Source organism: Theropithecus gelada, unplaced genomic scaffold (assembly GCF_003255815.1).
Source record: "Theropithecus gelada isolate Dixy unplaced genomic scaffold, Tgel_1.0 HiC_scaffold_15989, whole genome shotgun sequence".
Classification (NCBI taxonomy): Eukaryota; Metazoa; Chordata; class Mammalia; order Primates; family Cercopithecidae; genus Theropithecus; species Theropithecus gelada.
This window is the reverse complement of record NW_020257756.1, coordinates 597,454-741,632: the sequence shown is the minus strand read 5'-3', so window position 1 is coordinate 741,632 and position 144,179 is coordinate 597,454. Positions and strand designations below refer to the sequence as shown.

The following is a 144,179-nucleotide window of genomic DNA, read 5'->3' as shown; positions in this document are numbered from 1 at the left end:
CATTCCCACCAGTACATGACAGTTTACAAATGCCATGGCACGAAGTTACCCTATATGATCTAAAAAGGGAGGCAGGAATAATCCACCCTTTGTTCACCTTCTAATCAAGAAATAACCATAAAAATCGGCCACTAGCAGCTCTTGGGGCTGCTTTGTCTATGGAGTAGCCATTCTTTTATTCCTTTACTTTCTTAATAAACTTGCTTTCACCTAAAAAAAAAAAAAGGATGACAAGCTGTGGCAGCACTCATTAATAGTATCTACTGAGGTTATACAATAGTCCAGGCTCTAGACTGAATGATTTATACAATCTATGTGCACTTAAACTTCACAACAACTCCATAACATTACATTTTTATTATCCCCAAATAACAGATAAGAAAACTGAGGCACGGAATCATTCACTAAACTACCAAAGGACTATACAATTAGCAAGGTAGAGTTTATATAAATCCAGGCAATCTGCCTCCAGCTGCAATCAGGGAGAACTTTCCACTTGTAGAGTAAGTTCTGCCAGACAAAGCAAAAACCAACAAAGGAGGAGACTATCCTAGAACAGTAGAATCTCCTGGCCGTGCTTCCATTAGTGGACAGTGACTCGTTGAAGCTCAACTTTCAGAACTGAGAAGGGTGGACGAGCATGAAAAGTGTCTGGCTTATTGAAACCTCACATGGCTTCCCATAGTGGGCCCTCTTTGGAGACGTCACCCTTTTCACTGCCCAACACTGGTTCTCAATGACCTCAGTGTGGCTGGTATCCAAAAGCTGGCTCCTCCAGGGTCCTTACCACAAAAGAGTTCCCTGAAGCAGAAAATCAGCTCCCCATCAAAGGAAGATTGTTTGCAGCCTTTTGCTGTTGAGGTTCTTCATCCAGCTTTGATATCAGCAACACAGGTCAAGACCAGATCTCCTCTGTGAGAAACTCACATATTCTTGCCACGCCAAAAAGTGAGAGTGAGGGCATTGTGCTGCTGTGAGCCTCACATCTCTCTCCAATTCTTCCCTCCCCTGTTCAGGTAGTGCAGACTCAATTCAGCAAAACTGCTGATAAGCTGATTTCCAACTGGGGAACAAGATTCCCATCTCCCTTTGCTGCATCCTTAACCTTGTGTAAGTGATTATCTTAAAACAACCCTCCTTGATACTGAGGATTGAAAACAACTCCCTCCCTCTCGCCTCTCTGCATGGACACTACTATCTCCAAAAGACTGATGATGACCCTTCTTTCACTTGGGCTTGAGGAAGAAGGGGTGAAAGTGGTTGTTGGTGACAGGGTTAGCTATGTAATTAATTAAGATCTGCAGGAAGATAGCTAACCTAACTTCTGGAAGCTCCTTCAATGTAGAATATAGAGAGCTTAGACACTTTTGTTTCATATCTTAGAAACTTTTGTTTCAGTTTTTTACCTTAGCAGAAATTTGAGGAAAACAGGAGAAATATCACTTGACTTTCTGTTACAAGAGTTTATCTTGTAAAAGAAAAAAAAAAACCTTTCCATCTTATCCCATTCTTCATCAATCCATAGGAGTCTGGAACTTTGTGGTGACAAAGTAAACTGTACAGTCAGTATTTTATTCTCATTTGTATTTTCGCTTTATTTCCCAAGTATCAATCCAACTATGATGATAGACAAGTGTTACTGGAGAAAAGTTGAACCAAATCTATTACTGCCACGGAATATCTCTAATTCAAAGTTTCTGTGATTTTAAGTAATTGGCCACTTGCTTGGATTATCTTCACTCTCATTGAACATCAGGGAGAAAGAAAGCTCAAATAAAATCAGGTCAGAATAAATGAAATCCAAGATGGATTGTTATGGACATTTAGATCCCTCTTCAAGGAGGAAGGGCTTATTTCCCATCTGCTGGGAATATGGCCTGAAAATAGCCCTCACTTATCAGCCTTCTTTAGCTGGAATGTCATGGCTCTAGAAAATTGCCTCCCCCAAAGTTTCATCTCCTTCCAAGGTCAGTTCATATCCAGTAATTAATTTACATGGGGTATAAAGTCCAGCCCTAGCCACAATTCAAAATAATTGGAATGACCCTCTTAGATCCAGAGCTCCCCACGTGTTGGCTGAGACCTTCACTGGGATCACATCACAGCTCCACTTCTCCCTATGCCCAATCTTGCTTCCATCACATCCCTTCCTCTGTGTCGGTCCCAAGAATACTTCCTAATAAACATTCCACATGGGTTCCTGGGGTACCTGAGATATAGGCAGAGATCAGAATCACAGCATTTCACCAGTTTCATTGTTCGGTTTTTTTAATTTAAATTATGAAGAAAATATTATTTAAGGAAATATTTCATTATGTAAGATAAGACTATAATTTTAGAAGTTAATTTTAGAGTCTGAAGAATATTTGGTTTAGATTTAAACAGTCTCACAGAGAATTATGGAAAGTGGAAGAATGATAGTATTCTATATGATTTCTATAATTTATTGTTTTTATGAAAATATTTCTGCAATTTTTAAAAACAATATATTACATAGATGTATTCAATCAAATAAATTAGGGGATTATTTACTGGCATGAAAACCAGAAGAGCACCTAATGCTTGCTCAGAAGAGAGAACCAATATGGTAAAGAGAGTTGCAGCGTTCTGCTAAGGCCAAGATCCATACACAAAACCCTAAGAAGATCGCTATCTACCTACTCAATGTCTCTTTTATGAATGTTTTTCCACAGTCCAGCTCTTTGGTAGATGGCAGACTTTACACAGAAGAGGAGTCTGGCACTAAACAAGTTCCTTCAAAAGTTCTCTACTTTACAACGTTTCTCCTCCAGTGACGGGTTCTGCTTTCTTTCTGTTCCAAGTGCAGAGTCATGAAATTCAACCTCTATTTTGCTGCAATGTGGACAACTCAATATACCATGCCGTAATGAGCATTTTGAATATAATTGATTTTCAAGAACATGAACTCTACTTAGTTCCTTTTAAATATTTTTCTCTAATTTGATCAAACACACAGAAAACCTTACAGATATATTGGAATAACTTCTTTTTCTAGTAGCATTTTGCAGGAGTTATCTAGGGAGTAAAACATGCTGTATCAACACTTCTCTATCCATCAGAAATTTTCATTAATTCTGACCAAATAGATCAAATAAAGCTATTTCAGTGGCATGATGAAAGAGTAATTCTAATTAAAGGCATTGGAATAACAATATATAGATTGAACCTTCAGAGGCTACATTATAAATCTGGCCTTATACCATAGAGCAATTTTGCCCAATATCCCAAGAAAAGGAAGGAATTTGCCTAGCTTATCTATTTATTTCCAATCATTTGTAGTGTTTAAAATAGACTTATAATTGTCCATACTTTTGAATTTATTTTTAATCAGAGTTATAGGAAAAACTGTTAATTAAGCAACTGAAAAATAATTTTCTGAAATAGCTCAAGTATGTTCTTGGATCCTGGAGGTTTGCATGGCCTTGATCATGGCATTTTCTTCAGGCAGTGCCTAGAAATATTTTCTTTGAAGGGAATTGAACCCAACTGTCTAGTAATTGTGTTTAAATTAATTTATTTATTTTTGGAATCAGTTTTCCACATTTTAAAAAATTCATAGCTCCCACAAACACACAAATAACTTCATGCAATGTGAAATTTTGGTTGTAATACATGTGTTAAAATGCAAAATAGTCTTACCCTTAAGATTTTGATTTTATCAATTTAATATTAATTTTAATTTTAATGCTAATTGTGCACTTTTTAATGAAAATGGTTTTATTAAAATATGTTATGAACAGATATGATCTTATACTTTGGTTTTAGAGCAGTAAAGTCATGGTTTTATTAAAGTATGGTGAGTATATTGAACTCACTTGCACTATTTGCATACTTGTAATGTTTGTGGATTATTAATTTCAAAAGAAATCAAATAGTTGGTTATGCAACTTAAAAGATAGATAATAACAAAGCAATAAGAAAATGGAATCCACAATGGAGTTAAGTTTACCAAGTGATTTTACTTATATTGGATACACCATCCCTTAAAAGAGAAAAGAACTAATGTGTCAAGTAGAAAACATGCATTTCATTACATAGTAGCTCTCTGAACATGGGCAACTTACCTAAATTCTAAACTTCAGCTTCTTTAAATAGGGGTGATAATTCACAATGTGATTGTAAGAATAACTGAGGTAATGTAAGTAAAATGCTATGGCATATATAAAGTCCCTCGCACATAGGTAGGATTCAAAAAATCATAACAATCATTAATATTTGCCATCAATGCATCTGCATTTCTATTTCTATCACTAGCTATGAGTCCTGGGCAAGTCATCAAGATCCTCTGACTTACATTTTCCTTGTGAGTAATATAGGGCATTAATAGGACTTGAATGGTCTTCTGTACAGAGTTGTTTTGAGGATTAAATGAGATAGTATATGTGAAGGTGAAATGTCCATCATTATAGTCCTAACTTTTCGGATGAGGAAACTAAAGGCTAATAGTTGAAAGCAAACTATTCAAGGTCATGTTACCAGCAAGTAGCTGAGCCAGGGTTTAAAAACCAAACCTTCAATTCCTGAACCCACGACTTATTTCATCTTATCACACAGCTGCTTCCAGTAAAGTTTTTAAGAACTTCCTTTGCATAGTCCAGGATTAGTCCCAGGGCATGGGATAGGATTAAGTTTTTAAAAGAAGCAAAAGAACCTCAGCTGCTAGGGTGAAAGGTCATGGGAGTGGAGAACTATAACACCAACCACACTATTTCTAATCATAGGCCTCCCTGACTACTGAATTCAGTAGTATTGCTGAAGTCAGTCTTTGACTTTTCCTTCATCATCCACAGCTATTTTTCCAAGTCTCACTCTTTCTTCCCTTGAAATATTTCCATTGTACACATTTTTCTCCCCATTTTCACTGCTAACACTCCAGCACAGCATTTATTGCTCTATGCGTGGTACAGCAAATAAGCTTAGGCTGTTATCTCCTCCCTCTACCAATTACCCTCAACAATACTGCTAGATGGCTCTCCCAGAGATATCAATTTTCAGATTTACGATGCCTGGGATTATCCAGTGGTGTGCTGGACCTGGCTCTCACCAGCTGGAGAAAGTGGATTGTGTGCATGTCTTCTCAAACACTGCCTTCAACAAAGTCATGCTGATAACTTTAAATTGTCCATTCTGGGTGCATTTATACCATAGACATCAGCAAACACTATGACTCAGGGCATATTTTCCCCCAGGGGGCTTATTGTTAAACATTTGACAGCACCGATTACATCTGACATAGTCACTACTTACAGGTACAATACACAGCGTCTGACACACAGTAGTACTCAATATACATTTGCTCAATAAATTACAGATGTTCGCCCCCTCACAAATCTGTATGTCTTGTCTGCACAATTCATAGTCCAACCTACTACCTAGCTTTCTAGACCTGCCTCATTTGGTCCTTCACTAGGAAGTCAATGTTTTTATTCTTCTATAAGGCTGAGTTCTGGGCCGGGCACCATGGTTCACACCTGTAATTCCAGCACTTTGGGAGGCTGAGGTGGGCAGATCACTTGATGCCAGGAGTTCAAGACCACCCTGGCCAACATGGTGAGACCCTGTCTCTCAGGTGCAGTAGCACATGCCTGTAATCCAGCTACTTGGGAGTCTGAGGCACATGAATCGCTTGAACCCTAGAGGCAGACATTGCAATGAACCAATATGGCACCACTGCACTCCATCCTGGGTGACAGAGCAAGACTCTCATTTAAAAAATTAAAAATAAGACTGAATTCCACTTAAGCTTCTGGGGCCACCACTGGTGCTGGCATGGTCTATGACTAATCCCTCCTCTAGGCCTCAGTTCCTTTTCTTTCTCCCACCTAGAAAGCTCTCTCCTTCTCCTTATGCAAATCCTGCTAGTTCTTTACAGTCCAGATCAGATTTCACATCTTCCCTGAAAATTCCATCATTCTAAGATCTTCTCATCTCTATGTAGTTAGTCCATTTATTTAGCATTTCATTACTTTGTACTGTTTCATTCCCATTAGTTTTATTTCTGTAGCTATATCACTAACTCCTTTAAAGCAGCATCCACTTTGTTTTTCTTATTTGTATTTCCACAAGTCAGGTAATATACATTAAGACTGAAGAAGTCCATCTGGCCCAGTTGTTCCCAAACACTTTTTCATGGTCTGATCCAAAACATTCTTCTCAGATAAATTCCGCACTGCTCTTTTTGAGGCACGTAATGCCCACACACCTCCAACCCTCAAGCTTACCGTGCTCAGTGTAAGGGGAACCCTTGAGCTTCCTAAGCACAGGCTGCTCTAGTGAGTCATCCAAACTGCAGCCAAAGGTATGACACAATCATTGCTTGGACTTTCAGTTTAGTTTTCCCAGAATATTCCAAATGAAATAAAATAGGTTTTATTTTCTATTTTTGGCCAACACTTCTATGTATTGCAAACGGTATTTTCTATGTTAAACTGTGAAAAAATAACATAGTATAGGAAACAGTTGGATGAATAAGCTCTACTTTGTGATATATAATCAAATATAGATTTCCAAATTGATAATTGTTCAAGGAAATAATTATTTATGGAAATGATATAAAAGAAGCCTTTATATTATAAATGTATGCATTTTAATATTTTTGCTCTGTGAATGCATATGTGCATATGTATGCATGAATGTCTTATCTCAATAAGGACATCTATATTCTGCAATTGAGTCCCTCTACCTTTTTTGCTAGTAAAAATGACCTTCATTTTATTAAGTAATGGTGACAGTTGAATACAGTTCATTTAAAAGCTTTATCTGCAACACTAAAAAGTTGGCAATTTGATGATTTTTATTCTACTCCAGCCTCATCAAAACCTTAAATATGTGTGTATATATATATCATATATATATCTTATATATATGATATATATCTTATATATATCATATATATCTTATATATATCATATATATATCTTATATATATATATCTGTTTATGTGTATGCATACATATATGTATATTTGCCTTAGTTCATTTGGCTGCTATAACAAAATTATCAGAGACTGAGTAATTTATAAAAATAGAAATTCATTGCTTACAGTTCTAGAGGCTGGGAAGTCCAATATCAAGGCACTAGCACACTCAGTGTTTGGTGAGGGCTTGCTCTGTACTTCAAAGATGGCACCTATTATTGCATCCTCACATGGCATCAGCAGAGAATGCTATGAACTCACATGGCAGGAGGGGCCAGGAAACTGTTTTTAAGTTTCTTTTATAAGGGGACTAATCCCATTCATGAATGTGGAGACCTCATTACTTAATTATTTCCAAATAGGCTCCACCTCTTAATACCACCACAACAAGAACTAGGTTTTAACGTAAATTTTGGAAGATTTAGACCTAAGCAATATGTATAAGTATATATGTATGTGCAGTAAAGAGTTAACTTGGACTTGGGCTATTCAAATCCTGTGCATTCCAACCGTCTTCAAGGCTGACCTTCACTGGCTCCTAAGAGATAACCCATAAGGTCTTGGAATATCCTACCTAATAAACATGTTATTTTATACCTGAGCCTTGGGCCATACCGGAAGTGTTTCTGCTAACAATGTGACGTATGGTGAATGCCTGTTTTTTTCACCTGGGACCTAGGACCATTTTCTGTCAGTTTGACCTCTGCGAGGGACTAGAGACTGAGTAGCTAAGGTCAGTCACAACTGCACCTCATGCCTACATGACTGATCCCCAAGACTGATCCCAAAAATGCTGGAGTGAGTTTTTCTGGTTGGCCACACATGCTGTCACAACTTGTTACTGAGAGAATGAAGCACTGTCTGCTGTTACTACAACTTCACTTGAAGAAGATATCTGAAACCATGTGCTTATCCCTAGATTTCACCCTCTGTGTGTTTTTCCTTTGCTGATTTTAATCTGTATCTTTTCTGCTGTAATAATCTGCAACCATGGGTATAACAGCTTTCTGAGTTCTGTGAAACCTTCCAGTGAAGCATCAAATCTAAGGATGGTCTTGGGGACCCCCAGTACAACATATATGGGTATATGTGATTCACTGGTTGTCAAACTCAAAACCTTGATAACCACTGACCTCAGTTCATCCTCCTTTATTTCCACCTCCAGCATACCCCAACTCTACCCTGCCTCACCCACATCCCTATCTCCTGCCTCCTTTTCTCCATTTATAAATGAGGAAACATAGGCCCGGGGAGGTGAAGTAATTTTCAATATAATATAATATTTAACATTCTGTAATATAATTGTTTTGTCATCACAAAAATCCCAGAGGTAGGAACTAAAATCTTTATTTATAAGTGAGAACTCCGAAGGCTTGAGAAAGATACTTGTCAGAGGTCATCAGCTAGTTAAGGTATGGAGTTGGGATTTAAGTCCAGATATTCTGACTCTAGACCCCAGCTCCTAACCTCTGTATTCTAGTGTCTCAATGAATTAAGGAATTAATGAATTAATCACTGCTATTAACCCTATCAAACCTTCTATTCACTTTCTTGGGATTACTAGCACACATTGTCTACAATGAAGCAGCCATTCATCATTAATGACTTAGACCAAAGAATACTGACTTACATAGCAGAGCCAATATACTCAGCCATATAGGTAGTTTGTGCCATTTGCCATGTGTGCTCTATGAGTGGCACCTCCTAGAGGTATTCAGTGCAGTGGCCTAACACTAAGCCTAATTGCTGGACAGTTAGGCAATCAGAGAAGTAAAAAGCCTAATTCAGGAGGAATACAAGGTTTATAATTGGGACTATTCATCTATCTGCAAAAAAGATTCCCTTTGAAGTACAGTGATCACATGCTTATGTTTTTAGTTTGCTAAGAAATTCAGGATACAAGGATGGATCAGATACTTTTTCTGCACTTATATTTCTTAATATTTAATTAAGGAGAGAGGCCAGTGGTTCACTCACAAATTATAATTTGAAGAACTCACTATAAAGACTGAAATTCACCAGGTCATCATTTTTTTTTTCTTACAACAATGCAGTTAACTCATCACCACATAATGAGAAGCAGAATAACTAGGCAGAATAATTAAGAACACAGATCGGAGAGCTTGAATCCCAGCTTCATTGCCAGAAGTTTTGTGAATTTGGCCATGTTACTCAACCTCTCAATGCCTACATTTCTTCATATGTAAAATGTGAATGATAACAATGGTATCTATCTTCTCTGGGTATTAGGAGCTCAAAATGCACTAATATTTGCAAATATTTAGCACAAGGTCTAGCACATGGTAAATGCTGCATAAGTATATATTAAGTAAGTATTCTGCTTAGAGATAACTTCAAATCCTTTTTTCATTCTCACTGATTTATCATTTCTAACATGTCTCATACATTTAGAAGACTTTAGTTAGTTTATGTTGCCTGGTCACATTTAAGGATAAGATGAAAGAAAAATAGAGGAGTGGAAATAATCTATATTAATATCATTGCTTTTCCTTGCCATCAGTAGATTGAAAATCTACCAGGATGCACAGTTTCTCGTTCTGGGAAAACTGTTAAACACACTGGAATTATTTCGTATCACAGAAACAAACACACACAAACATTTTATGAACTCTGAACCAGCAGGTGAGGAAATTAAAGCCAAGCTTAAAGTCTCAATGAAAAAAGATGCAAATTACAATCCAAATTTGCCCTTAACTAAAATGAATGACTTCAGAAAAAACTGGAAATTTCAGGGGCTCCCAAACAAAACAAATTCAAAGTTTTGGTTTACCTCATAATTGCCTTTGCAGTCCAAGCAGACTGACAGAATGAATCAAACTTCTAAGATGTGGTGACATTTAGTTATCCTACTTAGATAGGTACAAATATTTTTAGAAATTTGCCTGGAGTCTAACAGGAAAAAGTATTGGAACAAAAGAAAGATTTCTATATTTGCTGCATTGTCCATATACTAACTCAATAACAAAAGAAAGAATCAAGGAATACAACAATTAATGTACCCACCTCTGAAGTGTTTAAAGGAGTAATTGACCTTTCACAGGCTGAGGTAGTTACATACATTTTATTCCATAATTATTTACTTTGGAAATAACAGAGTAGCTATTTAACTTCCTTTTTCTTTCCTTTTACCCCATTGATTTGAGGCAGACCTTTTCTGTAAAAGGAAGCAGGATCTTAAGAATTCATTGGCAACAATCAAACTTAATCATAATCACCTCTCACCTACAAGAGGGATCAAAAGTTAAATCTGCATATTTTATTTCCATCATGACTTTCTCTCTATTTTAAAATTATCTCATTCAAATGTATCCAAATAACAACCTTCACTAATTTTGCTTGAAGATACTAGAAAATGCTATGGCAAACTGTCCAAAATAACTTCCTAGAAATTCTGAGTAAATTGGACTACTTTAATTTTACAATACCTATTAAAAATACAAGAATAAGAAAAAGCAATTAAAATTACCTTCCTTCAGGTATGCCTGGGTCTTGGATAAACTGAAAGCTGAGTGTGAATATGGTATCACCGCTGATGTCTCCCTGTGCAAATTTGAGACCAGCAAGTATTACGTGACTGTCACTGATGCCCTAGGACATGAAGATTTCATCAAAAACATGATTACAGGGACATCTCAGGCTGACTGTGCTGTCCTGATTGTTGCTGCTGGTGTTGGTCATGGCAACGTTGCTGGTGACCACAAAAACGACCCAACAATGGAAGCAGCTGACTTCACTGCTCAGGTGATTATCCTGAACCATCCAGGCCAAATCAGTGCTGGCTATGCTCCTGTACTGGATTGCCACATGGCTCAAATTGCATGCAAGTTTGCTGAGCTGAAGGAAAAGATTGATAGCACTTCTGGTAAAAAGCTGGAAGATGGCCTTACTTTCTTGAAGTCTTGTGATGCTGCCATCATTGATATGATTCCTGGCAAGCCCATGTGTATTGAGAGCTTCTCAGTCTACCCACCTCTGGGTCGCTTCGCTGTTTGTGATATGAGACAGACAGTTGCTGTGGGTATCATCAAAGCAATGGAGCTGGCAAGGTCACCACGTCTGCCCAGAAAGCTCAGAAGGCTAAATGAATATTGTCCCTAATACCTGTCACCCTAGTCTTAATCAGTGGCGGAAGAACAGTCTCAGAACTGTTTGTTTCAATTGGCCATTTAAGTTTAATAGTAAATGACTGGTTAATGATAACAATGCATCATAAAACCTTCAGAAGGAAAGGAGAATGTTTTGTGGACCTCTTTGGTTTTTGTTGTTCTTTTCTTCATCTTTTCTTTTTTTTTTTTTTTTTTAATGTGTGTGGCCATTTTAAGTGATTAGTTTTTATAATTAGTACTTTTTAATGAAAAAAAGTTGACCAAAAATCTGTCATTTTGAGACCCATTAAAATGAAGTTTACTAAGAAATATATATATATATATATATATATATATATATATATATATATATATATATTTAAGAAGTAATAGTAATCTCACCTAAGCTCTCCCCAAGAATAGGAAATAGTAAACACTTCCCAACTGGGTGAAATTTGGTGAGAAAGAATGATGTGAGTAGATTTTTAAAGTAGTTTGGGGGAGTACACACCATAAACTTTAGAAACAAATATAATTTTATAACTGTTCTGATTGTCAACTCTAAAGCCCAAAAAAAGTTGCTTCTTGGTGTAACTAAATTTTTACTAATAGAATAAAGAAATTCATGTATACAGTATTTGTTGAATACCTCTCTTCTCCCTTCTTTTTAACTTCTCCCCGACAGTGGCTGTCCCTCTGTGTATTAACATGCACAATTGCCTTCCTTCCTCAAAACTCTCCTTTAGCCCCATCATTTCCTCTGCCATCTGCTCCCTACCTTAGCCATCCAGACTTGAAAAATTAACCGGATCTTTTGTCTCTAATTTTTCACTTCCCATTTTCTCCTTTAGCTTCAGCAATCTGATTTCGATAATTCTACTCAAAATGCGTTCAGAAAAATCACAAATGAACCCCAAATTGCCAAATGCAATGTGAGCTTCTTAGTCTTTGTTTTACTGGACCTTTCTGCTGCACTTAACACTGTTAATGAGAAACTGCTTTTGAAACTTTACTCCATTGACAATTTAAATAATAATATCTCTGGCTCTCTAATCATTATATTTCTGCTTCTTTGGATCCTTCCTCCTTTGATTACTTTATATCTTTCCTTCAGGGGCCCAAGAGATGTGAAGACTATATGAGTACAGTTTCAAAAAGTAAACAGCCTTTCAGAAAAATTTAAGGAAGGCAAATTTACTAGTTATATAAATGAAATAGAATTGCATGAATATATTTCTAAATAGGTGCTCTATTCAACTTTTTAACATATGCAATATTTTTATTTAGCAAATTAATTTACGTATTTATAATTGCTCTGTTAAAGCTTTGAAGAAACATTTTATTAAATTGATTAAATATTGCCTCCCATTTTCTGTGAATTTATTATGAAAAATGTAAATAGTCTGGAAATAATATTTAATGCATGCTATCTGAAATTCTGATTTAATTAATTTGTCTGAATCTAAATTAATTAGAATTGCAACCAACTCTACCTTTCACTGATTAAAACATTTTAAATTCATCATGATAAGTTGTATTACTATCCTTAAAATAAGTAACAATATTCGGAAGAAAAAATAGCTACACATTTAAACTTCTGTCTTGCTCATCTTTTGAAACTGTAGGGATGACCCTTTCTTGCTTTCAAGACAATCAGAATTTTCAGCCTTCAGAATATAAGTGACAAGGTTGATAAGACAAGACATATATTACTTTCTATGAAACCTTTAAAAGGCAAACCAGTTATTCACCAGCACAGCTCCATACGCAGTACAGAGACTGAGATAAAGTCTTCCTAGAAGTACTTCACAGTTGGCCCTTTCCACAAGTGAAATAAGAACATAATTGTAATCTCCACCTAATAGCCTGAAGCCTTTCCCTGGTAGTCAGTTTAAACTGAATTAAACTACACATGAATATACAAGTCAACAATTAAAGGGAGACTGCAAAATATGTGCCAAAAGAGTCCTGACTGAGATGCTAGAAAATTATGACTTTTCTAAGTACCAGAAAGTATTTATATTAACTTGTCCTTTTGCAAGAGAAAAAAAAATAGTTGAGAAGTAGTTTTATCAAACACTTTTTTGAATCAGAAAAGCAAGTGCTATTTACCTCGCTGTAACTGCGAGTACAGTTTAAAGTCTAAATGTGTCCTCAAAATAAGGAACACACAAAAATAATCATCTATGAACTTAATATATATGATTCTGATAAATTCTCTGAAAGCAGTACCTCAAGCTGGGCAAATTTACAAAATGGTAAAATATATGTTGAATTCACCCAAACCAATAATTTCAGCTATTTGTCTACAAATTACAATCTCACATTGGCAGTTGCTCACTCATCTAATAAATTATAGCCTTCTGATTAACGATCTAGTCCACAAAATCAGAGAAAACCATAGACCAAAATTTAGGATGTTTTTTCTCAATTTTTAAATCTTTCTTAAAACAGTTTTAAAATATTGTCTAACAAAAAAAAATCCTTATTCTTTAGTCTGACTTTAATTATCATACAATCTTTCAGTGAGTAAATGTAAATCATTAAAAAGTGGAAATTTTCTAAGTAGGAAAAAAATCAATGAGAAGGAATTTGTGTAGAAAAATTATTCTACTTGGAAAGGTATAGCTAAGGTTTTTAAATAAATTTTCATGTTTTAAAGAACATGAACTTTTAAAGTTGAAACAGAATCTGCACCTCCTTCATTGTATTTCAGTTTTGGGTAAAATTTCTTCACCAAACGTGACGCTATTCTCACAAAGAATTCTCTTTTCCTACATAAAATGCCCAGCTGCCCTTTGGGTCGCTGTGGAAAAAGGGTGTGTCTAAAGCAAATATGTGCATCGGCATGTAACCCAATCCTAAGAAGGAACTCATTAATTTCATTTTAGATGAGTCTTCTTAAGGTGGAACATGTCTTCATAAAGTGAAGCACATTGTAAAAATGCTGGAAGGGTCTTCATACTCATGGTACAAAGACTGAATAAAGGATACCATAATGGTGCCTAATATATTTGAGATAAATTCGAGCATTTACAAGAGGTGTTTAGATGTCTGTTTCCCATTAACGACAGAACAAAGGAGCTACTGCCTATGTCTCCCACCCACCTCAGTTTGCCCCTGTCAATCTTAACTGCAGCAGACTTTTCCCTTAGCTGACACGAACAGAAGTGCTCTGCCATATCATATGACAGTAGCTTTTGAGACTGACTTTTTGAAAATCTAGCAGAACCAGAAAAAGATGAACAAGGCAAGAACAAATATTGAATCAGAGTATGATTTTTGCTAACTCTAGCCTTGATTTACTTCCATCCCAGGTTTCTTGTCTGGCCCTTACCAGAGCAGAGAGTGGTCTAAATTTATCTAGGGTTGCCTTTTATACCCTGTCAACTCTCACACTCTCCTCTTGATCTAACTCTTTGGTCAAGTACCACAACCGCCTTCAAGGCAAATCCCTGTTTCCTATTAAAATCTACTTTCTCAGTTCTCAACCTCCAACAACCTCTGCTTCTTCCAAAATGGCTGAATTGAAGTAACAACTGTAATGAATTAATACATCCTAATGGAGATGGATGGGAAACCCTAAAACCATTCCCTGTTGCCCAATAAATTTAATACATTTTAGCAATAATCTGGAATAGTGAAAGATAATATTTCTGGCCCCAAAAAGGAAGACATTTAGAGATTAGATGAAACCTAAATATCCTTCCCTCCTTTTTTCCACTTGTGATATGACTTATATATTTTTTGTTGACTCCTCAGATAGGCACGCTGCCATAAAAAAAGTCAGGTATCAGAGTTTGCGACCCTCTCTGCAACTTACTAGGTGTATTTCCTAGGACAAGTCATTTAATCTTCCTAAGTTTTATGCCCACCAATTGTAAATAGAGTTCATAAAATATCTAACTCATAGAGTCATTGCATGAATCACACTGACTTTTCATGAATATGAAAAGCAACAAAAAAGTTTAAAATTCCCCGTTTGTTATTTAGTCTTACCACAAATCCCACCACTTCTATTATCTGACCTTAACTTACTAGTCATGATGATACTTTTTTCTAGTTTTAATCAGTGAACAGATTCTTTACTACCACATTTTAAAATTTATCACAGCTTTAACTATATACAATTGATAACTTTTTCCTAATGAACCAGATGTTATACTTTCTTTATAATAAATTACCAAGCAAGAGTAACTAAAAGCAAGACCCTGGCATGTGGCCAAGCTGTCATCATCAAAGCTGGGTTTTGCTTGTGTGAAGAGAAGACTGTTGAATTTCAGATGGTTTAAGAGCAGAAATATATTGTCCATATGCCAAGCAGGCAGCAAAGAAATAAACACGTAGTGATATAACTGCAACCTTTTGGCATAGCTGTGGGAAACAAGGAAGAAGTGAAATAAATCCACCAATTCCCAGAAATGCCATCACAAAAAAAAGGAGGTTAACATTAAAGAAAGGGTCAGAAAGTCATGAAATAGAAAAATAGAATCACTAGGAGTGACAAAATTTCCAAGTAGTCATAGTGGTCCATGGTTAATGTTGACTTGAGCTACTATGGAAAGACCAATGGTGGCAAGTTGACTTATACAGCAAGATTTACTGATAAAGTATAATCACATATTTTATTTTAAAGCCTCCAAGAATCTTTTTATCTGAATGATAACTTCTTTGGCAATAAGAAAGTAAAATGGCTGAGTACCTCAAAACCACATGGTCCTAGAAAAACCTAAACTAGATTTCTTACAACCATTGTTCTTGTTGCTAAAAAAGACAAAGAGGACTATCTCTTTGAAATGGTTCACTTCTTTGGAACACATTCTTCACATTAATTTAAACATTGCAACCATGCTATATGTTGGCTTCCGTCTTTTCAAAAAATCTATTGTTAGAAAAATATTATTCCATTCAAATGTAAAAATAGATGAAAATTTATTTCTGAAACAAGGTCTCCTTTATCCTTCCTTATTTTCATGATAAAACGACTTACCTTGAAGGGTCATGAACTCTTTTTTTTTTTTTTTTAATTTATAAACAACAGAAATTTATTGCTCACAGTTCCTGGAGGCTGGGAAGTCTAAGATCAAGGTTTCAGCAGATTCAGTGTATGAGATAGTGCCTTATATGGGTTCTCATAAGGCAGAAGGGGCAAACAAGCTCCCTCAGGCCTTTGTTACAATCGTACGAATTCATGAGAGTGGAGCCCTCATGCCCTGTCACCTCCTAAAGGCCCCACCTCTTAATATCATTACTCTGGAGGTTAAGTTTCAACATGTGAATTTGGGAGACCCAGACATTCAGATCATAGCAGGCCTCATCATCTGTGATAAGTTCTTATTTTATTATTTTTAATTGACAAACAATAATCATATATATTTATGGGATGCACTATTATATTTCAACACATATATACATTGTAGAATGATCGAACCAGGCCAGTTAGCATATCGATCACCTCAAATATTTACCATTTCTCAGAAGTGAAAACATTTAAAATCCTCTCATTTACATGAACTTTTTATAAAATCACTCATACTGACTCATGTCATTGTCTCTGACATATTATCTTTCTGAAAACATGCTGCAAATAGTAATACACTGGCAACATTGCTTTGACTATGAGGGATCATTTAAACGATTTTTAAAAGAATATAAAGTACGGGTTTGTATTCATTAAAAATGTATATGTGTGGGGGAGTTCTTATAGATTTTGTATAAATATGAGCTTGTTTAAATAATGTCAATGGTATTTTTATGATGTATTTTATTCAGTACTTTAATATTAAAAATTATTTGTTTCATTTTCTTTTTATTTTAGACTTCAGGTGGAACTTTCTTTCAACTAAGGTCCAAGGATCTCTTCTGCATTTATTTCTTCTCTTTGAGCTGTGAATAGTGTTATACTTATTACAGAAAATAGTCATGTTCCTTCACTGCAGAATTTCAGATTAATGGTCCAGGATTCCACTAAAAAACTAGTAGTTTATTTTAAAAAGTTATTTTCTCTCAATAAGTAAAAAGTACATTTCTTCAAATCTTCAAAATGAATTTAAAGATGTTTTAGGAAAAGAATGAAGCTGACCCAGGGGATAGGAAAAAGTAGAACATCTGTGAGAATGACAGTTGACAGTTTTTTTTTAAAAAAAAGAACAGGATTAAGAATGAAGAAAATCAATAATTATATCAATAGAATGAATATGTATTATTTAAGAATTCTCAGAATTTTAGAATAATACAAATGTGGCCAGATAAAAAGTTTGTTATTAGATGTTTGTTCTTTTATAAGGTAAACATTAAAATAGATATCTAAGGTTAAAAAAAGAAAAAAATGCAGTTTACAGGTATAGTATGCATTGGTAAAGAAAATATAGCATATTTGAGATACATCTTACCTTTATGATATTGATATAAAACACAATTACCACTAGTCCCCAACAAAGACCATAGTTTCACTGTCAAGAAAATGTAGCAGAATCAGTCAGATGCAGGAATTTCAAAGCCAATTTTTAAGAACAAGACATTTTAACAGTAGTTGTTATTTCACAATGATGACAGTATAAGTAACTTGTTTCTCTTCTTGTTTTTACAAGTGTTCTCTAAAGTTTTTATGTGATTTTTTCATAATGTATATGTGTGTGTATATATATGTGTGTGTTATATATGTATGTGTGCATGTAGGTGTAAGTCTAAAAGTATAGATTTTCCTGTTCATATATGATTTACTTTTAAAAAATCAGTTTTCTATCTAAACTTTTTTGAAATCTAAATTTGAGGGCTCACATAGCATTTTTCTGCAGTTATCAGCTATACTAGCTTTAAATTTGGAAATGAAAGAACTATGAAATGTCAGAGCTTTTATTCTACTTAGAAGCCAGCAAATTAGCCAGCCATAGTTTACTGGATGCTTGTGGAAGACATGAGTCTCCTGAATCAGAGACACAGGATAGTTCATTAGTCACAGCAATAGGAGCAGACTATTTATTAGTCAAAGCAATATAGCAAATTTGTGCTCTATCTCTGAGCCCCAATTCCCATAAGGTGACAAAGAGAGACCCAGTGAAACGTGCACGTGTAGGAGGTTGCATTGTGGGAGTGGAATTCAGAGTTTAGGGAACTCGAATCTGTTCATAGCAGGCACTAAACCTGCCCAATCTTGCACCAAAAAGAAACATATTTATTATGTTGGACAGTAAAGATACCTGCTGTATATAGATATAGATAGACAGATGGATAGATAGAGAGACAAAAAGATAGATAGATAGATAGATAGATAGATAGATAGATAGATAGATAGATGAGATAGATACACATCTGTGTGTATGTATCTCTAATATACAAATATGTGTGTATCTACATCTGTAGATATCTGTGTGTGTGTATATATGTGTATATGTATATGTGTGCATATTGTGTGTATATGTGTGTGTGTGTGTGTATATATATATAGAGAGAGAGAGAGAGAGAGAAAGACTTTTAAAAGTTTTAGAAAGATGGCAAACTAAACATGGTGGTAATCTCTGGAGAATCTGGAGAGGTCCAAAATTGGGAGCAAGTGGGGTTTTAGCTTTCTCTCTAAAATCCCAAATTGTAATTTAAATAGACTATATATTCAAATGTGTGGTAGGCTGAAAGTGCCCCAACCCCCAAAGATACAGGTTCTAATCCTAGAACCTAAAAATATTACCGATATGCCAAAAACTTTGCAGATGTGATTAATTTAAGGATTGTGAGATAAAGAGATTATTCTGAATTATCAGACTGGGTCCTAAATGTAATCACAACTGTACTTATAACAGTGAGGTAAACGGAGACTTGACACAGACACACAAAGGAGAAGGCAATGCAAAGACAGAAAAAAGAGAGAAAAAAGTTGGAAGTTGCTGGCTGGAGCGATGCAGTCACAAGCCAAGGAATGGCAACAGTCATCAGAGGCTGGAAGAGACAGGGAACAGAATCTTCCCTAGAGCCTCTGGAGGCAGCATAGCCCTGACCACACCTTGATTTCTGCCCAGTGGAACTCATTTCAGACCTAAAGCATCCAGAACTGAAAATACATTTTTAAGTCACCCAATTTGTGGTAACTTGTTACAACAGCCACAAGAAACTAATACCATTTGTCATTTATGAAATCTTTTTTAAAAATACACATAGAGAAAAGACAAAAGCACAAAAGTCAAAATGTTAACATTTTTAAGTCACCCAATTTGTGGTAACTTGTTACAACAGCCACAAGAAACTAATACCATTTGTCATTTATGAAATCTTTTTTAAAAATACACATAGAAAAAAGACAAAAGCACAAAAGTCAAAATGTTAACAGCTATTAGTTCTGGGTCACAGGATATGGGTCATTATTAATCTCTTCCCTTTCTGAATTTTTCAAGTTAAAAAAAAAGGAAAATGACAATAACAAACATCAGAACAAGGAGGATGCGAAGGAGATTCACTCTGAGGAACTGTCAGAAAATCAACATTTACACAAACAGTTTCACTTTGAGGCTAAGTTTCTCACATAAGGAATTAAATATAGAAAATCGATTTAAATATTATGTACTGTCTAAGATGGGTTAATGTCTGTAAAGCAAATGGCCATTGTCTTAAATAAATTTGGTTGATACACAATCCCAATACCTCTGGTATACCTTGAGGAAAATCTGTTATCTGAAATACTCTTGGCATCTCTTGGTTGTTTCCAGATACCTTGCAATTAGCATTCCACAGACAATAGCTCAGTTTTGACTTTTATATCAAAGACGGTCCTTCGTCTCTAATGGAGAACACAAGGCTTGGGCTAGGGTAATAGCCACAAAGAAGTGACCTGTAACTGTCCATACTAGCAGTCTTTGAATTGGCTTATACTTATTCCAAAATATACACCCAAGTGGCACAAAATAAGGATCTTTTTCAAGTAATAATTTTCATAAGAACCCTGAAATGTACCAAGACACTGACTGAGAAAGTATCTCTGCTTAAGAAGTAGGTTTTACTTTCCTATATCCCCTTTCATGATAGTCATTTTCCCCCTTACAAGGAAAGATGTCATTCTCACCCATCCTGAACCTTACCATGATGTATTCCCGTAGGACATACCCTAGTGTTAACTAATACACATCTGTGCATACAAACTAATTAGAGAAAATAGTTCCATATCCATCTCATTAAGATCCAGGTTACCAATAAAAGTTTATTTTTATATTTACCACCCATTTATCAAATGCATAATATATTCATGTTTTTGTTATTTGTATTTTCTTGATAATTATAATAATTTAATTCAGACACCTTTGTACTTAGAACTTTATGGTCACAGGTCATAAAAAGTTAAATCTTAATTTATATACATATTTTTATGACAAATAAATATGAATGAATGCTTATCTTAGCCTAGCCTAAAGTGATGGTCTAAAGCTATCACCTTAGTGAGGGATGGGAACTCAGGGCATCAGGAAAAAGGGAGAAGGAAAAAGAGGCAGGGAAGAAGGGCAAGCTAATATTAATACAAAGGAGGGCAAGACTTGTGTCCAATACCAAGGAGGCACAAACTGGGAAAGCAAAATTATTTCAACAACCTTGACTAAATCAAAGCAAAAGTATATGTGTACTGGCAAAGGGGCTGAGTTTTTCCATTACCAAGAGTCATTAGGCCTGAGATTTTAGACATTCACCTCAATGTTCTATTACTTAAAAGACCAAGTCCTGTGCTTTATCTATCTTGTTTGATGTGTTTGCTATTCTAAAAAAAATTGTACGAGAGGAAATATAGATCCAGATTTAGTTTTACTGTTGCAAAACCATTTATCCTCCTACTGTCTTTAAAAGAGCAGAAAAATAAAATTTATGGCCTTATAGATGTTTAATTTAGGATTTTGGAATACCAACAGTTTCATTAATCCTAATCACTCCATTCAAGTGTATAAACATCTTGAATGATGAAGGGCATTTTCAACAGGAAGACACATGATTATATTACCTTTAGTTTGGACATTTGATCAAAGAGCTTCCTGTCACCTTTGAACAGGAATTTCTATTTAGACTGCCAGTCAGATAGATGCTCTATCATCTTTTTCATCAAGATAAACAACTCTACCACCACAGTTACAGTGCAACCAAAAGAAATATAGGAACATACACTTTATAGGTGGTGAAGATGCAGATTATAAAACCGTACAATTAGCTGTTTGCTCTTAGTTAAAAGGATCTTCCCTGATTATTTTTAACAAAATTTAAAAACCTCACTAAAATTAATTTCAGGTATATTTTGCCTATAACAATATGGTGCCAAGCTATAAGTCACAGCCTATATTAGATTATAAAACTTCTCAAATACTCTGTGTATTTATTGAACAATACACTCCCCAGCCTCTTTGGCTTCACTGATTCTTTTTTCTGAAGTGCCACATCTAGGAAATTTTATGTTCAAAATCAAATTATGTGAGTTGTGTCTCTTTACTTCCTGGTTAGATTACAATTACTCTTTTAGTGTTTGCATTACTAGACCATGGGAGTAACTATAAGAAAGACCCTTTCTACACTTGGAAGTTGTCTCTACCTTCACAGAAGCTGGACCTAGATTTGAGGAAGGAGTGTCATGGGATGGAAAGGGATAGAATGAAGCTAGTTTTGGTATTTCTCTAAACATTTCAAAACTGTAGTGTCAAGAGATAAGCCGCCGGGCATGGTGGCGCGTGCCTGTAATCCCAGCACTTGGAAGGCCGAGGCGGTGGATCACGAGGTTAGGAGTTTGAGACCAGCCTGGCTAACATGGTGAAACCCCGTCTCTACTAAAAGTACAAAAATTAGCTGGGTATGGTTGTGAGCGCCTGTAATCCCAGCTACTCAGGAGGCTGAGGCAGAAGAAGCTTGAACCCAGGAGGTAAAGGTTGCAGTGAGCCCAGATCACACCACAGAACTCCAACCTGGGCGACAAGAGTGAGACTCTGTCTCAAATAAACAAAAAAAGGAGACAAGCCAAGAGTCTGTGTTTCCCTACCATGAAACACATAGCTAATTATTTCTGCAAAAAATTCTGTGACCTGATTTTTACTGAAGGATTGTTTAAAAATCCAGACAAGAAGTGTTTTCTTTTTTAGATAAAATGCTTTAAATTGTTACTTAAATAAATATTGTTATTCTCCAAGTAAAATAAATGTTCAGTTAATTCTTATCTTTGAAAGGAATTTAATTATCAAAGACGAAAGCTCCCTCTTTTTGTTGAAAAGCCGAACAATTTTCTACTGTGTTTCCTTTTAAGTAGAGGTCTTTCAATAATGTTCAACCCTCAATTTAAAAAAACAACTGTTGTGGGGTGGAACCATCAGACCTGGGTACATCATTATTTTTCAGAATGATTGGTGATTAACAAATAAATTATATCATCCACTTGAATTTATTAAGTTCCCAAATGAACATAAAGTTATGCTGCATGCTGTATGGGCAAGTTAAATAGACACAGCTCCTACCTTCTAAGAGGGAATTAATCATATTTATCAGATAACAGTGTGATATAATCCATGCTATCCAATGTAGCATTGAATGAGAGCAGATTTTACTCATAGGAGTATTATAAACTCATACATATTCCTTAGATATTCTCTAGAAAACACAATTAAAACTGGTAGAATTATTCCTGTGTTTTGCATAGATGATCTGATAGTGACCCTAATTATTTGCTTTCTGTCACTAAGTAATCATCTGGCCATCAGGAAATAATAAATTTTAGGGAAATTTTTATTTATTCAGTTAATTAAACTGGTTATAATAGAGCTTCCCAAAGGGTAGTAAACTTATGATTGCCTAAAAATAATTTTAGGTGGCACAGACATGACATTTTTTACTTTAATAGTAATATATTTATTGTAATGCATAGGGGAAGACATTATTGCCTTCTTAAATCTGTGATATAACATTTCCTTTTAGATAAATTCATTTACATTAAAAAAGTGATTGGATTTTTTTAAAAGTATATTAAATGGCATGTAGATATGACAAGAGTCATAAAGGAAAAAGGAAAATAAAGATTAGAAGACATTTGGTTAGAATATGAACTTGGCATATAAGTAGTAACAGAGCAGTGCAAAAATGAACTAGTTGGCTTTTCACATAAAATTGTCTTGTCTGACGTGGTAATGACATCTTTTTGCATGGAATTACAATAGTTGAAATATTAGGTAAGAGACTGAATAAATCAACAAAACCTACCAAAACTGCTTGTTAAATAACTCAGGCTGTATACACTAAAAAACAAAAAACCATTTCAATTAAGTAGTCTAAAAATACAACGGTATAAATAAAATACTTCGGAGTAAAATTATTATTATTGCTTTTTTTTTTTTTTTTTTTTTGAGATTGAATCTCTCTCTGTCACCCAGGCTGGAGTGCAGTGGTGCGATCTCGGCTCACTGCAACCTCCACCTCCCAGGTTTAAGCGATTTTCCTGCCTCAGCCTCTCAAGTAGCTGGGTCTACAGGTATGTGCCACCATGCCCAGCTAATTTTTTGCATTTTTAGTAGAGACAGGGTTTCACCGTGTTAGCCAGGATGTTCTCAATCTCCTGATCTCATGATCCACCCGCCTCAGCCTCCCAAAGTGTTGGGATTATAGGCTTGAGCCACCGCGCTCGGCCAGGAATAAAATTATTTTTAAGTACGAGACTTGTATACTGAAAACACCACTGAGACAGATTAAAGACCTAAATAGATGGTAGACATTCTTTGTACATGGATTGGAAAACTTAATGTTGTTCAGATGCAATACTGCCCAAGTGGATCTACAGATGCAATGCAATCCTTAGTAAAATCTCAACTGGTTCTTCTGAAGAAATGGGCAAGCTGATTCTAAAATTTATACAGAAATGCAAGGGACCCGGGTTAGCCAAAACAATCTTGGAAAAGAAAACCAAAGCTAGGAAACTCTCACTTCTTCATTTTTAAACTTACTGCAAACCTACTGTAATCAAGACAGTGTGGTACTGGCATAAGGATAGACATAGAGATCAATTGAATAGAAATGAGTCCAGGAGATTAGATTCAAGACAGCTGACTAGATGCAGCTAAGTTGTGTCTCTTCCACAGAGAGGAACCAAAATATCAAGTAAACCTTCACACTTCAAATGGATCTTTAGAGAGAAAACACTGAAATGTAATAGAGATGTGATGGAAGACACTGTGATTGAAGAGAAAGGAAGTGGAGTATCCTGCTGAGTGTTGCTAGGTACCAGAACCAACCCCTAGACCCAGACTGAACCCCAGGAAGGGATGAATGAAGGAAACCCAGGGCACCACATTTTCACCATGGACCTCTGAGATCCTAGCTATGGGAGTTCCCATGACTCCTGTAGATCTTTGGAGTGGCAAGGAATGCTGTCTGGAGAACAAGCAGAGGCACCGCTTAAACCTGCATGGAGCCCTCAAGACTTCAGTGTGCCGGGCAGCTATAGCAAAACATAACTCTAGGCACCCATCCCCTGAGGCTCTGGGTCATGCCCTAAGTGGCTGCAGCTCCTGCCATCTGTGGAGGCCAGAAGGGATCTGAGGCTGGGTGTGCTCATGGGCCCAAGACAGAACCATCACTGTCACAGGACTGAGATGCATCATATCATGTGCCCCTCATGCCTGCTGGTCCTCTCAAGACTACCTGCTTGTCATTCCCACATTGGGCAAGTGGGCACCCACAGCACAGCCTCCACTGCCCTGCCTGGAGTTGTTTGTTGGTAGCCTAGGAGCAGTTCAACACCTCCATCACAGCTCGTGCATGACCCTGAGTGGCCAGAGGACAATCTGCTGGTCTGGTCCCAGTTCCCCAGGACTTGACCATACTGCCTAGGGGTATGAAGATGAGACTAGTGGCCTGATCTTTAGCAGTAGAGAAGCCCTCACTGTCAGAACACAGAGAAGAGTTTAGTGCAGGTCCCTGTCATGGCGCAGAAGTTGGGCACCCCTCGTTTCACAAGACCTGGAATGTGTCTGGCCTGAAAGCCTTACTTTCTGCCGCAGGGAATTTTATACTCTGGAATGCCTGGAATGGCTCAGCGATCTGGATATAGATGACTTGGAAGTAGCCTAACTGGTTGGGCCTGTCGCGAGGGCCAGACACTGAGAGGAGGAAGACCCACCAGACCAGGGTGTGGTAGCTGGGTAGGCCCCACAGCTCCCTACTGTGCTGAAAACCCCACACCACCCCTCTTCCTCTGAGCTGGCTCTGTGGCACAGGAGAGATGCCTCTGCCCTTCCCTGGAGAGTTGTCCCAGTGGCCTGAGAGTTGCCCCAGAACTTCACCAAGGTCAGAACCTGTACCTGCTCCAGAGAGCCTGGACCAGCCTGACCCAGCAGTGTCTAGCTTTGCCGCCTCTAGCTGCCTTGGCAGCAGAGTGTGGGGAGTGACCCCTGAGAGCCACACACCCCACCCATTGTCAGAGACACCCCAGTACTTCCCCTGTCAACATATCAACAAAGACCAAGTACAAATTCCACTACCGGCTGGGCACAGTGGCTCGTATCTGTAATCCCAGCACTTTGGGAGGCCAAGGTGAGTGGATCACCTGAGGTCAGAAGTTGAAGACCAGCCTGACCAATATGGTGAAACCCCTAAAAATATAAAAATTATATTTTTATATAATTTTTAAAATTTTTAAAAATTACTAAAAATATAAAAATTAGGCAGGCATGGTGGTAGCTGTAATCCCAGCTACTTGGGAGGCTGAGGCAGGAGAAGCTACTTGGGAGGCTAAGGCAGGAGAATTGCTTGAACCCAGGAGGCAGAGGTTGCAGTGAGCCGAGATCCCACCACTGCACTCCAGCCTGGGTGACAGACCAAGACTCTGCCTCAAAAAAAAAAAAAAAAAAAAAGGCCATTACTGTCACTGTAACTTCATCTTGCCTACAAGCACCATCTGTTGGCTGGGAGGTCAAACCCTACTGTCCATTACAACTGCTGACATTAATGTACAACAGCCAGCTGTCGCTCACAAGCACCACCTACTGGCACGCATGGTGAACTGTCCAAACCAATGTAATTCCTGCTGACAGAGGTGCTGGAGAACAAAATATGGCTCCCAAGTGCTGGAGAACAAAATATGGCTCTCTCTATCTTTGTTGGAAACAGTGAACCTGATCACACATACAGCACACTGCTACTACAACCTACAAACAACTAGCATTTGAAAAAACCACTATGCTATCTATAACCAACTAATTCATACAGAGCTTTGGCCCCCTAAAACTACATAGAAGCAAAGCCAAAAGACCCTACCCAGTATATGCAACAGTCATACGCTCAAAGAGAGAAGAAAAAAAAACTCACCCAAATGAAAGTAAATTCAAAAATAAAAAGTGACAGTTTCTACAGATAAGAAGGAACCACCACAAGAACTCCAGCACCATGAAGAAACAAAATGTTGTGATACCCCCAAGAGACCACACCAGCTCTCCAGCAATGGGTCCTAACCAAAATGAAAACTTTGAAATGACAGATAAATAACTTAAGGTATGGGTTGTAAGCAAATTCAGTGCGATCTAAGTAAAAGTCGAAAAATAACACAGATCAGGAGATGAAAGATGAGATAGTTCTGTTTTATTGAAAAACAGAACTTCTGGAAATATAAAATACACTGAAGGAATTTCACAATACAATTGAAAGTTTTAACAAGACTACACTAAACAGAAGAAAGAATTTCAGAGCTTGAAGACCTGTCTTTCAAATTAACACAGTTAGACAAAAATAAAGAAAACAGAATTTTTAAAAGTGAACAGACTTTGAGTAATATGGGATTATGTAAAGTGATCAAACCTACAACTTTTAGGCATTCCTGAGGGAAAAGAAGAAAAAGAGGTTTGGAAAACATATTTGAGAGAATAATTCAGGAAAATTTCCCTGATCTGGCTACAGATGTAGACATCCAGATTTAAGAAATGCAAAGAATATTCACAAGATACTCTACATGACAAGTATCATGAAGCCATGTAGTTATTAGACTATTCAAGGTCAACATGAAAGAGCAAATCTTAAAGGCAGCTAGACAGAAGCATCAAATCACTTATAAAGGAAATCCCATCGGACTAACAGCAGGCTTTTCAGCAGAAACTTTAAAAATCAGAAAAGATTGGTGGCCTATCTTTAACCTCCTAAAAGAAAAAAACATGCCAGTCAACAATTTTATATCCTGCCAAACTAAGATTCATGAATGAAGAAGAAACGAAGTATTTCCCAAATGAGCAAATGCTAAGGGATCTATCACCACTAGACAGGTCCTACAAGAAATGGTCAAAGGAGTCCTAAACATGGAAATGAAAAGGTGATACTTGCCATAATAAAAGCACATATAAGTAGAAAGTTCACACATCCCATAAAGTAATTACACAGTTTAGACTCCAAAGCAGCTAGCTAAAAAAACTATGACCAGAAGAAAAAAAACCTCACATATCAATATTGACCTTGAGCATAAATGGCCTATATACTCCACTTAAAATATAGAGAGTGGCAAATTTGATTTAAAAAAAAAAAAAAAGACCCAACTATCTGCTGCCTACAAGAGACCTCCCAAATAACTAAAGACAGACTCAAGGGAGTAGGAAAAGATATTTCATACAAATGAAAAAAAAAAAAAAAAGCAAGCAGAGTAGCCATTTTTATACTGGATAAAGCAGACTTTTAACCAACAACAGGAAAACAAGAGAAAGGGAGTATTATATAATGATAAAGGATTAAATAAAGCAAGAAGATTTAACAATCATAGATAGCACCCAACACCGGAGCACCCAGATTCATAAAATAAAAACTACTAGACCTAAGAAAAGAGGCTGACAGAAACACAAAAATAGTGGGGACTTCAACACCCTACTAGCAACACAAGACGGGTAATCAAGTCAGAAATTCAGCAAAGAAACTCTGGACTTAAATTGGACTCTGGACCAAATAGAACTAATAGACATTTGCAGAACATTCTACCTAACAACCGCAGAATACACGTTTTTCTCATCTGAGCATGGAACAGTCTCCAAAATTGACCATATGCTTGGGCCACAAAGCAAATCTCAATAAATATTAAAAAATCAAAATCCTATCAAGGACCTTCTTGGACCACAGTAGAATAAAATTAGAAATCAATACTAAGACGAACTCTCAAAAATACACAAGTACATGGAAACTAAACAATTTGATCCTGAATAATTTTTGAGTAAACAATGAAATTAAGTCAGAAATCAAATATGTTTTAAAAATGAATGAAAACAGAGACACAACATACCAAAACCTCTTGGATTTAATAAAAGCAGTGCTAAGAGAAATTTTTATAGCATTAAACCCCTATATTAGAAATATAGAAAGATCTCAAATTAACAACCTAATATTATAACTCAAGGAACTAGAAATGCAAGAACAAACCAAATCCAAAGCTAGAAGAAGAAAATAAATAACAAAGGTCAAAACAGAACTAAATGAAATCGAGACCAAAAAAAAATGATACAAAGGATCAACAAAATTAAAAGATGGTTCTTTGAAAAGATAAATAAGATCAATAGACCACTAGCTAGTTTAACTAAGAAAAAAAGAGAGAAGATTCAAATAAGCACAATCCAAAATGATAAGGGTACTCAAAACTGAATAGTACCAAGCTCTGCCCCAGTTGTAGAGGTGTACAAGATTAACAAGATGGTGATCCTCAGGTAATTTGCCTTCTATTAGGATGGATTTTGGATTAATAAATATAGGTATGATTTGTGTTTCAGAGAGGGGAAACACAGGGCATTTTACTTGCCTAGCAGCAGTGCCTCTCTGTTCAGTTCAGGCAATGCTTTACTAAGAGATGTTTAAACTGAGATCCTGCAGAGTACAGGTTACACAGGAAAAACGTATTTCAGAAAGAGAGAAAACAGTATAATCGATGAACCAGGGACAAGACAGAATATGCCATTTGGGGAAAATAAGTAAAGTCCAGTTTGGCTAAAGCCATCTGTATTGCAGATAAAAAATTAGCATCCTTATGAAGAATTCTTACAAATCATAAGAAAAGTTTGAACATATCAGTGGGAACAGACAATTCACCAAAAAAGAAATATAAATATATAATAATTTTAAATGTTCAATCCCATTACTAAAAAAATTCTATTAAAAATGAAAAACATTTTTTAAATTTTTGCCTATGATACTAAAAATGTTTTAAAATAATCAGCATCCAAAATGGATAAGGGGCATTGTGAACAATAATACATGGTGGCTAAGAGCTTGAATTGAGAGCCAGACTGCCTAGATTCAAAACCTGCCTGTTACTAACACCATAAGACAAGGAAAGAAAAATTAAAAATTAAACATTTTTAAAAATCTGCCTGTTTTACTTACCACTGATATCTTTGGCAATTTGCATAATCTCTCTATGTCTTAGTTTCCACATCTACCAAATAAGACTAATGCAACCTCCCAAGTTTACTGTGGAGATTAAATAATACATGTTAAGTGATTATAGCAGCACCTGGAACACAGTAAGTAACCAGTAAATGCTGTTATTATTATGCGACCTTGCTCAATGACTTTCCATGTCATTGTATCCACACACTAAATCATTATAGATATTTTGGCTTATTTTTAATTGTACAATCTGACACTGGTACAATACTAAATTGATTACATAATATATGTTAATATAGAACATATTCATTGCTGAAGTCTTACATATTAAAATATGCATCGATGATAGGATAAATTTCTTGGTTATTATTGTTTGAAACATTTTCTTAGTATTTCTTATAAATTTTTCCTAAATGCACTATAAAATGTCTTTTTAAGTTTTCAAATTCTAAAGTAAAATATTCCAAAAACAAGACTTGGAATTACATTTAATTATAGATTAATATGGAGAACTTACACCTTACAATTACAAATTACAACACTGTAACAATATTGAGGATGTCCCATATCCATGTTTATGTTATTTCCCTTTACTTTACTCTTATATCTGCACACAAAAATAAATACAACCACAGCAGTATATTTTGTAGTTTTACATATATAGGTCATGCAGAAGATAAAACTTTTTGCATGAATGTATGTGTATGTGCGTGCATGTATATATAGGCCTCGCAAGAGATAAAACACATATTTACATTTTATTTATACATACATGCATACATATATTTATGTATAAAACAAGTTATGTGGGAAATTCCAAAACAAGTATTTCAATAATATTGAAATAAATGCATAAGCATATCACTTTCAAAAATGACTCAATTTAAAGAAGAAGCATATTTATTTCAAAATATGAGTGTGTTTAAAGATGAAGCTCATTACTTTATTGTTAAACTATTTATTAGTAACCTGTAAATATAAAGTGTCAGGAATTTTTTTAAGTAATAATACTTGACCACTTTACTGATGAAATTATCATTTATATTCACATACACAAAAACACCCAAATTTCTATTTCCTAACTTAGCTTATGAAAAATTCATAGAAGTTATAGGATTATTGTCTTAGATATCATGGCATTTGGAATTCTACTTGAAATACTTTGTTTATAATGGATAGTCAATATGCATAGGATAAATGGGCACCATCTAACATGATTCTTTACAAGGGAAAATTTCTTCATTAATCATTCCCCTTCCAGATTAAGTTCATATTATCTCTTGCTAGAAAAAAGAAAGAGCAGCCTCTGGGTTCCAGCACATATGCTGAAACAGGCTGTACAGGAATCATGAGAAGTTGGGCTGCACTGCCCAACTTCTATTCTGTCATTTAACAAACCCAGTGTTTTGCCCAAGGAAGTCGAGTGAGTCAAAAGGGGGACCAGGTGAAGTATAACATAAATCAATGGCAAAAATCCCCACAAAATACATCTGAACACTGGAACAGATGCAGACTTTCTGTGATGCTAAACATTTCAGGACCTCTCCTTTGCACAGGCCACCATAGTTGCATGATCCTTTTTGTAAGCTTGTAAAGATATTTTGTATCTTTATTCTTAAACAGGAACCTCCTCTGTTCCCTATTAAATAAATCCCAGGCCTCACAAAACCTGAATCCACTCCTGCTCTTCCCTCTTCTAACAGTCACACCCCATCCTTAATTTTTTGAGACTTCTCACTAAATAAATGTAAAGGGAATGCATTTTCTTGGCATTGTCAGAATCTTCATGGCTGTTGGATATCTGCGTCCCATTGCCCTGGTAACCCAAAGGAAAGAAGAAGGATGAATAACTTCCAACTCATTTAAACTTAATTAGAAAGAGAAAAGGATAGTTTGAGTGAGGGTGGGGTGGGGGGGAGACCTAATTTTATTGCACAGAATGTCAACGGCCAGATTATAATATTTGTGTGCTACAAAATATATGTCAACATTATTTTAAATTCCTAGCTATATTTGAGGAAGAGACCAAGAAAGACCTCTTTTGTGTTATTATCCCCCTTATTCTAAAACACAGCTGCTCTCAGATGCAAAGAAAGGAAAAGAGTAGGCAATAGATGCCTCACATTGTCTCTAAAGTTTTATTTTGGTTACAATTTCATAGCAGGTAGATAAGAAAAATGCTAACATTAATGAGGAAATACAACTATTTAATAAATGACATTTGTTTGAATGTAACATTAGAGAATTCAATCCTTTCAAGAGCAGAAGCTCTAAGAACACTAAGCTTTCCTTCACAAAGTAAGGTATAAATTGAATAAAGTGGGTTTTTTTGTCAGGGGAAGAGTAGCACATCTTTCATATCTTGCAAGTACAGGTGCAAAAAAGGAGAAAGTTGTGAAAAACAAGTGGTACTAGTAATGATTTAAGAGACCACTACAGTTGGAACATTGTTGAATTAATATTTTCTTTAAACTGGCATGAAATATGTTTCTAGATATTTCTTCATCATTTTAAAACTTCATTTATATTCAATATGAAAATAACCAAGAAATTCAAAAGGTAATAGAGTTATATTCAGTATTTACCACAGAGTTTTTGTTCTGCAACATTTGCATGTCTTCCTAATTCTTTTTGATGCTAGCCCAACCAGCCCCCACCTTCTGTCAAATGGTGCTTGTCAGAATTTCTAGTTCATCTCCTTTGTTTCAGTGAAGTGTACTGTTCTTTTTCCCACACTCAAAGCAATGATATAGGAATATAAAACTACTGAAGTTCTATTTTATTAAGGAGTTTTATTTCAATTTCAGATAATTTTGAACAATTCATATTCTTTATACCTAACCAGCTTTGATAAGCAGATTATGAGGACATATGGATAATGTGTTATTTTTACTATTTACTTATTTTTCTTTCACTTATTCCAAGTATATTTTATATATTAAGTTGACAGGGCACAAGGCAGGTTATAAGATGTGAACACATTGTGATTTTGATATTAAAAAATTCCAATGACTACCCTGAGTTATTCTCCAATGACTTAGTATTTCTACTTTTATTTTCAGAGCATCTTTAACCTAAAGTAATTCTCATATGGTGGTACAGACTCCTCATTTCCCCCAATAGTTCTTTTCCTTTTCCATAATAAAAAATTCTTGACTTTTTGGTTAGACTCACAGATGTCCAGAATAAGAACTACATTTCCTAGCTTCCATTGCATCTTCAAGCAGCATGTGACTGGATTCTAGCAAGAACATACAAGCAAAACCTTTCTGTAAAAGTAGTTGGCCCACATATTTGCTCCTTTTTTGGTCAATGTTCCCCTCATGCCTTAGCAAATGTGAAGGGAGCAGTGAACTAGGACCACAAGTAGACACTGGGAATGGAAATCAACACATTGTCAAACAAAAAGGGAGGAGGAATCTGTTTCCCAAGAACTTTGTGGAACAGATCTTTCTTACCAGCAGTGTACTGCCTATTTTGGAATTTTACTTGAGATGTAAATAAATTACTCTCATTTAAGTCATTGGTATTTTGGGTTTCTGGTACTGGTAATTGAACATTGCCGTATCCGATACATGGTACTGTACCAGCTAATTTCCTTGGATGTAAGCACCAAATACAAAGATCCCTATCTAGCATGTAGGTCCTATTAAAAGTTTCAGTATAGATAACATTTTTGCACAGTGTTTACAAGCTTTATAAAGGCAATGAATTTATATTTATGCCTGATATAAATACTGCAAAGCTGAAGTTACTACTACTAGTTACAGAAAAAGCAGCAAACATATTCAAGGAGAAAACTACCTTGGAACTATACTCAAAAGTTAAACTCCGCACATGACATTCCAATCAGGTATGAGTCTTTAAATTACTCTGTTATTAATTGGCCAATAATTTAATTCCATCATAACCTTTGAGGAAATAAACTAGATAGATACGAATAAATAAAATAATCAGGTCCAAAAATAAACAATGAAAAGCAAATAATGTGGCTAGTTGAACCATTCATTCATTTATTTAATGGGCATTTGTTAAAATTCTTTGTACTACTTCTTGTCCCAATTTATTCATACACATATAAATAAAACATATCCCTCCTAGGGTGTTGCATTTTTATATTTAAAGAGAAACAGAATTCATAAGCAAAGGATAAATAAGATACTTTTCAGGCAAGCAAATGCTAAGAGAATTTGACTACCAGACCTGCCTTACAAGAGGTTCTGCAGGGAGTAATATGGAAAGACCAATACTGACTGCCAAAAAAATACACTTAAATACATAGACCACTGGCACTATAAAGCAACCACACAAACAAGTTTGCATAATAACCAGCTAACGACATGATAACAGGATCAAATTCGCATATGTCAATATTAACTTTATATGTAAATAGGCTAAATACCCCAATTAAAAGGCATAGAGTGGTGAGTTGAATAATGAAGCAAAACCCAACTATATGCTGTCTTTAAGAGACCCATCTCACATGCACTGACACCCACAGGATCAAAATAAATGGGTGGAGAAAAATCCATTAAGCAAATGAAAAACAGAAAAAAAAGCAGGCATTGCTATTCTAATTTCAAACAAAACAGACTTTAAACGAACACAAATTTTAAAAGATAAACAAAGAAAGACATTGCATAATAGTAAAGGGTTCAATTCAACAAGAAGACCTAACTCTCCTAAATACATATGCATTCAACACAGGAGCACCCAGATTCATAAAGCAAGTTCTTAGAGACCTAGAAAGAGATTTAGACAACCACACAATAATAGAGGGAGACTTCAACAGCCCACTGACTGTATTAAAAAGATCATCGGCGGGCGCCTGTAGTCCCAGCTACTCGGAGGCTGAGGCAGGAGAATGGCGTAAACCCGGGAGGCGGAGCTTGCAGTGAGCCGAGATCGCGCCACTGCACTCCAGCCTGGGTGACACAGCGAGACTCCGTCTCAAAAAAAAAAAAAAAAAAAAAAAAAAAGATCATCAAGGCAGAAAACTAGCAAAGATATTTAGGACCTGAACTTGACACTTGACCAAATGGACCTAATGGACATCTACAGAACTCTCTATTCAAAAACAACAGAATATACATCCTTCTCATCTGCACATGGCGATGATCTAAAATTGACCACATGCCCAACCATAAAGCAATCCTTATCAAATTCAAAAAAACTGAAATCATACCAATCACACTCTTGGACCACAGTACAATAAAAATTGAAATCAATATTAAGAAAATTGCTCAAAATCATACAATCACATGGAAACTAAACAATTTGCTCCTGAATTACTTTTGGGTAAGCAATGCAATTAAGGCAGAAATCAAGAAATGCTCTGAAACTAATAAGAAAAAAGATACAACATACCAAAATCTCTAAAACACTGCTGATGCAGTGTTAAGAGGGAAGTTTATAGTGTTAAATGCCCACATCAAAGAGTTAGAAAGATCTCAAATTAACAATGTAACATCACATCTAGAGAAACTAAAGAAACAAGAGCAAACCAACTCCAAAGCTAACAGAGAACAAGAAATAACCAAAACCAGAGCTGAACTGAATGGAATTGAGCTATGAAAAACCATATAAAAGATTAACAAGTTTAGTTTGTTCATTATTTGAAAGAATAAATAAAATACATAGACTGCTCACACTAGACTAATAGGAAAAAAAATAGAAAGAAGATCCAAATAAACACAAAGAGAAACGACAAAGGGGACATTATCACTGACACCACAGAAATACAAAAAAATCTCAGGGACTACTAATACCTCCATGCACACAAACTAGAAACCCCAGAAGAAATGAATAAATTCCTAGAAACATACAACCTCTCATGATTGAACCAAGAAGAAATTGAATTCCTGAGCAGACCAATAATGAGTTCCAAAATGGAATCAGTAATAAAAACTCTACCAACCAGAAAAAGCCCAGGACCAGATGGAGTCACAGCCAAATTCTACCAGATATATAAAGAAGAGCTGGTATTATTCCTACTGGAACTATTCTAAAAAATTTAAAAGGGACTGCTCTGTAACTCATTCTTTGAGACCAGCATCATCCTGATACTAAAACCTGACAGACAGACAGAAAGACACACACACACACACACACACACACAAAAGAAAACTTCAAGCCAATATTCTTGATGAACATAGATGCAAAAATCCTCAACAAAATACTAGCAAACCAAATCCAGCAGCACATCAAAAAGCTAATCCACCATGATCAAGTAGGCTTTTCCCTGGGATGCAAGGTTGGTTCAACATATGCAAATCAATAAATGTGATTCATCACACAAACAGAATTACAAACAAAAACCATATGATCATCTCAATAGGTACAGAAAGGCTTTTGATAACATTCAACATCCCTTCATGTTAAAAACCCTCAACAAACTAGGCATCAAAGAACATACTTCCAAATAATAAGAGCCATCTATAACAAACCCACAGCCAACATTATACTGAATGGGCAAAAGCTAGAAGCATTCCCTTTGACATCCAGAACAAGACAAGGATGCCTAATCTCACAACCCCTATTTAACATAGTTCTGCAAGTCCTAGCCAGAGAAATCAGACAAGAGAAAGCAATAAAGGGCATCCAAATAGGAAAAGAGGAAGTCAAACTATCTCTTTTTGCAGATGACATGATTTTATACCTATAAAGCCCAATATTCTCTGCCCAAAAGCTCCTTAAACTAATAAACAACTTTTGCAGTCTCAGGATACAAAATTAATGTACAAAAATCAGTAACATTTCTATATACCAACAACATCCAAGCTGAAAGCCAAATCAAGAATGCGATCCCATTTACAACAACCATAAAAGGAATAAAATACCTAGAAATCCATTTAATAAGGGAGGTGAAACATCTCTAAAACAAGAATTTCAATACACTGCTCAAATAAATCAGAGATGATATAAACAGATGGAAAATATTCTATGCTCATGGATAGGAAGAATCAATATTGTTAAAACAGCCATACTGCCCAAAGCAATTTAGAGTCAATGCTATTCCTATCTAACTACCAATGACATTCTTCAGAGAATTAGAAAAAAAACTGTTTTAAAATTCATATGGAACCTGTCTACAGCCATACCACCCTGAATGTGTTTAATCTTGTCTGAACTTGGAAGCTAACATTCATATAGAACCAAAAAAAAAAAAAATCCAAATAACCAAGGCAATTCTAAGCAAAAAGAACAAAGCTGGAGGTATCACATTACCTGATGTCAAAAACAGACACATAGACCAATGGAACAGAATAGGGAGCCCATAAACAATGCTACATACTTACAACCATCTGTTTTTGACAAAGTCAATGAAGACAAACAATGGAGTCTGAAATCTCTGGTCAATAAATAATGCTGGGATAACTGGCTAGCTATATGCAGAAGATTGAAACTGGAACCCTTCTTTTCACCATATACAAAAATTAACTCAAGGTGGATTAAATATTTAAATATAAAACCTAAAACCATAAAAACTCTGGATGATAGACTAGGAAATACCATTCTGGACATAGACCCTGGCAAAGATTTCATGATCATGACACTAACAGCAATCACAACAAAAACAAAAATTGACAAATGGAGCCTAATTAAACTAAAGAGCTTCTGCACAGCAAAAGAAAGTATCAACAGAGTAAACAGACAACCTACAGAAAGGGAGAATCTACTTACAAACTATGCATCCAAGAAAGGCCTAATATCCAGAATCTATAAGGAACTTAAAACAAGCTAACAAGGTAGAAACAAACAGGTGCATTAAAAGGTGAGTAAAGGACTTGAACAGACACTTTTCAAAATAAGCCATAAATGAGGCCAATAAATATATGAAAATATGCTCAACATCGCTAATCATGGAGAAATGCAAATCAAAACCACAGTGAGATGTGGTTTCATCTCATACCAGTCAGAATGGCTATTATTAAAATGTCAAAAAATGACAGATGTTGAAGAGGTCACAGAGAAAGGAGAAAGCTTATATGCTGCTCATAGGAATGTAAATTACTTCAGTCATTGTGGAAAGCGTTTTGGTGATTTCTTAAATAACTTAAAATAAAATTACCATTTGACCCAGCAACCCCATTACTGGGTATATACCCAAAGGAATATAAATTGTTCTACCATAAAGACACATGTATGCATATGTTTGTCACAGCTCTATTCACAGTAGCAAAGACATGGAAGCAACCTAGATGCCCATCAATGGTGGACTGGATAAGGAAAATATGGTACACATACACCATGAAATACTACATAGCCATAAAAAAGAGCTACATGGATGAAGTTTCAACAACATGGATGAAGCTGGAGGCCATTATCCTAAGCGAACTAACACAGGAACAGAAAACCAAATACTGCATATTTTCACTTATAAGTGGGAGCTAAACATTGAGTACACATGGACACAAAGAAGGGAACAACAGACACCAGGACCTACTTGAGGGTGGAGGGTGGGAGGAGGGCGAGGATCAAAAAACTACCTATCAGGTACTATGCTTATTACTTGGGTGCTGAAATAATCTGTACACCAAACCCTTGTGACTCCCCTGTGATTAAATTATAAATTATAAAGGCTATGGGTTGAGAAAGGCAATATTTCTTCCCTTATACATAATGTTCAAGTTGCTGAATGACTGACCGGGATATTTCACCAGAATTTAGATTGAAACAAACAAGGCTGGAAGTTTCAGGGATAGAACTAAGAATCTGGCTATGAAAGAGTAAATGTTAAGGCTATGATTAAAGAATATCTAAGCGGGCAAAGATCCAAATCAAGAACATTAACAAAGACAGGTTGGAGTTGGCAAGTTCCTTGGAATCTAATGAGAAAACAGGTAGGTCAGTTGTCTGGGAGGACTTGAAGCCATGCTAGAAGACAGAGGCTGAAAATTAGAGTTTCTGGGCAACACAAGATCAGAAACTCAAGCCAAAAAGTGAAGTGTAGCAGCAAGGCTCAGGTTCCAAGTTGGTGGCTTTAGTAATAGGCATGGGAAATCAACAATATAAATGGGGTTTATTATTGAGCTAAAGATTCAGTGAGCGTAGGGCTTTCTATGTGTTTAGCCCAGGGCTAGAATTTGTCTGATAGCAAGAGACTGGCATGAAATTTCAGATACCTTTGGCTTGGAAGAAGAATTAAGAGAATGAAGAATAAAGCAATTCTTGATATAGGGATCCAAACTCTAGGTATATTAGACTTTCTTGAGCTACTCTATGAGCATGATAGAGTTTTAGCAAATACAGGATTATAAAATTGTCAAATTAGGATCTCTTAAAATCAATAGTTGGGTCAATTTCATGGAGACTCTGATAAGACATTTTTACTTTGGTAGAATTAAATGTTGCTGACTAGTCTTGTGTCTTCAAAAGGATAATTCACAATCTAAATTATTGCTAAAAACCTGAAACAAGACATTTGGTTTCACATGTGAGAATATGGAGTTTTGCTCTCAGGCTCTAGATCTGAAGGGACAAACCCTTCAACCCAAGAGGTTGAGCTCCCTTGGGTCATAACAGCCACTGTGATCGCTGCTATCAGAAAAAAGCAATCAGTATGCAGGAATAGGCAGTATAATTGTTTCTCTACAACAACACACAGAGATGCTCAAGTTTTTTAACAGACACTGAACTCATTTACACCCAAATCTGCTTATGTACCTTAATGTAGGATTGAAGTCTACTAGAGTTTCCATAGAAATTTCTGTTACCCAAATTTTACTTACTCCTAAAATTTCATTATCATTAAAAAATATATAAAATGCTAGTTTTTATATTTAGATTTATAAAAAGAGGCAGAAAGATTTTTTCCATCCATGGATAGTTAAAATTATAGTGTGAACTCTAATTAATATATATGTGATTAACAGATTAACTTGTTCTGCTATAGCTAGCATAAAAAAAAAAGTCATTTGAACAAGCAATATAGATGAGAGATAATTCTAGAAGAAAATAAATAGAAAAAGATTCCTAAAAGAAAAAAAGAAAAAGAAGAAGAAATCTAAAGTAAAGGGGTAAAATCACAAATGGGATTTCAGACAAGCTGTAAGTGTTCCAGGCAACAGAGGATAATTGAAGACTTGAATTAAAAACAGATTCAACCGACAAGAAACATATTTTGTGAGGAAGGACAGATGTAACGGCTTGGGGGTAGAAAGGAAGTAAGCAATGGAGCAGTGAACAGGAAAGAGTGACTCAGCTATGCAGTCACAGAGAGGTGATCTAAGAAAAGATGAGGTTGGAAAGCACGAAATGAAGGAACAGAGACTGACTTTGCAAGTCAAGCAGGAAATTTCAAATTAGTTTCAGAATTTGATTAGAAATCAAATGGTAGCTGATAGATAATTGCCCTACCCTATTCTTAAAATTCTTAAGGTTGGAAGAGGGGAGTTTGCAATAAACTAGGGAGAAACTCAAAGAAATTAACAACTATCTACACGTAAGAAAGCCTAAGTAGGCAAAGATTTGAAAAAGGGACAACTCATCAATCACCTAACTTATTTATTTTAAATTTATTGTTTATTATCGTTACTATTATTATTATCATTATTAGAGATACGGTCACACTGTGTCACCCAGGCTGGAATGCAGTGGTGTCATAATAGCCCATGGTAGCCTCGAACTCCTGGGCTCAAGTAATTCTCCAGTCTCAGTCCTGAGGAGCTGACACTACAAGCTAGCTAATCACCTAATTTCGTATTTTCAGTATGCAAAGTACTTTGGCATGGGTCATGGCCTTAGGTTCAAGCTTTGGTTTCAACTCCTACAATATCACCTCATGGAAGTTCTTGGCTTCTTTGAGCAAAAGAATCTTCATCTATAAAGTGAGGATAACACATATTTAATAGAATATCATCAGAAATAAATCCAGTAAATAGTGCTAATATTCTGGATAAACTGATGCTTATTGTTATTGAAAAATAAAAGCAGGTGAACGGGCACTGTGGCTCAAGCATGTAATCCCAGCACTCGGGGAGGCCGAGGCAGGCGGATCACAAGGTCAGGAGATCGAGACTATCCTGGCTAACACGGCGAAACCCCGTCTCTACTAAAAATACAAAAAAAATAGCCAGGTGTGGTGGCGGGCACCTGTAGTCCCAGTTAGGCAGGAGACTGAGGCAGGGGAATGGCGTGAATCCAGGAGGCGGAGCTTACAGTGAGCAGAGATGACTTCACTGCACTCCAGCCTGGGCGACAGAGTGAGACTCTGTCTCAAAGAACAAAAAAGAAAAGAAAAAAGAAAAAGGAAAAAAAAAGAAAAAAGAAAACTGAAAGCAGGTATTTCTTTTAGAGTATTTTTAAGAGAAAGAGGAAACTACTTAGAGAAATTGAGTCCTATGCCCATAAGAAAATAGTGACCGAGCAGACATTCACCCAAGGCATACAGCTGTAGAGGCCATGATTCTAAACTATTTGTTTATACTGCGTCAGTCCCTGATTTCAGGGAATTTACCATTTAGTTTGAGGTAAAATATATGGAATACTGACTAATAAGACAACAAAAAACTTATCACAAAGGAGCCTGTGATCCCATGTTAGATGACTGTTGGAGACAGTGAACGTTATGCTGGAATGGTGTTACAAGACCTCTTAGAAGAGAAAAAACATTTATAAGAATGGTTGGAATTGGCAAATAAGAATGAGGAATAAAAACAGAAGAACACGAAAATAATGAGGCAAAAAAAAAAACCATAGATATTCAGATTACTTAGTACCATTTATGTTAAAGGCTTGAAAACAAAATTTAATAAAAATTATAAATACTGCTTTCATTAAGCTATATAATAATTACTAGTATTTATTTCTATTAAATATAGTAAATAATTATTCAATTACAACATTAGAATATAGGTCCTAAAATTGTTGTTATTTACTATTTGAAGGATGTTTTGAAATAAATGATTCTGGGATACACCAACCAGGAACCAGAAAATCAATAAAAGAAAATATAAACCACAATAAATACAACTATAATTTTTTAAATAAAGTATTTTATATTGAGACAAAAATAACAGTATAACCTTATTTTAGAATATTACTTCCTGTTTTTAATGCTTATTTCAGATTTAAAATTTAACAAAATTATATTCAGTTTCAAAAAGACTTGCGTTTCTTGGCCTTGAAAGAAATTACAAAAAGAAAATTTTAATCTTAAGACTTTTTTATACTATTAAAAAAACTGTTAAGCCTTACTACAAAACGGTCTTACAAAGTATAAAAACTGCATTGTATAATCTATATTTATTTTGCGGGAATTTTGAAAAGTCAAAAGTCAAACTGGGCCAGGTGCGGTGACCCACCCCTGTAATCCCAGCACTTAGGGAGGCCAAGGCGGGAAGATCACCTGAGGTCAGGAGTTTGAGACCAGCCTGGCCCACATGGTGAAACCCTATCTTTGCCAAAAACACAAAAGTCAGCCGGACATAGTGGCGGGCACCTGTAATCCCAGTACTCAGGAGGCTAAGGCAGGAGAATCACTTCAACCTAGAAGGCAGAGGTTGCAGTGAGCCAAGACTGCGCCACTGCACTGCAGCCTGGGGGACAGAGTGTGACTCTGACTCAAAAAAAGAAAGAAAAAAGTCAAATTGGAAATACAAATATAAAATACCATAAGAAGACAGGAATCTGTGTCTATGTTAAAATTAAGTTTACCAAAGCTTTAAGGTGCTTTTAGGCAGCAGACATCTGGAATAAATTCCTGCTTGCTTCATCTCTCTGCACGCTTCTTCTTTGCTCTTTTGGCTCCTGTCCAAAGTATGAGCTGTGAATATTATCTCTGTGTACTACAACAGTGAGGAATATTGTTCAAGATGGTCTCTGGGCATCTTTTGATTTAGACCTTACTATATTATGAGCAACGTATTTCTTCCACTAAAACATTTCTTATGAAAATGCATACAATATAGGGCAGGAATAATACATATCACTATTAAAACCATGATTAACATTCATGATCAGCTTAACTATGTATTTTCCTGGCAGGTCTTACTTCCCTAGAGGACTTATTTATGGGAATGGGAAGTTAGAGAAGACCCTGTCATGACTTATGTATTAGTTCGGATACTTAAGTAACAAGCAACAGAAACCAAACCTGGCTAACTTAAGTAAAAGAAAACATTATATGAGCAGCTCATAGGACCTAAGAGAGAGCTGAAGAAAAGGGATGGTAAGAGTGAAACCAGGTAACCCCCAAAGGTCTTTCGAATCCCACATGACCACCACTGCTCAGATATGAACCTGAATTTTCATCATGTCAAGAATACAGATAATGAAGCAGAGTTAACATAAAATGAGCAAAAGCAAGGTATGATTAGAAAAAAAAAGAACAAGGTCTGAGCAGCAAAAACTAATAATAATAATAATAATAATAATAAACAGCCACAATACAGAGTATTTATGGAAGGTTCTCAAGGGCAGCAGACCTGGATAACTCATTAATTACTATTTGAGCAATGGTGAAAATGATTGAATATAAAATACACTAACCAGGAACCAATATTTAATAAAAACTGTGTGCCAAATAAAGACAACGGTATTTTTTAAAATTATAACAGTTTTTTTTTTAAATTAATGGATAGACCAAAAAAAAAAAATACTATTGGATAAGAGCACAGACTCTGGTGCCAGCTTGATTTTGCAATCCTGAAAGAGCTACTGAATCTCAAATGATTTACGTAACTTTTTGTACCAAAAATCTTATTTTCATCCCTCCAGACAAGGCAATATTCCTGAAATGAGTTGTATATTTCACACTTACAAACTGCTCTACAAGCTTGGGATATACCTTAGGTCACTTCTTTTTTATTTTCCCAATTGATAGCTTAAGCACGTGCCTGCCATTTTAGTAGTAAGTTCAACATTCTTCTTTGAGCTCCACCCTTCCCCTGAATTTTCCAAAATCCCTGGGCTTTATCCAGTAGAAGAGAGGTTCATTCTGCCTTCTGCACTCAAGCAGAAAGGGAGCTGGTTCTGCAGTTGCTTCTTTCTGCTACATGGTGTTGCTGGTCCTATAGCCTGACAGATAGTGAATGTCCAGCAGTGACACACACCCCTGCTTAGGCTGTGCTGAAATTGCCTGATACTTGCTTCCCAGAGTCTCATAGGACTGTTTCCATTCTCTACCACATTAAGTACTTAAAGACACAGAATCACTGTCTTTCTTCCCTCCCTAAAGATCTGGGAGTGTTTTGCTTTTAAATCCCCCAGATCCAGAAGTCCTGGTTACATCCTTTTCCCTCTGATAATGGGGCTTCTCAAACATTTTCCTAAGGAGCAATACCCTCAGTGTCTCCTGGGCATTACCCCCTCCCACCCTCCTTTCACACACACTTTTGAAGGACAACATTCAGTGTCTTCAAGGTGATTCACTGGCCTAAAGAAATTCCCCAGATAATGAAGATAATAACTTACAACTTCTCTATTGAGTCCACGTTGTGTTTGAAATCAGTGTAGGCACAATTAGTTTGTTTTATATGTAATGCCACACAATCCTCATCCGTGAGTACCCATGCTAAGTAAGTTGTGTGAACTTTTCAGTCACTTCTTGTTGCATGCAGAAAAGAATCCATGGTTTATAAAACCCAACGTGATTTGGCTTTCTGAATCTTATCTCATACTGTGTAACACTGACGTTAGACTTTTTCTTCCTTGAATGTGCCAACCTCACATCCTGCTAATTGCCTTGAACTTGATGTTCCCACTGAAGACTTTCCCATGGCTGGTTCTAACTTTTCACTTTCCTTTTCTTTTTTTTTAACGTTTAATTGTTGTCAGTACATACTAGGCATATGTACATATGTACATATGGGGTACATGAGATGTTTTGATACAGGCATGCAGTGTGTAGCAATTACATCATGCAAACTGCGGTATCCATCTCCGCAGGCATTTAACCTATGTGTTACAAATAATACAATTATACTCTTTTAGTCATTTTAAGTGTGCAATTAAATCATTATTTAACAATTTAATGTTATGTTTGTCTTTCTGTGCCTGGCTTATTTCACTTAGCATAATTACCTGCAGTTCTATCCATGTTGTTGCAAATGATATTATTATTGACTAGAGTCACCTTGTTGTGCTAGCAAATCCAGGTCTTATTCATTCTTTCTAGATATTTTTTGTACCCACTAACCATCCTCACTTCCCTCTCAACCCCAACTACCCATCCCAGCCTCTGGTAAACATCCTTATACACTATCACCATGATTTCAATTGTTTTGATTTTTAGATCCTACAATGCATAAGATCTTATTATGTTTGTCTTTCTGTGCCTGGCTTATTTCACTTAGCATAATGACCTGCAGTTCTATCCATGTTGTTGCAAATGATAGAATGTCATTTTTTTCAATGGCTAAATAGTACTCCATTGTGTATATGTACCACATTTTCTTTATCGATTTATCTGTTGATGGACACTTAGGTTGCCTGTAAATCTTGGCTATTGTGAACACTGCTGCAACAAACATGGGAGTGCTCATATCTCTTTGAAATACGGATTCCCCTTTCTTTTGGATACATACCCAGCAGTGGGATTGATGGATCATATGATAACTCTATTTTTAGTTTTTTGAGGAACCTCCAAACTATTCTCCATAGTGTTTGTACTAATTTGCATTCCCACCAACAGTGTATGAGGGTTCTCTTTTCTCCATATCCTCATCAGCATTTGTTATTGCCTGCCTTTTGAATAAAAGCCATTTTAACTGGGGTGAGATGATATCTCACTGCAGTTTGATTTGCATTTTTCTGAAGATCAGTGATGTTGACCACCTTTTTATATGCCTGTTTGACATCTGTGTGTCTTCTTTTGAGAAATGTCTATTCATATATTTTGCTCATTTTTAAATCAGATTATTAGATTTTTGCCTATAAGTTGTTTGAGTTCCTTATATATTCCGTTTGTTAATCCCTTGTCATATGGGTAGTTCACAAATATTTTCTCTCATTCTGTGGGTTGTCTCTTCACTTTGTTGATTGTTTCCTTTGCTGTGCAGCTTTTTAACTTGGTGTGATCCCATTTATCCATTTTTGCTTTAGTTGCCTATGCTGAAATTTTTGCCCAGACCAATGTCCTGGAGAGTTTATCCAATATTTTCTTATAGTAGTTTCATAGTTTGGGGTCTGAGATTTAAGTCTAATCCATTTGATTTGATTTTTGTATATGGTGAAAGATATGGGTCTAGTTTCATTCTTCTGCATGTAAATATCCAGTTCTTCCAGCACCATTTATTAAAGAGACTGTCTTTTCCCCAGTGTATATTCTTGGTACTTTTGTCAAAAATGAGTTCACTGTAGATATGTGGATATGTTTCTAGGTTCTCTATTCTGTTTCATTGGATTATGTATCTATTTTTATGCCAGTACCATGCTGTTTTGGTTACTATAGCTCTGTAGTATAATTTGAAGTCAGGTAACATGATTCCTCCTGTTTTGTTATTTTTGCTTAGGATAGATTTGGCTACTCTGGTCTGTTGTGGTTCCGTATAAATTTCTGGAATTTTTTTCTGTTTCTGTAAAGAATGTCATTGGTGTTTTGATAGGGATTACATTGAATCTGTGGAGTGCTTTGGGTAGTAGGAATATGTTCACAATATTGATTCTTCCAATCCATGAACATGGAATATTTTTTCCATGTTTTGGGGCCCTCTTCAATTTCTTTCATCAGTCTTTTATAGCTTTGTAACAGATCTTTCACTTCTTTGGTTAATTCCAAGGTATTTAATTTTATTTGTGGCTATTGTAAATGGCATTACTTTATATTTTCTTATCCAATTGTTCACTACTGGCATATAGAAATGCTACTGAGGGTTCTGTCTCTCAGCTTTGGGGCCCCCCTCCCTCTGTCTCTGTACAGGGGAGCTGCTTCTTTTTTTCTTCTCCCTTCTTTCTTGCCTATTAAACTCCCTGCTCCTTAAAACTACTCCTCATGCATCCATGTGGTTTTTTCTAATTCAACTCGAGACAAAGAACCTGGCATTCCTCCACCCATCAGAGCCATATCATTTGGTGCATTGGCTTGGAATCCGCGTACGGCCTTCATCGGAGTAGTGAGCATGGGAGCAAGCTTAAAATCTGTTCTATCATTCCGAGGTGCTCTTTGCCTCTATATTTAAATAAATCCCATAAATCAATGGGCATCTGTCAGCCTAGCACATACGCTTAGCGTTGGCTGCTGTACTCAAGTCACGGATGTGAGGCTTGCTGGGGAGAATGTGGAGAACCCCCATTACCCATGGGTATTGGGAATGTTGGGCATGTTTGAAATAGTTTCTTTCCATGGGGAACCTTGCCATTGCACAAGGCTGGGAAAAGTTCAGAAGCAACTGAGAATTTCTGGTTCCTAAGTTCCTTTAAGGCATTAATTTTGTCTCCTATTAAGACAGTACTTAATTAGTAAGGGATTTTAAGTCCAGATGTTAACCAGAACCATTTTTTAAAGGGTAAACGCTTTAGTATGGGCTGTAATAGCAGGATACAGAGTTCAATCTAGCACGCCCTCTCCCTTAAAGGGGCCTTGCCCGGTTAGGTGGTTTTTCTTGAAATCGGTCTTTTTTTTTTTGGAAGGCACAAGGCTACACAACTCTAGAAGGTCAAAGGGAAATAAAAGGCAGATAACTGATTGCTTGGGGACAGCATGACTAAGGCCCAAACTCAGTTCCTCTGGTGCCAGGGCTTGGAGGGTCACACCTGCAGTCATGGGCGGCACATTTAAATGGGTGCTGGGAATCCAGGAAAGCAGCAGAGAAGATAGTTGGGGGGATGGACGCCTCCTACTACTTTCTCCTCCATCCTGGATTGCATACCGAAAGGAAAGAGACTAAAAGGATGCTTTTCTTCTCACTTCTTTTTCTAGATGGGTAACAGATCGTCTTCAACATGCACTCCCCTGAAGAGTATTTTGAAGCACTGGGACTCCTTCAACCTTGAAACTTTGAAGAAAAAGTGGCTTATTTTCTTTTGTGGCCATATCGGCAGGCCGAGGGAAAATCGCTCCTCAAAATTTAAAAAGGTAACTTTCAGGGAAATCATCTGAGGGTTCCCCTTATTTGGGGCCCCTTCACATTCTCTTCTCATTGCAGAACATTAGGCAAGTAAAGGGAGACTTGGGTCAATTTTCTGATGACCCTGATAGGTATATAGAAGCTTTCCAAAATTTAACTCAGGTATTTGACCTCTCATGCAGGAATGTTATGCTGCTAAGCCAAACCCTAACTACGGTTAAAACAGGCAGCTCTGCAAGCAGGAGAAAATTTTGGACATGAACAATATGCCTCCTGTAGTAGGCCAAAAGGGGAAAGAGAAAATAGCGAAGGCAGAGAAATAGGAGAAACACCATTCCCAATAGGAAGAGAGGAAATACCTCTTAAAAAACCCCAATTGGAACTCCTTTTTATGGTGTTTTTCCTTCTTTTGTGAATTAAAATGGTTTCTATCTCTTTTATCATGTTTTCCCAACCTGGGAGAAGTTAATTTTCCAAACCTTAAAAATGCTTGGCTTAGAGTTGAGCTAGGGGGAAGGGAACCCAGAATTCTGACATGCTGGCAAAAGGATAAAAATTTCTTACCATTAGGGCTTTTGGCTTCTCTTTACCTGTGCAAACTAGTAAAAGGGATAAGATTAGAAACCAGGCCCAGGATCCCATGGGCCTGCTGTTCAAGCCAACCCAGCAAAATGGTCAGTAACAAACTTGGCTACAGGCCTCCATCTTATTTTATGTCCTTGGGAACATAGTCTATAACCGTGTGGCAATACTTTGTTTTAGTCTCCGCCATTTTTCAGCAGGAAGTAGCCTCTTCTTGTGCTAAATCAGATAAGCCAGTTTGACAATCTGGGTGGTGCCAGCTGATCCATCAAGGGCAGGGTTTACAAAATATCTTAGGCACTGATCTTGACAGCAGTTTAGAGAGGGTAAAAAATCTTGTAGCCTCTAGCTGCATGGCTTCTGGGTCATGGTTTCTAGTCTTGTGCTTAGTTTATTGGTCTGGTCCCCAGGGAAAAAGGAAGTATATCTTGGAAGTGCCTGTCATCATCTTTGTTTTAGACTATAAACTGTAAACCAGGCTCCTCCTAAAGTTGGTTCAGCCTATGCCCAGGGATGGGCAAGGACAACTTATGGGTTGGAAACAAAATGGAGTTGTTTAGGTTCAATCTCTTCCACTGTCACAAATTTGCAATGACAGTTTCAAAAGCTGCCTATCACACCTTTAAAAATACCCTGTACACTTGTGATTAAGTCATAACTTAATTAAGCCTCGTTGGTTTCACCTGTGAGCTTATTTTTTGTAAATTTCAAAAGCCAAAAATCTTAACTGCTTGGTGTGGCTAAAGTCAAGTAACAAGGAATTTAAAAGGATTTTCTTAAAGAATGCTTAGCTTAATTAAGAGTGAATATTCAAGTTATAGGTATATTTAAAAGGCCTTTATGTTTTTCTCTTCTTGGATCTTGTTTTTCTGGAAAAAGGCTCTTTTCTTCTCAGTTGACTGAATTATGTTTCTCCATTTTTTGTCTTACCACTCTTAATGCATGCATAAGAGGCCCTAAAGTAACTTCTGGTAGTATGGGATTCCTGGGGGAAAACAGAAGAGGTGCCACAGACCCCAGATCTTGATTTCAGAAAAAAAACTCTGTTTTCCTCACGAAACCCTAGGAATTAAAAGGAGATAGATCCCTTTCAAAATCAAAGGCTCTGTTCTGTTTTGCATTGTGTTATCTGACAGTTTTGAGTTTTGGGGATATCAGAAATTACTTCGCATTATGAGAGAGCTTTGGTGTGTAATAACTAGGTAGAAAATACGCTATAAGGGATGGCTAATGGTAATAAATCAGAGAAGCATGTTCTTGGCCATCTGGAAAACAGGGAAATGTCCCCACCCCTGACTGGGAGATGAGACTCCCATCAGGGTTGAGCTGATTACAAACTAAGCCAATTAACTTTGGGTTGCCTTGCAATGAAATCCATGGTAAAAGCACTATACTGTCCTTTTCCATCATATCTATATGGTCTTTTCATAAATTGAGCATTGAAATAAAAGCATAGCAAAGAGGGCTTTAAGACACTAATCTGCCCTATAGTAAAAGGGTTATAAAAGGTTTGTAAAGATTTCACCTCATTGTCAAATTGATTAAAATAAGAAGGAATGATCTATAAAGTTTCATTTAAACAAGTTGGGGTTAACGTTAATAAACGATTGTAAGGGTAAAGTTTGGCTTTGAACAGGATTTGCATGTCATAGTAAAGGCTAATGATAGGTTTTTGCCTTTTGAGTAATCATTTTGCAAAATAATTTATGGCAATCTGGAAATTGTCCTTCCTGATGCCTGGCTTTTTAGATGGTTCAGAGGGCCCCTGAAACATTTGAAAAAGAAGTAAACAGGATTATTTGACATGTATAGATGTTTAGTCACATGAGATTGCCAAAATGATGTTCAATCTTCTTTAAGTTACATTTTGGGGAATAATACTAATATATGTTCAAATATTGTATGGGATTTCTAAAATTCTAATGTCTAAGTAAATGCTATCAATCATAATTAAGGGTAAAGTTGTTGTAAACCATGGAGATAAACAAACTTCTTTGTCAGTCATGTTTTTAACTGTAACTATCCTGGAAATATTGCCATTCACAGACAATTGTCTTGCTTTGTACCTTCTCAAAAGATGGTTTATAATCAAGCCATATTAAGGACTTTAACAGGTGTTCTCAAATGCAGGTTTTTAATAGCTTTGAAGATTGTAACACTGGAATAGAGAAAGAACGTACAGGACTCCTAAAGAACTGACATGTTCACAAATATCAAGCAAAACAAGAGTTAACTAAATGGACTCCACTCAAAAAGTTTAAGCAAGCTTTTCAACTTTTCCTTGGAATATTGCTGATCCTTGTTTTGTTTTTCAGAGTCAAGAAAACTTATTTTTAACTGTTTATGGCCTTTAATAATTGAGTAAGGTATACTACTGTGAACAAAATTTGGGGCATGTTCGTTTTTCTCCGCCTGGTTCCTCTAAAATTTGGAGACTACCTGTAAGTATTCTTAACCTATGGCAATATACTTGTTTGCAACAGTGCAGTAAGAATCCATTTTTCTTTGTCAACAGGACACAATTGGAAAAACTGGTTATTTTACCAAGGCTTTAACTGAAATGGTGTGTTTCCCTTTAAGAAATCAAGCTTGACATGCAAAGCCAATAAAAGCCCCTTGGGGAAAGCTGGCCTCATACCTTGCCTACACAGTCCCCACACAGGATTCCTAACCTGTGGTCAGTAAAGAGTGTTACTTCCTAACAGGTCTGGGAGCTCTGAGTTTACCTTGGGACCTCAAGAGGAGAGGATCACTCAAGTCACAGGTGTTAGAGGATACAAACCCATGGCTGGGCTCAACTTTAAAGGTCTTACCTGAGAGTCCTTGTGAAACAGAGTTTCATCAAAGCTAATCCAAAAGGCCTATGTAAAATTAACCACTCTTGCTGCACTTTATGCAAATAATCAGGCCAAGTATAAAACTGAAGTTTATTCATAATTAGTTTTTACCAAAAATGGGGACCGGAGAGAAAAAATTTGTTCCAAAGCTTATCATACGTTTGTCATTAAATCCTAGTCACTAATTGTTTTTAAGCTTTTGGCCTGCATTTTAGACCCTCCTTATTCCTGTGAATCAAGTGGTGATCTCCTGAAGCCTGAAGCTTGGAAGAAACAAAAAGGGATGGGGAATGTAAATATCTGGATCAATATACTAGTTCTGGCAATTATCTTGCAAACTCTGCCAGATAATGAAAGTGAATAGGGTGCCCATAACCCGAAGATTTCTTTGTTTAGGAAAATAAAACCAAGGAACTTCATAGACACCCCCAAAGGAAAATTCTATATCTTGGCAAGTAAATTTTTCAATGGAAATTATTTACTACACTACACTTGTGGGAATTGCTATACTCACCCTACTATTTGCAATAGGGTTATACACGGTAGCACCTTCTAACTAAAATATTAGACAGAGAGTTTCCATTGCTGTCGTATTTTAATTAATTATTAACCTTATAACCAGGATAATAGTTACTAACAAAAAGGAAGCATAAAAGTTTTACTATCATTAAGTCTGCCAGGACTTTTTATTGAATATACTGATGCACTTTTAAATGAAACATGCTGCTTTTGGATTAACACCTCTAGTAAAGTAAAGGAAAATCTACAAGTACTTAAAAATCAGATCAAAATTATTAACAGGCTCAGGGAAAATGCTGGCTCCAGCCCTGGGTGGCTACAATCCCTCTTTAATGAATTCCAGTCTTCTTTATGGAATTGGTTAGTCACTTTATTAAGCCCTCTTTTGCTTATATGTCTTGTATTAATATTTGGACCCTGTATACTCAATGCTATAACTTGAATTGTTTCTTCTCGCCTAGAAGCAATCAAACTCCAAATGGTGCTGCAAACTGAACCACACATGGACATGTCATTCTTCCGAGGACCCTTAAATCAACCCCAGGAGGAGCCCTAACTGCTGTTCCCCATTCGAGGCCCCTTTTCAGCAGGAAGTAGCCAGAAAGAGTCATTGCCCAAAACCCTCTAATAGCAGTCAGTGTGGCATCTCCACAGAGGGGAATGTTGTAAGTGTTATTAGGAAATTATTAAGAAATTATTTTAGGCAGATAGAGAGAAAAAGGGGTCTTGGGAAGTTTTCATTCTTTAAAGCATCTCCGGAAAAGTTTCTCCAGCTGTTAGAAACTGAGTCCACCCAACATGGAGATTCCCATAGCCTTCTTGCCCTTGCCCCACATGTTCCTGATAACATGGCTTCCCCCACATATCCCCACGTGTGGAGAACATCATGGTGCCCTCCATGTGCATATTAAAAGACTAGGGTGAAAGGGCTAGCTTTTTCACCTGCTATGTGAATGACATGCCTAGTCAAACCAATCCCCTGAGCCCTATGAAAAACAGACACTGCCTCCTCCAGCCTCTGCAAATATACCTGGCTGGTATCTGTGGCAGGTGGGGTTCTGTCTCTTAGCTTTGGAGCCCCCTTCCCTCTGTCTCTGTAAAGGGGAGTTTCTTATTTTTTCTTCCCTCTTCTTTCTTGCCTATTAAACTCCCTGCTCCTTAAAACTAAAAAAAAAGAAAAGAAAGAAATGCTATGGTACTGATTTTTCTATGTTGATTTCATATCCTGCAACTTCACTGAATTTGTTTATTCAGTTCTAATAGTTTATTCATGGAGTCCTTTTTTTTCTTTCTTTCTTTTTTTTTTTTTTTTGATACAAGGTCTCGCTAGTGTCACCCAGGTTGGAGTACAGTGGCCTGATCTCAGCTGGTAGGACAGGGTCCTTTCCTTCAAGGTAGCAGTTTCCCTTCTGGCCCAGAGTGTGTCTAGAAATGTCATTTGGGAGCTAGGGCCTGGAATAGGGGCCTCGTGATTCTGACCAGTGCCCTACCCTGCTGTGGCTGAGCTGGTATCAAAAATGCAAAACAAAGTCCTCCCCACGTTTCCCTCTCTTCTTCTCAAACAGGAGAATGTCTCTTGGAGCCCTGAGCTGTGCAGACTGGACGTAGGGGAGGAGTAATGCCAGCAGTCCTTTGGCTGCCCCAGCTAGTGTCTCAGTATGTCACATGTAACCCTAGTCCACTGTCTCTGGGCCAAGTGCTCTAGGACTTGCCTAAGAGCTGCCGTCCTTATGGCCTAGAGTGCCTTTCAAGTTTACTTAGAGACTGGGAACACTTTGGCCCTCAGTGGCAAAGTTTGTGGGAACTCAAGTCCAGAGAGATCTGCGATGTCCCTCTGGCTAGAGCTGGTTTAAATGCTCCATCTGTGGGTAGACATCAAGTGAGTTTGGTCTAACAGGACAGCACTGAGTTCAATGCCTTATAATTGCTATTTCAAGAAAATTTTCAATTTCCTATTTAATTTCTCCATTGACTCACTGGCAATTCAGGAGCATACTGTTTAATTTCCATGTATTTGTATAGTTTCCAAAATTCCTCTCATTATTGATTTTTAGTTTTATTCCACTGTAATCAGAGAAGATGTTAGATAATTCAATTTTTTGAATGCTTTAAGACTTGTTTTGTGACCTAACATATGATCTATCCTTGAGAATGATTCATGTGCTGAGGAAAAGAATGTTTATTCTGCAGCTGTTGAAGGAAATGTTCTGTAAATATGTTAGGTCCATTTGGTCTATAGTGAATATTAAGTTTGATGTTTCTTTATTGATTTTCTGTCTGGAAGATCTGTCCAATGCTGAAAATGAAGTATTGATGTCTCCAGCTATTATTATATTCAGGTCTCTCTCTCTCTTCAGCTCTAATCATATTTGCTTTATATATCTGGGTGCTCCATTGTTGGGTACATATATATTTACAATTATATCCTCTTGCCAAATTGACTGCTTTACCATTATATAGTAGCCTTTTTTGTCAATAGTTTTGGTCTTGAAATCTATTTTGTCTGATATGAGTATAGCTACTCCTTCTCTTGTTTGATTTCCATTGGCATGGAATATCTTTTTCTATACTCTTATTTTCAGTCTATGTGTGTCTTTACAGGTGAAGTGTGTTTCTTGTAGGCAACACATCGTTGGGTATTGTTTTCTCATCCATTCAGCCAGTCTAGGTCTTTTGATTGGAGAGTTTAGTCCATTCACATTCAGTGTTATTATTGATAAGTAAGGACTTACTCCTGCCTTCTTTGGTTGTTTGTTTTCTAGTTGTTTTCTGGTCTTCTTGTTCTTTTCTTTTCTCTTTTCTTCTCTTTTCTTTTCCTTCCTTCCTTCCTTCCTTCCTTCCTTCCTTCCTTCCTTCCTTCCTTCCTCCCTCCCTCCCTCCCTCCCTCCCTCCCTCCCTCCTTCCCTCCCTTTTAGTGATGGTGATTTTTCTCTGGTGATGTGACTGAATTTCTTTCTTTTTATTTTTTGTGTATTCATTGTATATTTCTTTGTTTAAAGTTACCACAAGGCTTGCAAATACTATCTTATAACACATTATTTTAAACTGGTAACAACTTAATCCTGTTGGCATAAGGAAAAAACAAGAAAAAGAAAACTACTAAAGGCTCTACTCTTTAAGTTTGTCCCCCAACTTTTTAACTACTGTTGTTCTTATTTATAGCTTACTGTACTACCTATGTCTTGAAAAGTTGTTGTAGTTATTATTTTTGATTTGTTCATTGTTTAGTCTTTCTACCTGAGATAAAAGTAGTTTATCAGTTACAGTGCTATAATATTCTTTTACTGTGTGCTTTTGTATTACCAGTCAGTTTTCTACCTTCAGAGGATTTCTTAATGCTCATTAACATCCTTTTATTTGTCATTGAAGTACTCCCTTCAGCATTTCTTGTAGGACAGGTCTTGTGTTGATGAAATCCCTCAGCTTTTGTTTGTCTTGGAAAGTCTTTATTTCTCCTTCATGTTTGAAGGATATTTTTGCCAGATATACTATTCTGGGTTAATTTTTTTTTTGTTCCAGTATTTTAAATGTGTTATGCCAGTCTCTCCTGGCCTATAAAATTTCCACTGAAGAGTGTGTTGCCAGATACAGTGGAGCTCCATTGTATATTATTTGTTTCTTTTCTCTTGCTGCTTTTAGGATTATTTCTTTATACTTGACTTTTGGGAGTTTGATTATTAAATGCCTTGAGGTAGTATCCTCTGGTTAAATCTGCCTGGTGTTCAATAACCTTCTTGTACTTGGAAATTGATGTCTTTCTCTAGGTTTGGGAAGACCTCTGTTATTATGTCTTTGAATAAACTTCCAGCCCCTATCTCTTTCTCTACCCCTTTTTAAAACCAATTACTCTTAGATTTGCTCTTTTGAGCCTACTTTCCAGATTCTGAAGGCATACTTTATTTTTTTTTGTTTATTTTTTTCTTTTATCTTCTTTGACCATGTATTTTTAAATATCCTGGCTTCAAACTCATGGATTCTTTCTCCTGCTTGATGAATTCTGCTATTAAAAAGAATCTGATCCATTCTTCAATATGCCAATTACATTTTTATGCTCCAGAATTCTGCTTGATTCTTTTTAATTATTTCAATCTCTTTGTTAAATTTGTCTGATAGAATCCTGAATTCCTTCTCTGTGTTATCTTGAATTTCTTTGAGTTTCCTCAACACAGCTATTTTGAATTCTCTGTCTGAAACATCAGATATCCTGTTTCTCCAGAATCAGTCCCTGGTTCTGATAAAATTTGTCTATCGGATTTGTCTGATAAAATTTTTCTGATAGCATTCTGAATTCCTTTTGTGTTATCTTTAATTTCTTTTAGTTTCCACAACACAGCTATTTTGAATTTTCTATCTGAAAGGTAAAATATCTCTGTTTCTCCAGAATTGGTCCCTGGTTCCTTATTTAGTTTATTTGGTGAGGTCATGTTTTCCTGGATGGTCTTAAAACTTGTAGATATTTGTCTGTGTCTGAGCATTAAAGCATTAGGGATTTATTGTAGTCTTCTCATTCTGGGCTTTTTTATATTCATCCTTCTTGAGAAGTCTTTCCAGATGTTTGAAATGATGTGGGTATTGTGATCTAAGCTGAATCAGTGTTAAGGGGCACCACACGCCCTTTAATATTGTGCTTCTTGCAGACTCACAGAGGTACTGCCTTGATGGTCTTGGAAAGGTCCAGAAGATTTCCCTGGATTATCAGGCAGAGACTCTCATTCTCTTCCCTTACTTTTTCCCAAACAGATTCTCTCTCTCTCTCTTTCTCTCTCTATCCTCTGTTCTGAGCCAACTGGAGCTGGGGGTGGAGTGATGCAAGCTCTCCTGTGGGCACCAATACAGGAACTGTGCGAGGTCAGATCTGAAGCCCGCACAGCACTGGGTCTCACCCACAGCCTGCTGTAACCACTCCCTGGCTATCACTTGCAAGCTCTACAATCAGCAGGTGGCAAAGCCATCCAGGTCTGTGTCCCTCCTTTCAGGATGGCAATTTTTTTCAGGACCTGGGTGAGTCCAGAACTGCCATCTTGGAGCCAGGAACTAGAGTCAACAACCTTAGAAGTCTACCAGGTATTCTATTGTACTGAGGCTAAGCTGGCACTCAAATCACAAGATGCAGTCCTTCCCACTCTTCCCTCCCTTTCCAAAGTCAGAGGAGCCTCACACCATGGCCACTACCACCACAGGCCCACAAGAAGTACTGCCAGACTACCACTGATGTTCCCTTAAGGCCCAAGGGCTCATAAGTCAGCTTATGCTGAATGCTGCCTGGCCTGGGACTCACCCTTCAAGACGGTGGGCTCCCTTCTGACCCAGGGCAGGTACAGAAATGCCATCCAAGAGCCAAGTCTTGGAATCATGGAACCCAAGAGCCCACCTGGTGCCCTACCCTTCTGTGGCCAAGCTAGTACATAAGGTGCAAGACAAAGTCCCCTTTACTTTTGCTTCCATTTTTTCCTCAAGCTGTAACCAGGGGAGGAATCTCATCATATAACCACCACATCTGGGAATGTGCTGAGTCTCACCTGAGGCCAGTGAGTCTCAGAGGCTCACCCCCTTGATGTAGTATCTGGGTATTGCTGCTGGTTATTCAGGGCCCAAGGGCTCTTCACTTAGCAGTTGATGAATCCTTTGAGGGACTAGATCTTTCCCTTCAAAGCAGCAGGTTCCCTTCTGGTGCAGCATGTATCTAGAAATGTCATCCAGAAGCTGGGGCCTGGAATGGGGGGCCTCACGACTCTGGCTGATGCCCTATCCTGCTGTAGCTGAGCTGGTATCCAAGATGCAAGATAAAGTCTTCCCCATTCTTCCCTCTCTTCTCTTTAAGCAGAGGGAAGGAGTCTTGAAGCCATGAGCCGTGGAGCCTGAGGATAGGGGAGGGGCAATGCCAGCACTCTGTTGGTTGCACCGCGAGTGTGTCAGTAGGTCGCATGCTCCCACAGTGCACTGCCTCTGGGTCCAGTTCCACATTAGGACTCAGCTAGGAGTTCAGGTGAGTCCTTTCAATCTTTTCAAATTGCCCTTCAAGATTATTTAGGGCCCAAGATCACTTTAGCTCACAATGGCAAGGCTTGTGGGTACTCAAGTTCAGACCGCTGGGATCTGTGATTCCCCTCTGGCTAAGGCTGATTGAAATGCTCTCTCTGTGGGTGGGCATCAGCTGAATTTGGTCCAGTTTTGTTTTCTGCTCTAACAGGGCAGCACTGAGTCAATCCCTCTCAAGTGCTCAGAAACGCTCTCTACACCATGCCACCACTGCCAGAGAATGGGGAAAGAGTGGTGTTGGTGATTCATGACTGTTTTTCCTACCTTTTCAGTACCTCTTTCAGTTATGTGAAGTTAAAGCCAGGTACTGTGAGTGCTCACCTGATTTTTTGTTCTTATAAAGGTGCTTTTTTCATGTAGATAGTTGTTAAATTGGTGTCCTTGCTGGGGGGGTGGAGACAATCGGTGGAGCTTCTATTCTGCCATCTTGCTCCACTCCCCTCCCCTAACTCTTTATTTTTCAGTTTCTATGTCACCACCTTAAGAAAGTCCTTCCTCGAACTCCCTCTCTATAGTCACTTTCTACTTGCATCAATCTGTTTATTTATTCTGTAATACCATATTAATTTTTTTTTTTTTTTTTTTTTTTTGAGACAGAGTCTCGCTCTGTCACCTAGACTAGAGTGCAGTGGCACGATCTTGGCTCACTGCAAGCTCCGCCTCCCGGGTTCACACCATTCTCCTGCCTCAGTCTCCCAAGTAGCTGGGACTACAGGCGCCTGCCCCCACGCCCAGCTAATTTTTTATATTTTTAGTAGAGATGGGGTTTCACTGTGTTAGCCAGGATAGTCTCGATCTCCTGACCTCGTGATCCGCCCGCCTCGGCTTCCCAAAGTGCTGGGATTACAGGCGTGAGCCACCGCGCCCGGCCTAAAATTGATTTTTTAAACTTACTTGTTTCTTGTTTGCCGGCCCCCTCCCACCATCTTCACTAGAAGGATCATTCTCTGTCTCGTTGATTTCTGTGTCTCCAGCTCCTACAGAAATATTTGACATATAGTGGGCACTCAATAAATATTCCTTAAATTAAATGAAATACAAAGCATAACTTTTTAAGTATCTGTTTCTTTATCTGTATATTGGATACAACATCTGTACTGTGAGAATCAAGAAAACAGTTGTGAGAACCCTCTATTACAGCACCATTACAAATGTATAATTACAGTTGTACATAAAATATTAGAAATAGAGAATTGCTAAGTTCTTCAACAGTTACCTCCCAGGCTGTGAATTCTTTGAAGTCAGGAACCATATCTATTCCCCTTATCACTGTTTACTTTATGCTTAGCCTAGTGTCTGCCATGTAAGGAAATACTTGTAGAATGAACAAATAAACCAATCAATGAGCATAGCATCTCTCTGCCTCCAGAGAGACTTTCATCTACACGGAATAAATTTAGTTGTAGTCCTTCACAAAGAATTACATCAATATTATTGTCTTCTATTCTTCATTTACTCAGTCATAAGAATTATTGAGTACCTACTATGCACCAGGCACTGTGCTAGATGCTGAGGATACAATGATAAAAAACCACAAACCAATAATGTCCCTGCTCTCATGGGACCTCACAGTACCTGTGTTTTTGCTATGCTCATTAAGCATTTCTACTCGTATTAAATTATGGTTGAAAAATGCTTCCACTCTTTCAATGTTTTGGGATTTAATTTTTTATGTTTGTAAATATATGGCCAGTTTCCATAGACTGCTACATTGGCAATGAAAACAAGTTTTATTCTATATTCTCCATGTATATAGCTCATTTTATATTATATAAAATATCTACCTTATGAATTAACATCATTCTTTTATATCTAAACATATTTTTTCCAACTTACCCTGTCATGGATGGAGGGAAGTGAAGTGTCCTAAAAGTAGTATATTTCTATTTTTCCTTCTATTTATATAATACCTGCTTTTGGACTGATGAAACTCCTTTTATTCAATGCATAACTATTTCAGCTCATTATAATTTTGTAATCTGGAAGTTTTAGCACTATAAAGCATCCTTGTCTCATTTAATGTATTTTGACTTGAATTCATTCTATACTGATATTAACATTATGACCTTTACTTTCTGTTCATATTTACCTTTGTTCACAACTTTATATATGATCGCTTTGAATCATTTGTTTTAGGTGAGCCTGTATACAGGATAGAGTGAGATTTGCTTTCTGCTATGATATGACATATATATGGCCTCATTTTCCTCACAGTTTTATTTTAAACTGACAGTTTGCATCAGAAGCCAAGATGGAATTAGACAAGCAAAAGGTTTTGGGGGCTAATGACTGACAGATAATGAAGAGAAGGAGCAAGTGTAGGCAGGAAAAGCCTTCAGACCATGGTATGGGTCTGAAACTTAAGAAGAGGGAGGGGAAGGAAAGGGGGAAGGAAAGGACAGTTGGGTAGGAAGATCCTCTGACTGCAGTGCAGCTCTGAAAAAGTCATGGCCAACCTTACAGGGAGCTCCAGAACAAAGACTGTGCATTAGAGAAGTCTCACATTGGGCAGAGATGTGGCCTTAATATCCCTGCCCTGCTAAGCACTGGTGGAGTTGCAGGAGAGAACATGTCCTTGTCGTCAACGCTGCAGTACATCCTGAAAGTATGTAGGTGACTAAATGCAGGCCTGTAGCTAACTGCATGCCGCCTGCCACTCTCACTCTTGGAGAAGTATTTGAGTGAAAAATTGCCATGGCTACCACACACATTTTATAATATTTTTATTCATGTATAATTTACATTCAGAAATGCACAGATCTTTAGTGTGTACAGTGTATTGACAAATTAATAAATCCATTTATCCCATCTCAAACAAGGTACCAAACATTTCTTTCACACGAAAAATTCCCTGTGGCCCTTGGATCAAATCAAAACTCCTTTCCTCTGCACACTGGCTTCTCCTCCCCTCCTACAAACTGAGGCAACCATTGTTCTTATTTTTATTACCATAGTTTATTTTGTCTGCTTTGAACTTCATATAAATGGAATCATAGCACATGTTCTGTTTTGTTTCTGGCTTCTCTTACGTAACATAATGTTTTTAATATGCATGCATGTTGCATGATCAGTAGTTTAAAATTGTTTTTTATTCCATTATGTAAATACACCGTCACTTGTTTATACATATTACTTTTATGGACATTTGGGTTGCTTCCAGTTGTTGACTATTATAAAGTTACCATGAACATTTATTTATTCATTTATTTATTTTTTTTTTGAGACGGAGTCTCGCTCTGTCGCCAGGCTGGAGTGCAGTGTCGACCTCGGCTCACTGCAACCTCCACCTCCCAGATTCAAGCTATTTTCCTGCCTCAGCCTCCTGAGTAGCTGGGACTACAGACGCACGCCACCACACCCAGCTAATTTTTTGTATTTTTAGTAGAGACGGGGTTTCACCATGTTGGCCAGGATGGTCTCTATCTCTTGACATCATGATCCGCCCGCCTCGGCCTCCCAAAGTGCTGGGATTACAGGCATGAACCACCGCGCCCAGCTACCATGAACATTTTTTATCCTTCTTTTGGGTAGACATGTATTTTCGTTAATCTTTGGTAAATATCTAGTTTGGAATTACTGAATCATATTGCAAGTGTATGTGAAATTTATGAGAAAATGACAATTTTCCAAATCATTTGTTCCAGGGGTTCCCAACTCCTGGGCCACAGACTGGTACCCAGTTGTACTGGCACTGGACTGTTAGGAACCTGGCCACATAGCTGGAGGTGAGTGGCAGGCAAGCCACCATTACTGCCTGAGCTCCTCCTCCTGTCAGATCAGCGGCATCATTAGATTCTTATAGGAGTGCAAATCCTATTGTGAACTGTGCATGTGAGGGATCTAGGTTTTGGGCTCCTAATGCCTGATGATCTGAGGTGGAACGGTTTCATTCCAAAACCATCTCTCCACAACCCCCAGCCCCATCCATGGAAAAATTGTCATCCACGAAACCAGTTCCTGGTGCCAAAAAGGTTGGAGACTGCTGATTTGTACCGTTTTTCACAAACAACAGGCTATCAAACACAGGTTGTGTTTGGTTGGCATTTAATCTAATCTGTGTATCAATTTGGGGTAAACCATTTTAACAACATTGAGTCTTCCAGTCAATGAACATCATACATCTCTCCATTTATTTAGGACTTTTGAATTTCTCTCTCAGAAACGTTTTGTTAACACTGTAGGGAATATGTAATCACTTGTTAAATACACTCTGAATTGTTTTATATTTTTATACTATTGTAAATATTATTGCTTTTAAATTTTCATTGATCAATTATTCATTGCTATTATATAGAAATAAAGTTAACTTTTGCACATTGACCTTTTAGTCTGTGAACTTCCTAAAAGCATCGATTACTTCTGGCTGTTTGTTTGTAGATTCCTTTGTGTTTTATATGTCCATCATCATGTTGTCTTCCAAAGATAAAAATTTATTCCTTTCCAAACTTTATGTATTTACATGTAATTTCTTTTCCTTACTTTACCTCCCTGGCTAGGACGTCTACTATCACGGAAGTGGTGAGAGCAGACATTTTTGCTTTCTTTCTGATCTTTAGGAGAAGCTCTTCAATATTTTAACATTAAATGTTCTCTTCATTATGGATCACACTTTCTTCCTTCATTAAATGCCTTATTTTAAAAATTCAATTCCAACATTGAGTATAAGATATCAGTGGTGGTTTGTTTTCTTTCTCAAACAGTACAAGCTCTTTCCTTATTTGGCTGTTGGAAGGAAGGCTGTTTATTCTGATTCTTTCTAGAGTTTGAGTTGAGCTTAGGCTGGCACACAGTTTAAGTACCCTCAGAACGGGAGCTAAAATGGCTCTCTGCTTAGCCATAAAGAATTCATGTCAGCCTGCGGCAGTGCCATGTGCCTGTAGTCCCAGCTACTTGGAGACTGTGGCAGGGGGACTGCTTGAGCCCAGTAGTTTGAGGCTGCAGTGCCTTATGATAATCACACCTGTGAATAGGCAGCGCACTCCAGCCTGAGCAACATAGCAAGACTGTGTTGCTAAAAAAGAAAAAAAAAAAAAAAGAAAAAAAATTCACCCTTGTAGTCAGTCCATCAAGCTTTCCTTAAATCCAAGACCCTCTGTTAATTCCATAGGAAAGTATAATTTTTGTTTTGTCTCAGAGATTCTTGTTAGCACAAACATAAAGGTCTTTTGTAGTCTTGTATACCCTAACCCATTAACATTTCATTTTATTGTTTTTCTTCCATTTGTGGGTATCTGTTGTGTGTTTAAATCTTCATACTTGTGAGAGCTCAATTTTGTTCTAGTGATAGTCTTTGTTTTTCCTTGCTTTCCTCATTGTCTATTGTTACCTGTGCTTCTTTCAATTTATTTCCATTTTTCTGATGATTTTGCTTTTGTCTTTTGCATCTTTCCTAAGATCCACTATCTCAGGTTTCATCTCCTCCTCCTTTTGTCTTGTCGTATCTTTCCTATATTCTTTTATACTTGATCCATTTCTTTTTTATAGTCATCCTTTATAAAAATTATTGTTTTACAAAAAAATTGTAAGTGTTTATCACATTTTTTATCTTCTTTATGGCCACCTTTGTGTAGTCTGTTGGTAAATCTTGTTGCTCTCTTCCACATGTTTATCTTACAGTATCTATGTATTGAGGCCGTGCCAATATCCTTTATTACTTGTAATTCAATGAGTTAAATTTCCCAGACCAGCTATTTGCAGGAAGATCTTGATTAGGAGGGAGAGGCCAAGATAATCTTCCAGGCTTTATAACTCAAAAATTCCCTCTTCTACAAATATAGCACACCATTGTTTGTGATGCTTTGTTTAGCCCCAAATCAGGTTCAGCAGGGTTTCTGCTGCCAGTTTTGCTTACTTAATTTTTTACACCCTTGAAAATAAGCAAATTAACTTTTTTTCTTTAGAAAAAGCAATTTTTGCTGCTTTTGAGATCCGCTATTATTGAACAGTCTTGCCACTTTTTTCATTCTCTACTATGCAAATTTTCAGGTCTCATCTGCTCTTGGTAGCTCATAGATGTTCGTTAAATTTGCTTATATATTGTTTGTAGGTTTTTTTTTTTTTCCAAAGTCATTTTTCTCATTACTTTTGTATGATTTCCAGAAGGGGGAAAAATCCCCACTTACACAGCCATGTTCATATCAGAAGTCACCTAAACATGTTTTGGCAGAAATCTAAATTCTAACTCATGTCTCATAAGACAGTGTTATATCTAGTCTCTTGAATAACATGAAATGTAATTGTAAATGCAGTAGTCAAGGATTGAAAATGCTAAGTTTGCTAATTTTTCTTATCAAAGAACACATACAGAGTATTTCCCAGTAGTTCCTACTAAAAGAAATTCTATCAACTGCAATTGCTAGAGCTATTCAGCTGATTATCAAAATACTTTAATTTGTCATCTAAAAAGTGATTGCTTAATAAAAGTAAGCATTCTAAAACTCCAGAAATAGGCAGAGTGAACTGTAGGGTAGCCTCCAGCTTTTCTTAGTGCACTAAGTCATGCAAGTATACCTAGTAGAGTTACATGAGCTATGAGGGGTTATAAGTGCAAGGATATATTTCCCTGTGAAATTAGAGCAGGCATTGAAGTTGAAGGATGGCTCCTAGTGAGTTTTCTTTGGGGAACACTAAGTAATCAGCAGTACAAAGGTCACAGAAGTATCTTATGAAGCCAACCAACCACCTATGGCTTTCTGTGGCTGTGGAACTGATCAAGTCCAATGAAGACTGAGAGCATGGGGACATGACCAAAAAGAGAGAGGAAAAACAAAGGAGAAACACACAGGGCAATAAACAGCCATTTTTATATGGACATCATATTTTATAACATTATTTATTTTTAATATATCCTGAAAATGCAGAATGATTAAGAATAATGAGGAATCTTGCCTTCAGCCGCTTCCTCTATTTTATCTGACTCCATATAGGGTATTGCTCCCCAACTTTTTCCCCTCACATGAAGAAAATGATAATTGTGTCACTCTAAAGTAGACTGGAGAGGATTAGGGGTATTAGTGGGGAAAAATGATTACCTTTCTTTACATAATTATAAGAAAAACAAAATACAACTACTAGGGAAGATATTAAGTATAGAATTTGTATAAAATTTCAAAATAAAGTATTTTTGAAATTTTAACGGGACATTCGAGCTTGCTTTTCTGACCATAATACTTTAATAGTGGGTTTTGTGTGTGAAATGGCTACATACACTTCTTGGTTAAACTTAGGATTAAAAGAATAACAGGCAAAGTGTTTGTGAGAGTGCCTAGCAAATGGTAAATGCTATTTAACTGCATATAAAATTTTGTGGAAAATTTTAAAGTCTTCTTTTAGAGTCATTCAAAGTTCACAGGAGTTGAAATGTCCTCCAGGTTCATCCATGTGGTGGCAAATGACAGAATTTCCTTTTTGTAAAAGGCTTAATAGTATTCCATTGTGTATATGTACCACCTTTTCTTTATCTATTCATCTGCTGATGGACACATAGGTTGGTTCCATATTGTGAATACTGCTGCAATAAACATGGGAGTGCAAAGATCTCTTCAACATACTTATTCCATTTCCTTCGGATATATGCCCAGTAGTAAGACTGTTGAATCATATGGTAGTTCTATTTTTGATTTTTTGAGTAGTCTCTATACTATTTTCTATAATGACTGTACTAATCTACATTCCCACCAACAATGTACAAGGATTCCCTTTTCTCCACATCCTTGCTAAGATTTGTTATCTTTCGTCTTTTTTTATAATAGCCATTCTAACAGATGTGAGATGACAGTCACTGTGGTTTTGATTTGCATTTCCCTAATGATTAGCGATGTTGAGGATTTTTTTCAAATACCTATTGGTTATTTATATGTCTTTCTTTGAGAAATGTCTATTCAGGTCCTTTGTCCATTTTTTAATCGTTTTGTTTTTGTTTTTGTTTTTGCTATTACTTTTGGATATTAACCCCTTACGGTACGTATGGTTTACAAATTATTTTCTCCCATTCTGTAGGTTGTGTCTTCATTCTATTGATGGTTTCCTTTGTTGTGTTCATGGTAATCACCATGGGTTTTCTCATAGACTACCTCCCTAGTACATTTAAAATGCAAGTTCATTGGCTGGGCACGGTAGCTCATACCTGTAATCCCAGCACGTTGGGAGGCTGAGGGGGGTGGATGAAGAAGTCAAGAGATCAAGACCACCCTGGCCAACATGGTAAAACCTCGTCTCTACTAAAAATACAAAAATTAGCTGGGCATGGTGGCACACACTTGTAGTCCCAGCTACTCGGCAGGCTGAGGCAGGAGAATTGCTTGAACCCGGGAGGCAGAGGTTGCAGTGAGCCAAGATTGTGCCACTGCACTCCAGCCTGGTGACAGAGTGAGACTCCATCTCAAGAAAAAAAAAAATATATATATATATATATATATATATATATGCAAGTTCAATATATGTGTTCATGTGTGTGCATCCGCGTGTGTGTGTGTGTGTTCCCCAAACCCCAAATACAGCAAAGCAAAGAGAAAACAGGGCAGCTTTTAAAAACGAACCTGTTTCAACAGAGCTGAAAGGATTATTAACAGATTTAGATTTAGCAGTTTCCTCAAACCAAAGGATGTTTTATATTTATTCTTGCATTCTAAAAAATTTATGACACATAACAATATAAAAGTCCTTAAAATTTATTGAAAGTGTAAGTAATATTTTTAAAACATATACTCATGTAACCAAATTCAGGCCAGAAGATAGTCTGAGAATGGAAATTTACATTCCAAACTCACACTGAAATAGAGATGCAAAAATCCTAAACAAAATATTAACAAATAATATGACTGATCTCAGAAACAGTATTGAGTAAAAGAAGGAAGACACAAAAACACAGACATGTACAATTCCATTCACGTAAAATTCAAAGTCAGACAAAACTGTATATTTTTTAAGAAAGAATACATGGGTGGTAAAGCTATAAAGAAAAGTAAGAAAAGTATTATAAAAGTTGAAATAAAACTAACCTTGAAGTTGAGGACTTGTGATTAAAGAGGTGTTCATGGAGGATTTCTTGGATGCAAAAGCTGTCTTCTATCTTTGAGGTCTGTGGTCTCATAACGTAAGAAATAGGTGGGGGGACTCTTCCTTATTTTTTCTAATCTCAGGAATAGTTTGTGTAGACTTGAATTATTATTTTTTTGAATGTCTAGTAGAACCAACCATTGAACCCATCTGGGCCTGACCTTTCCTATATGGAAAAATTTTAGACTACTGGTTCATTTAATGATTACAGGATTATCGTTATAGTATTCACATAACACAATACTGTTAAATTATATTTTTAAATGAGTTTTCCATTTTATCTAAACTTTCAATAATATTGGCAGAAAATCATTCATAATATTCTGTTATCTTTTTAATTTTTATAGCACCTATAGTGATTTCCTTTATAATTATGATATCCGTTAGTTGTAATTGCATTATTTCCATCAGTCTCACTACAGGTATGTCAGCTCTATTAGTATTTTCAACAAACCAACTTTTGGATTTGCAGATACTCTCTTTTATTCTGTTTTTTTTTTTTTCATTCATTTCTGTTTTAAGTTATACTTTCCTTCTTTCTTTTGATGTTCTACTTGATGTCATTTTCCTAACTTCTTTAGATGGGTGCATAGCTACATAATGTACAGGCTTCCTTCTTTTCTAGCATAAGCATTTATGAATGTAATCTCCCTCTACATGCTGCTTTAAGTGCATTGCACAAGTTTTGACATGTAGTATGGTTTAATCATTGACTTAAAAATATTTTCTAATTTCATTATGTCTTACTTGACATCTAGATTACTTAGAAGTGTATCTCTTCACCTGTAATCCCAGCACTTTGGGAGGCTGAGGCTGGCAGATCACTTGAGGTCAGGAGTTCGAGACCAGCGTGGCCTACATGGTGAAACCCCATCTCTACTAAAAATACAAAAATTAGCTGGGTGTGGTGGCACATGCCTGTAATCCCAGCTCCTTGGGAGGATGATGCAGGAGGATCACTTGAACCCAGGAGGCAGAGGTTGCAGTGAGCCAAGACTGTGCCACTGGACAGGTGATAGAGTGAGATTCCATCTCAAAAAGTAAAAAATAAATAAGTGTATCTCTTAATTTCTGATATATAGATAGTTTCCTGTTATCCTTTTGTTTTTCATTTCTAGTCTAATTGTGTTGTGGCAAAAGAATATACTCATATGGTTTCAGTCATTTGAAATTTTATTGCATATGCTTATAGTCCAGGGCACAGTTTCTACAAATGTTCCATGGATGCTTTAAAAGAATAGAGGTTCTATGGCTGCTAAGTATATTGGTCATTCAGTATATTGTTAAAGCTGCCTTTAAGGTTTTTCTTTTTATTATTGATGTTTTGCATATTCACTATGATGTATCTCAATGTAGTTTTTTTATTTTATACTGCTTGGGATTCACTGAACTTCTTAAATCTGTACTTTACTGTCTTATTAGTTCCAGATAATTATCCATGTTTTCTCTTTCTCTAGTTTCCTAAGTGCATTCTATATGTGTCCTCATCTATAAAATGAAAATAATAACAGTACTCATCCCACATGTAAGTACTTGTTGATAAAATGCTAAATACACAGTACTCAATGATTGACAGCTATTGTCATTACAGCACTTAAAATGAATTTTCCCCAACTTTCCTTAATGTCATAAAGTTTTAGAAATATGCAGATAAATTCAGAGATAAGCAGAAATTACATAATCACTAGCTAGGCAAAGTGGAAAATTGAAGCACTTTCCATTAGAAATCAGTAGAGCAAAGTGGTTATCATCATGGCCCTAAAACCAAAAAGGGCCAGGTTAAACTCTCTTTACAACCTGGAGGAAGCTACTTAACTTCTTCAAGCCCTAGAATCTTCATTTGTTAAATGACAATAGTTATCATACCTGACAGCTCGTTCTAAATTTTAAATGAAATTCTATAATGCATTTAATATTTCAATAAAAGGCAAAGATGTAACTATTACAAAAGAAAGAGCATTATAATGATACCCAATTTTAATATTCTAAACTCTCTATGAGGGGAAAGAACTATTTTAGAACTTTCTTGAGATGAGTGTTTACCAAATAAATTTGCTAAGGTATATTTGCAGTATTCACTCAGCATTTTTAACCCTGTTACATGTCAGGCACTGATAGCTGCCAGAGGTATAAAGATCAATGCTCCTGAATAATTCACAGTAGATGATCCAGATATTTAACCAAATAAGCACAATACAATGTGAGCAATGAGATGGTAGAGAACTATACAAAAGGCTATGAGAACACAGATTTCACAGAAAAGACATTTAATATAAGCAGAGATGTTCCAGTCAATGGGAAGGGGAGGTTAAGGTGTATAACATGGGAACATCTGCTATACAGGCTGAGCATCTCTAATCTGAAAATTCAAAACCCAAAATCCTCCAAAATCCAAAACTTTCTGAGTACTGATGTGATGCCACAAATGGAAAATTCCACATCTGACTTCATATGATAGGTCACAGTCAAAATGTAGGTGCACAACACGTAGTCTATTCAGTGCTCCCAAAGGAAAAATAAATTACCTTCAGGCTATGTGTATAAGGTATACATGAAACATAAATGAATTTTGTTTAGACTTGGGTTCCAACTCTAAGAGTATCTCATTATACATGTACAAATATTCCAAAATCCAAACATATCTGAAATCTGAAACTTTTAGTCCCAAACATTTTAGATAAGGGGTATTCAACCTGTATTTGTGAAACAGCTGTAACAAAGGGTATGTACTACGGAGTAGTGACAGATGCCACTTGAAGATTTGGGGCCATACTTGCAGGTCTAAATGTGCTATGTTGAGGGGTTTGGACTGTTACTACATAGATACTGGGAAGCTTCTGAAATGTTCTATGGCCCCAAAACAATGACAGGATCACATTTCTACTTTTTGGAGAATAATTGGCAATAGTAAACAAGATGGACTGACTACAGTGAAAAACGAAGGCCAGCCAATTAGAGCATTATTATAATAATCAAAATAAAGAAAAGATAAAAAATAGTCATCAAATGTTTTCAATGCATTGAGAGAATGCTCTTCCAACTTAGAATAACTGCTTCCCAGATTTGCTATAGCCTCCTAAATGCGAAAATTACATTATTATTTACATAGAATAAATATGCATTAGATTCCTTTGAGATATTTTACAGAAAAATAAATTAATTTCCTTTTGAAAATTACATGCAAAAAAATTCATTCTATTATAACCTATCATTCATTTTATTATAAGGGAATTATAAAAGTTATAGAAAAAATATCCATCTTCCCTTTTTAGAAAAGAACACTAGTCCTTTTCGTTCCCCTGCCACAGAGGAGGCATTGGAAACAATGATCAGCTCAGATTAAAACCCTATTGTACTAAAAAACTCAGAATCCTGACTTAACTAGTCTAAGGAGATACCAGTAAGGCTTATTAGAAAAGGGAGCCTTGGTATAAAAGCATAAAGAATTGAGTTCTAACCCCCTCCACTCTTCACCCTATCCTGTTGCCCAAACACCCTTAGTTAAGGAGTGATCAGCTCTTTGATCTCTTCTCTTTTAAAATAACCAAATAGCTCTTGTTTTGACTCCATGGCTAAACTCCATCCTTGCAACAGGAGTTTTATTTCTACATTGGTAGTTGAGTTTCTAACAAAAAAGACAATTTAATGTATCTTATATTTTGTAATATGTTCTAAAGACTAAATTTAAATAATTTCATGGCTATCCTGACTTCTTTCCATAGTAAAATTTTCCTTTTGTAAGAGGCGACCTGTGTACACAGGCAGAGTAAATTAACTCCTGCCTCAAAGTTGCTGAGAAAATGAATTGCTTAAGAAGATTAGAGTCATTTTCTTTACTTAGAGGTATTCTTGACAACCCACACTGAAATTACACAAGATTAACTCCATTAACACCATTTCCCATTCTTTAAACTAGTAGCTTTTTAGAAAGCAGCATTTAGACTGAATAGTTCAAAGCATATTTTAAGAGGAGATCTCAAGATGCTTAGAAATGCTAAATAAGTATCACTTAAGGATTTAGAATGGAGTGCTGAGAGGTCAAGTAACATACTGGTCATACAGTGAGCTGTAAGTGAAATGAAAAGATGCTGCTTGATTTTCTCTTTGCCATTTAGTCTGCATATTCCATTTGCAAGTGGCATTTCAAATCAAATGAAAACTTAAGGAATATAACACTGTTAATCCCTCAAACACATGGATATTATTTATTTTTGTCTTTCCCATAGCATTTTATAGAGTACCTTTCACTTATTCAAATATTTGTTGGTTATTATGCCATATATTTGACATTATTTTGTGGCCTATTAAATACATATAAATCAGAGGGCTTAGAAAAACAGATTAAAACAGTACTATAAGACAGAATCTTTCTGAAATTAGAAAGCAAAATCTATTAACACAGGCCCAAAACTTTAAACTAGTTATCCTAGCTGCCATTGGTGCCATTAAAATGTACAATGCATAAAAATCTCTCTCTCTCAAAATGTTGTCATGAGCCACCAAAACCATTCTGAACAAATGCAATCATAACCCGTTAATTCCCTTAAAATTTCCCTCTTTGATCTTTAAGTAGTCTTCAGTGTTTTTAACTGCAAAATAATACACTATATACTCATGTTTGAAATTCAAACATCAAAAGTAAATGGAAGAAAAAAGTCCTATTTTCCTACCTCCCCATATCTTCCTCCAACCTCTTTTCCTACTCTTACATTAATGTAAAAAAACTTTGCATTAAATTATATAGAGTTTCATTTTCTTTCTGTTCTCTTAAAGATTGCTCCCAGATAGAAAATGTTAAGGAACATTGACCTAGACAGCTCTTAAAGATTCCAATTTGAATGAACTACTGAATCCCCAGATTTAGAAATAGTTGTTTCTACTACTACAAAAAAAACCTCTAAAAATATGAATTGTAATTACTTTATGCTAAGACTAAGTCAGATCAGACCTCAATGAAAAGTCACTAACCATTTTATTATAAAAATTTTATCAGGGAGCATAGTAAAGTAATACTAGCTATAATAATACTAGCTGAAATTTACTGAGAATTTGCTAGGCACCAGACACTGTTCTTAGTGTTTCATAAGATTTTCTAAAATCAAATCTCTATCAGTAAAATCTTAAGATATGGCATGTGATCATCAATGCCTCTGCTCATAATGTCTTAAATGTGTACATATTTCATAATTTTGTTTGATGCAACACTATCCTGGACTGAAAAATGATAACTAACAGTACTTCAAGTCTGAGAATTCTACAACAGAGTCAGTGGGTTACTAAAGTCACATATTAAAGTTGTAGAGCCCATCTCTGATTTCAGGGATTCTCAACTGTACCAGTATATTTCCCATACTCTAATCATTCAGGTATTGGTATCATAATTACTGCTGTGTCTATACTATTATTTATTTAATACCTTTAAATTGATTCTACCTCTTTAAAATTAAATTGGGACATGGATGAAGCTGGAAACCATCATTCTCAGCAAACTATCGCAAGGACAAAAAAACAAACACTGCATGTTCTCACTCATAGGTAGGAACTAAACAATGAGAACACTTGGACACAGGAAGGAGAACATCACACACCAGGGCCTATCGTGGGGTGGGGGTGGGGGGAGGGATAGCATCAGGAGATATATCTAATGTAAGTGATGAGTTAATGGGTGCAGCACACCAACATGGCACAAGTATACATATGTAACAAACCTGCACATTGTGCACATGTACCCTAGAACTTAAAGTATAATAATAATAAAAAAAGAAATGAAATCACACATCTAAAAATAAAATAAAATAAATACAAAAATAAATAAAATTAAATTTAGTTTTAAAGGAAACATAATACCATCACATAAACAGGAAGCCAGAACTGATTGCCATAAATAAAAGGGAAAATAAATTCAATAAAACAATGCAATCCTATTAAATTCTAGCTACATATTATATTGTTGTCTGCTGATGTTTCTGAGCCTGAAGCCTGCATAGCTGGCTAAAAAGGTAAATTAGCAAATGTTGATATATGTAAATAGTATCAAGCAGCTTTCTCCTTCCTTAAACAGAATGATTGATGCAAAGACTGAAAATGAATTGCGAAAGAACAAGTTTCTCACTATGCTTTTTCAATGATATTTGTGCCAGGTACCATCTAAAACACCTCCTATGATCTACAATGATTTTACATATTATTACGATACAAATCCCAAAATATTTTGGGAAAACTCCAAAATGATTTGGGGATTTCCTGAAGGGATCCCTTTTACTTTATATTTTGGTCTCAGAATCTCAAAAGGTATCTTGTCTCTGCCAAGACATGGCCCAATATGCCTATTAAATCAATGGCAAGTAATATCAAGTTGGTAGAAATGGAAGTTATATTTTAATTTTTAGTTTGTTTTTTTATGAGATGGAGTCTTGCTCTGTCACCCAGGCTGGGCAATCTCGGTTCACTGTAACCTCTGCCTCCCAGGTTCAAGCAATTCTCCAGCCTCAGCCTCCCAAGTAGCCTAGCTAATTTTTGTATTTTTAGTAGAGAAAGGGTTTCAGCATCTTGGCCAGGATGGTCTTGAACTCCTGACCTTGTGATCCACTCATCTTGGCCTTACAGGCGTGAGCCACCACGCCCAGCCTAAATGGAAGTTATTATCCAAAAACTTGTTCTCAGAAGGCAAATGTTAGGTAGATGAAAACAGTACTGATTTAGGAAGTATAATCACGCTCACCCCACACACTATTTTGTTTGACCTTGATTAGGTTAGTAAACTATTCAGGTATGTTTCCAATCTGCAAAATAAGTGAAGATAATACCTCCACACAGGGTGGGAATATGGATTAAAATGTGAGATACTGACATAATAGATACTCAGAAAATGTTAGTTAAATCAAAAGTTACATGACTTTCAGTTTTTTACAACTCACAAAAAAATCAAGGTGTTTTAATCTTAATATTAATAAAAAGACCTCAATTTGTTTCACCTAACCGACTCCCAGGCACTACTGCTAGCTCAAACAACCTTGGCAATTAAAACTAATTCAAAAATAACAAAGCTGGAGGCATCACACTACCTGATGTCAAACTATTCTACAAGGCTATGGTAACCAAAATAGCATGGTACTGGTACAAAAACAGACACATAGACCAATGGATCAGGTTGGAGAACCCAGAAATAAAGCCACACACCTACAGCTACCTGGTTTTTGTTAAAGTCAACAATAACAAGCAATGGGGAAAGGACTCCCTATTTAATAAATGGTGCTGGGATAACTGGTTAACCACATCCTGAGGATTGAAACTGGACCCCTTCCTTTTACCATATACAAAAATCAACTCAAGATGGGTTAACAACTCAAATGTAAAACCTAAAACTATAAAAACCCTAGAAGAAAACCTAGGAAGTACCATTCTGGACATAAGACCTAACAAAGATATCATTACAAAGACTCCAAAAGCAATTGGAACAAAGCCAATAATTGACAAGTGACATGCTGGCTCAAGTCTGTAATCCTAGCACTTTGGGAGGCCGAGGTGGGTAGATCACGTGAGGTCAAGAGTTTGAGACCAACCTGGTCAACATGGTGAAACCCCGTCTCTAATAAAAATACAAAAATTAACCAGGTATGGTGGCGGCCACCTGTAACCCCAGCTACTCGAGAGTCTGGGGCAGGAGAAAGGCTTGAACCTGCGAGGCAGAGGTTGCAATGAGCAACTGCACTCCAACCTGGGTGACAGAAGGAAACTCCATCTAAAAAAAAAAAAAAAAAAAATTGACAAGTGGGACCTAATCAAACTACATAGCTTCTGCACAGCCAAAGAAACTACCAACAGAGTAAATTGACAGTCTACAGAATGGGAGAGAATATTTTCAAAGTATGCATGAACAAAGGTCTGATATCCAGAATCTATAAAGAACTTAACAAGCAAAAAATAGCCCATTAAAAAAAGAAGAAAGGACATGAACAGATACTTCTCAAAAGAAGATATCCATGGGCCAAAAGCATATGAAAAAATGCTGAACATCACTAATCATTAGGGGAATGCAAATCAAAACCACAAGGAGATACCATCTCACACCAGTCAGAATGGCTGTTATTAAAAAGTCAAAAAATAACAGATGTTGGGGAGGCTGCAGAGAAAAGGGAATGCTATACACTGCTGGTGGGCATATAAATTAGTTCAGCCTCTGTGTAAAGCAGTTAGAAGATTTCTCAAAGAACTTAAAGCAGAAATACCATTTGACCCAGCAATTCCATTATTGGTTATATACCCAAAGGAATATAAATTGCTTTACCATAAAGTCCATGCACACATGTGTTCATTACAGCAATACTGACAATAGCAAAGACATGGAACCAACCTAGATGCCCATCAACAGTGGACTAGATAAAGAAAATATAGTACATATATATCAGACATAGTCTACACAGTCATACAAAAGAACAAAATTATGTCTTTACAGCAACATGGATGTAGCTGGAGGCCCCTATTCTAAGCAAATTAACGCAGGAACAGAAAACCAAATACCAAATGTTCTTACTTCTAAGTGGGAGCTGAACTTTGAGTACACGTGGACTCTAAGAAGGGAACAACAGGCACCAGGGCCTACTTGAGGGTGGATGGTGGGAGAAAGATGAGGATAGAAAAACAATGTATCAGGTATTACGCTCATTATCTGGGTGATGAAATAATTTGTATGCTGAACCCCCACAAAATGCAATTTACCCATGTAACAAACCTGCATATGTACCCCCAAACCTAAAATAAAAGTTGGAAGAAACAATAAAAATGAAGCAAAACTTTGGAAATGGGGTTATAGAAGGTCAGCAAAAGGTGGGTTTGAGATGTTTGGGTAGGTTAAGTGGGTATTTTGAAGATATGGCTTCTCCTTTGGCATGTTTAATAGTGATGCTTAAAGGACATCTTTGCAGTTTAACATGACACTTCACAAATAAATTATCTTCTAATAATGATGTGAAGAAAAAAAAAACCTAATCCAAAGATCATGCCTATGAAGGTCTGAAATGCCCCAGTAAAACTGCAAAAACCTAAGTGACTAGTGATCAGCTGGTCCAAAGCATACTATTAATAATAAAAGTCCTTAAACAAAAAAAAATTTAACATGGCAAGCCTTATTGGCATATAAAATAATATTCCATATGAATGATATCTCAATACATTTTATGGTGATGAAATAAACTTAGTGATCCTTTATACACAGCTGAAATATTTACTAAATAAATAAATAAGTCTAAAATTATAGTGCCATCTGCAGGCAAAGAAAGTAGTATCAATGATGCATTTCCATGCTTTCATTTTCTGACTGCTGTTCAAAACTTTTAAAAACTAGGATTTAATAATGTATATAACTCATTTTATGATTGCATTTATAGGACATAATTTATCATATAAAATAAAACATTTTTTCTAAATTTTTTTACTACTTAATAGAGCATCACTTCATTCTCAATATAATATTAAAATGATGGCAGTAATCCAAAGAAAATCAATGCTACTACAATATCCAATTTTTGTGTGTTGAGAATTATTTATTGCCAAAACATATAACAAAAAAAACTTTTTAGTATTAAAAAAAATCCAAATACCCCATCATCTTAACAGGAAGGCATTTTTATTTATTTGTTTTTCTCTTCCAAACTTGCATCTGCAGACATTTATTTAACAATAACTAAATGCCAGGCACTTTTTAAAGCTGCTTTACTTATATTAACTTAGAAAATTCTCACAGTAAGCCTATGAGGTAGGCAATGTTAACATGCCCATTTTACAGATGTTGAAACTGAAGCACATGAGTTTAAATAACTTTCCCAAGGCTGTAGTGCTATACGTGGCAGTGCCAGGGTTCAAACTGGGTAAGTTTGCCTCCAATATCTGTGTTTTTCATCACTACGCTAACATGTCTCTTATTTGTGAAAGATGAATTCAGAGAATTATTGCAGTTGCAATATATGTGTTCTACTTTTGGGGACAACATTTTCTCATGAAACTAAATTGTTCATTGCTTTTTTAAATAACTACATATTTTACCATCAAGTTGATACATATCATTTCACTTACTTTAGTTATGTAATGATGGACTGTGAAAACTGTTTTTAGTGTCTTTATTTGTATATAAAAATATTGCAATAAGCGAATTTTGCATTGCATATAGCTTCTCTTCCTTCTTTTGGATTTTATTTCCTTATGCTAACATTTCCCAAAATGGTTAAACTGGCTTAAGTATATAAAGTATCACATTACTGATATATAATGCTCCATACTGCTGTTTTAATTTCATCATGATCTCTTACCAACAATGAAAGAAATGCTCAGATATTCCCAAATCAATACATGCCTACATGCCAGTCATTCCTCCCCCACCCTACCCCTGTATTTAACTGATATAAAATGGTTAAGGATGATTTATAATGTGGGATAGCTAAATCAACAAAAATTAAAATTTTCAAATGGGCACAATGTTTTATTCCTCCAGCAACAGAAAATGTGGAGATAATCCTATTATTTGTCACTTATGAAGCTGGCATTGTCTTGATTCTATCAGTAACCCACACACAAAAAAATCAACAACATACTCAAAGTCACCAGTAAGTGTCAGAGCCAGAATCTAAGCATAAATCTGCCTGACTCTAACACCTGTTTTAGATAATATGAAAAAAAATTACAAATGGTCAAGAGGATCAGCATATGCCAAGATATAAAAATTGGATGAGAAATTTTATTTCAGTCTTCATCAAAGATTATGTCTCACAAAGAGGTAATAACTACTCTGGGGTACCTATCACATACAGAGGGATGATAGTTCCCTTGTATATTGTTCTGATCAATAATTTCAAAAATAGGAAAGAAGAACAATAATAATTAGCAAAATGCTTCATCTGTGTTTCTCTCCAACATTTGCTTCACTGCAACCTAGTTTCACCAAGGTTCTAAGCAAGGAGCTGGAGGATATGAACATTCACAACTTTTTTTCTTAAATGTTTTCTTGCAGTATTATATATATTCCTAATGGTTTCAAAAGATTGTAACTTTATGACACAGAATAAAGGTCACTGAAACATATAATAGAAAAAAAAACCCCGGCTTTGGGGTCACATGGACCTTAAATTTAGACCCTGACACTTACATGTCCTCTATAAAATTATAGTATCAAATCCTAACTTCTCAGGATGCTGTGAAAATTAAAAGAGATAACAATTATGAAGCTCCTAACACATGGGAGGTGCTTAAGACATTTTAGTTCCCTTTCCTTCAAAGAGTGACACATATACGGTTATACCAAGCGTATCAGTTTAAAACGTCATGCTTCATTATTTCCTTCAGACAAACGGTAGCATAGCATGAAGCATCAAGATCAAAAGAGATCAAAAGAGACAAAGCTGTTTCATCAATGTGGGAACCTTTCATTTTGACATCAATGTCATGATCTTCCATTAGTTGGTATGAGAGATTACGGGGATGTTTCAAAATCTGTCTATAGCATCCTGGTACATTCAGTTTCAGAGTAGGTACTTTAAACCTACATGTCTGTAGTCCATCTCTGCTAAGTATGTCATGGTACCACTGCCCTACCTTGTTCTTTGGATACTGAATATTGTATCCAAGTATTGGAAGAACCACCTGTGAAACAAAAGACGGAAAAAATATGAAAATAGCCTTCAAAAAGATACATGATCATATTTTTAACGTACTTTTATGACTGGGACCCAGATTTGTAAAAACAGTCTCAGAATATAAACATCACAATCAGCCTAAAACATACTTTAAATAATATGCTATGATATTTTTATGCTGCCAAAGAAAATAGCTAACTAAAATCAAGGACTCACAATAACTAAGGTAACCAACTCAAATCAGATATTATTAGACAATTCACTATTCAAGAAGTTTAGGTACACTTAATTAGCTGATATCGACTTAATCTCTATAGAATAAAGCATGTACTGTCTGTAACATGAAGAGTAACCTCTACTGCTCAATCACATTACCAGTATTTTGGTGGGCAATCTTAAATTTTCTTATTTCTTCCAAACAAGAAAGCAAACACATAGCAACACATTCAATATTTATTTTCTTAGCTGCTTGTGAGTAAACATTGCATTTTGTGGGGTATTCTTCCTTTGCTGGTGTCTTCTAGACAGTTTTCTTGAACAATACCAAAAGGTAGTCAAGAAAAGGAAGAAGGTAAAAAATTCAAATATACACAATATGAATGAATCTGAAATTCACTATGCTAAGTGAAAGATGCCAGACACAAAAGGTCATATACTGTAGTATTCCATTTATATGACATTATTTCAAAGGCAAAACCATAGTGACAGAAAACCGACCAGGGGTTGCCCAGGGTGAAGGATGGGAATGGGCACAGGAAAATTTGGAGAGGGGAGGAAACTGTTCTTTATGATTGATGTTTGTGGCGGCCACACAGTCCTACATTTATCAAAAATATGTTGATCAAAGCCTAGACAATTATAAACTACGTGAATTTAATTGTATATAAATTATACCTTAATTTAAAAGTTGTTTAAAAAAAAAGAGGAGGGGAACTAGTCAACATTTTGCTTTTTGGGGACAACATCTACACTTAGGTCTAAGTGATACTAATTTTTAAGCAAATTTACCTGATGTATTGCATACATATTAGCTGATCCCTCCTCTTCAGTTACCAGGTGAACCTAGTTTTAAAAAACATGAAAATATGAACGATTTCCACATGTTCCAAATTTCCTCCACTTTCAATTTTCCCTAACTCTATTACATATAAATCAGTTCCTACACTGAATATACATAGACCCAAACAAGATCTTATCATAATTTGTTTCTGGAGGTGTAGAATACATAAAAATTAGAATGATTCTTCCTGCTTTAACCACTAATCACTGACGTTGGATAACATGGAGAAAGGTGGACTGCTGAAAACTTTGAGGCAATACTTTCACCTCAATCACCAGCAATCTTTTTCTAAATCACAAAGTTTTTCTTTGTTAGGCTGAATCAAAAATCCGCTTCTATAATATCAACCCACTGCCCACCCCCACTTATCTCTGTCCCCCGAAAATATAATACTCTCTACAGAACTGATGTTTCTCTGGCTGGATGTGGTAGCTCACATCTGCAATTCAGTGCTTTGGGAGGATTGCTTGAGGCCAAGAGTTTGAGACCAGCATGGAAAACATAGGGAGAGCCTGTCTCTATTTAAAGAAATTTTTTTTAATTAGCCAGGTGTGGTGGCACATGCCTGTAGTGCCAGCTACATAGGAGACTCAGGCAGGAGGATCGCTTGAGCCCAGGAGTTCAAGACTGCAGTGAAACACGATGGTGCCACTGCACTCCAGTCTGGGTGACAGAGCAAGACTCTGTCTTTAAAATAAAATTGAAAAAAAAAAAAAATGTAAAGAAGTGGTATTTCTCAGCATTTGTTTCATAGAATGGTAACAACTACCACATACAAGAGGAAAAAAAGGTGCATGATAGATTAACTCTATGAAATGTTGCTCTAGGATATCACAGAATAAGTAGTTTGCTTTCTCTTATATATGAAAGCTCAAACAGAAAGGCATCTATCCTCCCTCCACAAGGTTTCACAGCATTCTCATATGTATTCATCACACGGTACAGTGTCTAGAGCCCTTCTAAATCTACCTGCTTTCCCCTCAACTCTCCCTCATCTTATCAATAATGTCACACCTTTTTTGTTTATAATTTGGGGGTTTTTTTTGTTTATTGGTAACTAACCTCTTTCAATTACTGCACTCAGAAACAGATAGAAAGCTTCAGATGTGATCTGATCAAACTACAAGAGACATACTACATGGAATTATGATCTCTCTTGCATTATCATTTCTAGCCTTTTCTCTTTCACAGAGTCATAAGTATACCTACATACTGTGATTTAAGTAATTTATGAAAACATTGAATAAACATGGTCAAGGTATAAAACACCATGCTTTGTCTTTAGAGAATTCCCTCCAGGTTGATATCCAATAATTCATGAGCAAACGTGTTTTCCTTGTATGGCTGCTCCCCAACTACAAATTCACCTACGTTTTTAATTGTCTAACTCACATTTCTCCATCTTGCCCATACACACACACAAAAAGAAGTTACCAAGTGATTTGAAATGTAGCTACACCTGTTAGTCTAGTAATCCTATCAAAAGAAGGAATCAGATTAGTTTTCTATAATTTTTCATTGCAGATGCACATTACATGCCCCATATACCATTTATTAAGAATTGTATTCTTTTTCCTTTTCATATTTTATATTTTGGGCCTCTAAGTCCTGCCTTTTCTTTCCTCAGTGCTAATAAAATAAGTGATCGATTTTAAAATATATAGAAACATTGTTTTTGCTGCTCATAAAAGGAAATTCTGCAAAATATGTATGAGAAAATGTTTTCTCTTCTCCTACAGCTCCAAAAAGAAAGCAGCTAAAATGCCAGTCACAAAACTATCCTTGTAAATGTTATTCTGAATGAAGAAGTCTTATAAAACTCATGCATTTCAAAAATTGTTGCTGTATCTTGTGAAAGTAATCTTTAACTTCCAAAAATCTGATTTAGAAATGGATGACTTACTAGTTAGTGTGCTTTCCAATATTTAAATGGATACGTTATCTGGGAGGTGTTAAGAAATGATAACGATTTTTTGTTATTTATCAAAAGGGGATCATTGGCACATCTCTTCTCCCCCACATGAGGTAAAATAAAACTTATGGCCGGGCGCGGTGGCTCACGCCTGTAATCCCAGCACTTTGGGAGGCCGAGGCGGGCGGATCACAAGGTCAGGAGATCGAGACCACAGTGAAACCCCGTCTCTACTAAAAATACAAAAAATTAGCCGGGCGCGGTGGTGGGCGCCTGTAGTCCCAGCTACTCAGGAGGCTGAGGCAGGAGAATGGCGTGAACCCAGGAGGCGGAGCTTGCAGTGAGCCGAGATCGCGCCACTGCACTCCAGCCTGGGCGACAGCGCGAGACTCCGTCTCAAAAAAAATAAAAAAAAAATAAAAAAAAAATAAAACTTATAATGCTGCTAGGTTTCTTTTCACACAGAGTTTGAGTCTGTATCTCAACTAAATTACCATTCTTAGCAACATATGCTGCCTCCTAGTGACCATTTTCTTCTTTCTTTCCTATTAGGTTGGAGCAAAAGTAATTGCAGTTTTTGCCTATTCATCCATTTAATGAAACAGTGAAGCAGACAGCTGATGTTCTGGCTTATGCAATCTTTACTCCCTCTTTTCAAGTAGTAGCACTCTCGTTTTCCAAGGGACCTCTCCCAGGTGTCAGATGTGGGTTAGGGTCCCAGGAAGGAGTCCCAGGAATGCAGGTTTAGTCAATCACATACTGCAGTTCACACTTTCTGGTTTGGTTCTGTACATATGATCCAGGCCAGGCCATTCCTAGCCACTGAGACTCAATTACACAGCTTTTGTTGGCGCTGTTGGGAAAGAAAAATCATTCTTCTGCAGAGAAGCAAGTCTAGAGTGGTGACAAATGAGTCTAGAGTGGTTAATAACCATCTTGCCACCAAAGGTGTAAGCTAGACTGGGAATGGATCTAACACAGAGAAAAGCAGAGCTGAATGATCAAAAAGAAGGCGATCGTTTAGGACACTTAAGTCCCAAATACAGCTGTGCCTGAATCAATCATGGGCTTTTTCAGTTACAAGGGCCAATAAATTCTCGTGTTTCTTTAAATTACTGTAGGTTTGAGGTGGCTTTCTATTACTTAAAACCAAAAAACCTCAATTAATACGTCAAGAATTCTGACATTAATTTAGATAATGTTTCCTTTATGTAGAATTCAGAGTCTGTTTTACCTCTATGTTTGAAAAACTGGACCATGTTCTAGTTCTCACTACAGACTACTTCTCTATACTCCATGATTTTTCTAGTAGAGACCAAACTGGGCTAGGAGTTAGGCAGCTGGGTCTTTTTAATTCCACTACCTGTGTGACTCTGAATCTGTCTCCTCTCCAATCTGGGACCCAATTTTCATTCTATAAAATGGTGTGGGGAAAAGAAAGAGAGATCAGACTGTTACTGTGTCTATATAGAAAGAAGTAGACATAAGAGACTCCATTTTGTTCTGTATTTGAGATGCTGTTAATCTGTAACCCTACCCCCAACCTTGTCCTTGCAAGAGACATGTGCTGAGGTGACTCAAAGTTTAAGGGATTTTGGGCTGTGCAGGGTGTGCTTTGTTAAAGAAGTGCCTGAAGGCAGTATGCTTGTGAAAAGTCATCACCATTCTCTTAACCTCAAGTACCCAGGGACACATACACTGCAGAAGGTCGCAGGGACCTCTGCCTAGGAAAGCTAGGTATTGTCCAAGGTTTCTCCCCATGTGATAGTCTGAAATATGGCCTCGTGGGAAGGGAAAGACCTTATCATTCCCCAGCCTGACACCCATGAAGGGTCTGTGCTTAGGACGATTAGTAATAGAGGAAAGAAGGCCTCTTGGCAGTTGAGATAGAGAAAAGCATCTGTCTCCTGCCCATCCCTGGGCAACGGAACATCTTGGTGTAAAACCCCATTGTATGTTCTATTTACTGAGAAAGGAGAAAACCGCCTTAGGGCTGAAGGTGGGACGTGCTAGCGGCAATGCTGCTCTTTATGCACTAAACAGGTTTATGGAGATGTTTGCATATGCATATCAAGGCACAGCACTTTTCCTTAAACTTATTCATGTCACAGAGATCTTTATTCATATGTCTTACTGCTGACCTTCTCCCTACTATAATCCTATTATCCTGCCACTTCCCTTTTCTAAGATGGTAAAGATAATGATCAATAAATACTGAGGGAACTCAGAGACTGGTGCCACGCGGGTCCTCTGTATGCTGAGCAGCGGTCCCCTGGGCCCACTTTTTCTTTCCCTATACTTTGTCTCTGTGTCTCATTTCTTTTCTCAAGTCTCTCCTTCCACCTAACGAGAAACGCCCACAGGTGTGGAGGGGCAGGCCACCCCTTCAAATGGGAATTAAAAAAGAGTGTCTCTAAAAATCCTTTTCTTCTCTAAAATCCAATGACTTTATTAGGTTACATATGAAAGTGTTATTCAAATTTTCACTAATTTTTAAAATTTATGAGACTGACATGATAATGTTAGAAAATAATTTGTTCTTTTTGTATTACAGTACTATTAAATGAACTTCCTTGCATGATTTATGGAACCCAGTTTCATTAGTTCAAACCCACAGAGATAAAAACAACTGGACAGCCAGGCACAGTGGCTAACGCCTGTAATCGCAGCACTTTGGGAGTCCGAGGCGGAGGGATCACAAGGTTCGGAGATCAAGACCATCCTGGCTAACACGTTGAAACCCCGTCTCTACTAAAAATACAAAAAAATTAGCCAGGCGTGGTAGCAGGCACCTGAAGTCCCAGCTACTTGGGAGACTGAGGCAGGAGGATGGCGTGAACCCGGGAGACAGAGCTTGCAGTGAACCGAGATCTCGCCACTGCACTCCAGCCTAGGTGACAGAGCAAGACTTCGTCTCAAAAAAAAAAAAAAAAAACTTGACAAGGAGGAAATGGAAGAACCAAGCTTTAAAATATAAACTATATTATAACTTCACTAATATAAATGTCTCTAAGGCACTGTTAAGAGGAAATTATGAATCACATTTAGATAAAATCACATTTCCATAAAAGAAATACACATTACATGTTCCCTATACCATTATAAAAATCATATTCATTCTCCTCTCCATATTTTAAGTTTTGAGTCTCTAAATCCTACCTTTTATTTTCTCAGTGTTAACTAATATAATAAAAATAGATTTTCAATGGATATTTATGTGAAAGCATAGAGAAAGGTCTAGAAAGACATATAACAACGGAGGTTGAGTCTCTGGAGGAAGCAGAAGGAATCACATTAGGATACTAGCAGGGATTGCAGAGTCATCTGCAATGTTTTTATTTTTATTTTTAGGCAGAGTCTCATTCTGTCACCCAGGCTAGAGTGCAGTGGCACAATCTCAGCTCACTGCAACCTCCACCTCCGGGGTTCAAGAGTTTCTCCTGCCCTAGCCTCCTGAGTAGCTGGGATTACAGGTGTGTGCTACCATGCCTCGCTAATTTTTGTATTTTTAGCAAAGACAGGGCTTTACCATGTTGGTCAGGCTGGTCTCAAACTCCTGACCTCGTGATCCGCCCACCTCGGCCTCCCAAAGTGATGGGATTACAGGCATGAGCCACCACGCCTGGCCTTGATTTTTATTTTGATGGGCTGTTTTGTGCATTATTTGCGTAATCCTTTTTAAAATGAGTTTTTTAAAGGAAGCTTTACTACCTATATCTTTCACTCCATACCACTATTTTTATCTTTCCATTTACCAACATGTGCTAAGCCTAAACTGACAGCAGACTTGAAGCAGGAGATGAGTAAATTTAAGTACAAACAGATAAATAAATTACATGTATGTTTAAAGTGTTTCTATAATCAGGGCTTTTGAAAATTCATGTTCTGGTATAGTAACTACTCTTGGAAAACTCTGATGGAATGATACTTACTTTACTATTTGGGAAATTCTCGTCATCAATATCTTCATCCAAACAGACCAAATCACCCTCCACTACTCTTGCTCCATAGGTTGCAAGTCTGTAAGATACTGCCTCATTCCAAATTTTGCTGGTATATGCGTGAACATAGAATATGCGCATGGAATGGGGTAAAGAGAACCATGCCTGGATACAACCTTCCTCGGTCATGCCAAAGCGATGCAATGCCTCCAACAATGCTCTCTCCCGCACTTTGAATTCAGGCATCAAGGAAAGCGTGCCTTTAGCATCCTCTGAAATAAAGGGTAAATCAGGTAGTTAGCCACTTTTATTTAAAGACCAATTTACAAAGGCTTTTGTTCTAATCTCAAACTGAAGCAATGAACATGGGTATTAAGATGATATTTAACGCTTTCGGTTAAATCAAGCTACACTTGAAGAGCTTAAAAAAATAATAAGCATAATATGTACCTACTTTCACTTTTCCCGTTATTAAAAAGAAAAGAAAAACGCAAGAATCCAACGTTCATAACAGCTTACTAAAGTCCCTTACTTCAGAATAGAGATAAACTAATGAAGTTATTCACAGGACTGTTGAAACAAAATCAAACCAACGACAACAACAACAACAAACCCTCAAGGATTAAATAATTTAATTGCTATTGCTGAGCTAGCAGAGACTAGAGTTTTTTAAAGAGCTATTCTGGACATAAACACAGAATTTTTTTTACTAAGAAAGGGTTGAGATCTGGAGCCTTCAGGCACACTATTATGCCTCACAAAATAGGATGCACTTTGAAATGCCGATGACTGGAATCTAGCAAAAAGATGCTTATTCAGGTATGGCCTTGGAATTGGCATTGAAATAAATGTACCAGGTGTTTCTTATGCATATGAATGTTGAAGAATCATTACCATAAGGAAATTTTCATCTCGGGGACTCTATAACAGATACAAATAAGTCACTTTGAATTTTCCTTAGTATTACTTAAATTACTCATAAGAGTTAGAAGTGCCCACACTGTTTACACATTGTGGTGTGGCACAAAAATATTACTTTCCTGTGAATAGCTGCACATATGTAATATGTACATAATTAAAAATAATAAATATTTGAAAACTGACATCCTTTATTTCAATGTAAGTGAAATTCAGTATGTCGGTCAGATATCTGAATGAATCTGACATGGTGTGGTTGCTGTTTTTATTATTTAAATAAAGGTAATATTTATAATATTATAAGTAATATTATTTAAATAAAGGTAATATTTATCTGTATGTAGCACATCCGAGGCATTATTCCAAGGGCATATCTAAATCTCATAATACTCTTTTAGGTACTGTGATTTGCTATAATTTACAGATAAGGAAACTAACACAATAACGTCAAATCACTTGCACAAGATCATACAGTTGGGAAGTATTAAAGTTGAGAGTTAACCCCATGCAATCTGACTCAAGCCACATTCATAACCACTTTTCCTTACTGGTTTTCATCAAGCATTCTATATATACTCCATCATATTGACCTCAAGTTTTAAAAACTGACAGGGCTAATTGGCAACTAGAATGAAAATGCATAAAGTTTGGAATATCATAAATGAACTTTCATTTATTTATGTTTGTATCTCCCCGAGCTGCAATTCATTATATTGCCATCAATGCCAGAGTAGAATTTGGAACTCCTCTCTTTTCAGAGAATTTCACCCAAGAAAAACTAAGAAACTATTTCTCCCATTGCCCCTACCCCTAGACAAGAGTTAGCATAGACAAAAAAAACTTCCAAATCTGACCAAAAACGAAGTGAGTGCCTAAGTCATGGAATAAAAGTATTCAGTATGTAATATACTATAATCGATTTCTTATCACATTTATGTTACAATAAATGTTCTCCTGCTGATAAAACATTTATAGTGTGTATCTGTATCTGCATGGCTATGTACAGGATAAAGAAACTTAAATACCAGTTTGAAGAAAATACTTCTTTGCTCTATTTACAGGATCATCCAAGTCTTCTGGTGTAAGAAACAATTTTATGGCTTTCATCTTGAAAAATCAAGCAAGTAAACATGTGTTAATAAAAATGTCAAATTACTTTCTTAAAAAAAAAGATGCAAATTCTCTAGCATCCTAAAAGAATAGGCATTTAATAATTATACTTGATGCTGCAATTTTCCCTTTAGGGTTTCAAAAATTAAACAGTCAATGTTAAATGTAGAAATAAGCCTTCTGCATGAAATAACTTTATATATAGGTTTAAAATATTATGGACTGAAAAAAGCATTTCCCTATCACTTCCATAATTCCACTTTTGTCATTTTTTTTAAATATTAAGGTTAAAATGTATTGACATTCTTAGTAAGGTGTAAGAATTCTGAAAAGCTTAGGCTAAATGTATTAAACCCCTATTTTTAAACTGTTTCCAAAAGCAAAAAAATTAGAAAGTATTATAAATAGTAAAACTTTTTTGAATTCATTTCAGGTTCTTAACAACCCACCTGAAGAAGCACCAAGAAAACCTAACATATTTCCTAAGACAGTGAAAATTGAGCCCCTTCTGGCCTAAAAATAAATGTTAAATATTTGTTTAATATTTAAATAGATGTATTTGAAAATATTTAATATTTAAATGGCTGGAGCAGAAGTAAAATTAAACCAATGTATTGTTACAGAAGAAAAAAGAAAAATAAACAAAATAAAAGGGCAAATGAAAAAGCAAGACAATGTCCAGGTCAAAGAATTAAACATGGACACAAGAAATGCAGGCAGCTGTAAAGTAAAAAGATCAAGAACCACTCTGAGGGCTCAGAAGTAGAAATTAGTGAACCCCAAAAGCAACCCGCAAAGAAAAAAAAAACAACAACAAAGATTTTAGGTATCCAACTTACCTGAGTCAGAAAAGGGAAGAGGAAAAGAAGTAGCTCTGAAGATGTAGAATGCCTCGCTCCCAGAGCAGAAGTAAAGAAAATAGCTCAGAAAGAAAACATTAAAAAAAGAAGGTTCAGAAGTTTCCAAAGAAAACACAGCTATAACTTTCAGGTTAGGATCAAATGAATTAAAGTTATGTTTCACTCGTTTCACAGCCACAAATATCCTTTTTTTGTTTGTTTTTTTGAGACGGAGTCTTGCTCTGTTGCCCAGGCTGGAGTACAGTGGTGCGATCTTGGCTCACTGCAACCTCTGCCTCCTGGGTTCAAGCTATTCTCCTGCCTCAGCCTTCCGGGTAGCTGGGACTACAGGCACCTGCCACCACACCCAGCTAATTTTTATATTTTTAGTAGAGATGGGTTTTACCATATTGGCCAGGCTGGTCTCGAACTCCTGACCTTGTGAACTGCCCACCACAGCACAGATATCTTAACTGGCTTTTTTATTTCTCAAGACTTAGAAGTCCTTGAAGAAGAAAAGGATATTGGAAATACAAAAGATAGTTCTCCCTTAAAACCAAAAAGGATTCATAAGACAAAAGATAAAGAGAGACATAAAATTGGAGAAGAGGTTATATCGAGAGTACTATCAAAGTAAGTACACAGCATAAATTCTATTGTCATTGGCAACTGACAGACAACCTAGACTTCTGTCATGCTTTATCTCTATTATTGAGCTAAGAACACAAGGGTAAAACAATAACATCAATTTCAGACCTGACCAACACACATGACAAAAATAGGAAAGTAGCAAGCAGAGGGGAAAGGCAAGCCCTTAATTTCATTTGTGCTCTCAATTTCCTGAATTCTTTGGACTTAAAAATAATTGCCAAAATCTTAATGAAAAAGTTGCCAAATTTAATATTTTATTTTAAATCCTAAATAGATTAAAAGATGTTCCTTTCTTTTTAAATAGTATCTACTAGTTCACTTATTTTGTCACTGTCTTTAGCCCTGGGATTTATTTCTAAAGCACATGTCTTAGAGTAGGAAAGAATTTTAAATAGGTCATTTGACCCAATTTCCCACTCAATTTTCCTTTAGAGTATTCATTTATTCAAACAAATATTATTAGGTATCTGCCACGTGCTAGGTACTGCATACGGTATTAGGGACAGAGCATTGAGTAAAAGAGTCATGGTCTCTGTCCAACTAAAACTTTCTGCCTACTGACAAAATTAAATAAGCAATAACAATAAAATATAATAAAACTTAAGATGGGAAGCCCAAGATGATACAGGATCACAAAATAAGAGGAATTCACTTTTTCTTGGGGAGTAGAATGAGAATATTTAAACTGAGACCTAAAGAATATACACATTGGGGAGGGAGTGCTTCAGGCAAAGGAAAGAAGAGACAGCTTTTTAGCTGCAAGAATCAGCCTCTAAGATGGCCCTCAATGCTCTCCATCACTTGGTCTTCACACGTGATGTAGTCCTCTCAAACACTTATCAGGGTGGATCTGTGTGGCCAGAAGACAGAAGAAGTAAAAGTATGCCACTTCTGAGACTAGGTTATAAAAGACACTGCGGTATCTGTTGTGTCTCTCTCTCTCTCCTTTGCATTCTTGGACTTATCTCTCTAGGAGAAGCCATGCCACGAATAGTCTTAAAGCAAGAAAATAAAGTCTCCTGCCAACAACCACGAGCATGAGCTTAGGAGCAGATCCTCCATCTTGGTCAAGTCTTCAGAGACTACACACCGGGGCCGATTGTGTGACTGCAGCCTCACAAGAGACCCTGATCCAGAGCCGCTCAGCTAAGCTGCTCCCAAATTCCCGACTCTCAGAAATTGAGATAATAAATGCTTGTTGTCTTCAACCACTATGTATTGGGGTAATTTGTTACATGGCAATAATTATTACTACTAAAGCAAAAGTTTTTAAAAATTCAAGAGCATGCAATATGAGGTTTGAAAGAGGTAGAGGGGTAGCCATCTAGCTTTTGCTTAAATGTCATGAGAAACAGGACATTCCAGTTATTTGAACAATTGTTAAGAAAAAGTCTTTTATGCTGGACTACAAGTCCCTTAAATATCTAGCCCATCCCATCTATGGACACTTGTCTGGCACCGTACTAGCTGCCTTTACAAAAGTTCTTTCATTTGATTCTCAGAAAAATCTTGTGACATACATGCTATCTCCATTTTACAGATAAGGAAACTGAGGCTTGGAAAAGTTAAGCAACTTGGAAAAGTTAAGTACCTATAGTAACACAGGTGACAAATGGCAGAACTCAAGTAGAACATATGCTGCATCCAACAGGCCCCAAACTATTAAGTTCTTCTTCTGTATGACAAAATTTTAAACATTTTACAAGTTAATTTTCAGAGTTTTCTAGACTAAAGAACCACTGCTGAGGTAAACATTTCTAGACTCTTTATCATATCAGTTATATTCCAGTTGCTAAAATCTCCTTTGAAATGTGAAACCCAGAACTACCTATAGATTTGCAGATGTGGTCTAAATCATCAGCTCTGAACATTATTTGATATGTAAGATGATGTTCTATGCATCATGTTTCTCACAAAATCTTTTACTGTTTCCTTCTCTTCCACTCAAGAAACCATATTAGAACACAGGTGAGTGAACAAGATACTATCATAAGAATAATCTTGCACTTGTTCAAATATATAATTTTTATAGTTTTGTAGTTTTCCTCCATTATGTGCATTCCATTTTAGTGTAAAAATATGTAATTATATATAAAGAATATAAATTAAAAGTAGATATACACACATATGCTTTTAATATTTCAGCAAATGCAGCTTCTTAGTTGTAACATGCATTTTTAGTTTCATTTTGAACTAGTCAGATTTTGTTTTCAAATTTGCTGCTCCCTTTCAGTCTCTGGACTTATGTAGATTCCTATCTTTTATATGATCTGGTATCTGATTTCTGGGATTGTAGGGTCAAAATTTCCTCTGTATCTTCTATTCAGTTCACTAAAATTGGAAAGTGATAGTCATTTCTGTGTCAAATCTCAAATATGTACTAACCACAAGGACACTCACACAGTTGGCTTTCTTGTAATGTGATACCAAGGACATAGCAGCAGCTCACTAAATGTTCAGTGATGTAATATATTTGGTATGTGTGTGTTTACATACATTTATAAACTAGAGTTAAGAAAGCAAGGAGCTGGATTATGTAGTAAGTATAATTGACAGAAACAGATAAGATTACATTTTCCAAAATCCATACCATTTCATTCTTCAGCAAAGCTAGTCCAATTTGGTCTGTGTGAACTTTCCTTCCCTTCCCAAATCTCTGTGGTCCATAGTAATTCACAAAGCCTTTTTTCTATGTATACAAAATAATCAACAAATTAAGAGTATATAAGTACAATTACATGTCAAAATACACAATTGAATTTTTCTCTTTGTAACTATTTTAATAGAAGAACTCTGTAATCAGCATTATGCACATAGGGACCAAATAGTCTGAGAAATGCTGCGCAATTAAAGAATAGGAAAGAAAACACAGAATTAGAAGTTAGAACATAAAACCAGTGAAGAAAACTTCAAAAATATGTCAGCTTTCCATTCATGTTACTGAGGGGTTTCCTGGGATGTGAGATTTTCAGTGCTAGAGCCAGAAAAGGTCTGGGCATCCAAAATGAGTTGGTCACCTAGTACCCAGATCTGATCCCTATCCTGACGCTCTTTTTTTTTTTTTTTTTTTTTTTTTTTTGAGACGGAGTCTTGCTCTGCCGCCCAGGCTGGAGTGCAATGGCCGGATCTCAGCTCACTGCAAGCTCCGCCTCCCGGGTTCACGCCATTCTCCTGCCTCAGCCTCCCAAGTAGCTGGGACTACAGGCACCCGCCACCACGCCCGGCTAGTTTTTTGTATTTTTTAGTAGAGACGGGGTTTCACCGTGTTAGCCAGGATGGTCTCGATCTCCTGACCTCGTGATCCACCCGTCTCAGCCTCCCAAAGTGCTGGGATTACAGGCTTGAGCCACCGCGCCCGGCCCTGACGCTCTCTTTCTTATTTTGAGACTCTTCAGCTGTCTGGAGATGTAGGGAGTCAAGAACAGGCTTACTTTCAAACCCCACACATCCTGGCACTTTTCTACATAACTGTTTGTTCTTTAGTTCATCTCAGTTTCTTAAAGGCTGACCTGAAACAATGGAGCCACTTCAGCAGTACTCTACTGGTCCAGCTGTTCCAGCACCTGGAACAGGTATTCCTCCCTGTATTCCAAGGGAGGAATACAAACTTCACTTCTTGATGGAGGTGAACCCTTCAGGCCATGTTTTAAAGCTGTCACATTACTCAGAAGAAATAGAAAACTGTAATATACTACTGCAACCATTAAAGAAATTGGTCAGTCATTAAACATGTGCTCAGAAAGAAAATACCAGGCCCAGACAATTTCTTGAAACACAAAAGAGTCCTCCCCACTTACTTCATGAGGAGAGTATGCATTTATTCAGTCAACAATTATTATTGAATACCAACTCAAGAATTTTTTAGTAAAAGATGCTGAGCCAATTTGTTGTCAGCATGGTACAAAAGCATGTCATTATCTCATGTCATTTAAAAAATTAATTGCAGTTCGGGCACGGTGGCTCACTCCTGTAATCCCAGCACTTTGGGAGGCCAAGGCGGACGGATCACGAGGTCAGGTGATGGAGACCATCCTGGCTAACATGGTGAAACCCCGTCTCTACTAAAAATACAAAAAATTAGCCAGGCATGGTGGTGGGCGCCTGCAGTCCCAGCTACTCGGGAGGCTGAAGCAGGAGAATGGCTTGAACCCAGGAGGTGGCGCTTGCAGTAAGCCAAGATCGCGCCACTGCACTCTAGCCTGGGCAACAGAGTGAGACTCCGTCTCAAAAAAAAAAAAAAATTAACCGCAGATAAAATAAGTACTCCCTTAATTAAATCTCATAAATATTTTTAATTATTTCAAATTTGAAAAAATAACATCAGATAATGTCCTAGAATAACCAGAAGAGTTTTAAAGTAACCCTTCAAAGTAATTAGATATAACAAAAGGTTTATAACAGAGATATAACCCCTTGAAACAAAACTTCAAAGACTTATTTTCAGGGTTTCTCAATTCCTTTCTCACATCATGAGAACCAATGGAAGTTCGCTAAAACTAAGATTGTTTCTAATGGGAATTTTGTAATAGGCAGCTGTATATTCATACATAACAAATGAAAGACAGGTAATAAATGCTATCAGAGTTCAAAGAAACTTCTATCTTTTTAAAAATATATCATTTTAGTAAGAGTTTTTGAGGAAAAAAAAGTAGAATTTTAGGTGGGTCAAGGAAAACAAAGGTAAAATAACATATGATATGGTTTGGCTGTGTCCTCACCAAATTTCATCTTGAATTGTAATCCCCACAATCCCCACATGTCATGGGAAGGACCCGGTGGGAAGTAATTGAATATGGGGTCGGTTTTCCCCCATGCTGTTCTCATGATAGTGAGTTCTCACGAGATCTGATCATTTTATAAGTATCTGGCATTTCCCCTGCTGGCATTCATTCTCTCTCCTGTCACCCTGTGAAGAGGTGCCTTCTGCCATGATTGTAAGTTTCCTGAGGCCTCCCCACCTACATGGAACTGTGAGTCAATTAAACCACTTTTCTTTATAAATTGCCCAGTCTCGGGTATTTCTTCATAGCAGCATGAGAACGAACTAACACAACATATAATGAGTATACAATCAGATAACTTCCATATACAGATGAAAGTGCTGGATTTAAAAGATCTTTAGTTGGAAGATATTTTCCTAACTACAAGGCAGATAAATAACCAGCTTTTGTTTGCTTGTTTTCCTGTTGGAGAGGTATAAAACTGTGTAAAAAGGTCTTTGTGGTCAGAAACTTGAATCAGTGTTTCTCGGTATTGGCTCTAAAGTAGAGTCACCTAAGAAGTTTTTTAAAAATAAGTATTAATGCCCAACCTGCATCCCCAAATGTTCTTTTTTAATTGGTTCAGGAGTAGAGAACAATGGGTGAAACTTTTTGAAAGCTCCTCAGGTTGAGAACTACTCATCTACATCAGGAGTTAGCAAACTACTACAGCCCACAAATGAAACCTAGTCCAACACCTGTTTTTGTAAACAAAGTTTTATTGGAACACAGCCATGTTCGTTCACTTATATATTGTCTGTGGCTGCTTCCATACAATGGCAGTAGATTAGTTGCAAGAGGAACTATATGTCTAAAAGGTCAAAAATATTTATTATCTGGCCCATTAGAGTATAAACTTTGCTGATGTCTAGATGATCTCAGATGATTTGGTCTTGAAGGCTATCGTTGTATGTGTATATTTAAATGTCTGGAAAATGTCATTTAGAAACTTATGCTAAGTAATTTTTTACCATAAAACATAAAGTTTATGATATGGTTTGGCTGTGTTCCCACCCAAATCTCATCTTGAATTTTAGTTTCCATAATCCCCACGTGGCATGGGAGAGACCCAGTGGGACTGAATCATAGAGACTGTTACTCCCATGCTATTCTCATGATAGTGAGTGAGTTCTCACAATATTTGATGGTTTTATAAGGGGCTTTTCCTCCTTTGCTTGGCACTTCTCCTTCCTGCCACCATAGGAAGAAGGATGTGTTTGCTTCCCTTTCCACCATGATTATAAGTTTCCTGAGGCCTCCCCAGCCATGCTGAACTGTGAGTCAACTGAACCTCTCTCCTTCATAAATTAATCAGTCTCAGGTATGTCCTTACTTAGCAATGTGAGAATGGACTAATACAGTGTGTATGATTTATAATGTGTATACATCAAAATTTCCAAAAAATAAATTCCCCTGACTAAATACTGCTCTATATAGCAGATGCTTTAAAAAATCTCTTATGAATGTAGATTGTCCCCTCTTCTCTGAAGGATGCCATATCCTGCATTTTTAAAATCATGTTTACATATTTTGTTTTGTTTAAATACAAAAATGTATCAAGCTGAAAGTAAAATATAAGCCAAATGGCCTTATTTATCACTTTAAAAAATAATTATCGTGTTTAAAAATCCCATAAAAAGGTACAAAAGAAAAAGAAGATTCCCCTCTTGCCTCAATGTAGAGAAAGAGACTATGAAGATTTCCCTGGATACTCTTTTAAAATTAAGTTTTCTTACCTTAACATTTTCTATTGCTTCCATAACTCTCTCTCTCAGGTTTGCAGAATCATTTATTTGTTTTTTTAAATTTCTAATCACAATATCAAAGTGATTTCCTTTGAGCTGACCAAGTCTCAGGGAATCATCTACAGACCGAATATTAAAGACATTCATTCTTTTCTTTTCAATTTCTTTTTCAATATTTTTCAACCTGTAAGTAATAAATCATATAAAGTCAGTTAAATTTTACATTTAAAAATTACTTTAAAATAAGGTTTTAAATGGCAGTAGCCAAGCAACACCTTATGAGAATACTAATACAAATTTTTTAGCATATTCTAAAGTTTATGTTATTTCACCAAATGTGTGCTTAATACCCATTATTATAGGATTACATTAACAGAATTATTTTAAAAACTTGAACATATATTACTAACATTATCATTCTTCCTATGTAGGCCTTCTAACTTCTTAGCTTGAGTGACAGAACCTCCTAGCAGTTCTCCCAATCTTCCTGTCCCCAACTCTGCTCCTTTCCTTCTCAGTCTCTTTCCCCAACATTACCAAGAAAAATCACTGGCACCAGAGGATTTTCCTGAAATTCTGCTCTGACTACTTCCTTACACAAACTTTCAATTTTTCCCAACATCTAAAGAATTAATATTTTCAATATTTTTAGAGTAACTTGTATGACCCTATAACGGCTGATATAAAATTTCCTTTATAGCCATAGTTTCCATACTCCTTACAGGAATTATATATGTGACAGACTATTGAGTTTACTGCCCCACAAATATATCTCCAGTTTTCTGAATCTGCTAAAATTTTACTATTACTTGAAGTGTAATTAAAATTCCAGACTCATAAGCTAATTTAAAGTAATCTCTCCTTCTAAGAGGGGAGCTTTCATCTTAAATACATTTTAACATCTAAAGTCCTTCTTTCTGCCCTATCCTGCACTTCTCGACCACAAAAGCAAACTCAAATACTTTTTTTTTTTTTTTTTGTCCCCCATATAAGAGCTTAGAAGCACTCAGAAGAGTCTACTTGCATATAGTGGATACTTACACATGTGTTAACTAAGAATTAACATATTGATATTACATTAATTAGGCTGAATTTTGACCCAATTTTTCACGTTTTGAAGTTTATCTTAAGGAAATTAGGCCGGGCGCGGTGGCTCAAGCCTGTAATCCCAGCACTTTGGGAGGCCGAGACGGGTGGATCACAAGGTCAGGAGATCGAGACCATCCTGGCTAACACGGTGAAACCCCGTCTCTACTAAAAATACAAAAAAAAATTAGCCGGGCAAGGTGGCGGGCGCCTGTAGTCCCAGCTACTCGGGAGCCTGAGGCAGGAGAATGGCGTGAACCTGGGAGGCAGAGCTTGCAATGAGCTGAGATCCGGCCACTGCACTCCAGCCTGGGCAACATGGGTGAAACTCCATCTCAAAAAAATAATAAATAATAAATAATAAAAAAAAGTTTCTGTGTGATGTAGTCTCTGAAAAGGGTCTAGAAAGAAATAGAGAAAAATGTTATTGCAGTTATTTATTTTTATTTTTATTTATTTTTTTGAGACAGAGTCTCACTCTGCGGCCCAGGCTGGAGTGCAGTGGCATGAAACCCGCTCACTGCAACTCCCACCTCCCAGTTCAAGCAATTCACCTGCCTCAGCCTCCCAAGTAGCTGGGATTACAGACACATGCCACTACATCCGGCTAATTTTTTATATTTTTGGTAGAGAGGGGGTTTCGCCATTTTGGCCAGGCCAACTCCTAACCTCCAGTGATCCGCCCGCCTCAGTCTCTCAAAGTGCTGGGAGTACAAGCGTGAGCCATCATGCCCAGCCTGTTGTAGTTATTTCTGAGTAGTAGGCTTACTAGTAACTTCATTTTTAAAAAACTTTTTTCTATTTCCACAATAAATATATGTCTTTTATAGTTACAAAAAAATGCATAAAATTTGATTAAGCTGACGGAGGCTAAATTTGAGTACTTTACATTCATTTAACAAGGATTTTAAATGTAAGGATCTATGATAATAAAGGCATAATATAATTAATTAGGAAAACATGATTTATAAGGTGCTTTTCTGAATATAAATGCATATTTGAATACAGTACAGGATGTTTAGAAACAATTTAGACAATTCAAATCTTCCACTTCTCAAAGTTTCCATTCTAAAACTTCCTATATTTTCAATGTAAACTTAAGACATATCTCTATTTAGAAGACAATTATGAATACAGAATGTGCTGTTCAATAAGTATGTAATTGGTGAATATTAATAGTGAGGTTAATATGCTCCCAGTATTATTCAGAGCTTTTGATCTTATACGTATTTATTGGATGAAGTATGAAAGTAAAATTCAGTCTGGTTTTTTTTTTTTTTTTTTTTTTTTTTGAGACGCAAGCTGGAGTGCAGTGGCGCGATCTCGGTTCACTGCAAGCTTTGCCTCCCAGGTTCACGCCATTCTGCCTCAGCCTCCCGAGTAGCTGGGAATACAGGTGCCCGCCACCACGCCCGGCTAATTAATTTTTTGTATTTTTAGTAGAGACGGGGTTTCACCGTATTAGCCAGGATGGTACCGATCTCCTGACTTCGTGATTCGCCCACCTTGGCCTCTCAAAGTGCTGGGATTACAGGCGTGAGCCACTGCGCCCGACCAAAGTTCAGTCTTATAAAGTAATATCTTATTACCTCTCTGGAGTCACTTTTCTAACAACCATTGCTTGATAGGTGATGGCTTTCTTGTCTTTAAGGCCTGCATAACTAAAATCCGAAGGAATAACACCAAGTTTGATAGCTAAAAAACCAATTGCTTCAAACATTTCCAGGTTTTCCTTTCGTAGGGTAAAAGCTGAAACAAAAAAAAATCTTAGATCACAAAAAAAGCAGCTACCATATATCAATTACATTCTTAGTTAACAGATTAGTATAATGAATCGAACTATTAATGTAAGGAGTTGGGTTTTTTTTGTTTTGTTTTGTTTTGTTTTGTTTTTGACGAAGTCTCACTCTGTCACCAGGCTGGAGTCCAGGGGCGTGATCTAGGCTCACTCCTCCGCCTCCCGGGTTCCAGCAATTCTCCTGCCTCAGCTTCCCCAGTACCTGGGACTACAGGCAAATGCCACCACGCCCAGCTCATTTTCGTATTTTTAGTAGGAATGGGGTTTCCCCATGTTGGCCAGGATGGTCTCGATCTCTTGGCCTCGTGATCCACCCACCTCTGCCTCCCAAAGTGCTGGGATTACAGGAGTGAGCCACCGTACCCAGCTGTAAGGAGTATTTTTTAATGAAAATATAAAATCAGCATGATCGATTTCAGCTGTTATTTTTAAACTGTTGGTTGGCTCATTGAAGGCTTACAGGCAAAAAAAATCCAAATTCCTTAATTTGGTATTCATATCTGGCCCAAATCTACCTTTCCAGTCTCCAAGTGTACCACTTCCCTTCATATATCCTATAACCCTGCCACAGAGAACTTCTTGTAATCCCTGGATTAACTAGAGCCTTCAACAGTTTTGTATTTTCGTACATTTCAGTCCTCTAAAACATGAGTTCCCCTTGTGTGTTCATTGCAGCACTATTCAGAATATAAAGATATGGAATTAACCTAAGTGCCCAACAACAGTGGATTCAATAAAGAAAATGTGGCTGGGTACAGTAGATGATGCCTGTAATCACAGCACTCTGGGAGGCTGAGGCAGAAAGATTCCAAGAGCAAACAATCTAAGACCAGACCGAGCAACATATGGAGACCCCATCTCTACGAAAAATTAAAAAGTTAGCTAGGTGTGGTAGCACATACCTATCATCACAGCTACCCAGGAGGCTGAGGTGGGAAGACTGCTTGAGCCTAGGAGGTTGAGGCTGTAGCAAGCCACTATGGTGCCACTGCACTCCAGCCTGGGTGAAAGAGTGAGACCCTGTCTCAAAGAAAAAAAAAGTGGTACATACACACCATGAAATACTACACAGCAAAAAAGAACAAAATCATGCCCTTTGCAGCAACATGGATGCAGCTAGAGGCCGTTATCCTAAGTGAATTAACAAAGGAACGGAAAACCAAATGCTGCATGTTCTCACTTATAAGTAGGAGCTAAACACTGGGTACACATGTACATAAAAATGGAAACAACAGACACTGGGGTATATAAGAGGTAGGAGGGAGGGAGGGCATAGGGCTGAAAAACTACCTATTGGGTACTATGCTCACTACCTGGGTGATGGGTTCAATCTATCCCAAATCTCAGCATCACACAATATACCCTTGTAACAAACCTGCACATGTACCCCTGAAACTAAAATAAAAATTGTAAAATAAAATATGTTCCTTCCATTTATTATTTGTCTTACTTCTATGCATTCTTGAAGGTCCAACGGCAGCAGCCGTTCGCCCTGACAATTTTGGACATGTCATTCAAAAAGTTCAGCAATTTAAAAGAAATTCCCAACTTGTTTGAGATATCAGTTTGTTGCTGATAGTAGCCTAGGTGGATAAGCATTTTTTTCACCCATAAAGATTTAGAATTTAGTATAGAAATATATTTAAGAGGATCAAATCCATGATATTGTGTTAATATTAATCTGTATCTACATAAAAGTTTATGCACTTGAATGTTTAAGAGAATGAAACTTGTAGTTCCAATTTAAAATATTTAATTGATTTACATTCGTCTTTTTACATTGAATCTTATTTAAGTTAGTAAGCAAAATGGGAACATTTACAAAATCTTAAGGCTCACTAAATGTATAAGTTTAATGTATAAGATTTATAACATTTTCTTAATTACTTGGAACAATTACATATTTAAAAAGAAAGTCAATTATACTGAATTTTAAAATTCAATTTTAGAGACTTGCACTTTGAGCCATGTTGGGATAACTGATACCAGATGACCTCCCACTGTAAACAAATAGAAAACTGAACAAAATATATGAAACAGCCATTTTTAGAGACTGGAGAATAAGTACCACAAAACTGTAATCTAAAAGAAAAGAAAAGAAAAATGAGAGGAGTCCTAAAATACTCTAATTTTTTGCCTAGAAGTACATTCTGGAACATAGCACAGACAGAATCCAGGTAGAGCACAGGAGTTCTGCTGAGTTAAGAGGGTAGATATTGGAATTCAGGAAGGCTGAGTGGGCTGGAATTCACAGGGAGAGTAAGACAAAGAGAATTCACAGGGAGAGTAAGACAAAGCTTTGTAGAGGAGTTCCAGAAATCTACATAAGTGGTTCCTTGAGTTTGTTGCTGATCAGTAATTTGTGCATGTCCAGGGTTAAATGCTATGTATTATTTATTGTTACGTAACAAGTCACCTCAAATCTTAGTGGCTTACAATATTCATGTATTGCCTATAGTTTCTGTGGATCAGGACTTCAAGAACACTTTGGTTTGGTGATTCTAGTTCAGGCTCTCCTGAGGTTGCATGCAGTTAGATGTGGCTAGGGCTGCAGTTATTTAAAAGCCTGAAAGAAAGTGGAGGATCCATTTCCAAAGGGGGCTCATTCACATGGCTGGAAGGTTGGTACTGGCTATCGGCATGAAGCTATAGTTCCTGTTCAAAGGGCTGTTTGAGTATCCTCACAGTACAGTAGCTAGCTTTCCCCAGAATGAGCAATCCAAGAACATGACAAGAAGTGTAATACTTTCGTGACGTAGCCTCAGAAGTCATCTCACATCCACATTCTCCCTCAAATTCTTTCCAAGTTCCAAGGCTGAATGCTTCCAAAGCAAATATCATGTGTGCTTTATTGACCATTATATCCCATCCACTGGCAGACGAATGGGTAAACAAAATGTGGCATACACCTACCATGGGGTATTATTCAGCCTTAAAAGGGAAGGAAATTCTAACACGTGCTACAACAAGGATGAATGTCAAAAACATACTAAGTGAAATAAGCCCATTACAAAAAGACAAATACTGTATGATTCCACTTCTATGAGATACCTAGAGCTGTCTAATCCGTACAGACAGAATGAAAAATGGTAGTTCCCATTTTTCAGAGCTGGAGAGGAGGAGGGATTGTTTAATAAATATGGAGTTTTAGTTTGGGATGGTGAAAAAATTCTGGAGATGAATGGAGGTGATAGATGTACAACAATGTGAATGTCCTCAATGCCACTGATACTTAAAAATGATTAAGATGGTACACTTTATGTTATGTATATTTTAACATAATTTAAAATAAAAAATAAAAGGTTTTTTGAACCATCACTCCTTTTAACATATGCCTCCAACTATTCACAACTTTAGAAAAACGAATTTAAACTAATATATAAAGTTCTATAATTTTTTTACTCATTAACCCAAATTAATATTGTTAGAATTTCAAGTAGTATAAGATAAATAAAAATTCCTAGAGCTGCTTAAATCACTCACCAGCAATTCCTCTTTCTACGTGTAAAGCTAGTGTTGTTTTTCCTTCAAAATGGATATATCTGTTAACACTTACTATATGCCTAATATTAAGTAACTATTACATAGTAAACAATTTCATTATTTCTATTTTTTTTTTTTTTTTTTTTTTTGAGACGGAGTCTCACTCTGTTGCCCAGGCTGGAGTGCAGTGGCCGGATCTCAGCTCACTGCAAGCTCCACCTCCCGGGTTCACGCCATTCTCCTGCCTCAGCCTCCCGAGTAGCTGGGACTACAGGCGCCCGCCACCTTGCCCGGCTAGTTTTTTTTTTTTGTATTTTTTAGTAGAGACGGGGTTTCACCGTGTTAGCCAGGACGGTCTCGATCTCCTGACCTCGTGATCCACCTGTCTCGGCCTCCCAAAGTGCTGGGATTACAGGCTTGAGCCACCGCGCCCGGCCTCATTATTTCATTTAATCCTTAGAATATAATTGTATGTCAGGCTTTCCTATTACCCCATTTTTCAAGTACAACCAAAAGTTATGAATTATTAAGTAACTTGCCCATGGTATTATTCTTCCCATTTTCACATTTATGAAATCAAATCTTAAAGACATTAAAAATTTCATAAGTCTTTTTGTGAACTAAAAGTCATAATATCAAATCAAACCCACATAGTTCCAAGGTTCAAACTCTAATTTATTAAATATGATCATCTGAAACAGTTCCCATCCTTCAAGAGGAATTGAGGCCAGTGAAACCTAGTCAGCTGGACTTTTATAGTGAGAATTCATCAGTTCCAGCCACCCTGGGAATTAAACACAGACCCTAAAACAGTGATTCTCAAAATGTAGCAGACCAGGGAAAAAAGAGTCTGGAAATTTGTGAAAGCCCCAGAATCAGAAACTGAGAATGGGGCTGTGAAATCTGTTTTAACAAGACCTTTTGATGATTATATGCATGCTAAAGTTTCAGAACATCTTGTCTAGATGACCAGCAGGACCAAGTTTTCAGGTTCCCTACCCAAGGTAGGGAAATATAATTTGTTTTGGATTACAAAGTATCTCTTCACTTTCCCAAGCACAGTAAATATATTCTTCTTATCTCTAAAAACTTAATTTTAATTGAGATTACTTCCAAAATATGAAATCAAGATTTACCTTCAATAAAACTTATTAAACACAAACCAACTGATTCAACTTTAGACATTTGTGAATAGTCTAATATAAATGCCTAGGTTATCAGTAAGGCTAATTTTTAAATTCAGTGTAATTTCAAAGGTTTTATCATCTTCCAGTAAGTAACAGAATAAATAAGAATTCCTAGAGTTGCTTAAATTGCTTATCAGCAGTTCCCCTCCCTAAAGGTAAAGCATGTATTCTTTGCAATCTCTCTAGCCAAGTCTATTCAATTCATTTTCACAATTTTAAATTTAACTAAGTTTATCCAAGAAAATGGATGATTATTTATTAAATTACCTGTATAAATAACATTCCCTTCTTGGCATTCAGGAAGAGGCCTTTTCCCACGCTTGTGTGCTTTTTCCCGAAATCTTACTGTTATCACCACATTCGGATTACCAGTACTGCAATTCATTTCAGAAAAAGATTTGGTTTCCACAAGGTTTCCAAACTTTTTGTTGACAAAATGGTGGACAGCTTTTCTGTGGTCTTTGTTTGCATCAGGTTTAAAGGTAAATTTGGAATTTTCTTTCTTCGCATCCAAATATTTAAAAAAGTCAAATGCTTCCTCTTCAGATACCAAATGACAAAGTTCTTTATACTCAAGATTTGGTTTTACAACAATTTCACTGTTTTTTCCTACAGTTATTAAAAATGGAAATTTCTGCCTAATGGCACTATGTAAACTAGCCCTCTGGTTTTTGTCAAGGATTCTGCCTATTGAGAATTCAAGAGGTAGTCCAATTAGCTCTGTTTCAGAAAGCCACTTCTCTTTTATATCACAGGCAAAATTATTCAGTAACTCATGAGTTTTTTCATCTAAAAAGGAGCTTAAAACATCAGCTTTTTCTTCACATTTGGAAGTTCCATCACTGATAGTATCTTCCTTTTCTGAACCAGACGGATGATTTTGGTCACCATCAGTGTACTTAACCAAAGTATTAACTTCTTGGTTTCTTCCATCTTCAAAGGACAGATTTTGGAGATCTAGTTTTGTTTTTTTGGGAAAATTATTTGGCTCAGGTTGTATTTCACTAATCTTGAAAATAGGCTCATTGATGGTCTTATTAACTAACTGTCCCTGTTCATCAATTTCAATAACAATAAAGTCACTTGGTGAGCTTTTTATAGTGCCATGAAATCCAATATGATCATTAAAGAAACACAAAGAACTAAACCTGATTCTATAATCTGTATCTTCTTCCATTCTTCTATAATAATGCCTAAAAAACAAAACAAAGAGGTGGTTAGTTAACAGAAAGAGAAATTATGGATGACCAGATAGGAATAGGTTTGCAGGATTTAGTTAATTCTGTCTCTCTTTTAATCCTGAGTCTTCTTAAATGGCATCGTGAATTTATAACTATATGTACATCCTGTGTACTTTGACTCTCCTATACCAAGCTGAAATAATAGGCAAACTATTTCTGGTATAGCTAAAGATTTGTTAACTTGTATCTTCACTCACTCCAGATTTGTACCTATTATCCAGGATTAAAATGAGTCAATTTTAAGTTTATCTTAAAAATATCATTTGTAGGCCCACAAGAAGAGGTGAGAACACAGGACTATAAAACAAAGATTTGTCCAAATTCCATTCCTGGAGTCTAAAATCTCCAGCTAATTCCAGAGAATATGTGGCTAAGTTTTCTTACATTATTAGTGGTTAGTGACAGGAGAGGTGACAAGAAGACAATAGGAAAACTGATGGGTAAATGAAGTTATAAATACAAATTTGTGATTTGATTTTATTTCAAGGTAGGATTAAGTCAGTCCTGGGCCTTCTCTAATGCCCCCATTAGGACAAATAGAAGCTTTCAAGGTTGACCCAGAGGAAAGTTCTAACTATATCATTGGCATCAGACTGAAGAAACCTTACAGAGCTTCCTGGGAACACTACGCAAGAGAATAGTACTCTGATCTCTCACCTTTCACACAAACCCATGGCTACCATACGATATGGAGCTGCAGGAAAGATAAATTGCCCAGGGGCCCCCCTACTACTGAGTTCTGTGTTTACCCACATTCTCCAAGTAATTTATCATCATCTGGACCATCATCTCATATCTATAATGTATTCTACTATTCTGAACCAATTTAGCAAATCACATCCCTTCTCAATCCTTTCAATCATGCCATATAGAAATCACAACAAATTCTCCATATCCTAATTTCCTAAGGAAAATATAAGATATATTTATTTTCCTTAATTACTTAATTTCCTGTACAGTTCCCTCACTTTCTTGCCCTAATTGAAAGCTGGCTATTTTTTCAGGCTGCTTCTTCCTTAGTCCTCTCAAGTGAGGGCTATTTTTTCTTTCCCACCCATCTACCTTAGGACCTGGAGGCTGTAAATATTGTTCTACGTTTGTTACTGTTCCTTGCAAGCCATTTCTTCCTCTACTACTTCCAAAAAACCAATTCTTTTGAAGAGCCTGCTATTGGGCTTTACCATCTGCTGTCATACTCTCTCGGATCCCCAGACAACTCTGCTTCATTCACTGATCTCTGGCTCACTACCTTCTTATGCAACATGATTTTCATGATCATCTATATGGATCATCCATTCAATGTCTTGGACCCTCAAGTCCTCAATCTCAACCTCAACCTCACACCTCTACTTCATCTTGGTCATCCACTGTCATGGTCATAACTTTGACTTTCTCATCTCCAAAAACTGCATTAACCTTAAGCATCTGATTTTTATCACTCCCACTGTCCTTCATCACACCTACTTTAATACTTCCATTCCAAAAAGTTTTAGTTGTTGTGAAGGCCCCTAACTCCTGCTTCTACAACTAGCCCACAAACCAGCCAGAATGGTGTCTTAAAAGGTAAATTAAATCATATCACAATCCAGTTTAAAACCCTCTAATCACATTTGCAATACAATCCAAATTACTTACCCTGGCTTCCAAGGACGTCTAAGATTAGGTACCCTGTTTATTTTCCAAATTTTTTTGTACCTTTACCCCCATTACCCACTATACTCCAGCTACTCTGGCCTTCTTTAGTACTTTTGTGCTAACTGTTCCTGTTGTCTAAATTGTTCCCTCCCCAACCATATAGCTGCATCTTTTAGGATTCATGCCCTCAGAGAAGTTTTTCCTGGCCAATAATCTACAGGAACCTGCAAGTGATTTTTTTTTTGACACAAAGTCTCACTCTGTCTCCGGACTGGAGTGCAGTGGCGCGATCTCGGCTCACTGCAACCTCTGCCTCCCGAGTTCAAGCGATTCTCCTGTCTCAGCCTCCGGAGTAGCTGGGACTACAGGGACGCGCCACCACGCCTGGCTAATTTTTGTATTTTTTTAGTAGAGACGGGTTTTCACCATACTGGCCAGGCTGGTCCCAAACTCCTGACCTTGTGATCCACCCGCCTCTGCCTTCCAAAGTGCTGGGATTACCGGCGTGAGCCACCGCGCCCAGCAAGTGATTCTTTCACAAAACCCTATTTAATTTTCTGCATAGCAGTTCTAGGTAAAGTTTTTCTTTATTATTTATTGTTTATCTCCTCCAAAGAGAATGTTAGTTCCACGTGAGGAGTAAGCTTGTCTGCCTTATTTACTACTGATGATCCCATATTTTGAACAGTGTCAAGCACATGGTAGGTCTGCAATAAATACTATTGTTAAATAAATGAAAAAGCTAGTACAAAATAAGTGCTGTAGGAGTGAAGTGGAAGATAATTAGGAGAGGCATAATGCAAGAAGTGGCCATCTAAGTCCTCCAATAGTTCAAGAGATAGAAATGAGGCAGTGACCTCACAAGTAATGTACAAACAAAACATGCAACGTGTGAGAGAAAAACAAACAGTCCAGATACAGAGCAGTGGGGATGGGGAGGCAGGGAGAGTACTGTGCTGGAAAATGCAGCTGAGTTCGTACCAGATTATGGAAGATGTTGAATGCCCTGACAAGGACTTAGAATCTATTCGGTGGTCAATGGATGGCTGTTAGTGTTTGAATAGAAAAGGGACACAATCCCAAAACAGGCTTTAGTAAGATGATTCTGATGGAAATGAGCAGGATGTATCCGACGGAGTAACAGTTAGAGGAGTTGAAAAACAAAACAGCATGGTCAAGAACATAGCTGTAGGGATTGGCTCTGAAAGAATAATCTTTTCTTTCTCCCAGAAAAATGGAGAAAGATAGACATTCTAAGCAAGTGAAACAGGTAGGGAAACTTGGGGAGAATGTAATTCCAGCATTCTGGTAAAAGAGTGGAACCGAACCGGAGGGCAGCAAAGGAGCCCACATGGCGTTAAGCCTGAAGGTGCAGTGTTCCCATTCAACAGAGACTGCTCATGACAGTGTGGAGCGGGGTGCCGGGGGCGGGGGGGCCGGGGGGGAGTAGTTTGCTTGGCCCGTGTGAGGAATTCGTTGGCTGAAGAGGGATCCTGAGAAGGTATTAGAGATACTGAACCCAGTCCTGCAGAAGCTACTTAACTTCGCAGAACTAGGGCGTCGCTGCCCTCCAGCACGTCCAAAAGTGTCCCCGACAAGGCCAGCAACTCTACCTGTTTCTTCTCCCTCCCCTAACTCTGCCTGTCCAAAGGCGCGACCCTAGCCCACGTCACCCTTCTTTGGGAGCAAAGGGTATGGATCGTTCAATGCCAATCTCGTCACCCCCCCGCATACAAGCCCACCATCGCGCAAGAAGCTCGACCCGATCTACCTCGGTTCAGTGGCAAGCATTCATTTGCACAACGCTGTGCGCATGCCCGGAAGCCTTAAGCGTTTCAGCCTCCGACAGGGGCGTAATTAAAGGGGCAGGCGCCCACGTAAAGATGCGCCCTACGCAAGACACGGAGTTTCTCACTTTGTGTAGCCGCCTGAAGGCGCCAAGATGAAGCCATCGGGGAAGTGGGGAGGGGCCTGCCGGGTTGGCCCCGCCCCTCCGCGGCGCTTCCTGGTTCGGCTGGTTCTTCTGTCGCTGGCTTCAGCAGCCCGCTCCCGGGCAGGTAAGGCATTCCCCGCCTTCATGCCTCGGTCAAAGGTCGTCCGAGGTCCGCTTCCAGGTCTTGGCACCTCTGCCCCAGGGTTGCTGTGGTAGGTTGCGGAACGGAAATCTCTATCATCCGTGAGAAAAGTTAGAGAGGAAGTGGGTTCCGTGGACAGAGCTTACTCCAGAAGAAAGACTTGGGTAGGTCCCCGGGAATCAAGAAGTTCGTCGGCCCTGAGAAAGAGCCTGAGGCTTGGAGGGACATCACTCAGCTGTTCTGGGGCGCAGTCGGACCTCAAGTTTCTCACCTCCCAGGCCCTGGGTTCCGTGAGCCCGATTGCGAAATGAAGAATCTTCCCCAGAACCAGGAAGTCAGGCCAGCACCTGACAGATGCCTGTGGCTCCGACAGCTCGCGGAGCCTCCACACGATTGTAATTCGCTTGTTTCTCCGGCCTCCAAGCTTCCAGGGAATTAGAAAGTGGAGGGGGCTTATGGGATCAGATGAGTACATTCGCAGATAGGGGAAAAAGTGTACCTGTCAGCTTGGAAGCCAGAGAGAGACAAAGGGATAAAAGCAAACCCTGTCCAGGTGCGGTGGCTCATGCCTGTAATCCCAGCACTTTGGGAGGCTGAGGCGGGCGGATCACTTGAGGTCAGGAGTTCGAGACCAGCCTAGCCAACATGGTGAAACCCCGTCTCTACTAAGATACAAAAATTAGCTGACATGGTGGCGGGCGCCCGTAATCCCAGCTACTCCAGGGGCTGAGGCAGGAGAATCGCTTGAACCCGGGAGGCGGAGCTTGCAGTGAGCCAAGATCGCACCACTACACTCCACCCTAGGCAACAGAGGGAGACGACGTCTCAAAAGAAAAAAGAAAAAAAAAAGCAAACCCTGGGAAAGCGAGAAAGCACTTTGAGCATTTAGAATGGAAAGAAACGGCGCTATTAGTGCTTCAAAAACGTAACTGCCCAAGGTCCCTTGTAAGCACAGGATATTAAAATCTGCCTTTTCCCTTTCTTGGAGTGGTCCTTGAAGAGGGCTATCAGGAAGTTCAAATTTCTTCTGTTTTCGTGCAAAGCGTTCGTTTGAAGTTTGCCTTCTACGTCTCCAAACTGACCTTCTGATATTCCAGCCCGAACATGCTCCTTCCTCAGCTTTCTCCATCTCAGTAAATATCGGGAAACTTGGTTATGCCAAAAACCTTGGTGCTGTCTTCTCACTCTCCACATCAGCACATAGCTTTCTATTGGCTCCACCTCAGAATCCTAGGACTTATGCACTTGCTCTGCTACCACCCTTGTCCCAGTCTCCAGCCCCTCCCACCTGGCTTATTGGTAGGCTCTCCTAGATGCCTCTTTCTTGCTTCTCTGTCCTTACTCCAACATCCTTTACTCCCAGCAGCCCCGGTATCCTTCTAAGACATGAGTATAGAGCATGTCTTTCTTTTCTCAAAACTTCCAGCCTCTACATCTCACCCAGAGGATAAACAAAGTCAATGCAAAAACTCTAAGGCCCTTGGAGACCTGGCCCCTTTACCTTTCTAACCTCATCTGCTACTTGCCTGTTCCCTCCTATGCAGTCTCACCGTGTCCTTGCTGTTGCCCAGTGGGCCCATTTCCAACCTTTGCATTTACGTTTGCGTTTTGTTCGCATACTTTTCCCAGATGGTCCAGTGGCTGGCTTTCTCCTTCTTTTTGACCTTTAATCAAATGACACCTTATTGAGGCTTCCTCTGACTACCCTATTTATAATTGCAACCCTTTCTCTGTTTCGTTTTGTTCTTTCATTTCACCTGGCACCATCTAACATACTATAGAGTTTATTTATTTGCTTATTGCCTGCCTTCCTCCATTAGAATATAAACTCCATGAGTTCAGGTTTTTGTTTGTTTGTTTGTGTTTTCTCTAATTTTCCTAATGCTTCATCTCCAGGGGCCTGGAGCAGTATCTAGCACATAGTAGACACTCAGTAAATATTTGGTGAGTCAGTGGTATTATATTTTGTTTCTTAAATATATGCAAAGCATTTTCAATTACTTACTGTTGTGTTGGATCAATGTTCAAGAAAGATGTGTTATGCTTAATTTATGGTACACCAGCACATATCCCAGTTTGTAATAGGCAGCCCTATCTAATTTAATAGCTCTGGAAGGCCTCACCAGCTTTTGTTCATAATGATGATGTTAAAGTATCTAAAAATAAAGATTAATGGTTATACAGCATATTTTGCTAAGAATATATGTAAGTAAATAGTGTATTTTAGAAAGGATATAAATATATTAAAAGTACCATGGTTGATCAAATAAGACTGCCAGGGCCGGGCACGGTGGCTCTAGCCTGTAATCCCAGCACTTTGGGAGGCTGAGACGGGCGGATCACAAGGTCAGGAGATCGAGACCATCCTGGCTAACACGGTGAAACCCTGTCTCTACTAAAAAATACAAAAAACTAGCCGGGCGAGGTGGCGGCGCCTGTAGTCCCAGCTACTCGGGAGGCTGAGGCAGGAGAATGGTGTGAACCCGGGAGGTAGAGCTTGCAGTGAGCCGAGATGGCGCCACTGCACTCCAGCCTGAGTGACGGAGCGAGACTCCATCTCAAAAAAAAAAAAAAAAAAAAAGACTGCCACCATCTCAAAAACTTAGTTATTTTCTCAGACTTGTTATTTGTACCCTTTCAGTAGCTCCTCATTACTGTTCTGGAAATTGAACCTAAATACAACTGTGCACATATCTTTAAAAAAAAAAAAGTGATATAAGAATAATTTCTGCCAGAAAATAATAATTGCTCCTTTTTTTTTTTTTTGACCACCTATTATGTGACAAGATTTGGCCCTTTGCATGTGTTGATTTTAATTCTTACAGCAATTCTTAGATATTACTATCTCTGTTTTTCAGATAAAGAAAAGCAAGGTCCAGAGAAATATAATTACTAACTCTGGTCACAGTTGGCTTTAGTTAGAACTTAGGCCTGTGCAACCTCAAAGTTCATCTTCCCTCCACCGCTGCACAATCTTTTCCTCTGATCAAAGTGCTAATGAAGCAGTCTTAAAACTTTATTAACACATTTGACAAGAATCTTTTGCCCTCCTGTTTTGGGCATAGTACTTTGTTTGGGAAGGCATTGGATTCCATAAGCAGGTGCTGATTTTAATATATTTCTCAATCACCACCCCACCTTTTATACTTGTCTGAGTTGTCTTATTTGAAAATATGAATGGGTTTTCTTTACTATGAGAGTTAGTGGTAAGACGAAACAGTCATGAAGGTATTTAATTATTTATTTGTAAGCAAAGCCTCCTGTATTAATCCTAAGTGTACTAAGGTAAATCTTGAACAGTTTGAAAGAGATGACACTTTTAAAGTTTTTTTGCACAGTGTGTTTTCATTATTGAAAATTCAGAAAAGCAAAACGAAAACAAAACTATCATAAAAGTCATCACCAAGGGATAACCACTGTTAATATTTTGGCTTATGTTCTTGTAAGTATGTGGTTGGGAGTGGTATATGAATGTACATTTAAAGTAAAATTTTAATTTCTGGGATTTTGAACTTCTGGGCACATGTGTGGAAGAGTTGGCAGAAGGCCTTTTTCCTAGTATCCCTACACTCATCACCTCTGCTGGAAGCCTGGGTGCAGGAGAGCTACCAAATTTATCCCTGGCCTTTAGATAGTCTGGGTTTTTTCCTCAGTTCCTTGTATTTAGCTCTAATTTATAAGACTACTAAGCAGTTCTATCTTTTCTAGCTTCATCAGTCATGTTGTACCTTACAGTAGAGAGAAATCTTAATAAGGAAAAATAACTTGAAGAGAGCAACTGCAGAGTCTATAGGTAACCTAGATACAATTTCTTAATTAAAATTTAAAAATCCTCAGCCTTTCATTCAACACAAATGTCGTGAGTCGTTGCTGAGGTGAATTTGGTTGGGTCCCAGCCAGGAGAGCACCCATCTAACAGAGAAAGCAGATACGTAAACAGTAAAACATAATAATTATTAGAACAGAAGAATGACTAGGTGACATTTTGGAGCAAAAGAGATGACAATCAGGGGAAGCTAACAGTGCCTTTTGAATTGGGCTTGAAGGAATAATAGGCATTTACCAGGGGGCCTTTAAGGTACATGGGCTATTCTTTTACCTGGCCCTAGATGACTTCACTTCCTGTTTCACAGAAAAAAATACCACTATGTGGGAACTCTTCTTCCTTCAAATATATCTGTATTTAAACCTCTGCGTCCTTCTTTCTAGATTCAAAAGAGACTTCTCTCTATTCAAGGCTGATTTCTTCACCTGTATGCTATTCATTATCCCATTTGTATTGCCAAACAACTTAAGTCTTAAACCCTTAACACCAACAGTTCTCAAAGTCTGGTTGGAGTCCCTAATGCTCTTTCAGGAGATTTATAAGGTCAAAATCATGTATAGTTAAAAGATTCATTCAGAGTGCAATGGATTTTAATGTTCCAAGTTAATTTATACAGCTTCAGATTCCACATTGCAGCTTACCTTTAGGAAGTTATTTCTTTCAAATTTTAGTGTAGTATCAAAGAGAAATATCTACTAGTTTGTGAAAAGGCTATTAAAATACACCTTTCTTTGTAACTATATGTCTGTGTGAAGCTGGATTTTCTTCGTATACATCAACCAAAACAATATACTGCAGTGGGTTGAGTGCAGAAGCAGATATAAGAATTTGGCCCTCTTCTATTAAGTTAAATATTGAAGAGATTGGCCGGGCGCGGTGGCTCAAGCCTGTAATTCCAGCACTTTGGGAGGCCGAGACGGGCGGATCACGAGGTCAGGAGATCGAGACCATCCTGGCTAACACAGTGAAACCCCGTCTCTACTAAAAATACAAAAAATTAGCCGGGCGTAGTGGCGGCGCCTGTAGTCCCAGCTACTCGGGAGGCTGAGGCAGGAGAATGGCGTAAACCCGGGAGGCGGAGCTTGCAGTGAGCCGAGATCGCGCCACTGCACTCCAGCCTGGGGGCGACAGAGCGAGGCTCCGCCTCAAAAAAAAAAAAAAAAAAAAAAAATTGAAGAGATTAACAAAACCTTAAAACAATGTTACTCTTCTGTTTTTGAGGAAAAGGTAGTTATTTTTATTAAGATATATATGCTAACATGTATATTTATGATTATTTTAAATGAATTAATAAGTAATTTTTAAATTTCTCAGCATCAATTTAATATGGTAAATATTGGTAGATATAACCAACATAAACAAAAGCCCTTTGGGGTCTACAATCGTTTTTAAGAGGGTAAAAGGTCCTGAGACCAAATTTGAAAACTGCTATTCTCTTGCATACTCTCCTTCCTCTCTCTCCCTACCCCTCCACCCTTGTTTTCCCTCTGCTCACACTCCTCTCTCTTTCTCCTTCCCTTCATAATGAGACTTCTTGGAAAATCTGTTTTTGCCATTCACTCACTTTTTCACTATAGCTGTTCCCAAGTCACCAATGGCCTTCTGATTTCAGAGTCTAACATCTCCATCAGTGTCTATTTGACCTCTCTGAGTCTTTTGTACCAACCTGCCGCCTTTTCTAGAAGTCTCTGGTATGCCACTGTCCTGTTTTTTTTTCTTGCCTTCATGACTAAGCAGTATTTTTTAAAATTCTTCTTTCACATCATTCCTTTCCATTCTAAGCATTCCTAATAGGCAACTTCATTTTATTGTTGTTTCAACCGTATATATGTATATGCTCTTAATTTGTATGAGGGCATTTCAAAAAGTTTGTGGAAAAATTGAATTAAAAGATAAAAAATGTAAACTTTGACTCAGCGCTATGGCTCATCCCTGTAATCCCAGCACTTTGGGAGGCCAAGGTGGGCAGATCACCTGAGGTCAGGAGTTCAAGACCAGCCTGGCCAACATGGTGAAACCCCATCTCTACCAAAAATACAAAAATTAGCTGGGTGTTGTGGTGCATACCTGTAATCCCAGCTACTTGGGAGGCTGAGGCAGGAGAATCACTTAAACCTGGGAGGCAGAGGTTGCAGTAAGCAAAGATTGCATCACTGCACTATAACCTGGATGACAGAGCAAGACTCAAAAAACAAAAAACTGTAAACTTTATTTCTGAACATAAGCTCCATGAAGTTCAAGGCACTTTTGTAAGTGATAACACCAGCCATTTGGGCCATCCCTAAAGAACTGAGAGTCCTGGGAATTTAACCATGTCAATAAAGTCTTTTTACATTATTAACTGAAGAAAAATGGGTGCCCTATGAAGAGTTTTCAAGATTAGGAAACAGAAGTCAGAAGGAGACAAATCAGGACTGTAAAGTGGATGCCTGATGATTTCCAGTTGATACTCACAGAATTGCCCTTGTTTGATGAAAGAAAAGAGGAGGGGCATTGTTGTGATGGAGAAGGACTCTATAGTGAAGCTTTCCCAGGCGTTTTTCTGCTAAACATTTGACTAAAGCTTTAGCAGAAAAGCTTTAGTTTAGAAACATTTAGAAAAGCTACTGTTTCTCAAAAACACTCTCTAATAAGCAGATGTTACCATTCTTTTTGCCTCCAGAAAGTCAACAAGCAAAAATACCTTGAGCATCCCAAAAAGCTGTGGTCATGCCCTTGCTTTTGACTGTCTGCATTTGCTTTGATTGGACCGCTGCCATTCTGGGGGAGCCATTGCTTTGATTGTGCTTTAAGATCATACTCGTAAAGTCATGTTTCATCTCCTGTTACAATTTTTTGAGGAAATGCTTTAGGATCTTGATCCCACTTGTTTAAAATTTCCATTGAAAGCTCTGCTGTCATCTGCAGCTGATCTGGGTGCAACAGTTTGGGCAGCCATCAAGTGGAAAATTTGCTCAACTTTTATTTTCAGTCAGAATTGTATAGGCTGAATTAGTTGTCTATGGTGTTCGCTCTTGGTTCTGCTATTAATTACAGGTACTCTTCATTTAGGGCACGAACCAGGTGAATGTTTTCCTCAAAAATTGATGTGGATGGTCTGCTGCAGCAGGCTTCATCTTCAACATCATCTCATCCCTTAAAATGAGTTACTGATTTGTATGCTGCTGATTTTCTTGGGAGCATTGTCCCCATCAATAAAGCATCAGTGATTTCACCATTCTTCCAACCAACCTCCATATAAATGTGGTGTTTGTTCTTGCTTCACTTTTAGCAGAATTCATGTTGCAGTGGTAGAGGTTCTTTTCAAACTGTCTTACTCTTCTTAGTGCCTCAAACTAGATCCTGTTTAGACATGAATGATAAGTTAGTGTGAGTTTATTTTGGAAATATGTTTTGCAAAAAAAAATTTGAAATCCATGCATGGTTTTTGCATGGTATGCATTTTCCATGAACTTTTTGAAAACCCCTCATATATGAGAATACTTACATAGTGAGCATTCTTTGCTGAAACCTCTCTCCTAAGCTCCATATCGCATATATAAGTACTTGGTATGAAGGCCCCTAGATGGTGCCAAAGGTAGATATTTCACATTTAACATGAGTCAAAAAATAAAAATAAAAACAAACAAACAAAAAAAACCATCTTTGTTCTATCTCCCTTTCTTGTAATTGGTCATCTCTAGTGAAATTGTTTTGATTTGGCCTCCTAAATGTTTTCATGTTTTACTTCTCCATTCCCATACCCTATACTTTTTCCAAGCTCTCATTTCTGCTCACCTGGATTATTGCAGAAGTTTTCAAACTAATTTTCTTGCCTCAATATACATCCCTTTAATTTTTATCCAGAGGAATCCACTTAACCATGTAAGATTATTTAACATCCCTCCTAAAAATCCTGAAGTGGCTCTCCTGTAACTTTTAGTTTATAAGTTCAAACTCTTTGTCTTAGCATATGAGGTACATGGTGATCTGTCCCTGCTACCTTTCCACCCTCATCTCTTCTCACTTAATCACAGGCATCCTATGGTGCAGCCATAGCAAGCTCTTTGCCTGAGACACACATGCTCCCACCTTTTCCCATGCTATTCCCTCTGCCTGGAATTTTCTTTTGGGCTTATTCTCATTCCCTTTCATTCATCCTTCCAACCTCCCACTCCAGGCAAATCTGTCTTGATATCGCTCTCCAGACTGCCTCTGCTTGATGCCCTTTTTCTGGGCCCCATAACACTCTTGCAGCTTTTATCACTCCCTGTCACTGTTTGTATCCCATGGTATACTGAACAGCTTGGAAACAAAGATTTTCTCTTCTCTGTGCTCCCATTTGTTAGTACAAAGATTGACATAAATATTTGCTGAATGTATTCATGAATGAAAGGAAAGGAATAGTCTTTCTGAAAAGGAGAATGGCATGAACAATGCATTGTGTTATAAAAGCAGAGTTGTATGGCATGGATTTTGGAGTCAGACATAAGTGTAAGTCCTGGATCTTTCACTTACCACCTTTGTAAAATAGAGATGATAAAACCGTACTGGGAAATAATTTAGTTGTTCCTAAAATAAATACTGAACAACACCATTATCTACAGTGTGCAAGTCACTAGGTATATATTCATGAATAAAATTAGCATGGTCCTGAACTCATGGATCTTAAAATCTAATATGGGAGACAGTAAACAAGTAAACAAATAAATATTACAAATACATTGTGCAATGATGAAAGATAATTAGGTGAAGGGCAGCTAGACCTATTTAGATGTGGTCAAAGAAGTCCAAAGAGAGGAAGTGAATACTAACGTAGAAGCCTATGATACAGAGAAGCTTTTCGCTTTTTACTCTTTTTGATAGTTTTAGAATGTTGTTCCATATGAACACATTATTTACTCTAAAATTGTATTTTTAAAATATATATAGGGAAGCAAAAATAAGTGACATAAGAATATCTGAGTCTATTTGTCTTAATTGGAAGGAAAGATCATTTCCTATTGAGAATGAGGTACACGCAGAACAAATAAAATCCACATAGAAAGAAGCAAAGATATGAAATAGTCACTAAGGACAATGAGAGGAGACAAGTGGAAGGATTAATGGCAGTGTTAGGCCATTAATGTGGAAAGGGGGTTACCATAAATTTGTATTCACATCAGCAACTCTGGTGTACAAGTAAAATTGTTAGATTTATCCCTAGCTGCAGCTCTCCAGTGTGGAGTAGCAGAAGAAAAGGGACTACAGAAATAAAGATTCTGTCTAGAGAGTGACTGAAGTGGTGAAACACAGGTTTTGGCATAGTAGCAAATGAACTGTGGTCAGGCAGATATCATGGACTCAAAAAATGTGCAGAGGTCAAGGAAGAGCAAGCTATGTGAACAGTGGGTGGGGGGACCCTATCTGTTAATGCTACACAAATCATTTCAGTACTTTTTTTTTCTTCTACCAAAGAACGTTGCATAAATTTTTAATCGTAAATGAGTACTGATTGAGCAACATATATTAAATTGAAAGGTAAATGTTTTTATTAATAGATTTGATTTCTGAATATGCTAATTCTGATAGTTTATTGATATTACTGTTAAAAAGAATTGCTCTGGTAAGTGTTTTGCCCCTTTCTATAAATTATACTTGGAAAATATCAATGTCAGAAAAAAGTCCTCCGATTTTTATTGCTATTAATAGGTGGAAAAAGGAAGGAAACCTAGAGGATAATTGGACAAATGAATTACAATTTTAGTTTCATCTTAGGGTATCAGTGACTTGACTTTGGAATGTTTCTTTATTATGGTATAATCAGTTGCTGGCATTTCATATGATATAGCAAAGTGTGATGTAGAAGCTTACAGATGTCATCTCTAAAAGTACTATAAAATTTTAATGAGATTTTTCCATATTTTAGGAATAGAAGATGAACAAACCCATAACACCGTCAACATATGTGCGCTGCCTCAATGTTGGACTGATTAGGAAGCTGTCAGATTTTATTGATCCTCAAGAAGGATGGAAGAAGTTAGCTGTAGCTATTAAGAAACCATCTGGTGATGATAGATACAATCAGTTTCACATAAGGTAACAGATAAAATTCTTTGTATTTGTAAATTCTTACATCACAATATGGAATGATTAATTGGTATAAGTACTGTCTAATATGGCAGTTTAGAAAGTAAACCTCTATACTGTGGAGGAGACATTGGTAGTAAGTAACCTCTTTTTGGTTGTTCCTTTTGCAATTTTGTCTTCTTTCTCCCATATGTCAATAGGGCTAATATTTTGATCTCTCAAATAAGCTTTCTGAGTTAGAATCAATATTCCCACCTTTGCTGTGGTTCCCAGTTTGGCAAGCCAAGTGAAGTTCAGTCTGCCTCACACCTCTCATTTCCAGATTGAAGGAAAATAAGAATGTTATAAGAATGTCTAGTAAAAATCTAGAGCTTAAACTTCAAAGTGTGTAAATCTCTAATGCACTCTAACAGTGTATTTTGGGAGTTTTTCAATTTGACATTTTAAAGTTGTTGCTTACAAGTGTACACTTCTGTGAACAGAATTCTTAAATCTTAGCCAGGATTTCTCAGTGCTATCATCAGATAATTTCAATTTTTCCTCTTTACTCATCTCTGCTCGATTTAGTGTAAAAGATGCATGCAGATTTTATTTTTGTCAGTCATTGCATTTAAAACCGATGTCAAAATGTTTCTTTGGTAGCAAAAGGAAAAGAAGACTCCTTGTTATTTTCAGCATTAACCTCGGAAAGAACCTAATAGCCTTAGCTCCCTTGCAGGAAATGTTTCTCATAAGAAAAGCAAACATGTTAAATTACTTGAAAGAAGCTTAAGTTTAAACTGTGTTAAGCCAATGTTTAAAGATAATTTTTTAATATTACTGTTAAAAACTTATGGAAGATAATTGGGGCAGTGGTGGCAGGAAGATAAAGCTCTTCTTTTTTTTTTTTTTTTTCCTTTTTTCAAGACTCACTCCTGTGACAGAAAAAGCTCTTCTTTACAGAATACCTGCAAATAATTGTGAAAAGAATGGTAGAATGAGAAAAATACCTATTTGTAACCACCAATGAGTAACTGATTCTTGCAAGCTCATCACTGAACCTAAAAAGCATAAGGTGAAAGGTGATTGTTCTCATGCATATGAGCAGGATATGCACAAGATTTTAAAGTATTATAGGCTGGGCACAGTGGCTCATGCCTGTCATCCTAACACTTGAGGAGGCCGAGGTGGGCAGATTGCTTGAGCCCAGGAGTTCAAGACCAGCCTGGGCAACATGGTAAAATCCCATCTCTACAAAAAATTAGCTGGGCGTGGTAGTGCACGCCTGTAGTCCCGGCTACTTGGGAGGTTGAGGTGGGAGGATCACCTGAGCCCAGGAAGTGAAGGCTGCAGTGAGCCATGATCATGCCACTGCACTCTAGCCTGAGTGACAGAGCAAGACTCCCTCAATAAATAGATAAAAAGTATTGTACACAAATTACTTGTGAAGTATGAAAGGGAAGGGTACATTTTTAATGAGGAAATCTGAAGTACATTTCCTTTACCATGTGATCAAATTTTAGCACCAATAATAATGGTACAAAATGCCAATATGTACCCCTGGATGTGATACAATGGGAAGGGCACATTATACCTATGTAGTATTTCTACCAAAATGTTTCATCGGAATTTAATCATGAGAAAGTAGTCGGATACATCTAGGCTGTTAGACTCATTCTATGACATCTGGCCCATATTCTAAAATACACTCCCACAGACATAGATTGAAAGAGAGCATGCACAAGAGCCCAGATATGGCACAATTTTATCAGTTATTCAATTGTTGAATCTAGGTGAATGGTTGTTCATTCTATCATTTTTTCAACTTTTCTGTAAGTTTGAAATTTTTTAAAATCTTTAGAGGAAAAAGAAAAAAACAATATTGGTTAAATTTTTAAATGTTAACTTTTCAAAACTAATTTTTAATTTTAAAGAAATGGAATGGAAAGAAATGGGATGAAAGCCGACTTTGTGATTTTTTTTTCAATTTAATTGAATTACAGTTAAGATTGAAGGAATAATTTCCTAAGTTTTTGTGTATTCTGTTTCTTTCATTAAGCAGGCAGATTTATTAAAAATTATATAGCTATCAGAGTCTTAAGTTATGTGGGAAGTAATATAACTAAGTAGATTGAGAATACACTCTTATGTCAAATGAGATCTGAATTTGGACCTCAGCTTGGATACATCATATTGGCTGTGTGGCTATGGGCTTGTTACTCTACCTCTCCAAGCCTCGCTTTTTCACTAGTAAATTCGTATGATAATCATAATATCTTTGAACATGTTCATGTGTGTACATCCTGTAAACCACTAAGTAAATACCCCGTAAGTACCCAGTAGATTATTATCATCATCTTTGGCATCTTTTTTCCTCCTATTTTTCCTGTCTCTTTGTAATTCTTGCTGGTTCTCTTGTTGTCCCATTTCTTTAATGTTATAGGAGACGCTGTAGGCAAAACAGGGGCAGGGGAGATCAACACCTGTTTTCATATGACCTCAGTTTATAAATGCTATTGTTTGAATGTGTCCCCAAAAGTTCATGTGTTAGAAACTTAATATACCCATTGCAAAAGGGTTGAGAGGTGGGACCTTTAAAGGGCAGTTGGTCATGAGGGCTCTGCCCTTATGAGTGGATTAATGTTGTCATGGCAGGAGTGGGTTAGTTATCTTGGGAGTGGGTTTCTGATAAAAAGGTAAGTTAGGCCCTATTTTTCCTTCTCTCTCTCTCTCTCTCTCTCTTTTCTTTCTCTCTCACATGCACATGTGCATGCTCTTTGCCCTTCTGCCCTTCCACCATGAGATGATGTAGCAAGAAGGCCCTAACCAGATGCAGCCTCTCGATCTTGGACTTCCCAGCCTCCAGAACCGTGAGCCAAATTAACTATTGTTTATAAATTACCCTGTCTGTGGTATTCTATTATTGCAGTACAAAATGAACTAAGACAATAGACTAATTTTGTTTCTTTGTTACTTACTTTTAAGGAGATTTGAAGCATTACTTCAAACTGGAAAAAGTCCCACTTCTGAATTACTGTTTGACTGGGGCACCACAAATTGCACAGTTGGTGATCTTGTGGATCTTTTGATCCAAAATGAATTTTTTGCTCCTGCGAGTCTTTTGCTCCCAGGTAAACTGATTGTGACCAGGGTGTCCACAATTAGGGTGGAAAGACAAATGGCCAAAATAGAAATGTTTCTTCTTACTCTTACTTTTTCCTCCTGGTAGATGAAGTTTACATTTGAGAGTCCCTTTCTTTCTTTCAGCACTCCTCAACTCTTTAAAAAGCAGTACCGACAAAGGACACTGTGGACCCTGCTACTAAGGTGATAGAAGCTTTGTAAGAGTCAGATAGTTTTGTGCCAATAGGAAGTTTAGAAGGAAAGACTTCACACATCTGGCTTAGGCTGTAAGAAAGTAATTATTCTTTTGAGTTCTTGCTTTTTTTCATCTTCAACTTCTACCCTGATGAGATTCTATGATCATAATTTTAAAAAATTGTATTCTGATGTGTTAGTGTCTAGTTGCCTTCCTTATAACCTTTCTTTTCTTCCTTTGATGCCTTTCACACTAGTGGTTCTGAACCTTTATCATGCATAAGAATCACTTAGGTTCTGGTTAAACATGTAGATTCCTAGGGTCTGTTCCAAATCTATGTATTCAGGATTCTGGAATTGGGTTTAAGGTCTATATTCTTAAACAAGTGCTTCAGTGCCTCTGATATAGGTGGCTCATGGATCACTGTTTGAAAACACTGCCTTACTCTCTTTACCCATATTCATTATAACTTACAGATTCTTACTAGGTAGCTTCTTGTGTGTGCTGTGAGAATATGAGACCAAACTGTAGAAACTGGAATGATATTAAATGAACCAAGTTTCTAGTTTAACTTTTTCACAACCACTTCTTATTACTGAAAAACCACTTGTGTCTTACTTCATTTGTTAGATGCTGTTCCCAAAACTGCTAATACACTACCTTCTAAAGAAGCTGTAACAGTTCAACAAAAACAGATGCCTTTCTATGACAAAGACAGGACATTGATAACACCTCTGCAGAATCTTGAACAAAGCTATATGCCACCTGACTCCTCAAGTCCAGAAAATAAAAGTTTAGAAGTTAGTGATACACGTAAGTAACATTTTCAGTGCTTTCTACTAGTGGATTTGTCATTAAGACTAGCAGTGCTTTAAAAGAAAGCTTTTGTTCTTTTGTTTGTGCCGCAATCACAGGCACACTGGCAATAGCTCTTTTGTGAGTTTTTTCCTCCTGATATATTAAGAACCATCTTCTTTGTGTTGATCAGTGATTAGAGGCAATAGGACATGCAAACAACCAGAGAAGCTATGAAAAAAAAATAAGTAAATATTTACATAACTTGGAAGGGTCACTTTTTAAAATAAAATATGTGACTAGAGTTTTGGGTAGGTAGACTAGACCCACTCAAATGTGTGACTAGAATTTTGGGTGGGTGACTACAGTGTTCAGAGGGTAGGATCACCAAACAGAATTCTCAAGAAAAACTTATAATTTGTATTTTAGAAATGGTTTTATATTCTCCCGTCTTGTCTAATTCAAAATCATAAATATTTACATACATGTGAAACCTTCACATGAGAAAATAGGAGAATTATTAAAACGAATTTTTAAAATTTAAGCATGTTTTTCTTATTTTGACATTATAGGTTTTCACAGTTTTTCATTTTATGAATTGAAGAATGTCACAAATAACTTTGATGAACGACCCATTTCTGTTGGTGGTAATAAAATGGGAGAGGGAGGATTTGGAGTTGTATATAAAGGCTACGTAAATAACACAACTGTGGCAGTAAAGAAGCTTGCAGCAGTAAGTTATATTTTCAGGAATAAAGAGTTGCTTCATAGTGTGCTCTATAATAAAGTTAATCTTTAGGAAATACATTATTTCAGTATGTATTTTCTTTAAATAAACATCATTCTACATAGTAGTTCTTAAAGTTTAAAAATCTGTTGAATGCTATGGACCCTACCCCTAGAAAAATGTAGTTATGTACATATACACACAATCATACATACAATTTTGGAAGATTCACAAACTAAAGTTGAGAAGCCCTGCTCCACATAGTACCTCATGTGTAATCAAGATTAAAATGGTAAGATACCAGGAAAACTATTTTTAAAAAAAAAACCATGTTTGCATTACTTTTCCCATTTAAAAATAAAGTTTATGAAGTATACATTAAGAAAAAACATTAAAATTTTTTTTATCCGTGTCCTTTGTTGCCATTTCTACTGGAGTGTTCACCTTTTACTTATTGACTAGTTATATTCTAAACCTTTTGTTAAAGCCTAAAAATATCAATAGAATGCATATGTATGTGATAAAGATAGTCACTCTTTGTCATATACATTGCAGGGCTTTTGTAGGTTTTGTTTTCCATTTTGCACTAAAATTGCGTATGTTTTCTGTTTCCTAGAATATTTTTTCAAATTTTTTGTGTAGTGAAATTTCATGCTATTTCATTTTGTTTCCAAAACTCAGTGAAATTTATATATATTTTTCATTCCACTAACCAGCCATGGACCTTGAGCAAATTGCTAGTATTTCTAGATCTCAGTTGTTCTGTAGAATTGGGAGAATAATACCTTATTGTTTTAAAGAAAGGGAGATGAGCCAGCTGATCTCTTGATCCCTCTGAGCATTAGGAACCTTAGAATTGTGTAGTATTACATTGTATATTTTATTTTTTCAGATGGTTGATATTACTACTGAAGAACTGAAACAGCAGTTTGATCAAGAAATAAAAGTAATGGCAAAGTAAGTCTTAATTTGGCAGTGCGGTGTAGTGGAAAGGAAAAAGACAAGGAGTAAGGAACCTGGTTCACTCTAGAGTATGCCATGAACTAGTGATGTTTGCACATATATGAAATTAAAATTAAGTGTTTAGAGAAATTGAAAGTACTTTTGGCTCCATAATTCTATGATTACATATACTCATATGCCTGGAGATTAAATAGCAGTCATTTTTTTTTATTTATTTATTTTGAGATGGAGTCTCACTGTGTCACCCAAGCTGGAGTGCAGTGGCACCATCTCGGCTCACTGCAACCTCTGCCTCCCAGGTTCAAGCGATTCTCCTTCCTCAGCCTCCCGAGTAGCTGGGACTACAGGTGTGTGCCATCATGCCTGGCTAATTTTTCTTGTATTTTTAGTAGAGGTGGGGTTTCACCGTGTTAGCCAGGATGGTCTTGATCTCCTGACCTCATGATCTGCCTGCCTCAGCCTCCCCAAGTGCTGGGATTACAGGCAGGAGCCACTGCGCTTGACCGCAGTCATTATTTTAAGTCACAACAAGGTTACGTGGAATTTTACTATCATGTCCTTCATTATCATGTTTTCTACTTCCAGAATTCATGAGAGATCAATTGTAGAGATACTTTAAAAACCTATCTACAGAATATATAAAGTAGCATCTATACAGCAACTAGAGTCATGTTATCTGCAAAGATAAGCATTTACTCTATGTGCTGTTATCTGAAGGCAGATATACTTTAAATAAACATCATTCTACATAGTAGTTCTTAACATTTAAAAATATGTTGAATGCTATGGACCCTACCCCTAGAAAAATGTAGTTATGTACATATACACACAATCATACATACAATTTTGGGAGATTCACAAACTAAAGTTGAGAAGCCCTGCTCCACATAGTATCCACATATATATATATCTGAAGATATATATATACTTTATATATAAAGTAGCACCTATAAAGCAACTAGAGTCATGTTATCTGCCTTCTCAGCATTGACCCTGTGTGCTGGAAAATTGTTGGACATCATCAGGAAAAGTAGGAGGGACAACAGAGGAAATGTGTTCTAATTATTATAGTAATTAATAGTGGTTGATATTTGAGTGTGTACAACATTCCAGACATTGTGCTATGTACCTTATGTGCATTGTCTATCTAACCTTTACAACTGTTACAACTGCCCATTTTGTTTGTTAACTGAGATTTAGAAACATTAAATAGCTTGTCCAAGATCACGTAGCCAGTAAGTGTTAGAGATGGGATTGAAATCCAGATCTGTTTGATTGCAGAGCCTGAACTTTTGATCTGAATCCTAATGGGATTTACCAAATTATACCCATTAAACCCACTGCTGTAAATCACCAATCATAGTTACTTAACCTCAAGTAAGAAGAATAGACTAGAATTGACTTATGCATGGTAAAAATGATACACACTGAAAAAAAATCAAACTTTTTGTTTTTAGGATTTGTTTTCTCCACTTCTACCCCTACTCTGCAGTTCTAAAAGTAACTTGTTCACAGTAGATAATCTGGAAAATACAGGAAAATATTTTTAAAATATACAAAACCATATGCATGCAGGGCTTAATACCTAGGTGATGGGTTGATAGGTGCAGCAAACCACCGTGGCACGTGTTTACATATGTAACAAACCTGCACATTCTGTACATGTGTCCCGGAACTTAATAATAATAATACAAACCATCTCTCAAATACATCACTCAGAGATAACCACTGCTAATATTTTTATATACTTGCTTCATGATGTGTGTGTAGCATTTTCCCATGTCATTAAAAATAATTTGAAAACATTTTAAATTATTGTACAACATTCTAGAATATGTGAGAATCATATTTTATTTAACCATAGCTATGTTTGTTTCTAATTTTCAGTATTAAAAATAAAGCTTCTTTAAAGTTCTTTGCACATAAATCTTTAAATGCAGTTATACTTACTTTATCATCTAGGGTAAAGTCCTAGAAAAAGAATTACTGGGTCGGAATGCATGAACTTTTTAAAGACTTTCTAAACACACATTCAAACATTCAAATGGCTTTTGAGATAGGTTTCAGTAATTTATATTACTACCAGCGCTGGGCGTGGTGGCTCACGCCTGTAATCCCAGCACTTTGGGAGGTCGAGGCGGGCGGATCACAAGGTCACCAGATGGAGACCATCCTGGCTAACACGGTGAAACCCCGTCTCTACTAAAAATACAAAAAACTAGCCAGGGGAGGTGGCGGGCGCCTGTAGTCCCAGGTATTGGGGAGGCGGAGGCAGGAGAATGGCGTGAACCTGGGAAGCGGAGGTTGCAGTGAGCCGGCTCATGCCACTGCACTCCAGCCTGGGCGACAAAGCGAGACTCCGTCTCAAAATAAATAAATAAATAAATAAATTTATATTACTACCAGCAGTGCATTACAATTTCAAACTTTACTGGTTCCTTATCTTCATTTAATATCATTCCTTTTTTTTTTTTTTTTTTGAGATGGAGTCTCGCTCTGTCGCCCAGGCTGGAATGCAGTGGCGCAATCTCGGCTCACTGCAAGCTCGCTCTCCCGGGTTCACACCATTCTCCTGCCTCAGCCTCCTGAGTAGCTGGGACTACAGGCACTCGCCACCACACCCGGCTAATTTCGTTTTGTATTTTTAGTAGAGACGGCGTTTCACCATGTTAGCCAGGATGGTGTTGATCTCCTGACCTTGTGATCCACCTACTTCGGCCTCCCAAAGTGCTGGGATTACAGGCGTGAGCCACCACGCCCAGTTTATTATTACTATTATTTAGTAAGTGCCAATCTCTGGACCTTACTAGCAGAATGATCTTGGCCAAGTTTCTTAACTTTCTATTCGTTAATTTTCTCATCTATAAAACAGGATAATAGTACTTAAGTTATTGTGAGGATTAAATAAAGCAGGTAAATCACTTGCCACAATGGCTCGTATATAGTATAAACTCAGCAAATGTTAATTACTCATGTTTAAAATATGCCAATTTGATGGAAAATGGAACACTTATTGCTTTAATTTGCGCTTCTTAAAATATTTATGAGAATAGAAGAAGTCATATTTGATATAATGAACTGCTAGAATTGTGGATAGTTTTGAATGAACAAAATGAATAAGCACTTAAATAAATAAAACACTTATCTTGTGCCAGATACGTTTCTAGGCTGTCATGTTTACATTTTCTCATTTAATTGTCTCAGCATCTGTATTACATAATAGGTACTATTTTCTGCATTTAGCTGATAAAGGAGCTGAGGCTCAGTAAGGCTGTTAACTTGCCATAGGTCACCTATCCAGGAGGGGGCAGAGCTAGACTTTAAATTTAGGATGTATAACTCTGAGCCCTGTGTTCTTTCATCTTACCACAGATGCCTGCCACTTTATTATATCGTAGGTCTCTTTAGTTTTATTATTCTCAAGTATATAAAGACACTCAAATTAGGTTATAAATAATCCAGTGTTATTAAAGATCAAAAACATGTAAATTAGATGTGATTCAAGATCATGTCTGTAAATCAGTGCTTTGAGTTTGTTAGAAAATTCTTGACAGTATTAGCATAAAAATACAATGGACTTCTTGAAATCTTATTTGTGCCATCATTGAATATTGGGCTAAAGAAATTGAACATCAGCCTAGTCCTTAACCAAACTTATCACAAGTTCCAATAATCTGAATTATTTAGCTTTTACTGTAAAATAGAAAGGTTTGGCCAGGTGTAGTGGCTCATGCCTGTAATCCCAATACTTTGGGAGGCCAAGGTGGTAGGATCGCTTGAGGCCAGCGGTTTGAGACCAGCCTGGGAAACACACAGTGAGACTTCATCTCTACAAAAAAATTTAAAAAGTACCTGAGTGTGGTATGTACCAGTAGTCCAAGCTACTTGGGAGGATGAGGCAGAAGGATTACTTGAGTCCAGATGGTCGAGGCCACAGTAAGCTATGATTGTACCACTGCACTGCAGCCTGGGCAACAGAGTTAGACCCTGTCTCAAAAAAAAAAAAGAAAAGAAAATAGATTTTACTTCTTTTTTTTGTTGTTGTTCATGTTGTCTTTACTTTTATTAACACTTAGAGAATTATTAAGTAGTTCTTCATTTTAGCCTATCAAGTTGGGTTAAACATTTAACGCATAAATTATTACAGGCATAAATACCATACTAGATCTATTTAGAATTTAAGTGAAGGCAGTGATATGTTACTTTTTTTTTTTTTTTTTTTATACTTTAAGTTCTAGGGTACATGTGCAGGTTTGTTACGTATGTATACTTGTGCCATGTTGGTGTGCTGTACCCATCAACTCGTCAGCACCCATCAACTCATCATTTACATCAGTTATAACTCCCAATGCCATCCCTCCCCACTCCCCATAATAGGCCCCGGTGTGTGATGTTCCCCTTCCTGTGTCCATTTCTTCTAGATTTTCTAGTTTATTGGCATAAAGGTGTTTATAGTATTCTCTGATGGTAGTTTGTATTTCTGTGGGGTTGGTGGGGATATCCCCTTTATCATTTTTTATTGCGTCTATTTGATTCTTCTCTCTTCCGTTCTTTATTAGTCTTGCTAGCGGTCTGTCAATTTTGTTGATCTTTTCAAAAAACCAACTCCTGGATTCATTGATTTTTTGGAGGGTTTTTTGTGTCTCTATCTCCTTCAGTTCTGCTCTGATCTTAGTTATTTCTTGCCTTCTGCTAGCTTTTGAATGTGTTTGCTCTTGCTTCTCTAGTTCTTTTAATTGTGATGTTAGGGTGTCTATTTTAGATCTTTCCAGCTTTCTCTTGTGGGCATTTAGTGCTATAAATTTCCCTCTCCACACTGCTTTAAATGTGTCCCAGGGATTCTGGTATGTTGTATCTTTGTTCTCATTGGTTTCAAAGAACATCTTTATTTCTGCCTTCATTTCGTTGTGTACCCAGTAGTCATTCAGGAGCAGGTTGTTCAGTTTCCGTGTAGTTGAGCGGTTTTGATTGAGTTTCTTAGTCCTGAGTTGTAGTTTGATTACACTGTGGTCTGAGAGACAGTTTGTTATAATTTCTGTTCTTGTACATTTGCTGAGGAGTGCTTTACTTCCAATTATGTGGTCAATTTTGGAATAAGTACGATGTGCTGAGAAGAATGTATATTCTGTTGACTTGGGGTGGAGAGTTCTGTAGATGTCTATTAGGTCTGCTTGGGGCAGAGTTGAGTTCAATTCCTGGATATCCTTGTTAACCTTCTGTCTCGTTGATCTGTGTAATGTTGACAGTGGGGTGTTGAAGTCTCCCATTATTATTGTATGGGAGTCTAAGTCTCTTTGTAAGTCTCTAAGGACTTGCTTTATGAATCTAGGTGCTCCTGTATTGGGTGCATATATATTTAGGATAGTTAGCTCTTCCTGTTGAATTGATCCCTTTACCATTATGTAATGGCCTTCTTTGTCTCTTTTGATCTTTGTTGGTTTAAAGTCTGTTTTATCAGAGACTAGGATTGCAACCCCTGTTTTTTTTTTTTTTTTTTTTTTTTTTGTTCTCCATTTGCTTGGTAGATCGTCCTCCATCCCTTTATTTTGAGCCTGTGTGTGTCTCTGCATGTGAGATGGGTCTCCCGAATACAGCAGTCTGGACTCTTTATCCAATTTGTCAGTCTGTGTCTTTTAATTGGACGATTTAGTCCATTCACATTTAAGGTTAATATTGTTATGTGTGAACTTGATCCTGTCATTGTGATATTAGCTGATTAATTTGCTCGTTAGTTGATGCAGTTTCCTCCTAGCATCAATGGTCTTTACATTTTGGCATGTTTTTGCAATGGCTGGTACCGGTTGTTCCTTTCCATGTTTAGTGCTTCCTTCAGGGTCTGTTGTAGGGCAGGCCTGGTGGTGACAAAATCTCTAAGTATTTGCTTGTCTGTAAAGGATTTTATTTCTCCTTCACTTATGAAACTTAGTTTGGCTGGATATGAAATTCTGGGTTTAATATTCTTTTCTTTAAGAATGTTGAATATTGGCCCCCACTCTCTTCTGGCTTGGAGAGTTTCTGCCGAGAGATCTGCTGTTAGTCTGATGGGCTTCCCTTTGTGTGTAACCCGACCTTTCTCTCTGGCTGCCCTTAACATTTTTTCCTTCATTTCAACTTTGGTGACTCTGACAATTATGTGTCTTGGAGTTGCTCTTCTCGAGGAGTATCTTTGTGGCATTCTCTATATTTCCTGAATTTGAATGTTGGCCTGCCTTACTAGGTTGGGGAAGTTCTCCTGGATGATATCCTGCAGAGTGTTTTCCAACTTGGTTCCATTTTCCCCCTCACTTTCAGGCACCCGAATCAGACGTAAATTTGATCTTTTCACATACTCCCATACTTCTTGAAGGCTTTGTTCATTTCTTTTTCCTCTTTTTTCTTTAGACTTCTCTTCTTGCTTCGTTTCATTCATTTGATCTTCAATCGCTGATACTCTTTCTTCCAGTTGATCGAGTCGGTTACTGAAGCTTGTGCATTTGTCATCTATTTCTCATGTCATGGTTTTTATCTCTGTCAGTTCGTTTTTGGCCTTCTCTGCATTGATTATTCTAGTTATCAATTCTTCCATTCTTTTTTCAATATTTTTAATTTCTTTGCGCTGAGTACATAATTCCTCCTTTAGCTCTGAGAAGTTTGATGGACTGAAACCTTCTTCTCTCAACTCGTCAAAGTCATTCTCCGTCCAGCTTTGATCCGTTGTTGGCGATGAGCTGCGTTCCTTTGGAGGGGGAGATGCGCTCTGATTTTTTGAATTTCCAGCTTTTCTGCCCTGCTTTTTCCCCATCTTTGTGGTTTTATCTGCCTTTGGTCTTTGATGATGATGACGTACTGATGGGGTTTTGGCGTGGGTGTCCTTTCTGTTTGTTAGTTTTCCTTCTAATAGTCAGGACCCTCAGCTGTAGGTCTGTTGGAAATTGCTTGAGGTCCACTCCAGACCGTGTTTGCCTGGGTATCAGCAGCGGGGCTGCAGAAGATAGAATATTGCTGAATAGCGAGTGATCCTGTCTGATTCTTGCTCTGGAAGCTTCGTCTCAGGGGTGTACCCCACCGTGTGAGGTGTGGGGTGTCGGTCTGCACCTAGTGGGGGATGTCTCCCAGTTAGGCTACTCAGAGGTCAGGGACCCACTTGAGCAGGCAGTCTGTCCATTCTCAGATCTCAACCTCCGTGTTGGGAGATCCACTGCTCTCTTCAAAGCTGTCAGACAGGGTCATTTGCATCTGCAGAGCTTTCTGCTACTTTTTGTTTAGCTGTGCGCTGTCCCCAAAGGTGGAGTCTACAGAGACGGGCAGGCCTCCTTGAGCTGCTGTGGGTTCCACCCAGTTCGAGCTTCCCAGCGGCTTTGTTTACCTACTTAAGCCTCAGCAATGGTGGGCGCCTCTCCCCCAACCTCTGCAATTAGATCTCAGACTGCTGTGCTAGCAATGAGGGAGGCTCTGTGGGTGTGGGACCCTCCCGGCCAGGTGTGGGATATAATCTCCTGGTGTGCCATTTGCTAAGACCCTTGGTAAAGCACAGTATTAGGGTGAGAGTTACCCGATTTTCCAAGTGTTGTGTGTCTCAGTTCCCCTGCCTAGGAAAAGGGATTCCCTTCCCCCTTGCGCTTCCAGGCGATGCCTCGCCCTGCTTCAGCTGTGGCTGGTCGGGCTGCACCAGCTGACCAGCACCTATTGTCTGGCACTCCCCAGGGAGATGAACCCAATACCTCAGTTGAAAATGCAGAAATCACCCGTCTTCTGTGTCACCCATGCTGGGAGCTGGAGACTGGAGCTGTTCCTATTCGGCCATCCTGCTCCGGGACCCAGATTTTACTTCTAATGTTGATTAATATTGGCTGAAAAGAGAACTATTTGCAGAAAATTATAAATAGTTATAATAAACATATATAAACATAAACATAATGTTAGAAATTATATATAACATACTATTTTTTTCTCTTTTTTTCTATTAAAACTTTGAATAACTTCCAACCTACAACTGACTATATAAGTATATATTATAATAATTTTGCATGAAAAATTGTTTGTCACAGGTGTCAACATGAAAACTTAGTAGAACTACTTGGTTTCTCAAGTGATGGAGATGACCTCTGCTTAGTATATGTTTACATGCCTAATGGTTCATTACTAGACAGACTCTCTTGCTTGGTAAGCTATTTGTTCATCAGATTGTTTGGCTTTTTGTTTATATGCTGGAGTATTAATACTCATTTTGTTACTGGATTATTTAAACCAAATTCGCTTTCATATTTTTCCTGCTCTATGAAAATTATACAGTTGATATGTCAGCAACTGGGTTGCCATTTTATTAGGTGGTAATCCTAAATATAAAATTCAGTCAAGATTATACTAGGAAGATGCTTTTATATATTTTTATCTTCAAATAAGAAATGTAATCACCCATTTGAGCTTATTTGGAGATTATTTTTAATAACTTAAAAATGTAGTCCTAAATTATTAGTGATATAGCATCATCTTCAGTTGTTGCCTAGAAAAATACTCTGTGTTATATAGTCTCTGTAGATTTTTTATTATTCTTTCTAGTTTTTAATTTGGTTTATTTCTTTACAAGGATGGTACTCCACCGCTTTCTTGGCACATGAGATGCAAGATTGCTCAGGGTGCAGCTAATGGCATCAATTTTCTACATGAAAATCATCATATTCATAGAGATATTAAAAGGTAAATGCTACTGTTTAAAAGCTTTTGGAAAGCTGTCTTTAAAGAATAGTTTGCTGTCACTCTATTCACTATTCACATGCATGTCTTAACCTAGAGCACCTGGACTTTTTCCCATCACTCCATGAAAGCTCTTCTCAATAAGGACATCTGTAATCTCCTTTATTCCAAGCCCAGTGACCTACTTTCAGTGCTCATCCTACTTGACCTTTTTTATTTGTTTTAATAGTAGTTTATTCTGTTCTTCTTGACCCTTTTGCCTTATGGAAATTAGTTGTTTTCTTAGTTTATGGATCACCATTCTTTTCTGAATCACCTTCATCCTTCATGAGTACTTTTCAGTTCTCTTTCTTTCTTGTTTATTTATCTAGTTAAATATTTACCTACTATAAGTAACATATTAATATATAGAGCTCAACATCAATCAAATCACAAAATAACAGTACACACATATATATTATATATAATATAGTATAGTATATAGGATTAATATAAAGAACATTTTCCCAGAAAGTGATATTTAAGCAGAGATTCAAAGAATGGGCAGGAAATAAGTAGGCACAATTTGAGGGTAACTGTAGAATAGATGATGGGAAAAAGAACATTCTAGGCAGAAGGAACTGCATTTGTAAGACCAGTGGTGAGAGAAAATATGGGAGCATGATGAGTTACAAGAAATGAAATATGCTTTGGGAGCCAAGACAGTAGGATCATTTGAGGCCAGGAGTTGCAGACCTGATTACATTCCCTGGACAACATAGCAAGACCTCATCTTTACAAAAAAATTAGTCAAACCTGCTAATGCATGCCTACACTTCCAGATGCTGGGGTGGCTGAGGAGGGAGGATGCTTGAGCCCAGGAGTTCAAGGCTGAAGTGAGCTATGATCATGCCACTGCTCTCCAACCTGGGTAATAAAGCAAGACTCTGTCTGAAAAAAAAACAATGAATAAATGCAGTATGACTGAGATGCAGAAAGTTATGGGGTGGTGGATTGAAGATAAAACTACAGAGAAGTGTAGGAAGCTAAGTCCTATAGGACCTAATGGGCCAAGGTAAGGCTTTTAGTTTTATCTCAAGTGTAATGAGATGCCATTGAAATTTTTAAGTAGGAATGTGGCATCATCTTTAAGTTTTGCAAAGATGATTTTGACTCTAATGTAGAGAACAGTTTATAAGAAGAAACAGTTAGTAGGCTATCATAGGTGGCAGTTCATATGAAGAGAGGTGAGCAGATTAGAAAGATTAAAATGGCAAAGCTTGTTGATACCTTGGCTATGCAGGGGTTCAGGAAGAGGGAAGTATCACGAATGACTCCCGGAATAATGGCATCCAGACTTGCATTCTGGAATGATTATGGCATGATTCACTTATATAGAAAGGACCAAAAAAGACCTGGTTAGGTTGGGGTTAGAGAGATGGTTAGAAAATGTGAATTCTCCTTTGTACGTGTTGTCATTGAGGTTCTTTTAAGATATAGAAGTAGAGATGTTAGTGTGATATACAGATTTGGAGCTGATGGTCTGAGCTGAAGATATAAATGTGTTTATTACTTGCATACAGGTGATAATTGAAGTGACTGTATTCACTTGAGGGGAGATGTAGATTAAGAAAAGGTCAGGAGATCGAGACCATCCTGGCAAACACGGTGAAACCCCGTCTCTACTAAAAATACATAAAAAACTAGCCGGGCGAGATGGCGGGCGCCTGTAGTCCCAGCTACTCGGGAGGCTGAGGCAGGAGAATGGAGTAAACCCGGGAGGCGGAGCTTGCAGTGAGCTGAGATCCGGCCACTGCACTCCAGCCTGGGCTACAGAGCGAGACTCCGTCTCAAAAAAAAAAAAAAAAAAAGAAAAGGTCGGTCACAAGATTAAGTCTTGAGGAACCCTAAGACTTAATGGCCAAATAGAAGGGATGATCACAAAAAGGAATCTCAGGAAGTACACATACAGAGAAAGGTAAGGTGAAAACCTGCAGAGTGTGGAGTCCCTGAAAATGAGGAAAGAGTTTCCCAAGAGGGAGTAGTCAAAAAGAGTCAAGTGCTTTAATCATTGGATTAGCATCACCATTGTCTTTGGTGACTTTATGGAAACCCATTTCCATGTAGTAATTGGTTTAGAAATCACATTGTAGTTGAGAGAGTGAGAGCTAGAGAACTGAGATAGGAGTACAGACAAGTCTTTTAAGACATGTTACTAAGGGGACAGCTAGAAATAGATATGTCATTCAGGAAACTTTTTTTTTTTAAGAAAGCAGAGACTAAACTGTGCTTGTCTGCCTATAGGAAGGATCCAGATTAAGAGGGAGAGGATACCGTGGAAGAGAGAAATGGGATCATGTGTTCAGTAGGGTTCCTGAGAATGTAAGCAGCTCGAGCAGAGGAACTGACCCTAGATGAGAAAAGAAACACCATCTCCTATCCTTCATGTATTGTTGGTACTTTCCCATGTTCTTATCATTGTCTCTTTTCTCCCTATATGTTCTTTTTTTTTTTTTTTTGAGACGGAGTTTCACTCTTGTTACCCAGGCTGGAGTGCAGTGGCGCGATCTTGGCTCACTGCAGCCTTCGCCTCCTGGGTTCAAGAGATTCTCGAGCCTCAGCCTCCTGAATAGCTTGGATTACAGGCATGCACCACCACGCTCTGCTAATTTTGTATTTTTAGTAGAGATGGGATTTCTCCATGTTGATCAGGTTGGTCTCGAACTCCTGACCTCAGGTGATCTGCCCACCTTGGCCTCCCAAAGTGCTGGAATTACAGGCGTGAGCCACCCTCCCGGCTTCTCTCTGTGTGTTTTTGCTGAGTGATATTATGTTGATTTTAACTGCTACTTATATGTGAGTGTTTTTCGAATCCGTATTATAAGCTTCCAGTCCTGGATTTTTAGTATCCCCGTACCAAAAACACTGCATCTGGGTATCCCACAGTAACCTTTAAGTCAGCACATGAGAAATCAAACTCATCAGGTCTCTCCAACCTAAAGTCTTTCCACATTTCCTTTCTGATCCAGTGAAGTCACTATTCATTCTCTCTCTCAAGCTGAAGACGTTCTCATTCTCTGTATCATGCTAATTACAAAATTCTGTTGAGTGAGCCTCAAAATTTTCACTTTCCATTTATCCCATGTTATGACCATTTAGACCCTCATTATCTCTCATTTGCTTTGTTACAAACCTTTGTAGTCAACCTAAATCCAGCCTATCAGTCCTCATCTATTCACTACAGTGCTACCAGGTCATGGTCCTAAAAGTTAAGTCTAATAACATCAGTTTCCTACTGTGAAAACTTTAGCTGGTAGCCTGTTGCTCACAGGATAAAATTCAAATAATCTCCATGTTTCTAGGACACTCATTCCTTGAAGTTGACCATGTACACCATATCATATTTTCGTCACTCTGTAGCTGTTACTCCATTTGCCTGGAGTGCCTTTCTTTCCCTCATGTAACTATCAACTTCTAATAATCCTTCGATACTAAGCACACTTGTCACCCTCTGTTTGAAATTTTTCCTGCTTTTTCCAGGCACATGGTTGTTCTCTCAGCATTTTGTACCTAATATTACCATTGTTTTAAAAAATTATTTATGCCTTTGTCACAGACAAGATTTTAAGACTCCCCCATGCCCAGCAGTGAGCTTAAATACTATACGACATAGGGAGTTCTCAATAAGATTGTGTTGAATGAAAGTATGAAAGCATATAATGAATTAATTGAGATATTTTGGCCATATTTTTTTCTCTTCAAAAGCCAGATAGTACAGAACAAAAGAATAAAGAAATGCATATTTGAGATACTTTGGTTGGAAATTTGTTTTTAAATGAATTGATACATATTAAGAAAGGAATTGTTAAAGGTGCCTTGGAAGACTTTGTAGTAATTTACCCTATAATAAATTATTTGCGGAATAATGAAAATATCTCTTACTAATGTAGACAGTTTTATTTCATTTTTATTCTCCTAAATTTTTTCCTCAAGAAACATAAAAAAAGAGGACAGTTGCTTCTCTTTAGCTATAATCTGAGTTCTAGGTTTATTAATAGAAATTTTAGGCTTTTATGATGCATACTATAAAATGTTATACTCTGTAAATATGTATGTACATAGACATGTATGCATATACATATATACATGCATACATACATTTAGCTAAGGAACTGTTTGACTTTTTTGGGGTGGGGAAAACATTTTTTTTCTTCAAACTTTACATTTTTTTCAGTGCAAATATCTTACTAGATGAAGCTTTTACTGCTAAAATATCTGACTTTGGCCTTGCACGGGCTTCTGAGAAGTTTGCCCAGACAGTCATGACTAGCAGAATTGTGGGAACAACAGCTTATATGGCACCTGAAGCTTTGCGAGGAGAAATAACACCCAAATCTGACATTTACAGCTTTGGTGTGGTAAGTTCCATATACATAATTAGTAAAAATAGTCATTCTGCTATAATTGTGGAAATGAAGTAGAATATTATTTAATACACCCATCTTGTTTAGCTCTCTTAGGTAACAACACAAGTTTTTCACATTAACCTCTACTTATACCAGAAAGTTTGTAAAAACTTCTTCCAATGTGTAAAACTTTTGAATTGATTTTTGAAATGACTACAAGAAATGATTTTCTTGCCATCTGTGTTTATGAATTAGCATGACACCCAATGCATTAAATGAATCGTGTCATACAGTATATACTTTAGTCTCACATTTTTCGACATTTACTAATCTACCTGTCTATTCCCAATAAATTTTAAGATAGAGTAAGAGATAGGTGTGGGTGGTTGGAGAAGCCAGGGGCTTTTTCTTCAATTTGTTTTTTCATATGTGTTCCATATATGGAAATTTAACTTCATAGCACTGTGAAAACAAGGCATAGGACTGTAGAATATGCCTAATGTTTAGAAAATAATATTCTCCTAAGAGCCAGAGAAAATTATTCTTGTGAAGAATCCCTAAGAGGCAGGAAAAGGATTGGGAGTTCCCAGAACATACGTTGAGTGGGGCTGACTCCTTAGTAGAATTGCCAACAGAAAAGAGCTGCTTATGGTCATGATGGGGTCCGAGATATCCCTGAAGGAGGGATGGCGAGAAATGCCCAAAGCTCGTGTTCTTTCCACTTTAATATCTAAAAGACATAGCCTTGTATAGAATGATTAATCAAATTTTGTAACCAAGATTCATATTCCTTCTAGTTTATATTTATTTTTGTCTTGAGTATTATATATATAATTTATTAGTATCATGTATAATATATGTATATTTTAGAGACAAGGCCTCACTTGGTCACCCAGGCTGAGTGCAGTGGTGGAATTACGGCTCACTGCAGCCTCAACCTCCTAGGCTCTAGTGATCCTCTCACTTCAGCCTCCCAAGTAGCTGGGACTACAGATATGTGCTACCACACCCGGCCAATGTTTTTTAAAATTTTTTGTAGAGACAGGGTCTCCCTGTTGCCCAGGCTGGTCTTGAAGTCCTGGGCTCAAGTTATCCTCCCACATCTGTCTCCCAGAGTGCTGGGATTACAGGCGTTAGCCACCATTCCCAGCCTGTCTTGTGTATTATATTAATGAAATTTTTTTGTCTTAATAGGTTTTACTAGAAATAATAACTGGACTTCCAGCCGTGGATGAACACCGTGAACCTCAGTTATTGGTAATTGAAATATTCGTTTTCCTCAATCCTTTTTTCTCTGCTTTTGTAGTCTAAATTTATATGGATAAATTTGACATCTAGAAATAACATTTTCTGTTGGCAGTCTTTCCATTGGCTATTACACAATAGCATATGGAAAAAGCATTAAATACTTTTCATTCTCAGCTCTCCCATGAAGTATTTGTGAAGCCTAGAAAAGTCACTTACGTATTCTTTGTTCTGATTTCTTTGTGGGTAAAATGAAAATAGAACGAAATGATTTCTGAGGTCCTCTTTAGCTTATGTTTATTTTGTTACTTTCAGGGTGGCTGCTCTTAATAACAGTGTTTTCAACATTTTCAGAAAGGAAAAAAATGGCTTCCATTCAAATTTCTCTCAGAATAAAATTGCTAGGAAAAGTTCTCTACTTATTTCTATCATGGGGTATTTTATTTACAAAGTTACAATAAAAAACATACCAAATTTGCTATTGTTAGGAAAAACTCAAATCATGTATTTCCTTTGCTCTCATACCACAGCAACAATCAACACAGAAGATTTCTGTGACCAAATGTGAGTGGGGAGGATTTCCCTCCACCAACAAGCAGGCAGTCTACTTTGCAGCGAAAGTCAGCTGGATCTCCTCCAATTTAATTCTGACACTATGTTCCTAGAGATAGCATCAGAATCAGATCCCACAGGTTAAGGGCTCTGTCCCCGAGACTGCGGTCCCACCAGACACCAGTCGCAAGTTTAGGCCTCCAGAACTTCTGACCAACTGCCTTCAAGTGGGAGTTCCTATGACCTCCTCTGTGGGTATGGAGGGCTCAAGATTGAACCCAGATTGATTCACTAACTTGCATGCAGCATATACTTTACCTAAGTTTTCCATCATTTTGCCTAAGGCTTTTTCTTTCAAAATATATAAAAGCCTCAAAACTTTGGCTTGAGTAAGGATGAAATGCAGGAAAACATAAGCTCTATCTCAGTCACAAGTTTTGCATCTCATCATATAATAGTGAAAATCATAAATCTTTGGAGAATTACACTCTTTCACCCATTCTTAAGGTTTGACTGTGATGTGACTCTAAAGTAATAAGATTTTTGTACAAGCACAGTTAAAAAAAAAATGATCCTTTGAGGAACCCTTATGTTACTAGATTCTGCCATTGCCAAACATTTTCAGAATTTATCTTTTGAAAGTGTTTTTGAAGAGTTTACCTCTCATGAATAGTTTTTTTCATCTGTATTAGTTTCCTAGGACTGTTGTAAAAATGTACCAAAAACTGTGTGACTTAAAGCAACAGAAATTTATTTGCTCGTGGTTCTGGAGGCCAGAGTCTGAAATCAAGGTATTGGCAAGACTATGCTCTCTCTGGAGGCTCCAGAGAGAATCTTGCCTTGCTCGTTGGATGTGGGGCTTACCTCCAGGATTATCCATAATCTGGAATATTCTCATCTCAGGATACTTAATTACATCTAAAAAGGCCCTTCTTTTCCTAATAAGAGGACATTTACAGATTCCAGAAATTATGGCATAGACATGTTTTGGGAGACCATGACTCACCCAACTTACTCTCTTATTCCTACACTTCTCTCCCTGTTAATTCTTTTTTTTTTTTTTTATCATGGCCTGCTCCCCATTTTTCCCCTCCCTTTTTCTCTTTGATTCAACAATCTTAGTACCCATAGAGAAGTTTATTGGGTACAGGGAGGAGGAGTCAGGGTCCAGAAGTTGGAGTTGCGCTATTAGAAGCACATCAAGAAGCAGACCACGCTGTGCTGCCCACCTAGTAAATGCTGCTAATGGAAACATATAAGCAATTAGCTCATAACATAAATATAAAAATTGGAAGGCAGATGGGTGGAAGTATCTAGAAGGTATAAATAAATATACATTTATATTACACACACACACACACACACACACACACACACCCAGTCATGTGTTGCCAAATGACAGGAATATGTTCCGAGAAATGCGTTGTTAGGCAGTTTCATTGTGTGAACCTCATAGAGTGTACTTACACAAACCTAGATGATGTGACCTACTACACACCTGGGCTGTATGGTATTGCTCCTAGGCTACAAACATATGCTGTACAGCATAATACTGTCCTGGATACTGTAAGCAATTGTAACACAATGGTAAGTATTTATGTATGTAAAAATAAAAGAGGTACAGTAAAAATATGGTATTATAATCTTATGGGACCACCATCTATATGTGGTCTGTCATTGACCAGTTGACCAAAATGTCATTTTGTGGTGGATGGATGTACTTATTTACATAGAATTTGTCCTGTATGTCTTGTTTTTTTTGTTTGTTTGTTTTGTTTTGTTTTTGGAGACAGAGTCTCGCTCTGTCACCCAGGCTGGAGTAGTGCAGTGGTGCAATTTCGGCTCACTGCAATCTCTGCCTCCTGGGTTCAGACGATTCCCCTGTGTCAGCCTCCTGAGTAGCTAAGATTACAGGTGCACACCACCATGCCTGGCTAATTTTTTGTATTTTTAGTAGAAACAGGGTTTCACCATGTTGCCTAGGCTGGGTCTTGAATTCTTAATAGGGTTTTAAGATAAGATAGTAAAATGAGAGTACATGTTATTACAAAGTAGATTAATTTAAATAATTAAAATATACATTCTAATTTCCTTCACTTTGATTTGAAGCTCTTAAAGTTTTAACACTCATTTTAAAGCTAGATATTAAAGAAGAAATTGAAGATGAAGAAAAGACGATTGAAGATTATATTGATAAAAAGATGAATGATGCTGATTCCACTTCAGTTGAAGCTATGTACTCTGTTGCTAGTCACTGTCTGCATGAAAAGAAAAATAAGAGACCAGACATTAAGAAGGTATGAATTTTGTATATTTATTTAAAAAGAAAGGGGTGGGGTTCATCATATTTTCCAGAGTGTATATTTTAAAGCAAGTGTATAATGTGGTTCTTTTGTTTTTTTCTATGTCTTTTTATAAGGTTCAACAGCTGCTGCAAGAGATGACAGATTCTTAAAACTATTGGAATAGACTCTTGACTTTTTATATACACCTATCTCAACCATTTTTTTTTTTTTTTTAATTTGAGATGGAATCTCGCTCTGTTGCCCAGGCTGGAGTGCAGTGGCATGATCTCGACTCACTGCAAGCTCCACCTCCCGGGTTCACGCCATTCTCCTGCCTCAGCCTTCCAAGTAGCTGGAACTACAGGCGTCCACCACCACGCCCGGCTATTTTTTTTTTTTTTTTTTTTTTTTAGTAGAGACGGGGTTTCACCGTGTTAGCCAGGATGGTCTCGATCTCCTGACCTCATGATCCCCCCGCCTCGGCCTCCCAAAGTGCTGGGATTACAGGCGTGAGCCACCACGCCTGGCCTCAACCATTTTTTTAACTAATTTTTTTCCCAAATATTCTTCTTTACCTTTAGCAAGGCGCAGGCTGTTGCAGGATAGTGGTTATTAAAGCATGGGTTGAACTTCCAACATATAAAAATAGAGCCACCATATCAACACTTAGCCCTACCCATTAGTATCACACCCAGTTCTTACAGTAATCCCTGAGATATCTCCAAGCATCAAACACAGTTTGAAAATTACAGAGTTAGCAAAAAGAGCCTGGGCTGTATATAGGGTGGAAACACTCTGATCTGAAGCCCAACTGACTCCACTACTAATTTGCTGTAAAGCTTTGGACATACACTTAGCTGCTGTGAGCCACTAATAACATTGGGCTAATATCTGCTGTGCTTCTCTGACAGGTAATCATGAAAATCAAATGATGCAGAATATAGACAAGCACTTTGTGAATTATAAAAATAATACAAAATTTAAAGTTTATAGAGCCAGTTACAAAATCCTATTAGTCATATATTTATAGATTGTGTTCACAGCAATCATTTAACCACAAATAAAATATCCCTTGATGATGCTGCCATAATGATATGTCCATTATTAGATTATGTTACATGACAAAGTTGAAAGAATTTTGCAGATGCAGCTAAGGTTCCTAAACAACTCACTTGGAGACTGTTGAAAGGGCCTGACCTAATCAGGTGAACCCTTGCAAGAAGGATTCTCCTTGTAAGCCTTGAAGAAGTATGTACCATGTTGTGAGAGGGCCACATTGGCTAAAACCTAAAGGTGGCCTCTAGAAGATGAGACGTACCTTCCAGTTGTGGGCAAGCAGGAAAAAAATTGGAACCTCAGTTGCAACCACAAGGAATTGAATTCCACCAACAATCTGAGTGAGCTAAGAAGAGTACTCCAAGCTTCAGATGATACCACAACCTGGCTGACACCTAGATTTCAGCTTTGCGTGATCCTCAGTATGAGAACCTGTCTATGCTGTGCCAGACTTCTAATATATAGAACTGTGAGATAATGGGTCACATTGGCCAGTTGTGGTGGCTCATACCTGTAAATCCCAGCACTTTGGGAGGCTGAGGTGGGCATATCCCCTGAGGTCAAGAGTTCAAGACCATTTTGGCCAACATGGTGAAACCCTGTCTCTACTGAAAATACAAAAATTAGCTGAACGTGGTGGTGAACGCCTGTAGTCCCAGCTACTTGGGAGGCTGAGGCAGGAGAATTGCTGGAACTGGGGAGGCGGAGGTTGCAGTGAGCTGAGATTGTGCCCACTGCACTCCAGCCTGGGTGACAGAGCAAGAGTCTGTCATTCATAAATAAATTAATTAATTAATTAATTAATGGATCACGTTAAGCCTTTAAGTTTGTGGTAATCTATTATGCAGTAATAGAAAACAAATACAGATACTGTCCCATGATGTTTTTCCCATGATGATTTCCCATGATATTTACAGGTTCTGCCCACATTTGAGGGGTATGTGGGAATAAAACAGAGCATGTACAGTGGGGGGCTTATAGTCTACATACTGAAATGTGGGGTTGGAGCCCCAACACAAGGCCCCAGCAGGGCACTGCCTAGTAGAGCTATGGGAAAGGTGCTGCCACCCTCCAGACTTGAGAATGGTAGAGCCACCAGCAGCTTGCACTCTGAGCTTGGAAAAGCCACAGACACTCAACTTCAACTATGAGGGAAGCCGCGTACCCTGCAAAGCCACAGGAGTGGAGCTGCCCAAGGCCTTGAGGGCCCACCCCTTGCACCAGTGTGCCAGGATGCAGGACATGGAATCAAGGAATATGTTGGGGCTTTAAAGTTTAATGTCTTCCCCGCTGGGTTTCAGACTTGCCTCGAGCCTGTTGCCCCTTTCTTTAGCCAATTTCTCCGTTTTGGGACAAGAATGTTTTACTCAGTGCCTGTACCGCCAACTGTATCTTGGAAGTAAATAACTTATATTTTATTTCACAGGCTCATAGGTGGAAGGAGTTTACCTTAAGTCTCAAATGAGACTTTGGACTTTTGAGTGATGCTAGAATGAATTAAGACTGTGAGGGACTATTGGGAAGGGATGATTATATTTTGCAATGTGAGAAAGACATGAGTTTTGGGGGGCTGGGGGTAGAATGACATTGTTTGGGTGTTTGTCTCCTTCAAATCTCATGTTTAAATGTAATCCCCAGTGTTGGAGGTGGGGCCTGATGGGAAATGTTTGGGTCATGGGGGCGGATCCCTCATGAATGGCTTAGAGCCACTGGCGATGAGTGAGTTCTCACTCAGTTCGTGCAAGACCTGGTGGCTTAAAAGAGTCTGCTCCCCCTTTGCTTTCCATTGTGATTGTAACCTTCCTGGGGCCTTCATCAGAAGCCAGGCAAATATTGGTGCCATGCTAGTAAAGCCTGCAGAACCATAAACAAAAAAAACCTTTTTTCTTTATAAATTACCCAGCCTCAGGTACTCCTTTATAGTGATGCAAAACAGGCTAACAATATATAAATTTGTAATTTTTAAGTTATATATTGTTTTTATTAAACACTTATGAGTACTGTTTGAAGTGCTTTATTTAATCCTTATAACAATCCTATGAATTTGGTAATAATATTCACATTTTACAGATGAGGAAATTACCCAAGATTATGTAGCTAATAAGTTGCATGGCAGAAATTAGCATCTGGCATCAGTTTGCAATCTTTACCACTAACACTATGTCTGTGCATCATATTAATCATAATCATTTTCTCTGTCATGTGTTGAAAGCTATTGTGCCAAACATTGTGCTAAGAGTTTTAGAAGCATGATCTGATTTGATAAATCTACAGTGTAGATTCTATTCTTTTACTTCTTGAGGAAATTTTGAGACCCCCCCAAAGATTAAATAACTTATTTCCCTTGTTCATTGTATTAAACTGCAGTTCTCCACTCATCTGTATATTTGATGCCTTTTGCAATATGGCTTTGTAATTTTTCCCATCAAGAAGTAAAGTCTATTTCCTCAACCATTAAATCTGGGCTGGCCCTTGTAACTTGCTTACAGAAAAAGTGATGGTCAGTTCCAAGCCCAGGCCTCAAAAGCCCAAATGCACTACTTCTCTCATTTGGAACCCTGCCACTGACATGAGAACAAGCCAAGGGTAACAAGTTGCCAATGACAGACCATGCAAAACAGAGACAGCGCATCTCAGATGAGGTCATACTTAATCAGCCCGCCTGCCAGCTGATCACAAACATACATGAGACATGAGAGGTCAGCCAACTGTAGATTTGTGAGGAAGGATAGCTGTTGTTTTAAACTGCTATTTTTTTTTTTTTTTTGGTACAGTCTCACTTGGTCACTCATGCTGGAGTATAGCAGTCTGATCATGGCTTACTGCCGCCTTGACCTCCC

At 37.3% G+C, this 144,179-nt stretch overlaps 2 protein-coding genes across 4 annotated transcripts; one reads left to right on the top strand and one right to left on the bottom strand.

Annotated features, from left to right (window-relative positions):
* Nucleotides 1–75,949: 75,949 nt before the first annotated feature.
* On the bottom strand, nucleotides 75,950–107,270 carry LOC112617297 (pseudouridylate synthase 7 homolog-like protein). Of its 3 annotated transcripts, none has more exons than XM_025374056.1 (9): nucleotides 107,183–107,270; nucleotides 102,803–103,728; nucleotides 97,657–97,816; nucleotides 94,973–95,165; nucleotides 91,067–91,165; nucleotides 86,902–86,983; nucleotides 84,950–85,230; nucleotides 79,054–79,107; nucleotides 75,950–78,052 (listed from the first exon to the last, which is right to left on the bottom strand). In XM_025374056.1, exons 1-9 carry the CDS (start codon nucleotides 107,200–107,202, stop codon nucleotides 77,720–77,722), a joined length of 2,148 nt encoding a protein of 715 aa, XP_025229841.1. In that variant the 5' UTR covers nucleotides 107,203–107,270; the 3' UTR covers nucleotides 75,950–77,719. The 3 variants fall into 3 exon arrangements, with proteins under 3 accessions (XP_025229841.1, XP_025229843.1, XP_025229842.1); XM_025374058.1 differs by having other exon boundaries at nucleotides 107,154–107,220; XM_025374057.1 differs by having other exon boundaries at nucleotides 107,146–107,214.
* Nucleotides 107,271–107,419: 149 nt separating this feature from the next.
* LOC112617282 (interleukin-1 receptor-associated kinase 4) lies at nucleotides 107,420–141,369 on the top strand. Its single transcript, XM_025374029.1, has 14 exons — nucleotides 107,420–107,468; nucleotides 109,383–109,430; nucleotides 117,200–117,369; nucleotides 120,325–120,470; nucleotides 121,289–121,471; nucleotides 122,026–122,186; nucleotides 123,073–123,137; nucleotides 131,171–131,285; nucleotides 131,710–131,819; nucleotides 136,030–136,213; nucleotides 137,396–137,458; nucleotides 140,137–140,295; nucleotides 140,418–140,493; nucleotides 140,812–141,369. Exons 3-13 carry the CDS (start codon nucleotides 117,209–117,211, stop codon nucleotides 140,451–140,453), a joined length of 1,383 nt encoding a protein of 460 aa, XP_025229814.1. The 5' UTR covers nucleotides 107,420–107,468; nucleotides 109,383–109,430; nucleotides 117,200–117,208; the 3' UTR covers nucleotides 140,454–140,493; nucleotides 140,812–141,369.
* Nucleotides 141,370–144,179: the final 2,810 nt, after the last annotated feature.

What these genes read in the sequence shown, in the direction of transcription:
- LOC112617297 (XM_025374056.1), bottom strand. Translation starts at nt 107,202, where the DNA reads ATGCTTGCCACTGAACCGAG. An exon ending in GAAGTATTTTCTTCAAACTG is followed by an intron (nt 85,231 to 86,901) that starts GTATTTAAGTTT and finishes CCTTTATTTCAG; the next exon opens with AGGATGCTAAAGGCACGCTT. An exon ending in ATATGTATGCAATACATCAG is followed by an intron (nt 78,053 to 79,053) that starts GTAAATTTGCTT and finishes TTTGTTTCACAG; the next exon opens with GTGGTTCTTCCAATACTTGG.
- LOC112617282 (XM_025374029.1), top strand. Translation starts at nt 117,209, where the DNA reads ATGAACAAACCCATAACACCGTCAACATATGTGCGCTGCCTCAATGTT. An exon ending in ACATTTACAGCTTTGGTGTG is followed by an intron (nt 136,214 to 137,395) that starts GTAAGTTCCATA and finishes TTGTCTTAATAG; the next exon opens with GTTTTACTAGAAATAATAAC. An exon ending in ACCGTGAACCTCAGTTATTG is followed by an intron (nt 137,459 to 140,136) that starts GTAATTGAAATA and finishes CTCATTTTAAAG; the next exon opens with CTAGATATTAAAGAAGAAAT.